Consider the following 144,179-nt stretch of genomic DNA (forward strand, 5'->3'; position numbering starts at 1 on the left):
CCTACTGGAAATGAGTTGCATTAGTAATAATCAGTACAGGTGGAACTCCAGTATTAGCACTAGCTGCATGAAAGCTTAATTGTTGTTATCTGAAGTGTGTATGTATGTATTTATTTTTCCCAGAAAAAAGAGACAAATTGTATGCATTTTTTAAGAGTAGACAATAGCAAATATTTTCAATTTAGTCATACGCCTTAAGGTAGGCAGAGGATTGGACTGTCTGAGCTTCCCCTCACTTTCAGGGGAAAGTGCCAATTTATTAAATACAGAAAACTACCTACCAAAATGATGACAATTCATACGGGGTTGTGAAAATGAATCAAACCTTTTACATCTGGAATATGTATTTATTTATTATTTAATGTTTATGCCACTCTTACAAAGTGAGTCTGGGTGGCTTACAAGTTATAAAGTTTGACATTGATTAGGCATATTCATTGGAAAAAAATACTTATGCTCAAATTCTTGTGGGTGTCTGGCGCATACGAGGGCATTCATTTCCCAGGCACAAACTTTTTTTTTTTTTACTCATGATTATGGCGAAGAGATTATTTATGTGTTGAGAATATGTTTTGCATGCCTTCTGATAATGAATGTGCCGAAAATATGTTTTGCATGCCTTTTGAGATTGAATGCGTTCTTCTTAACCGCAATCCAGATAGAACAGGCTGTGATGCCTAAAGTTCCAAGGCTAAATCAGAGGAGCCATAAGTTCCCACAACTTCAAAAGAACTTTCTTCTTTTAAAAAACCCACCTGTTTTCAGCCTAAAAATGCATACCCACCCAACCCAAGATAGCGATGGAATTTTGTAAATATACCAAATGTGTGAGAAAAATGGAAAAACATTTGAAGTTCCATAATTATTATTATTTGCTTTGTTCTCTTTTTATGGGAAGCAGAAATACAAGTTAATATTTACATGCTGGAAAAATTGAACGGGAGCAAAGATTTACACTGTTTTTGCCAAAAAGCATTTGTTTACTTGAAGTGAGCCCTTCAAGCCGGTATGCAAAGCTAGGCTAGAAGAAAAAGGAGAAATCATTAGAAATTTGCAATATAGTAAAATATCCTAACTGTTTATTAGTTTAGTGGAAATTCCAATCTAACCACAATAGATCCTATGCTATTCAGAACAAAATATATTTTGCTTGTAATTCTTCTTCTTTTTTAACCATTGACTGTCTCCAGGATTTGTATATAGTCCATGAATTTTCTTTTATTACCTGCAAAGGTAAAAATGCAAAATTCCCCTGGAGATGGTTGTGTAAAAATCAGAAGCCCACTAAGGGGTCTTTTCTGTGCTAAAACAAATTAAATGAAAAATTGTAATCACCAATATAAAAATATGGGCTTGAATTTATAGGATCTATTTTTTTTTAATCTGAAGTGTGAAGGACTTAATTTAAATATAAATTAATAGTTCAGGAACTGGGATATCGCAACACCTGGGGATTCTGTGCATCAGTCTACAAATTTGTTTTTAGCACCAGAGACTTACAAACAAATATAGTCATATTTCTCTCCGTAACCTAAGTATTCTTACCAAACATAGAAGAGACAACCAATGAAAATGGGAAATTTGAATTTTTTTGAATTAAAGAAAACACAATTTCCCAGTATATTTAATCAAGCTCTACTGTGTTAAATGAGATTTTTAGTTCCACAGTATTAAATAAGATCTACTGTTAAGAAAGTTACACTTATAGTCTTACATGCAGAAGAAATGTATGAAAAACCCCATTCACAAGGATGAGATGAAAGGAAAACTAGTTATTGTATTGTAAGAGTTTAATATCTTTTAATGCCAAGTTTTTTAAATACAGTAAACTATTTGCTTTACAAAGGAATTATAGCTCAACGGAAGGCACCAAGAGGCTTACAATTGTATTAGAGTCACAACTGAACAATAGGCATGTCCCATCAATCCAAATATCGTTGGACCAATACTTCCACCATAAATTGATTGGGATTCTTTGAACTATAACCTAAATTAAGATTATAAATTAAATAATCTCGGCCAGAATAATTCAAAGATGACTTCAATGATTATTATAGGATAGCTGAGGATTTGATACATTGGCTTTCCCTAATCTTACATCTCTAGATGTGTTAGCATGATTATTTATTTATTAAAATTATATGCTGTCCATCTGACTCTCAAGTGATTTTTGGGCAGCTTACAGTATCATAATAGTATTATAAAACAATTAGAAGGTCAAAAGCATAAAACATTGAGCATTAAATGTTAAAACATTAAAATTAAGAACAAACTGGATAAAAAAGACCAATGTGTTAAATCTACCAGCCCCTTCCAGAAAGGGATGCCCACCTTTGAGTCCCCAACCAATTGCCAGAGCATGGTCCTTAGAATTCCTGAGATGAATTCTGGGATTTCCAGTCCCAATGCATATGGACAATGCTTATTTGGGAAAGACTCAGTACATAATTAGCCACTGCAGATATATTTCACAAAAGCAGTAACAATGCAACAAATTTTAACATTTATGGTATGCAAATTCTGTTTTCCATGATCTACTGTGCTAATACACTTGCTTATATTATTCCAATGATTCCAAATTAGTCCTTGTATCCCTGAACAGGAGTTGTTGCTCTAAACAAAGAAAGTGGCATTGGAACAAATTTTGTGGAGATGTAAGAAGCAGAAGACAAAGAAATGAACAAAGACAGCATGACACTAAGATCAGACGAAGCGTAGGCAATTGTCCCCTATCCTCCAGATACTGGATTTCAATTCCCATCAACCTTAGAAAGCAAGAAGCTGCTGAAACAAATAAAAGATGACAAATTGCCATCTCCTGAATTCCTCTGGGTGAGAATGTAAGACTAGGACTACTATCATTTCAAATCCTAAATTAATTTTGAAGCATACTAGAGGGTTATAATATAATGTACATAATACTGGACTTTGAATAAGATGATAATTGTTTGCTTAATTATGGCACTTCTTCACTGCCTGCAATCCGCAATATGGTTTAAAACTATGTTTTGCTGAACATGCTATAGTGATAGTTCACACATAATACTAAAACAAAAGCAATGATGTACAAAACCCAATGTTTAAACCACAATGCAGTCTGTTGGTTTCTATTAACTCAAAGCTATTCTTGACCAGCCTAATTTAGCTCAGGGAGCTATTGAGCTAAGAGAAAATCATTTAGTTTGAGGTCTTTGAACCTTTGAGTTTTAAATAATGGGTGAGACTAAATATCTCAACAATGATTGAGTCATAAAAAGGAGATGGTAACAATTATGCATTCAAAACTCTATTAAAAAGAGCTTAAATAAAGGCACTACAACACTGACTGAAAAAAGAGCTAACAAACTGTACCATTAAAATGTAATTGTTGTTATATTAGCCCCACAGAGCCCACTGATCATTGTGCAGTTGTGTTTAATACACATTTTTAAAGGCACTTGTTACACAGAGTAAGGAAGCTTGATGGTTAAAAACAATGGGAGTTTTAACTCCAACAAATTTGGCATGATAAGTTTGGGCAAAGCTGGATGCAAAACATTAAAAACCAAGTTTCCTTTCACCTGTAATTTCTATTCTTTTGGACATAGAATACTGTATTATGTCTGCCTTTTACTCGTCCTGGTTACCCTAAGAAGTCTGAAGGAAATAAAGGAGTTCAATTGTGTCAAAGTCCAAGGTGATCATTCCAGGGGATGTTGCCATATATAGTCCAGTCTGAATGAGATGAGTTGGTCTGTTCTTATGGAGATGATCATGAGGACTACCAATGTTCCAGTCAAAGTTGATTAGTTATTCTTTAGACTCTGTATTTTGCTTTGCCGTGGTTATTGATAACACATAAGTGCTGAAACAACAGAAGTTTTAACAACGTCATTCACTGAAGGCAAATACTAGTTATACAACCAACTCTGCACTACATTCCTTAGAAAATGCAAAGTATGGGAAGTTAAATATCATTTGGGTCTCTGGCTTATTTAGTCTACTATTGCCTACATTGGGGTGCATAGCTACATTTGGCTTTTGAGTAGCATGCCTCAGATGCTTCCCAGATGCCATCAGGGACCAGCAAAAATTAGGTAGGGGCAGACCAGTTATGTATAGTTAAATATGTTTACTCTACAAGAATGTAATAATTTATTCTACTGCCACATTAAAATTTTACTGTGTTAAAAGAGTTTCTACAGGCTATATTCAAGGCTTTGATAGGCCACAATGAATCTTGAATCTCATATCTGCATTGACTAGCACAAATTCTCCAGGATTTCAGATAACAGATTTTGTCAATCTATTTGAAGATTTCAAAAACTGAATGTTTGCAGTCAAACCATATATTCTACCAATACTAATTTGCCCCCTGCTCTTCTTTTCCCATTCTGTTAACATCCTATCAAAGAAGCACTTCGCAAATTGTTGTTGTTGTTGTTGTTGTTGTTATTATTATTATTATTATTATTATTATTATTATTATTATTATTATTATTATTATTATTATTATTATTATTATTATTATTATTATTTAAAGCTTATTTCAGGAAATTGAGAATGCTGAAACTTACATTTAGGTCTCTGAAGTATTCATTGTAGTCTAAGGCATAACCCACCACAAATAAATCTGGAATTTCAAATCCATAATCTAACATAGGAGGAAGAAAAACAAAAAGGGATATATTGTTTATATGATAAACTGAGGTCATTTTTCTTTCTTTCTTTAAATCATAGATCAGTAACCTGAAAAACGTCTTTATTAGCCAAATTCCAGCTATGTCTGCTGTAAGAAGGCTTAGAGAAGAATACTTTACAGCTGATCCCTTAAATAAGAGTTGACTTTTGGTGTCCAATTAGATCACATAAGCTGTCCCAAAGTGATCCTCTTTATTTTCACTCAAAAAAAGAAAAGAAAATCTGAAATATCTTTAACTTTATTTTATCCAATCAGATTTCTTCTTTTATATCACCTTGTAGCAACAACCATTTTGTGATTTTTGTTTCTGATTTAGAGAATAAACCGTGCATTACTGTATAGCCAGCTAATTACAATTTAACAAACTATGGTTAAGCAAACTATGGCTTGATAAGTGTGTGACATGATTAACACACTGATGAACTATGAGGATTAATGATGACAAAAATGTTTTAATGCCTTATATAATATGGCCTTGAATGTGGTGTAATAAACCTGAATGAATACTTAACGTACTTTGGAATGAGACTGTGATGTTAGGTAGTTTGAGACACACTGGGAACTATAATTCACACATGCAGCTACAAGACAAGGGAGAGATTTTTGATGGCTACATCAAGAACAAGGAAATACACTGAATCTTCCCCTTTCATAATTCTTGCTTTTTAGTTTCTGTCAATTGGAGCAGCTCAACAGGAAAATATATCTGATTTTTAAAAAAAAAATATCATTCTAATTTATTAGCGATGAACAAGTCAAGGATCCTAATACATGCAGAAAAGGGGGAAAACACTTAAGCTTTCACAATTGGTCCATTCTTAATAACATTTTTGAAGCACATCCTAAAGCCTAGGAATCTTGTTTAGTTTGAGAACGGAAGTGTTCTTGAATATCCTTGAATATGAAGTAACTCACAGAAGGGGACTTACAGTCAGGCCTGAATCCATCTGGTAGAACTGTTCTTTTCACCAACAAGCTGCAATTAAACGAAGAACAAAATGTTTTCATGATTTAAAAAAGTTTCAAATAATTTGTCCCATACAAGAAAAGATTCACTAAAGTGAACCATGGCCCATATTATCAATGGCCACCCTGCCTGATTTCAAGCTGAAATATGGACATAATAATGTCTCTTTGAATGAGCAGTGACCCTCTTCAAATGCTAATGTTTTCTTTTAAGTGGCCATTGCATAGTTGGAATTTTGGTCTTATGTTTTCCCTTCCAGCAGAAGCTAGAATCACAGAATTTAGAAGTTCTCTGTTCGGTGAAAGATCCAGGTTAAAATATCCCAAATAAATGTATATTCAGCTTCTGCATGAAGACAACAACCAAAGAAAACCTTCAGTTTTCTGAATATCTATTCTGTCATCAAACTATTTTTAGCATTGAGAATTTTTCTCTAATGGATGACTGGAATCTGCCTTCTTGTCATTTAAGGCTATTATTTTATGCCCTGCATTCTGGGACAAAAATGATTTATTCTGTATGACACCTTTTCAAATATGTGAAGAATGTTACCATGCTTTCACTTCTTAAACATAGCTAGTTCCCTTAGTGTCTGCTTGAGAAACCTAGTTTCTAGTCCACTAATTGTTCTCCGGGCCTTACTTCACTCCACTGGACTTTGTATCCAGCATCTTGATATTTCTGATTGCTACTTGAGATGTTGAAAAAGTAATCAGGACAAAATCTCAATCAATATCCTGGCTTTGTTTTCCAGTCTTTTGGCGTCCGCATCAGAGGCCATCATATACCGTATTTTTCAGAGTATAAGATGCACCAGAGTATAAGACACACCAAAGTTTTGAAGAGGCAAATTAAAAAAAAAGTTTTTGCACTCTGCAAAACCTTCCAAAAACGGCCCTTTTATTTTTTTAAAAAAAACAGCATTAGGAAACCTATAGAGTGCTCCTGGGGGGTTGGGTGGGGACAAAATTGAGCAAAAAATGGCCTGTTTTTTGCTCATTTCTGCCTTCCTCAGCCCCCAGGAGCTCTCTGAAAGCCTCCTACAAGCTATGCACGGCCGTTTTGGTGAAGGGGGCAGGGCTTCAGGAGGCAAAAAAAAAAAAATGCTGTATTCAGTGTATAAGACGCACCCAGATTTTCAGCCTCTTTTTTTGCGGGAAAAAGGTGCGTCTTATACTTCGAAAAATACGGTATATCCTATATCGAAAGACGTTGGTTTTACACTTGTGCTAAATAATCTCTTTATCAGGGATGTTCAAAGCTTGGATGCTGCTTCCAAAACTTCTTTAAAAAGTATGCAATGGAAAAGAATAACTACCTGAAGATCAGCCATGCAAGCTATACCAACTTTATTTGCTTTTAATTATATACAAATGTAAAATTAAATCAAATTTAGTTTCTGTCCTAGCGCAACAGTTTATTGCCTTGATTTCCATTTCTGGTCCTTGATACACCACTAAGATGCCAAATGTTGTTGATTCTTGTCTGAACAACCCCCCCCCCCCCGCTTTACATGGAAATTCAGCCGTAGACATTAATTATTTAATACTTAGAATTGAGACTGATTAAAAATAATTTAACTTAGTTCTGAGTAAAGAGAAGGATTGTATCATATCTCTTCACCTTCTAAATATAATCAATGTGGTCTTTTGTTTTCTTTCTAACTTTGATTATGCAAAATGACCCAGGTGTTGGTCTTTCAGTACCAATAGAGTTTTCACAAACACACCCTAATATTTTAATATCAAGAGCAAAGAGTGAGACAGGCTATGCCAGCTTCTTTCTCCTAAACTCTAATATGGTTGTTCAGCTTTTGGATTAGCACCAAAAACTAAACAAATTAATTAACCAAAATGAATGCCAGCAAAATGGTTGGTAAACTGATACTACTTTTGAATTTAGCAAACAAATCAAGTTAAGGAAATTTTGACTTGGAACCAGACTGATTATAGCCTGAATATATTCCTTCACAAATGGGCACTTACCTTGCAACTTTAACCATGCTGGGTTTATATTTTTTAATACTGTCAAGGAGTGCTTTCATAGTCTTTCCAGTTCCAATGATATCCTTTGTAAAATGCACAAAGAATGTTAGCAAAGCAGTATAAAATGCTGTACATTAATATTCTAAAAGTGTAATTATATTAACAGTAGACACATAAAATATATTGTTAATTTTTTAAAATAATTCATTGATATTTTGGTTATTATAAAAGCAAGGGTCACTTTTCCAATAACTTTTTTAAATCTAGAATTTTAAATAGATGATTCACAAATATTCTATATTACTTTCTGTTAAATGATCACTCTTTGTTATTGTTTGGCATTTAGCCAGCCATTCAAAAATTATTGGTATTTCTCTAATTAAGTATAGTAAGAAATCTATGAAAACTGCTCTTTGATATAGACAAATATATGAACTTACCTCCACAATAAGCACATTCTGCAAAATAAGGAGAAAAACATTTAGTGAAAATAATTGAGAACACAGTTCATTTGTTTAGCATCTCAACCACATAATTGCTTTCTGGTTCTTTACCCTTTCATCATGGCTAGCCTGTTTCTTTAAGTCCACTTTCTTTACATGCAAGTTATAAGACTCTATAGAAATCTAAGATTATATAAAAGGTTACCTAGTTAATAAAATATTAACTAGATAACCCATATTTTACAGCGAACAACAATGATGATCAAATCAGCTAAATTCAATAGCAATTCATAAATAAGTTACTACATAACAGGACATAAATGAAACTGTCAATCAGTTATTTTCTTAATAACGCTTTGTTATAAAAAAAATCTCTGGAATAATTGATAATTTTTAGTCAAACTGAGGAAAATGTTTACTTCTAATTTGAAATTGAATAGGTATTTGAGAAGATGCAAGTGATGAGCCTTTCTCCATTGTTAAACTGAAATGTTCTCTACCTATCCTTGAATCAGAAGAAAACTATAGTAGCATTTACTGTCTCGGCTTCTGATCCTTATCCTGATTCTTTTGCCCGTTTCAAGTCATTGTAATTGCTTGACTCTATCCAAAGCCTAACAGGTTTCTTGTCTGTCCTTGGACTGCATTGGAATAAGAGGGATAAGATTACTTCAATACGGCTATAGCTAAAGATAACTTAAGCCTCTCTTGTTGCTAGCCTGGAGATGAGATAAAGAAACATGGTCAAAAAAAGAATATGTTGCCATTGAATTTTTGTGCATTGATTAGGCGCATGTGAGGAAAAATGTCTGAAGATTTTATTAAAATAATTCAATCTGATTTACTCTAATAGGTAATTTTGATTGTCTATTATATTCTCATAATCTTGCTTTGTACAGATGCATACTCTATAACTACTAACGTGCTATTTGGGGAACATTTACTGGACTGTCTTGAAGGTGGAGCTAAATTAAGTTGGTATTAATATAAGCACTTGAATGTGTCTGAAAACGTGCGCTAGCAAATACTACAGGTAGACCTTGACTTACAACAGTTCATTTAGTGACGGTTCAAAGTTACAACATCCCTGACAAAAATGACTTATGACTGTTTTTCACACAACCACTGCAGCATCCCCATGGCCATATGATCAAAATTCAGATGTTTGGCAACTGACTCATATTTATGAAAGTTGCAGTGTCCCTAGGTCATGTGATCACCTTTTGCAACCTTCTGACAAACAAAGTCAAAAGGGAAGCCAGATTTCATTAACAACCATATTACTACCTTAACAGCTGCAGTGATTCACATAACAACCATGGCAAGAAAAATTGTAAAATGGGCCAAAACTCACTTAACAAATGTCTCACTTAGCAACAGAAATTTTGGGCTTAACTGTGGTTGTAAGTCAAGGACCACCTGCACGCTGCAAATCTGTATTTTATCATCACCACAATTCCCAAATTTTTCTAATTAGTTCATACTTCACATACATGCTTGCAGATTAGTAGCAGCATCAAGCTTACATTTCTGATGGGGACAGAAGACTGACTTACCAGTAAGGTCCCATGTAAGCCCTCTTTTTTTTCCCCAAAGCCAGAAGGGAAAAACTGCTTGCTTCCTAAACAGTCTCAAGAAAATGATTTACACAATATCATTCAGTAGAGCAACTCCAGAGTAACTTGTAACTTATAGATTTCAAATCTATAACCTCTTGCAATGAAGTGGCATCATTTCCACCAGCTAACATCCACCAGGGATGTCAAACTCAATTTCATTGAGGGGCGCATCAGGGTTGTGTTTGACCTCGGGGGGGAGGTTAGTGTGGCCATGGTGGGCATGACCAGGTTGATGTGACTTGTGTCAGGGATGACTGTGGCGGCCAGTGGTTCCTCTGCCAGAGAAAACGGGTTCCCGAGCTCCGTTTTCAGCTGGGATGGCCTCCTGCAACCCCTTGCCAGTGAAAATGGATGCGGTCCTCCTTAGCTCAGTTTTCAATGGCAGAGGGTTGCAGAAGGCTGTCCCAGCAGAAAACGGAGCTCAGAAGTCTGTTTTCTCTGGTGGAGGCACCATGGGCTGATCCTTTGCTCTTTCCAAAGTGGCCCTGTGGGTCAGATCTAAGAGCCAGATCTGCCCCCCCGGCCTAAAGTTTGACAACCCTGAGCTAAGATATCAGCCTACCTACAACTCTTTGTGCCCCCTGTTTTGGGAAAGAAAGTTAACAATACTAACCTATTTCATTAGCTGAAATGCCTCCCTATCTCATTGTTATAGACTTTCCAGAAATTAATCTCAAATTAGTTTGGGATTGTCTGAAAAATACAGAGTACAAAACACACCACAAATATATTTCATCCTTTAAAAAGAAGGTAACACATAGCGACTAGAAAAGGAAGGAAGAAATTCTTCCCTATCAGACAGCAAATTACCAAGAGGTTAAATATCTATGGAGATTCTCAGTCATCCAGGGCATGGTTGTCCCAAAGGTGCTTTTTCAAGAGGCAACTGGACTTCATTTTTTCTTTGAAGACGTTTTGCTTATCATCCAAGAAGCTTCTTCAGATCTCAGTTCTGAAGAAGTTTCTTGGATGAGAAGCAAAACGTCTTCAAAGAAAAAACCAGGAAGTCCAGTTTCCTCTTGAAAAAGCATCTTTGGGACTATCATTAGCATCATAGTCTATTTTGAAAATCAATTTGCAGATCATATGTTGGCCATTTTTTTGAAGTAATTATGAGATACTATATTGTTGTTAAATCCTAACTCATGGCAATGGCAGACTTTTGTTTTTATGTAAGTCATTAGTAGCAAAATTCTATACCCGCTTTGCCAAGAAAAGCTCCATACTTCAAACATTTTTGAGATGAGGTAAAAATCAATTTGCGAAGAAAAAGAAAACTACAGTCAGTTTTCTCCTAGTTCAAAACCATTTGTAAGGTCAGTATTTGTAAAGCTCTGACAAGAAAATCTCTGAAACTGGAACAGCCAGTCCAATTGTGACAGCACAATAGACCGTAGCAATTTACATGTTGCTAACAATGAGGAGAAAATAGACGTTCCATTCTAAAGGTTGAGATGTGGATTCAGTTATGTACAAACCGATTTTCCTTTTCTAAAAGCCCCTACTTTTATTCTGCTTCAAAATAAACTCAATCATCTTCTCTCCTAAACCAAAACATGCAACTATGTTAATGATATTGGCAGGCAAGTAGCTGCTTGCTGCATGGCAGCAAGGAAAGCTGGACATAGAACTGGGAATTTCAATACCAGCAGCAAATCATAGCTGCCAGCCTCTTTGTCTTGGAGAACTGTAAAGAAGCAGAAGAATTTGGGTTTTCTAACAAGTGTGTAGGTTGGCAGCATTTCTAGGTTCTTTGTTGAGGTTTAGATTGGAAGCTTCCCTTGCAAAGGGAAAGGAAGTTTTGGCCAAGGAGTGATCTTTATCACTTGATGTGTCCTGAACGGCAGTTGTTCAGAAAAGTGGGCCTTGTCCCTATTTTCCTGACTTCTTAGCAAAGAAAGCCAACAACTACACTTCAGGTAAGAAAATAGACTGAAAAGCGATGTTTACAGCAGAACTTGGCTCTTCTTTGAAGAATCATTTCATTCTTTGACAAAGTGCTTAAATTAGTAGACTAGCCAAATGTTGTGGGCATAGTGTATCCTTAGATTTCAGTAAGACATTTGACAAAGTAGAACACAATCTCTTCTTGGTAAGTAGGAATAGCTAATACCCTAGAACAGTGATGGCGAACCTATGGCACGCGTGCCACAGGTGGCACACGGAGCCATTTGTCAGGGCATGTGAGGCGCTGCCCTGTTAGCTGGCCAGCGCGCATGGGCGCGCTGGCCAGCTGAGTTCACTGTTTTAAAAGCCATTTTTTGCCCTTCCCAGGCTGCAGAGGCTTTATAGGAGCCTGGGGAGGGCGAAAAGAGCCTCCCCCGCACGCCCTCCGGAGGCTTCAGGAACCATCCGAAGGCTTCAAAAGGATCGTCCGAGCAAACCGGAAGTGACTTCCGGTTTTCTCGGAGGGTCGTTTTAAGCGTTCCAAAGGATTCAGGGATCGTCCGGGGGCTTCCCTGACGCCTTCGGAGCACTTAAAACCACCCTCCGAGCAAACCGGAAGTGACTTCCGGTTTGCTCGGAGGATCCTTTTGAGCGCTCCGAAAGCTTCAGGGACGGTCCCTAAAGCCTCTGGAGGGCCTCCGGGGGGCAGGGGAGGCTCTTTTCGCCCTCCCCAGGCTCCTATAAAGCCTCTGGAGCCTGGGGAGGGCGAAAAAAACATGTAAAAATGGGGGGGTCGCGCGTTGTGCGTGCATGCGCACTGGGGGTCGCGCATTGCATTATGGGTGCGGCACGCCCGCACACAAACCCCCTGCGCTCCCCCCACTTGTGGCACGCGAGCCAAAAAAGGTTCGCCATCGCTGCCCTAGAAGACAGGCTCAAGATCCAGGTGGATCTCACCAAACTTGAACATAAACCCAATCTAACAAAATGAAATTTAATGTTGGGAAAAACAAGGTTTTACACTTAGGCAGGGAAAACCAAAGGTACAAATACAGATAAGGTAAAATGTTGCTCAAAGACAGTAACTGTGAAAGGGACCTTGGAGTCCTAGTGGACAATCACTTAAACATGACTGAGCAGTGTCTAGCAGGAGCCAATAAAGCTAATACAATCCTTGGTTGTATAAACAGGGGCATAGACTCAAAATCACATGAAGTTTTAGTACTACTTTATAAAGCCTTAGTAAGACCACACCTAGAATACTGCATCCAGTTTTGGTCACCACATTACAAAAAAGATGTTGAGACTTAGGAAAAAATGCAGAGGAGAGCAACTAGGATGATTAAAGGCCTGAAGATGAAAACATATTAAGAACATTTGCAGGAATTCGTTATGGCCAGTCTAGAGGAAAGAAGTACTAGGGCTGACATGATAGTAATATTCCAGTATTTGAGGGGCTGCCACAAAGAAGAAAGGGTCAACTTATTTTCCAAAGCTCCAGAAGGCAAGACAAGAAACAATGGATGGAAACTAATCAAGGAGAGAAGCAACCTGGAATTAGGTAAAAACTTCCTAATGGTGAGAACAATTAACCAGTCGAACAGCTTTCCTTCAGAAGATGTAGTTGTTTCGTCACTGGGGTTTTTAAGAAGAGACTGGGCAGTTACCTATCTGAAACAGGATCTTCTACTTGAGCAGGGGGGTTGGACTAGAAGACCTCCAAGGTGCCTTCCAGCTGTATTCTGATTAAAACATTGTATGTAAATATAAGGACAGTTGTCCTGGAATATTGTTAATATGTGCCACACAATGGCCACATCTATGAATCTCAGAAGTTAAAAGTAACAACCTGATCTTCCAGGAACTGATACACAATCTATGGATATGTCTTGTCTCCCTTTAAATCTGATGGCAAAACAGCCCGTAAGTGAGTTTGGTCTTGTGTAAAGCATAGTTCTGGGTAAAGTGGGCAAAGGAGACCCAAGTAAAGGCATTGCAAACAATAAGTCTAAAACCATGACCATAAACTCTTTTTTCTGTGATGAACCATTGAATTTATTTTTATTTATGTAATGAAATGACCGTTGGCTTACCTGAATGGTCTTTCTCTAGGCGCTGCGGGAGTGTCCAAGCACGGGTTAACATCAGCTTGCTGCCCAAGGACTGAGTTCGAATTCTTGTAGCTCCGCCTCTTGCTCCCCTCAGAGGCTCAGTTTTAAAAAACGAAGGAGTGTCCAAAGGAACTGTCAATGCAATAGTCCAATCCAATCAAAAAAACTACCCCGCGACCCCTGATAGGGTGGGGTTGGACACTCCCGCAGCGCCTAGAGAAAGACCATTCAGGTAAGCCAACGGTCATTCTCCAAGCACGGGACATGCCAAAGCTATGATCCCCCAGGGAGGGAAGAACTGTTCACGGGCGCGGGGCTAGCCACAACCCTCTGCAGAACTCTTCTCCCAAAGGCTGCTTCAGCCGAGGCAAAGGTGTCCAGTCTATAGTGCTTGACAAACGGTGATGGGCCTGACCACGTAGCAGCCCGGCAGATGTCCTCAATGGATGCTTGGGTGGCCCATGCAGCCGATGTAGCAGCACTTCTTGTCGAGTGTGCAGTGATACGAGGAGGCGCCGGCCTGCCCTTATGTTCATAGGCCAGCTGGATACACGCCCTTATCCAGCGCCCTACTGTAGCGGAGGTGACCTTCTTGCCCATGGTGGCAGGTTGAAATGACACAAAGAGGGCCTCTGACTTGCGGAAAGGAGCTGTTCTTTTCATGTAGATCCGCAGGGCACGGCGGACGTCCAGCTTATGCCACTCACGTTCCCTGGAGTGCTTGGGATGCGGACAAAAGTCCGGGAGGATCACTTCCTGCGAGCGGTGGAAAACGCTGTTGATTTTAGGTACAAATGCCGGGTCCAGACGTAAGTTCACTCTGTCGGAGTGGATGACGCAAAGGTCCTCTTTGACTGACAATGCCGCCAGTTCAGAGATCCGGCGTGCTGAAGTGATGGCAATGAGGAATGTCGTCTTGAGGGTCAGGTGGCGTAGTCCAACTGTCCGAAGCGGTTCAAATGGTGGCCCGGACAGAGAACGTAGCACCACGGACAAGTCCCAGGTAGGATACCTGTGGATGGTAGGAGGAGCCAGATTGGTGGCTCCTTTGAGGAAATTGCGCACCTGCGGGTGTTTGCTGAGGGACAGGTGCGACTCAGTAGACAGGATGGAGGCCAAGGCGGCAGTCTGGCGTTTGAGAGTGTTGGGTGCCAGACCCCTGTCAAGACCGTCCTGCAAAAAGTCCAGAACTTGGGGAACGGTGGCAGAAGTGGCAGAGATCTGGTGTTGAAGGCACCAGCGAGAGAAGGCCGACCAGGTAGCTTCATAAATTCTGACCGTTGATGGACGTTTGGATGCCTGGATGGTGCGGATCACCTTATCCGAATATGCGCTGAGCTTCAGGATCTCCCCTTCAAGTGCCACACGGCAAGTTTCAGCCACTGGGGTTCCGGGTGATGGATGGCCCCTTGGCTGAGGGATATGCGGTCCTGAGGAATGCGCCAGGGACGAGACACTGAGAGACTGACCAGGTCGGCGAACCAGGATCTCCTCGGCCAGTGAGGAGCCACCAGCAGTATCTCCACTCCCTCTGTCAGGATCTTCCCGATGACCTGTGGGATTAGCGGCAGGGGCAGGAAGGCGTACAACAGGCCCGGAGGCCAGGGAGAGCGAAGAGCGTCCGTGCCTTCCGCCCCCGGGCACTGGAACCTCGTGAAGTACCTGGGTAGCTGGGCGTTGGCTGGAGACGCGAAGAGGTCGACGACTGGAAGACCGAATCGCAGAGACAGCTGATGAAACAGTTCTGGGTGAAGGCGCCACTCCGTGTTCTGGATGGTGGATCTGCTGAGCCAGTCTGCAGTCGCGTTGTCCTCCCCCGAGATGTGGTCCGCCCGCAGGGACCTGAGGTGTCATTCCGCCCACCGACCCAGGGACTCCGCCTCCGTCATCAGAGCAAGGGATCGTGTGCCGCCCTGATGATTGATGTACGCTTTCGTGGCGATGTTGTCGGTCAGGATCAGCACATCCTTGTCCCTGACCAGCTGGAGGAAATGCCGCAGGGCCAGTCTGGCAGCCCGGAGCTCTAGCCAGTTTATATTGTGGGCGAGCTCCGCTGGCGACCATCTGCCTTGGATCACCTGGTTCTGAAGGTGCGCCCCCCAACCGAAGAGGCTGGCATCTGTCGTGATGACCGGGCGCTCCGGCTCCTTGAAGTAGGAGCCCTTCAGGAGAGCATCCGACTGCCACCACCGGAGGGAACGAATTACCTTGGGAGGGAGACGTATCACCCTCTTGGAGTTGCTGGCCATGCGTCTCTGGAGGGGCAGCAGGAACCACTGGAGGTCCCTCGCGTGGAGGCGTGCCCACGGGACCACCGAAATGCAGGACACCAGCTTCCCTAGCAGATGAGAGAGGGAAACTACCGTTGCTGACCTGGTGGACCGGATCTTCCGCACGAGAGATCTGATGCTGTCCACTCTCTCTTGTGTGAGGAAGACCTTGCAGGACTCCGAGTCGATGATGGTGCCGAGATGCTGGATCCTGTGGGTCGGGTTGAGATGGCTCTTGGCCAGGTTGACCGAGAAGCCGTGCTGTTGCAAGACCTGAATGGTGGTGTTGAGGTCTTGCTGCACCTGATCCCTGGATGACGAGTGGATCAGGATGTCGTCCAGGTAACACTCCAGCCTCACTGGAATTGAGCGTAGGTGAGCTGCGATGGCGGCCAGCAGCTTGGTGAAGGTGCGTGGGGCTGACGAGAGTCCGAAGGGAAGGGCTCTGTACTGGAAATGCTGGTTGGCAAACTGGAACCTCAGGAACCTGCGATGCGCCGGGTGAATCGGAACGTGCAGGTACGCCTCCTTCAGGTCTATCAAAGTCAAGAGGTCTCTCTGTCTGATGCAACCCAGGATTGCATCAGACAGGGACTGCATCTTGAAGCGCTTGTATTCTAGATGCTTGTTGAGTCGCTTGAGGTCCAATATTGCCCGCACCCCTCCCGATGGCTTGGGGACTAGGAACAGGATGGAATAGAAGCCTGTGCCCTCCTGACCCTCGGGTACCCTTTCTATGGCCGCAATCTCTAAGAGGTGGTCTATCTCCGCCCTCATTAGCTGGAGCTTGTGAGGTGACCTGGGAGTGGGGCAGCGAACCCGGGATCTTGGAGGGGGGGAAAGGAAGTCCAGGGTCAGGCCGTGACGGATCGTGTTGAGGATCCACAGGTCCGTCGTGGTCTCCTCCCACTGGGCGGCATAGAGTTGGAGACGGCCGCCTATGGGAGGGTCCCTGTGACTGTCACTTGGATTTCCGGAAGGGGCGGTTGGAGAACCCCCCTCGGGAAGGTTTACGGTAGCCCTGTTGTCTATTTCTATCCCTGTAGAAAGGTCTGTCCTGGGAACGTTCCTGTGACTGGGAAAAGGGACGGCCGGAACCACCTGAGGAGGTGGAGGGCTCGGAATTCCGAAAGGAACCCCTCCGAAAGGGCTGGCCCTTGCGTTCAGGTTTCTTGGTCATGGCTGGGAGTACCTTGCGTTTATCCTTGGATTCAATCAGAAAGGAATCCAAAGCCTCCCCAAAAAGTTTCCCACCCTTAAAGGGGGCGGAAGCCAGCTTCCACTTTGCCTTGACATCTGCCTGCCAGTGGCGAAGCCACAGTAGGCGACGTGAGGTCACATTGTCGGCTAATGCCCTGGAGGAAAACTTGGTGGCACTAAGTGAGGCATCAGCAGATTATTCTATGGCTGCTATGATCTTATTCACGTTCTGTCTCATTTTAGTGTCCCCAGCCGGTAGGCCGGACAATAGTTTGCGGAGCCAGAAGAGAGCTGCCCTTCCGAAGTAGGAAGAGGCAGAAGATGCTCTCATGGCCCAGGCAGTGGCCATATGCGTCTTGATAGAAGACGATTCAGCCCTTTTGTCCTCTGCCTTGAGCCCCTCCAGTAATTCAGCAGGTAGAGCCGAATTGGAGGTAAGGGACATAATGGGGTCATCAACCTGGGGGAGCTTTAGGAGCTCCTCCAGAGGCTCTTCCATGGTATATAACCTCTTGTCGTTCCCACTGGGATTTGCCAAGGAACCAGGCTGGGTCCATTGGCGTTGGATAATGTCGAGGAACAGCTGAGGGGCTGGAACCAAGTCTAAGGGGGGGGAAAACTTCGTTGAAAAGCCCTGCCCCTGGGTCCTGGGGACCGATGGTCTCCATGGAAGCCTGATCCGAGGCAGGTTTTGGCCTAGGGGCTGGAAGGCCCATCTGGGGTCCTGCAGCCCGGGCCTTAGTCAGAATAGCCCGAAACATGGAAGAGTTGAAAAGACCCAGAGAGGGGGGAGGTTCTGGTGTGGGATTTTCATCCTCAGAGAGGTCTGGAGCATCACGCTCCGCCTCCTCTGAATCAGAAACCTCACTGATGCCTGAGGGGTCAGGTGAGGCCTCCCTAGCTGGAGGTCCCTGTGCCCTAGCCGGTTTTCCCTTACTGGGATTAGCAGAGGCAAAGGGAAGCTTAGATGCCAGCTGCATCATCCCATCAGTGATACCCCGAGAGATGGCCTCTGCCACCACCTCCTGCATGCTTTTGGGCAAGGGAAGATCGTGGGCCTGAGGGGTATCTGGCCCAGTTACTGAATAGATGAAGGAACCCTCCTCTGCCAGGGAGTCTGCCTCATCAAGGGAATCTGCTGCCAGGGAATGGCCTGGGGAACCCATAGAGGCCCTGGAAGGATTAGGGGAAAAATCAAATTCCTCCCTTTCCCCTGGAAGGGAGGGAGGAATCCCCTGTCTGGAGGTAGATGGAACAGGAACCCCTTCCTCCCCAGGAGTAGGGGCTGGGGGAAGGGCCTGCTGGGCAGATTGGGCCTTCTGGAATTGTTTTTCCAGGACCCTCTGCCTCCTAGCAGCTAATCTCTCTTCAGCCTTGGAAGGCTGCTTGGCTTTAGGAGCCTTCCCCTTAGCTGGGCATCCCACCCCTTCACCTTTAGCAGCAGGGTTGGTCCTGCTGCGTTTAGCTGCTGGTGGGCCAGCCTGCTGATCCACTTGCTTTTCCATAGCGTTGGGAATCCTTCCCGATGGCTGAGGTGCTGGAGAATCTGAGGCTTGCATCGCTGGGAACCTCGTGCTGCAGGCAAGTGGTGGCTGGAAAATGGCTCCGGCTGAGATGAGGCTGGAAGCCAGCAGATCCGCGCTGAAGAAGGCAAGGGTGAATGGTCTAGATGACCTAAAGAACCCCTGCGGCCGCTTTGTAGGTCTGGAGGGAAGAGACCCAGTCAGGAGACCCTGCGATGGTCCTCTTCAACCCCTACTGCGGCGATCTGCAGAGAGCGCAGGCAACGCGATGAGGCTAAAAGCCCCGGCAAAAAAAGCGCGCCAAAATTTTTGAAATAAAATGGCCGCCGTTCGGGTTTTCGCACCTGGAGCGGCACCGGGGGAAAAGGCTACAGCCTAATGCTGTCCTTTGGGGTCCTAGCCTCCTACCTGCTCCCCAGTTGTTCGTCGGCAGCCGCCAAACGAACCCCCTCCGGTGCGATCGCTCTTGTCGCTGCGAGAAGCGAGTCGCGCTCCAGGCAGCCTGGCTCGCGCGCGAAATTTAAACGGCAAAGTCACAAATACAAGAAAATGCAAGAAAATGCAAGAAAATACTAAAAAAATAACAAACCTCTATCTAGGAGCTAACTAAACTTAAAAATTTTACTTAAAGGGAGCAACTACACTAACCAGAGGGTCCAGTCTGCTGCTCAAGGACTGGATCTCCCCAAATTGCGTCCTGTAGGGCGACTGAGTTTTTAAAAACTGAGCCTCTGAGGGGAGCAAGAGGCGGAGCTACAAGAATTCGAACTCAGTCCTTGGGCAGCAAGCTGATGTTAACCCGTGCTTGGACACTCCAAGCAGCGCCTAGGAGAATTTTAGAGGACCCTAATTTATAGTAAAACTAGAAAACAATTTTAAAAATGTCCAGCAGCCAAACACATCACCTACAACAGAAAACAAAACTAATTGAGTATCTATGGAGATTGTCAATCATCCAGGTTCTGGTTGTCCCAAGGGTGCTTTTTTTTCAAAAGGCAACTGGATTTTCTTGGTTTTTTTCCTTTGAAAATGTTTCGCTTCTCCTCCAAGAAGCTGCTTCTTCTAAACTAACTTTGGTTCCACATTCTGCAATGGACTATGACAATGATCTTGGGAGACAAGAGGAAGTCCATAGCCCAGGGAAACACCATGAAAAGGATATTTCACCTACAGAAGGTAGAAACATTCCAGAAAGGACACACATATACCAGTTTTCTGGAAAGTAAAAAGAAGATAGAAATTCTTTCAGATTTTGCAAGTTTGTGTTTCAATAAAGCTAATACAGGTCTGACATATTCTATCCAAGGCCTGGAGAACAGCTAATTTTCTAAAGATTTCTGGAACATGGGTGGACGGGAGTCAGATAGATGGCTGGCTGGGAATATAATTCCAATACTTACTGCAGCAATCAACCATGGACAAAGGTAACGGCAGGTGGAGTTAAAGTCTAACCAGGATATAGTTTGCCTCGCTACCAAGTCTTTTAGCAACTAATGCTAATCTAGTTTCTCTCTGCTTTGTATTTCTGTTTAGGCTACGCTGTTGCTGTTAATTTAATTAAATTAGTGTCATATAAAATAAGACCAATGTCCTCATGTGGACTCCAAGATGCAGAATTCCCATTCCAATTTAAAGTTGTCACTAAAGCCGAATTATTTTTGCCTTTAGGAAGCAAACTGAATAGAAGGAACTAAAATGGAGAAAAATAATGTAAAGTTTAAAGTATTTTGGCAGAATGTTTCAATTACTGTGCTTGACATAGGACATTTTTTCCTTCACTCACACGCAAAAAAGTCAACTGTGGTGCTTGGGCCAATGGGTGTCTTCAGGAGAATTTCTGAATGAAAACAGCACAGGAGGAATGAATTATATTCTTCCCCATTCCCATTTCTCAGGCAAAGGTGCACTTTGCTTTAGGTAAAGAAAAGAGACCTGTGCTAAACAGAGATGAATGACTTTAATTGGGGCTTCTATGTTTTGGACAATAATGAGAACCACAGTGGGAGGGAAAATGATCTGAGATGGTTCAGATTGTGCCACATATAATGACAGGGTCAGGATCTTCTGTTTTTAAAGAGGAATTTCTAAAAACAATGTTAGGCCCATTTGGGAATTTCTCTTTGGGTTTCCTACCTAAAACGGCAGGAAGCTGCACTGCCTATTGTTTTGGGATTTGTTGGGGGACCTCCAGAGGATGTAAAAGAAGAACTAGAGGGCCAAATACTTCAGGTTATGCTTCTGAAGGTAGATAAAACTCATCAGTACTATAATGGAATTTTGACTCTCCTTTTGGCAAATAGTGACAGAGCAAGAACCTTCTTCCACCATTAAGTATCCTGCTGTTTCATGAAACCAATTGGCAAACTCATGGAAAACAAACCAAGGGACTTCTTTCAGCACAATCAAAAACAAAAAAGATATGTTTTTACTCTCCTGTTCCCCAAAAATCTAAAAAGAGGAACATGGGATTTAGTTTCCAAACCACTCTTGTCTGCTTTGGATCCGAATCCTACCCACCAATTTGCGAAAAATCTGGTCCCAATTTCCTTTGAAGGTTGAAGGATTGAAAAATAGAAATCTTTTTTCTCCCACAAAATCAACGGTTCAAGCATAAGAAAGAGGTAAACTAGGAGTTAATATTTAGTTTCTGTGTTTAATGCATCTCAAAAGGTGGCATGCAAGCCTAATTCTGCAAAATAAAAATTTAAAAATACCCTGAAAAATGTGTACACATTTTCTAATCTTAACTAGTTTTGATACGGGCCATCTGTAAGAAGCCACAAAAGTAAAATATGTACTGTTTATGAAGTACTTTGTTTTTGACAGATAAGGCTGCTGTATGTTTAACTGAAAATATTTATTAATTCACTTCTATAATCTTTGTGAGGAATGCATAATATTATTAGAAAGGAAAGCAGAAGCCATAACATATTAGGGATAAAGAACAAATTCATCCTTGACCAATGAAAACACCTGGATGGCTGGATGGTAAAATATTTACTCCTTTCCTATTTTTGTGCTATTCGATGGAATCTTATTTTGTGGTTTTGCACAAAAATGTATGTGAACGCGCATCTTACAGGATGAACCAAGGATGGCTTTTAAACTTTCATACGGCATATTTTTCCATAAAAATGTATTTTATAGCTTTGAATTAATGTGCAATTCCACAGCTTATTTCAGTATCCGTAATAGGGCAGAATGATTTTGTATGTCAACTCCTAAGGGCCAATTCCTCATCCCAATCCAATGAGCACATTTCAGAACTTTACTTTTTTGTTTTGCAAGAATTTCTCCCTTCAATTATATGGTAAAAATTAGGCAGATGAGTGAAAGCCAATTAAGGCATATATTTCTTAATTAGACCATCCATACAAAAAAGGCCTCAGGTTTACCTCCCTTTCCATCACTTCTGGCAATGAAATCCTGACCAGCCATTGGCTTCAGATGAATGCACTATCAACTAATCATGGCAATCTTGATTCTAGGATTAAACTAAACAGATAATATATGCACAAATTCTTTTCCAATTCTGAATTTAATCAATCAATATTTCAGATGAGAAAATTAATGACTTACAGAGGATTATCGGTTTAGGGGTGAGATTTTGACTTGGGAATAAGCACTATTAAACACAAATGGAAGAAATATGTTTAGGTTCACCCTGTAAATCAGTTAAACTCATAAACGATAGCAATCTTATGTACTTATCAGTAGCTAACCCTGCTGAACAAAATATAATAGGTTGACACTCACTGCACTTGAAAGGCTGCAATCCTTTAAACACTTGTCTGAAAATAATAATTCAGCAAATTTTGAATGTAGAGGACTGGGCACTAATCAAATGTATCACTGTTTTTAAAAGCCAGAAAAGAACATTTCAATCATAACTATTTTCTTTTTGAATAGTCAGCTAAAAGAATACATAATCAAGCAATTAAGCTACTTAAAAACTGTTTTGGATATATTAGCAGAACAGAAAATAATAAAAAAATTATACATAGACTTTTCTCTTATAGATAATTATCAGTGGCAACTTTTCTGAATAAATTATAAATTCATCTCATGTTTTCTTCAGTAATTAAAAGCCTGAGCGAGATTTTGGTGAAGGAAAATGTAATGTAATACAATCAATTATTTCATTAAAAGAAATTAAAATGAAATGAAATATTTAACCAGTTAAAAGTCATGATATTATCACAGAATAATTGTACTTTTGGGATAAATTATTTTTGCTATTACTCTTACTAAATTTACTCTAGGTTTAATGTGATCTGCCTTTATTATTTTAACAAATAACTCAAGGCAACAAATGCACTTGAGTTACTCCTTCCTCCTATTTTTTCCATAACAACAACTCTGTGAGGTGGGTGGGCTGAGAGATAGTGACTGGCCCAAAATCGTTCAGCCAGATTTCATGCCTATGAACAAATCTGAACTCACGGTCTCTTGGTAATTGGCCCAAACTCACATAGCCTAAGAGGAGAGGGAGACTAGAACTCACAGTCTCCTAGTTTCTAGCCTGATGCTTTAACCACTAGACCAAACTTGGTTATGATCTCTATATTCTGAGCCAAGTGAAATAAATCTTTCATTTTTTGAATAGCTTAGCCCTGGAGCACATCTATAACAAAACATAACTGTACACAAAATAATATGGTAGACAATGGAATCATCACATATATGTGACTATATAGTTGCATCAGCATATGTGTCATGGGCACACATGTGTCATGGGCACATCTCAATCTTGTATTGTAACAAAGTTTCCACCCCACCACTCTCTTACCCCCAGCCAAATCATTATGTTCAAATATAGTGGAAAAAGAAACACAGCTTATTCTCCAGGTGCTAGAAATGGAATAGTCATAATAGCACTTAGCAATAGCACTTAGACTTATATACCACTTCTCAGTGCTTCACAGCCCTCTCTAAGCAGTTTACAGAGTCAGCATATTGGCCCCAACAATCCCGGTGCTCACTTTACTCACCTTGGAAGGATGGAAGGCTGAGTCAACCTTGAATAATAACTGAAACTATTAAAAAGTTCTGTAGTTTCCTGCCTCTTTTAATGACTCTGGAAACTAGAAACAGTATTTATTATTTGGTTTAGCACAAAGCACAGAAGACGCTCAATGAATAAATTATGATTTTTTTTAGTAACTACTTTTTGAAATCATAGGTTGTTGATTTAATGAGTGGAATGAAATTGAACATTGGATATGAATATGAATATAATATACATCTCTCCTCTCTCTCTCTCTCTCTCTCACACACACACACACACACACACACGAAAAGTATCTGGAAGCTTCAATTGGTGCGGAATGAAGCCGCACAAGCTGTACTAGGTATCCAGAAAAGGGCAATGTGTTCCCGTTTACTTCTGGGTCCAGATTAAGGTATTGATTATTACCTATGAAGCCTTATAGGTCATAGAGCCTGGTGACCTATGGAACCAGCTTTGCCCCATTGCATCAGCCTGTCTCACTGGCTGGGGGATTCTGGGAGTTGAAGTCCACAGGACTTAAAGTCGCCAAGGTTGAGAAACACTGCTCTAGCCAATCCACAGATGCAGCAGACAGGAACAGTTCAAGACAGAAAACAAACTGGATATAGGCCACAAAAACCATAGCTACTTTGTCTGTAAGCCTGAGCTGGTAAATACTTAGCCTTAAGCTATAAATCACAGTTTAGAAATTACAATGGCTCCATGGCCATGGCCCATTCATCCAACAACATGGACTGTAACTTAGCACAATGTATCAATCCAGCAAGTTACTTTGCTTGTTGCTAACTTGTCCAACAAACCATCAATTGGCAAGATGTGTAAACCTAGGACTACTGCCAAGACCAATGTAATGATACATTGTGAAGCCAAGCAGACAATAGCTGCTTTCAGGCATCACAGTAAGTTATTGTTCATAATTACAGAGACATGTTACACAAGGTTTAGCATCACGTGCATCCTTTATCAATCATGTTGTAACAATTGTTTCCATTTCTGATAAACTGCAATTAATCATATTGGTGAAATCTGAAATTGTATTTAGGCCCAGGAGATATGAAGCTAACTTGTTTTAGATAAAGTTAAACCATAGTTTAGCCACTTGAATGGCATCCTAAACCATAGTTAAGTTGTGCTGCGTTAGTAGGGAAATACACCTATCCAATATAGGTTACTAAGACTTGTATCCATCATAAGAAGTCATCCATCCCAAACATAGGGTCTTCCAGCTTTTATAATTCCCTGCCAGCAGAACAAAAGCAATTATGGGAACCAAGTTTAACACATCTGGTGGATTTATAGGGGGAAAATAACATATACCGTAATTTATCATGGCATTCAAATACAATTACATACATAATTGTATTTTTACCTGGACTCATGGTTGGTGTGCTATGGGAATGATGTGGATTGCAGGAATCCCAGGGAGGAAAATAGGAAAAAAAGATTCTGCCTACCAAGTCTTCATCTGCCTAGCATCTGTAGTCCTTAGCCTGGACAGCTTCAGTACATTAGTTTACTGGTTGTGAGTTAACGCGAGAGCGTTGGGGCAGAAAAACAGCTTATAAGGCATAGCTGATCATTGCAGGGAGCTCCAATAAGTAGAGCAGGCAAAGCGCGGAAGACAAGTGTTTGAACATTTTTCCAAATTTTAAGCCTCGGTGTGTGTGTGTGCGTCTTATACTCTGAAAAATACAGAAATTTATTACAGATGTTCCTTGCTTAATGACAGCAATAGGGGACCAGTAATTCTTCCACTCAGTGATGCAGATGTAAAGTACAATGTTATGTGACTGCATGGATGTATGGATGTCCCAGTGGTGGTAGCGAAAAAAATACTTGCGATTGTTAAATGCAATGTCACATAATCACCATTTGTGATCTCCGGCCAGCATCCTCATTGACTTTGCTTGTAGAAGCTGGTAGTGAAGACCAGAAAGCATGATCATGTGATTGTGAGACGCTGAAAATGCCATGAATGCATGCTGGTTGCCAAGTGCCTGAATTGTGATGATGTGGTTGCAGGGATACCACAATATCCACAATTACAAGGAATGTCTATAAGTGTCCTCATTGTATATTCACTGAATGAGTAGTCACTCAACAAAGATTACCTGTATTTATAAATAATCATGTATACATTCCTACATTCAAAGTTTATTTTCATTATTAAACCAGCAGTTTTTAAAACTCAAACTCCTTTAAGATGTCTACAGACCTTTCCAGCCAGTTTTGAAAAGTCATCTCCTCCTATGATCCGAGTATCTTCCATAGATTGGTCATTCTGCAAAAACAAGCATTATATAATGGTTTTACTTTCAACATTAGTAGGAACAAAAAAGAACTGGGATCGTAGAAACGTATCTTGTGATTTGCTACTTTGCACTGACTGCTTTATCAATCATTCTTTTTTTTCATGACGTTGATAAATGTGTATTTTTATGTTTTATCATATTTAGCTTTCAACTACTTTAATATATTGGAAGTAATCTAAAGGTAAAAGTTCCCCTTGCCCATATGTACTGGTTGTTCCTGACTCTAGGGGATGGTGCTCACCTCTGTTTCAAAGCTGAAAAGCCAGCACTGTCTGAAGACGTCTCTGTGGTCATGTGGCCGGCATGACTAAACACTGAAGGCGCACGGAATGCTGCTACCTTCCCACCAAAGGTGGTTCCTATTTTTCTACTTGCATTTTTACATGCTTTCAAACTGCTGGGTTGGCAGAAGCTAGGACAAGTAACGGGAGCTCACTCCGTTACACTGAACTAGGGATTCGAACCGCTGAACTGCTGACCTATCTGATCGACAAGCTCAGCGTCTTAGTCACTGCTCCACCGCGTCCCTTTCGATGTAATCTAGAACTCATCAAATCTTTCACTAACAGACCCAAAGGAGCCATTTCTATGGAAAATGTTTAAGATCAGGAGGATAATTTTTGCCCCCGGTATTCATTCTCCAGTAGATTTAAACCTGTACAAATGTAGGAAGAATTATAAGTAAATTGAAAAGTAAGAGTATAGTTCTGTACACATCCATTCTAAAATAAGCCCCATAAATTGAGGTAGGATAAATCAGTCAATCAGGGATGGCAGGAATGAATATTCTGTCTTGTACAAATGAAGGAATTTAAAAGACTATGATTCTGTAAAACAGAAATCAAAGCTATTTTTGAACATTTTTAATTAGAATTTTTCAGCATAACAAAATGTATAAGGCTAAGAAACAAGAAATAAAAATAGAAGAAATTAAAAAAAATGAAATGAAAATATATAATTATGCATCCTGATCTTCTCTCTATATTTCTGTGGCTGACATACAACTGTTCCAGTTTCTTTCTCCCCCTGTATTTTCCCCAACTTGTTTGAATCCCTTTTAATCCCAAATTCCACTTCCTTTTTTCTTCTTTTTTTTTTAAAGGAACAAAGCTACATTTTGTGAAAATCACTGACAAACCATATTCCAAAACAAAACTATTGATGCAAGCTTCATTCACTCAATGTGATAAAATCCAGTAGCATCTTTGGGAGCAATCAAAAACAGCAAGATTATGGGGTTTCACTGCGACTGAATTTTTGTCTCTTTTGGATATGTCCTATGGCTGTACAAAGGGGGAAGGGCTTTGACTGGGAGAGCGCCAGAGGTGGGTTGCTGGGGGTATGGCCCGGTATGGCTGCACTGGTAGTGGCCCGGAGCAGCTGAGAGCGTACTTATAGATTGCTTGTTTGGCCCACCCGCCACCCTCTATACCTGTTTTTATGGCAAACAGTAAAGTGTGCATGTGCACACAGCCTGCGTGAGCCTCAACAATCAGCTGGTTGTCGCAGGGGCGGTGGATTGCGCACGCACAACGCAAGTCAGGTGCGTTCGCGTGATCAGCGTACCAGTAGAGACAGTAACAGCAATCCACCACTGGAGAGCACATTATCATCTTGCAGATGTTGATATCCCATTCTTGGTCCGCGGGAAAATATAAACTGCATAAATTAATTACATATTTTGCATCCTACCGAAGTGATTTAGAGAGCAATCTTAAATCACTCAAGCCTTGTTGATTTTCTCATTTCTCTTCGCCTTCTATTCCCCTTCCCTTCTCAAAAAAAAAAAAAAAAAAACCCCTCTTCAATGCTTACTAAAGAACAAGAGAGTTGTTATTCCATTATGTTTCAAGGGGTAAAATAAACATAGAACTCTATTTCCAAATTGCTGGACCGCTCATACACATGTTTTCCTTTCAAAATGAGATTGAGCGAGCAGTTTGTATCACTAATGTTATCTCTACTTCAGCCCCATTATCCTCCCTATGCTCATTAGGCGTTGCTTACTTTACTGGGCAATTTTCAAGACACTTAACCATCTTTGGATCCGGGACACATCATAGCTCTCCATTACAAATCAAAAGACGTTACCATCGAAAAGTATCTCTTAATCTGTACAGAAAACTTCAGAGAAGCAGCAGAGAACATAACTGAAAAGTGATTAAGTCCGACCTTGATGACAAGTGGAGCTTGGGCAAAGGAACAGAGGAGAGAGTTCAAAGGCTTAGATTTTCTTTGAGCAGCCTGGGCTAGCGTAATCTGTGAACGATCAAGACACAAGAACAGGCAATCTGGGGGCCCATTGAACGTTAACCTCCATCAAACCAAACACTGCATCAAACTGGCAAGACTTTGGATGTACTGTATTGCCATTAAAAAAAAAATCTGGTTTCCTATCTTTGGAAGATACTTTAGAAATGTTGTCAGGTAGCAACCGCTCAATTCACAGTGCCCTTCAATTGTGTGAGATAAGAATGCCTAGCCTCCTGCCACTGTTGGCTAACAATTCTGCAGCAGCGTTTGAAATTGAAATCCAAAAAAGCTGCATGGCTTATGTGACAATCATAACAATGCATCTTTTAACATTTCTCCTTGAGTCTAGTAAATTTTCCAGCTAAAAAGACACACACACACGGCCAAAATTGTGGAAATCTTTTGGGAAAAGATTTCATCACCATAAAATTACGTATCAATGGAAAGATAATTTAATCAAGAATGTAATGCAATAACTTTTATGAAGAATTCGCTATTAGAATAGCATTTATAAAGAAGAAAAGTGAAACAAGATATACAAAATTTATCACCATATCAGTTAATACTTAGTTGGGTAACCTTTAGCATAAATTACGGCCATATAATGTCTTCCCATGGAGTGAACCAAGTCTTTTAGTTCTGCAGCTGTTATAATGTGAAACCAAGATTGAATGATTGCTTCTATTAACTGGGTTTTATTGCTGAGTTGCTTCTGACTAACAAGTTTCTTTAGTCAGCTCCATAGATTTTCAATTGGGTTAAGGCAGTGCTTCTCAATTATTTTCTGTCATGCCCCCCCTAGGAAGAAGAAAACATTTCGCGCCCCCCCCCCGCGCGACTGTAAATAGTATAATTTGTCTATAAAATTGTTATAAGTACACCTCTGCATAACATAGCACACCGGTCTTTCCTCGTCTCCCACCGTAGTCACATGCTTTCTTTCCTCTTTCCCTCTTGCTTGTCTATCCTTCCTTCCACCCTCCCTTCCTCCTTCCCTTCCTTCCTGCCTCCCTTCCAGTTCCCTCCTTCCTCTTTCCCCCTGCCTGCCTGCCTTCTTTCCTCTTTCCCTATCCTCCTATCCTTCCTTTCTCCCTCCCTCCTTCCCTGCCTCCCTTCCAGTTCCATTCTTCCCTCCTTCCTTCTGCCTCCTTCCTGCCTGCTTGCCTTCTTTCCTCTTTCCCTCTTGCTTGTCTCTATCCTTCCTTCCACCCTCCCTTCCTCCTTCCCTTCCTTCCTGCCTCCCTTCCAGTTCCCTCCTTCCTCTTTCACCCTGCCTGCCTGCCTTCTTTCCTCTTTCCCTATCCTCCTATCCTTCCTTTCTCCCTCCCTCCTTCCCTGCCTCCCTTCCAGTTCCATTCTTCCCTCCTTCCTTCTGCCTCCTTCCTGCCTGCTTGCCTTCTTTCCTCTTTCCCTCTTGCTTGTCTATCCTCCCTTCCTCCTTCCCTTCCTTCCTGCCTCCCTTCCAGTTCCCTCCTTCCTCTTTCCCCCTGCCTGCCTGCCTTCTTCCCTCTTTCCCTATCCTCCTATCCTTCCTTTCTCCCTCCCTCCTTCCCTGCCTCCCTTCCAGTTCCATTCTTCCCTCCTTCCTTCTGCCTCCTTCCTGCCTGCTTGCCTTCTTTCCTCTTTCCCTCTTGCTTGTCTCTATCCTTCCTTCCACCCTCCCTTCCTCCTTCCCTTCCTTCCTGCCTCCCTTCCAGTTCCCTCCTTCCTCTTTCACCCTGCCTGCCTGCCTTCTTTCCTCTTTCCCTATCCTCCTATCCTTCCTTTCTCCCTCCCTCCTTCCCTGCCTCCCTTCCAGTTCCATTCTTCCCTCCTTCCTTCTGCCTCCTTCCTGCCTGCTTGCCTTCTTTCCTCTTTCCCTCTTGCTTGTCTATCCTTCCTTCCACCCTCCCTTCCTCCTTCCCTTCCTTCCTGCCTCCCTTCCAGTTCCCTCCTTCCTCTTTCCCCCTGCCTGCCTGCCTTCTTTCCTCTTTCCCTATCCTCCTATCCTTCCTTTCTCCCTCCCTCCCTCCTTCCCTGCCTCCCTTCCAGTTCCATTCTTCCCTCCTTCCTTCTGCCTCCTTCCTGCCTGCTTGCCTTCTTTCCTCTTTCCCTCTTGCTTGTCTATCCTTACTCCCTCCTCCCTTTCTTCCCTCCCTCCCTGCCAGCAGCTCCTCCAGCATCCCAGCTGGAAGCAGCAGCACAACAGTCGCCGTTACCAGGGGCGAAGGGGTGGCGGTGGCAAGATCGGGCGACCGCCGCCCCTTTGTCCCTTCCCCAACAGCGGCTGTTGCGCTTCCGCTTCCAGACGGAATGCTTGAGGGTGAGCTGCTGGCGGGGAGGCGAGCTACCTGCATAAAGACGCCGCCGAGGGCATGGCAGAATATATCCCGGCTTGAAGTGGCAGCGCTGGGGACTGCTCAGAGACTCATCAGAGCCGCGGGCTGGAGCTGTGCAAAAAGTCTGCTTGGGCTGGGGGGGGGGAAGGGAGGGAAGCCTGGGACAGCCATGCTTCCCTCCCTCCCACCCCCGCCCGAGCAGGCTTCTTGCACAGCTCCAGCCCGCGGCTCCAATGAAAATCCACAGTCCGAAGTGCTGCCACTTCCAGGCGGGATATATTATGCCTCGCCCACGCCGCCGCTGTTGCACCCAGATGGAAAGGGAGCCTTCGCACCCCCCTTTACGGAGCCTCGCGCCCCCCCAGGGGGGCGCGCCCCACTATTTGAGAACCGCTGGGTTAAGGTCTGGGCTATTCCCAGGCCATTCCAGCAGTGGAATATGATTATCTTGAAACCATTTTTTGCAAACAGCATGATATGGAGCTGAATCCTGTGGAAATATAAATGCTTCATTGTCTTGGAAAAGATCATGTGCGGAACGCTTCAGTTTGGGCTCAAACTATTTCATTTAATGTATTTTTGGCCATTTATATTCCCATTAATCACACAAATTCTGCCCATACTGTTTGATGTCATACAATCCCAGATCATAACACTGACTGGGTGTTTCACACAGTGGTGGGTTGCAGGCAGTACGCCCCAGTACAGGCGTACCGGTGCCTGCCGGGAGCACTGGGTACTGTTCTGGTATAGTGCTCCGGAGGGCCCACCTGCCCTCCTTACCTGTATTTGAGCTCTTCAGCACTTCCGCGCCTGGATTGTACGGTGCCTGCGCAACGCTCCACAGAGCAGCTGGACCGTCACAGGAGGTAAGTATGCATGTGCGCGCTGCACAGGCGTACACGTTCACGTGGTGGACGCTGGGCCCTGTTGCAGTGTGTTGGTTGCACTGGGATCCAGAACCCACCACTGGTTTCACAGTACATGTAATGCAATCAGGATGCAAATCTTCTCTGATTCTTCTCCTTACATATTTTAAGCCATCATTACCAAAGAGGGAGATCTTGGTCTCATCACTCCAAATAACACTGCCTCATTGTTCCTCTGTCCAGGTAACATGGGTTTTAGTCTTTTCAACCTTTGTTTGAGAGATAAAAGTGGCTTTTTTTGTGGAATTCTAGATTTTAGGCCAAATTCCTACAGTCTGCGCCGAACAGTCACTTCACATTGCATTGCGCCATTTCATCTTGTATTCAGCCAGATGATTTTCTTCTGTCACGTAGACACAATCTCTTAATTCTTTTATCTTCACTTGCTGTTGTACACCTTTTCCTGCCTTTAGTAGTGTGGCTTTGTAGTGACTAAGTCTCCTTATACCTCTTCAAAAAATGCCATCTTTGGTTAAGTTTTCACCAATTTTTCTTCTAATTTCTTTATAACTGTAGCCTTGTTCACTTAATAATACTATTTTACATCGCTTTCTGGATGACCACTCAACTCTTTGCACCATTACTTTAATTTTATTACATTTTACAAGCTCACTAAATGAAAGAACACAAAAAACCCCAACCATCTTGACAGCGATCACATAACACACTGACAAATGTCCTCCTCTCATCTTCAATACATGACATCAATAACTGAATCCTACTGTGATCTGATTGGCTCATTGCCTAAACAAGATGGCACCTGATTGGCTCTCTAAACATTCATGCTCATTGGCTACAATCAGATGAAGGAAAGCTACCTGATATCAACCTAAGCAAGCTGTGCTTTCTTTTTCTGGCTATTTGGTTATACCTTTTCATAGAATACACATAATTGAACAAACTTTATTGCATTACATTCTTGATTAAATTCACTTTCCATTGATATATAAATGTATGGTACTGCTAAAACAAAGTGGTGTTATTAGCCATCAAACCTCAAAAATACACTTTTCCCAAATGACATTGACTTATGACATAATTGGTGCCAGAAATCTGCAGAGCACACCTGACTTTACAACTTTTGACATGATTGTTAAATGGATTATTGCAGTTGTTAAGTGAATTACAGAGCCCTTAAGCGAATCCACCTTTCCTCATCGAAAGCCACCTGGGAAGATTGCAAATGACAATCATGTAACACCCCCCCCCCCAAACACACTGTAATTGTCATAAATACATGCCAGTTGCCAAGTGCCAAAATTCTAATCATAGGACCCAGGAGATACTGTGCATAGTAAAATGCACTGTAACTTCAAACAGTTGCTAAAGGAATGGTTGTAAGTCAAGGATGCTGTTTAAATCAGCGGTCCAGTGGTGGATTCCGGTGGTCTAGTCCAGTACATCCATACCGGTTGTAGCCGGGAACAGCTGACAGCGTACCAGTATGTTGGCTTGTTCGGCCCACCTGCCCGCCTGTGTTCTATAATGGTTTTTAAAGCAAACAGGCAATTGTGCACAAGCGCACAGCACCTGCATGAGCTCCAACAAGCAGCTGGGTGTCGCAGGAGCGGTGGAGCGTGCATGCATGTGCAGCACATGTGCACGAACAGGACGCACAGCCCCGTAAGTAGCGTACCAGTAGCAACAGGGGGGAATTTACAGCTTGGTGGCCCAATGGGGTGGGAGAAGGACCCAGCCCAGTTCTGAACATGCAACAGCCCAGAAGTGGAGTGCGGCCCAGGTTGGGTGACCCTTGCTCTAAGTAGCCTACTTCCACCCTACATCAATCATATCAATGTCAAAGGGGATGAACAGGAGCATTGATAGTGTGAGTTGTTTGTTCCCAGGAAATAATTCCTCATATATAATTGCACATGCAAGATTTTCCTTTCTTGGCTTAGCTTAGGCTTGCTTTTCCATGTATGATCTTTTCACTAGAGAAAAATTCTGCATAATGTTCCAAAATCCACAGCTGAATAATTAGGATCCTTCCAAAATGTCACTAGTGTTGCTCAACTGGTCCTTACAGGCCAGTCTAGCTTTCCTCTTTTATCTGCAAATTAAGATTCTGTAACCACTTGGTCAGGGTTTCTATAGCAACATTTAAGTTGCCAATTCTTCCAGTATTAGATCATCTCCACTGAATTGGGTGGGGCAGCTATTATCTTTTTTTTTTCTTTTTTCTTTCCTGGAGACCAGAGGGATCTTGAATCCATCAGTCTACGTGTGGGTGATCTCAAGAAAAGAAAGAGGCTCTTGTAACCAGGATTCCTGATGACAACATTGTAAAAGGCAGCACACATCTGTGGTTTGGGGTAGCTGAGGAGAAAATGGTCTCTTTTTAAAGTGTTCTGGCAGAATAAAAGCTACCTTATCATGAGACAAACCAACAGTTATAAATTTCTAACCCTTTACCTCATTAAATTGTGATGGGCTTTTTTACTGAAAGAGTAAGTACATTTATTCCATGTCCTTTGGCTATTAGCTCCAGGCTTGGCACCTGCTTCTCTCTTTCTCTCTTCCTTTTTTTCTTTCTTTCTCTCTTCCTTTTTTCTTTCTTTCTCTCTTCCTTCTTTCTCCCTTCCTTCCTTCCTTCCTTCTCTTTCTCCCTTCCTTCCTTCCTTCCTTCTCTTTCTTTCTTTCTTTCTTTCTTTTTTTTTCCAGAAACAAACCCAAGCTAATTAGAGTTCATAGAAAAAGCATAAGAGAAGTTTTAAAAATATCAGTGGTTTCAGGGTATTTGAAGAATCTGCCTTTTAATCATCTTGTTTCATTCAGTGTTACTGCTATCCTGAAGGCACCCACAGAGTTGGAATGCAAAATTCAATCAGTTCTCATTTTAACATAAACTGACCCAATTTTCACTTCTTAAGATAATATATAGACTGGCCTGCGGACATATTTTCGTTTTTTGTACACCTCCAAATTTTCCCCTTTGATTCCCTGATCAGAAACTGTTGCAAACAGTACCTACGTAAAGTTTGCACACAAAAATGTAGATTGTTTGTACTTATAGAAAAATAAGCACGGCATTTTATACCTGTTTTAAATTTGTTGTTGCTTTATTTAATTTTATTTTGCATGCCAGGTTTTCCCCCTCCCAAACTTTTCCCTCCAGATGTAGTTTGACTTCCATAATCCCTCAAGCTGCTTAACCATGTTGACTAGGGCCTTTGAAAATTAAAATCTGATACATTTTGGCTGGAACTCAACAAAGTTAAAAAGCTGTTGTCCACTGCTTTGAGTGTGCCAGAACTAAAATACATTATTTTTATTGAGCAAAAGCCTTCTGTATTTATTGGGGGTGGGGGGTAGATTTTAACCTTAGATAAGATTGCTAGTTGCCAATACAATTCATTCCAAATCTTGGTCCCTAAATTCAAAAATGATAAAAGTTATTTTAATTTTTTCCAGAGCTGTAATCCCTGCCATCTTTTTAAAGATCTATAGCCTTTAAAACCTACTTACAGGTAATCCTTGATTTATGATTCCATTTTGGACCAGAATTTCCACTGCTAAGCAAGGCAATATTAAGTGAGTCAATTTTATAACCTTTTTTTGCCACAGTTGTTAAGTGAATCACTACAGTTGTTAAATCATTATGCAAATCTGGTTTTTCCCATTGACTGTGCCCGCCAGAAGCCTGCTAGGAAAATTGCAAATGGTGATAATGTGATTTGGGGAATGCTGCAAACATTTTAAATACATTCCAGTGGCCAAGAACCGAATTCTGATCACATCCCCATGGGGATGCTATGATGGTGAAGATGAGTCATAAGTCACTTTTTAAAGTGCCACTATAACTTTGAATGGTTGTTAAATGAATTATTGTAAATTGAGGACTACTTGTAATGCAGAAAGCAAACCAAAAGAGGAAACTACATACATGCTATGTTTCAGCCCCCAAAAATAAATACTGGAGGTTATGAATTGGAATTATCTGCACTATTTAGTGCTAATGCCCCATTTTTCAAATACTCACTTTTTATGAGAAGGTTCTTTGCCAACCATGGCATTGTTTAAATAATTCAAGGTTTATTTTATAGAGTGATCATAGGATATTCTCCAGACAGATGGTGACTCATATTTCTGACAGCAATGTGCCCCATCTCCTGCCTGCTCTTGTGGAAAACTCAGCAGCATATTTATTGTTCTCAAGAGCCTTAGAAATATTGATAAAAGTGTGAACACACCTTCTTCTATTTTTAACATGTTGGGAAGAATTTACCTCAAATTCCGGATATATATATATACGAACATGGAACGTGTATACTCATAATACTTACAGCAGGAAATCTCTTTTCCTTGTACCAGTTCCTAAGAAAAGATCCAATATAATGGACAATATGCTATGATTAATTGATGTTTTCAAAGGATACAGCTCTTTTTTTAATTTAGAAAGCACAACAATGAAACAGCAGTTCTCAGGATGCTCCGCAGAAACCTAATTTTAACAGAACTCGAAAATTGTTTAATCTTTTGTTTGGCCTATATCACGACAGTCTTATTGTTTCTAGATGCTTTAGTTAATGAGGAATTAATGGCTTTTAAAGAGTTTTATTCTACTAAGCAAGTAAATTGGCCCATGAGCAAATTGAAAGCCTGGATCTTCTCGATCAAGGATGTCAAGCTTGCAGCCTACAGGCCAGATATGTCACGCGCTGGCCAGCCCCACCCCCCCTATTTTAGCAAAGGGGGAAAATGTCACGATACATAACGTGACAACAATGTGACAACGCAAGTTTGACACCCCTGTTCTAGATTGTTTTTACATAGCATCTTCAAACACCAGCCGCAGTGTATCCACCAGTTTTTCTTCAAGAAAAAAAATATCAAATATTGACTATAATTTAAGATTGTCAAACTTAGAAAAGGAATGCTAAGGAGTCTGGAAAATCTATATCTTTGAATATTTAATAGGCTACTCCAAAATGATGGAGAGACATTATCTCTTTTCTTTTAAACAGCAGAACATAGATATGAAAACAGCAAGAGACACAATTACAAAACTTCCAAACTGTAGGAGCTGTAAGCAACAAAGGAAGATGGGCTCTAGCTTAATGAGATGTTCAAGAAAAAGTGGGATAACCATTTCTAGGAAGGTGCAGTTGCAAAGATTTATTCATTGTAGTGACATTTGAAGTGAGCAACTGCCAGTGTGTCTCTCCACCAATAACACTCTGTGCTTTGCAGCAACTAGGAGAGGATTTATGCTATGTGAGTGGAATGAGAATGAATATAACACAACAACAACAACACCCCAATTGGCTCACCAAACAGCACTAGCAGACCACAAGTAGTTATGCACATCTTGTGTTTTATAAGCCAACCTCGAGCCACAATATAGTTTAGAATAATCCTCAATAAAAAGGCAAAAATAGGACTCGTAAGCCTCAAATATATTTGAGTCTAGTTGTACCTGGCTGAAAATAATCTGCAGAAAGATTATTAGGGAGAAAATTATATTGTTTGAGTTTATCTACAATCAATTTATTTGACTCAATGTCCTCTAGATAGTTCATATGATATACACAAAAATATTTTCATCACCCAATTCCCAATTCTGAATGACGCATAATCATGTAAAGCACAAAAATAAGAAACAAGTTAAAAAATTAAAAGCATGAGATAAGAAAAGGAAAAGAAATATATAGCTAAACATAGCTTACACCAACATCTCCTAGTCTACCTTCTACCTTGCAAATAATCTAATTCCATCATTTCATATAAAATCATAGAGCTGGAAGGGGACCTTAGAGATCTTCTAGTACAACTCCATGCCTAAGGCATGTTATCTTTCATCACATCCACACCCTTTCATATCATATATCACCCACAACTTCATGTCTAGCCACACTTTTTGATGGAGGCACACACACGCCTCCCATCAAAACACCAAGTATTCCTTACCCATATATAGTATAGTATAATCTTTATTGTCATTATATTTAAATACAATGAAATTGGTTTTAACCTCACTGGTGCAAAATTATAACAAACGAAAAAAGAAAGAAAAAGAAGAAAACTAGCGTGTGCATGGAGTGATTGTGGTTGTATTTAAAAGTCTCACAGCCCAAGGATGTTTGTTCGGCTGGCTATACTTTGATGTCTCCTGCCTGATGGTAGAAGTGCAAAGAGACACTGACCAGGGTGTGAATCATCTCTGAGTATCTTCCTTACTCTGCTAAAGCAGTGAGATCTGGCGATGTCATCCAGTGGTGTCAGAGGGCAACCAATGGTTTCTTGTGCCGAATTGATCACTCTCTGAAGTGCCTTCCTATCCGCAGCTGTTAAACCAGCATAATATACAGTAATACAATACGTGAGGACACTTTCTATGGTGGACTGATAGAAAGAGCTCATCAGCCATTGTTTCACCTGATTTTCTCCCAGGACTCTAAGGAAATAAAGTCTCTGTTGGGCCTTTCCAATCACCAGAGACGTGCTGTTTTTCCAGGTGAGATCTTGACTAATAAGCACTCCCAAGAATTTAAAAGAGGAAACCCACTCCACAAAGCCCCCCTCGATATACAGTGGGGCAAGTTCCTCTCTGTGCTTCCGGAAATCTAGCACCTTTGTCTTACTAGTATTTAGATGTAAGTTGTTTCTTGAGCACCATGCGGATACCTTCTGGACTTCTTCCCTGCATGCTGATTCGTCCCCTCCAGTTATGAGACCCAGCACTGTTGTGTCATCTGCAAACTTTATTATGATGTTGGATGGATCAGAGGATATGCAGTCATATGTATACAGCGAGTACAGGTAGGGGCTGAGCACTCAGCCCTGAGGGGAGCCTGTGCTGAGCTTCAGCGTGGAAGATGTAAAGGACACAACCCTTACTGTTTGTGGACCATCCATCAGGAAGTCTTTGATCCATTCACAAGTGAGGGGAGGGAAATTCAGGTCAGTCAACTTTTCAATGAGAATTCCTGGTAAGATGGTGTTAAAAGCCGAGCTATAGTCCATAAAAAGCATTCTGACATAATTCCCAGATTTCTCAAGGTGGCTCAGTGCAATATGTAGAGCAGTGGTGATGGCATCCCCTGGCGACCTGTTGCTTCTATAAGCAAACTGGTGTTGATCAAAATTTGGTGGAAGACAGGACCTGAGGTGTTGTAGGACCAGTCTCTCAAAGCACTTCATCACTAGAGACGTCAGTGCAATGGGTCTATAGTCATTCAAGCTATTTATGGCTGCTTTCTTTGGAACTGGGATAATTGTGGCTGCTTTCAAGCATGATGGGACTCTAGCCTGTTGCAGGGAGAGGTTAAAAATCCTTATTAGGACCCCTGTTAATTGGTCAGCACAGGTTTTTACCACTTTCACCAACACCCCGTCTGGACCTGCAGCTTTGTTGGGATTTACAGCCTTCAGCTCAGCTCTCACTTGATGTTCATCCAGGGTAAGTGGCTGGAGGTTAGAGGGCCTTTGGACTAGAACCACAGAGACCGATCTTTTGACCTCAAAGTGGGCGATAAAGATAAACATAACGATGTTCAAATAACTGACGGAATACAGGTAGTCCTTGATTTACAACCACAACAGAGACCAGAATTTCGATTGTAACCCATTGCAGTTGAATGTTGAGGCATCACACAACCAGATTCAATTTTGTAACTGTTTTCATGATAGTTGTAAAGCAAGTCACGGTGATAGCATATTACCGGGTTGTTCAGAGAATCCAGTATATCTCAATGGATATTTTTTTTGCTGGATTCACAGAAACCATCAAAAAAATGTTGCAAATCACAATAATGTGATTGCAGTATGCTGCAACTGGTCATAAAAGCAAGCCAATTGCCAAGGCAGTGATTTTAGGGATGGGATCTACTGATATCCACCCTTTATTTTGATGACGGATTTATTAATCCCGAGAGGTGGCGGAAGCGGAGACTCAGGGGGTTTTTAGTCAGTTGTTTTTTAAAAATTTGTAGGGGTGGGGTCTCAGGGGTTGTGAGGCGGGTGGGTCAGATCAGGAGCGATGTGAGAGCCGGGCCCCCAGGTGTGGTCGCGAGCAGAAGAGGCGGAAGGGAGGAGGAGGACACCATTCCTATACAGGGCTCTTTAATTCCAACGGTCGCAGGGAGGGGCAGATACGAGGACAGCTTAAGAACTTACAGTCGGTTGGGAGACTGCGGTTGCTGGTTACACCCGGTCGCTTGTACCAACCCCCGCGTTCTAGGTGGTCAAGAGTTACAGACCCAAGGCCTGAGGCTGTTGTTATGCAATGCGAGGTCCGTTGTTAACAAGGCCCCCCTCATTCACGATCTAATTTTAGAGGGGGAGCCGGACCTCGCGGGAATAACGGAGACCTGGTTGGGCCACGAGGGAGGCCTTCCCCTCGTGGAAATGTGCCCACCAGGCTACCGAGCATTTCACCAGCCCCGGGCCCAGGGAAGGGGCAGTGGGGTGGCAGCAATTATTCGGGAGGACTTAGAGCCGAGGGAGTCTACTGTGCCACAGACGTCCGGATGTGAAGCCCTTGTTGTGAAATGGGGGCCTGGGAGACAGTTGGGCCTGCTGATAGTATACCTGGCTCCTCGCTATACATCAGCGGCCGTGCCCGAACTCCTCGAGCTGATCACATCGGTGGCGGTTGAGACCCCCAAACTTTTAGTGATGGGGGATTTTAACCTGCCATCGATGGGAGAAGCATCAGAGGGGGTTCGGGAGTTCATGGCTTCCATGACAGCCATGGACCTGACTCAAATGATTCAGGGCCCAACACACGAGGGAGGACACACTCTGGACCTTGTTTTTGTCTCTGGCCAGTGGCTGAGTGATCTGGGAGGAGGGGACTTAACCATCACTCCCCTGTCATGGTCAGATCACTCACTCCTTCGTCTTGACTTCCCTGGTGCTACCTCCCGCTGCGGGGAGGCGGAACCGGAAAGTTCCAGATGGTTCCGCCCCAGGCGCCTGATGGAACCTGATAGGTTCCAGACGGAGCTTGGGCCACCTCCTGTAACCTTGACCCGACCCCGGGTAGAGGACCTGGTAGTTGCGTGGAATAATGCAACTACCGGGGCCTTGAACTGGGTGGCGCCTTTGCGGCCTCTCCGGCGGCAACGATCCACCCTAGCCCCTTGGTTTACCGAGGAGCTGAGGGTGATGAAATGCCGCAAGAGACGTCTAGAGAGTCGTTGGAGATCCTCTCGCTCTGAATTTGATCGAACACAGGCACGAGCCCATTTAAGGACGTACCTTGTGGCATTGAGAGTGGCCAAACGCCAATATTGTGCCACTCTCATTGCATCTGCGGAGAACCGCCCTGCCGCCCTGTTTCGGGTGTCCCGCTCCCTCTTGTTTCAGAGGCCGCGGGAGGCCCCCCTACAGGGCAGGGCAGAGGAATTTGGTAAATATCTGCAGGATAAAATCGCTCAAATCCGGAGAGATTGGGTTCCTGTCAGTGATCCAATGGAGACGTCCATGGCGAGTCTTGAGGAATCGATCTGGGAGGAGTTTGACTTGGTTGCCATCGAGGATTTGGACAGATTGCGTGGACGACTGCGACCCACCACATGTTTATTGGACCCGTGCTCCTCCTGGCTTGTACTGGCATCCTGGGAGGTTACACGAGACTGGCTCCTGGGCCTAGTGAATGCTTCACTGAGCGAGGGGTCTCTCCCGGCCGCCTTGAAAGAGGCGGTGGTGAGACCCTTGCTCAAGAAGCCTTCCCTGGACCCTTTGGAGCTGGCCAATTATCGTCCTGTCTCCAACCTTCCCTTTCTGGTGAAGGTTTAGAGAGTGTGGTGGCCTACCAGTTTCCACGACATCTGGAGGAAAATGATTATCTAGACCCGCGCCAGTCCGGCTTCCGCCCCGGTCACAGCACGGAGATGGCCTTGGTCGCGTTGGTGGATGATCTCTGGAGGGCCAGAGATAGAGGTTGTTCCTCTATCCTGGTCCTATTAGACCTCTCGGCGGCTTTTGATACCATCGACCATGGTATCCTGCTGCGCCGGCTGGAGGGGTTGGGGGTCCGGGGCACCGTTTTGCGGTGGTTCGGCTCCTACCTTTCTGACCGGACGCAGCGTGTGTTGGCAGGAGAAGAGAGGTCGACCCTACGCCCCCTTACTTGTGGGGTGCCACAGGGGTCGGTCCTCTCGCCACTCCTGTTCAACACATATATGAAGCCACTGGGTGAGATCATCCGTGGTTTCGGGGTGGGATACCATCTGTACGCTGATGATACTCAGCTGTACTTTTCCACCCCGAACCACCCCAACGAGGCCATCGAAGTGATGTCCCGGTGTGTGGAAGCCGTACGGATCTGGAAGGATGACAACCGACTCAAGCTCAACCCCTCCAAGACGGAGTGGCTGTGGGTACCAGCTCCTCGGTTCAGCCAATTAATTCCATCATTGGCCATTGGGAGCATTCAACTTGCCCCCGTGGAGCGGGCGCGCAATTTGGGCGTCCTCCTGGATGCCCGGCTGTCCATGGATGACCATGTGACAGCCGTGGCAAGGGGGGCGTTCCACCAGGTTCGCCTGGTGCGCCAATTGCGCCCCCTACTGGACCGGGACGACTTACGCACAATCACTCATGCGCTGGTGACGTCTCACTTGTACTACTGTAACGCTCTCTACATGGGGCTTCCCTTGAAATGCACCCGGAGGCTACAGTTGGTCCAGAATGCAGCCGCGCGGGTAATTATGGGGAGTACTAGGTACTCCCATGTGACACCGTTCCTGCGCGAGCTGCACTGGCTTCCTGTGGTCTATCGGGTGCGTTTCAAGGTTTTGATAACAATCTTTAAAGCGCTCCATGGCTCAGGACCTAGTTACTTGTGGGATCGTATTCTGCCCCATACATCCCTGCGACCAATCCGCTCACACAGAGAGGGCCTCCTCCAGGTGCCGTCCACTAGACAGTGTCGGGGGGCGGCGCCTAGGAGTAGAGCCTTCTCTGTGGCGGGCCCAGCCCTGTGGAATGACCTCCCTCCGGATATTAGGAATACCTCTGACCTCCGCTCCTTTCGTATTAAGCTTAAGACCCACCTATTCCAAGCAGCTGGCCTGGCTCAACTTTGATCTAACCATATCGCTCCTGACGGGTTTTTAACTGGGTATTTTAATTATATTTAATTAATCTAGGGGTTTTTAAATACTGTATTTTAATTGTTTTTATTTATCAGCCGACCTCCTCCTTGTGTGTGTCTCGGTTTATGTCTCTGTTATATGTTTGTTTTGTCCACATATTTATTTCATATGTTTCATTTTACGCCGCCCCGAGTCCTTCGGGAGAGGGTGCGGCTAAGAAATAAATATTTATTATTATTATTATTATTATTATTATTATTATTATTATTATTATTATTATTATTATTATTATTATTATTATTATTATTATTATTATTATTATTATTATTTTTACATCATATATCACTCCTACTGCACTTAGCAATTAATCTTCAACTCCATACTTGCACCAATATTCCCTAACTGGAGCTAATTTCATTTGTTATATGCGTTCTTCAAATCAATAAACGTACAATACTGTCAACTTTCTCACTCAAATGCTTTTCTATGAATTACTAAAAACCAAAAATCTGGTCTATATACACCATGTCTAACCCAGGGCATCACGTTGCCGTCACATGATGTTTCATTATCTTTTCTCCATTTGTGGAGCTGAGGTGGGTGTGGCCTGCGTGTGACACATCCAGCCCGGGGGCCGCCAGTTTGACACCCTTGATATATATACTCCTTCTCCTTTCTGCCTGGTATAAAAGTGCAACCACTTTTATACCAGGCAGAAAGGAGAAGGAGTATATTCTTTGGAATTCTTTCTTATTCCTAAGTATTATTCTTTGTTGCTTCTTGCACCCTTTCAATCAAAAAGCATCTTTCCAAATATCCTTAATAAGCAAATGCCCACTTAAGTTTTTTGTATCTATTTTTTTTCTACCTTTTCTTTCTACAGGAGAACAATCGCATTCCTCCAATCTTCAAACAGGTTTTACAGCTATTCCTTAATCAAATCATTTCAATATTTTAACATCTCTCCAATTACAGAAGCTACACTTGTAGCCTCACCATTTTTCAACATTTTACACATTTGAAGATTCTTTTTCATCCGTGTTTTCTTGGACACCAATGTTTAATTTTGCAGTTTGACACATAATTATGATTCTTACATAAGTCCCCAAAGGATCTATAAGTCCCCAAAGTGCTTTTTTTCAAAAGGTGACTGGACTTTGTTTTTCTTTGAAGATGTTTCGCTTCTCTTCAGTTCAGGATAAGAAGTGAAATGTCTTCAAAAAACCCCAAAGTCCAGTTGCCTTTTGAAAAAAGCACTTTGGGGACAACCATAACCTGGGTGACTGAGAATCTCCATTGATATACAAGAAGATATTTTTGACAAAGGTATACAAAAATTCAGACAATCTAAAATAGAACAATTACTTTTTACAGACCTGTATGTTTTGGACTGGATGATTTATTTGCAAAAGAACTATAATGCTGCAGCCAAATAAGGATATTTCAAAGAAAACCATCCTAACATTTCACAAATGGCAGATAGACATAAAGATGACCCAGGGGAGTAAACAGCAATCAAATGCCATCCAAAGTTGAAGTCCCCCTGAAAGGAGCATAACCTCCCTGGACCGTATAAAAGTATAAAATGAATTAGTTTTGCAACACTGACATTCAACACAATATATCTATACTGATCTTGAAAAATAGCGTACTAATACGCTTTTACTGAAATGCTTCTTCCAGTGTAGTAACAGGTATCTTGTAAGTATACGTAACAGGTGCATACAGAAAGATTAATGGCACATGTACAGTAGGAAAACCCATCTGATACTCAACATTTTTGCCATCACACTAGGATGGCTTCCATACTGGACTCTGGGTAGCTACAGTTCAGAGGGCCTGCCACAAAGTTCTGGAAACACAGAAACAACACAATATATTGTGTTTCTCTTGTCTGTTTTAGATTAATCTTCCACCTATGGTGTCAATATATAAGCACTTAAAAATGCAAGAGTGAAGAAGAAAGACCACTTTAAATACCATTTAACAAGTAGCCAGGAAGATTTAACTTCCAAATTTAGTTAGATGGATGAAAAAAAATCAGCAGGGGTAGCTTCCAGGAAAAACAAGCTCATATCCCTAGGCTATGAACTATGTAGATCTAATAAATTTACACTCCCCGAAAAGCATCAAAGTTTCTTAAACTATGGTCAATAATAATAATAATAATAAATAATAATAAATTTATTTCTTAGCCGCACCCTCTCCCGAAGGACTCGGGGCGGCGTACAATAAAACACATAAAAAACAATATGGACAATACACACACAGAATAAACAAACACGCGTACATGGAGGAGGTATGAAGATAAGAAAAGACAGTTAAAACATAGTTTAAAATCCCCTAATATAGAACTCTCTCTTTATACTGCAATAAAAATATATGAGGAACCTGTTCTGTTTATGCAAATATTTTCTGCTTCGTAACCATTCTACATATGGCTTTGGTCAGAGAGCATGCTTAATTCCATCAGACACTAATCTAGCCGTATCTCTTTATTAAGAGGTTGTGGCAGCACAGGGACAGTAGCTGGTCAAGAGCCATGGTTTGGAGCAATAAAGCATCCCTCTCCCACTTCCAGTAATCTTATCTTGTATTCCATAAAATCTTTTGTCAAGAGAAGTCTAGAAAGGATTCATTAATTTTTTTGTATAGGTCATACAGGATTGGGTGTGAAAATTGCCCTACGAGTGAGTTGTGGTATTTGGAAGACTGGATGAGAATAGGCCGATCCAATATAACTACAGGGCTGCTTTAATTTAAAACAAACCCCTTTTTAATCTCACTGTTGGCTAGGTTTTGGTCAGTAAGTGATATTATTAGAGTCCAAAATAAAAAGCATAAAAGTAAAAAACAATCCAAATTCACAAGATAGACTTTTATATTGTATAAATCAGAAGTGGTATTCACCAGGTTCTGACCATTTTTGGAGAACCGGTAGCGGAAATTTTGAGTAGTTCGGAGAACCGGTAAATACCACCTCTGACTGGCCCCGCTCCCATTCTCTGCCTCCCGAGTCCCAGCTGATCAGGAGAAAGTGGAAATTTTGCAGTAACCTTCCCCTGGAGTGGAGTGGAAATGGAGAATTTACAGTATCCTTCCCCTGCCACACCACCAAGCCATGCCCACCAAGTCACGCCCACAGTACCAGTAGTAAAAAAATGTGAATCCCACCACCGCTATAAATCATATATCCCAGGAAATTGTGAAGTGTATAAATCTGCTGGTATACTATCTTTTCTTAATATTAGATGAGTCAAAATCTTTGACTCATATTATTCACGAAAATGTTAGCTACTCTTGAGAAATGTAAACAACAACTGCAAAAATGCTGCCTGTCTTTATTCTCAAAAGAGGTATAATCAATGTTGAATGGACATATTAATAGAGAGGGTAGTGAAGGAGAATATGGATCAATATTTCTGCCTTTTCTGATTCACCCAAAGCCAATTTTGTATAGGGATATTTTGATATCTAGGTAAAAATCCCACAATGGCAGTAAAAAAAGAATCTATTGTTTACACAATATATTCAGGTCACCTTTTCACTGAGTTACCTTTCTTATGTGAAGCTGACCAATGCATAAAACATTAAATTATTTATATTTTTTATGAAATAGAGAGGTTATTGCAAAATTATTTTAACACTGAAATGAAGACTAGCCACTTCAGAGCACCTTATGTATCTTGGGAAGGGAAAATAAATATTGAAATTATTATTATTAGCATTTACAATGATTAGTAGTGTACTCTTTTCCTCTGAAGAAGCCCAAAGCAAATATAAAATAGCAATAAACCAATCCTGAATAAAGATCAACGGATAAAGAATAGTGTATGGTTTATAGGCTTCTATAAAGTGGAATATAAAACAAAACAACATTCATTTAAAATGGCAAACATATCCTAGTGTAGTTCTTATCTTTCAAATGTCCACACTAATATAGTTTCAGTTCTTTGAAACGCAACAGCAGGAACACAACCCTCCCTGCCAAGAGGAAGTTCCATAATCAGAGGGACACCCCTGAGGAGTTCCCACTCCTACCACCACATTGCTAGCCAGACTATGAATAGTGCTTCCCTAGCTAACCTCAATGTATAGATTACCAGCACTGGGAAATGTCTTTTAGGTGCACAGAATGCCTGCCATTTAAGGCAAAATGGAATTAGGCTTGAGAATAAGTATCCTTTAGTTACTTACGTACAAATCTTGATGACTATCTAGCATAGTCATGAATAGAGATTTCTGTATCTGTAGGCGAGTTTGTCTATTGAGTTTCTTTCTGTTCAAGAGTTGGTAGATCTACCATGACCTTTCTTTGTAAGTGGTTTGGGGCTACAATTTCCAGCTACGTCTGGCAGGGAGCTTTAACTTGGAAATTTAAAATGACCCAAAAAACAAAACAAAAACCAGTACTAAAATTCTGTTCCAGTATCAAAATATTTTTACTTGGTGTGTTAACCTTTAAGAATTAATTTTGCAAAAATTACTTTAAAATATAAGGTCATATCTTGGGATTGATCCACTTTCCAGGAATTCACAAATCACCACAAATAATTTCTGGAATCAATAAAAAGCTATTGGAAAAACAAAGTTACCACACAATCACAGCTTTTTGCACGCACACACCCTTTTCTGTGCTATGATATCCAGAGTGCCATAGTTTGCAGCTTACCCTCTAACTCCTTTTGCACAAACTATCTTAATGTTGTAACCCTATCCGTTATTTACTCAGAAAGAATCTCCACAGAATCAATGTGCATAGGATTGCATTCCATTAGGCTATACTAGAGGGAAAAGCAGGAATTAGAGCTATTCCATCTACTCAGCTGAGCAAACATTAATTTTGATTTCCTCTTCTTTTAGAGCTGTTTCTGTCCAGCTAGTCCTCATAAGACCTCTGACAACTTCTGGCTGCATTACACCTTCTCATTACAGTTATCAGTATTAACATGAAGAATCGGCATATCTAAATATCTCCTTCTCCCTCACCCCTTTTTTTTGTGCTAGGTTATCTCTTTTCATTTGCCAGACTGAAAATTGGAGGGCAGGGATCCTTTTCGCTGATCTGTAAGGCGATCAAGATTATAAATGTTATTCATTATTAAGGGTCTGCTAAACATTCTCTGGGAACAGAACATTTTGACTACTCATAGCCATTCAGAAGGTGGTCCAGCTGTTTTCCATAACGTAATTTTCCAAACGGAAGCAGTTTGCGCTTCCCCAGAGTTCCCTAGACCAATTTCTTTCTGGAACAGTAGACTTTGGACATCTTCAGTATTGATCTATCTACAAATACTACATATAGCCCCAAAAAGAGCTGAAAATGGGATTCTTATGCAAGCAAATTAAAGAAGAATGAGAACCTGCATAAAACACTATGAGTCAAACCATATTTCAGCACCCTCTGTGTGTGTTTGTATGTTTAATTACGATATATTCAGAGTATAAGACGCACCGGAGTATAAGACGCACCAAGATTTTGAAGAGGCAAATTTTAAAAAAAAGTTTTTGCACTCAGCAGACCTCCCAAAAACGGGCCCGTTTTTCCCCCTCAAAAAAAGGGTATGAATAGACTTTAGGAGGCTTAGAGTGCTCCTGGGGGGTGCCCCCCCCAAATGAGCAAAAAACAGGCCCATTTTGTTTCAAAAAAATGCATAGCGTTTAGTAGGCTTATAGAATGTTCCTGGGGGTCGGGGGGGCAAACCGAGCGAAAAACGGCCTGTTTTTTGCTCATTTCTGCCCTCCCCAGCCCCCAGGAACACTTTGAAAGCCTCCTAAAGGCTATGCATGGCCATTTTGGTGAAGGGTACAGGGTTTCTGGAGGCAAACAAAATGCTGTATTTAGTGTATAAGACGCACCCAGATTCTCAGCCTCTTTTTTGAGGGAAAAAGGTGCATCTTATACGCTGAAAAATACAGTATATGTATATAAAACCGAATAACAGAGTTGTAAAGAACCTTGCAGGTCTTCTACTTAACCCTCAATCAGGAGATCCTATATCAGTGGTGGTGAACCTATGGCATGCATGCCAGAGATGGCACTCAGAGCCCTCATCGAGTTTCTCCATCACATTTCTCACCGTCATTTGCAGGGAAACAAAAGTTTGTAGAATTAAAAAAATAGTTCACTCAATCAATTCCAACTTCTCGCGAAAGAAAAATATCTCGCAAACTTGGAACTGAAATTTAAGACGCTTCACAATGGGGGAGATGTGGTTCCCTCCTCCTGGAACCCATTATGACATAGAGCCACAATCCCACCCTGCGTCGTCGTCAGCTATCTCTCGCCTCCCGGATGTCAGTTGCTTTTCCTGTAGAACTGCTGGTGTTATGATGCGTCACCTTCCCACCAGCCTGCTGGTCTTCAGTGCGTTGCTCCTGGACTCGTTAGCCTCCAGATGTCAGATTCCCACCACCCAGCACCAGTTCAGAGGTTCCTTCCCCACCCCAAAGGAGAGGGGGGGGGAAGAGAGGGGAGGGAAAGAGAGAGAAATAGAGAGATGAAGGGAAAGAGGAATGATATTATAATTTTTTTATTGTTGCTAAACCTAATATTTCAAAAGGATAAAAAATGAAGGGGCATAAAAGTGTATTTATCATGTTTTTCTTAGAACAATTAGCTGAACTCTGCCTTTATCATTATTTTAGGTAGTAACCTCAGTATTCAGGTTAAATTGCCATTGGCACTTTGCGATAAATAAGTGGGTTTTGGGTTGCAGTTTTGGCACTCGGTCTCTAAACGGTTCGCCATCACTGTCCTATACCATCTGAACAAATGGTTGTCCAATCTCTTCTTAAAAGCCTCCAATGATGGAGCGCCTACAACTTCTGGAGACAAGTTGTTCCATTGATTAATTGTTCTGTCAGAAAGTTTCTCCTTAATTCTAGGTTGCATCTCTTCTTGATAGCTTTCCATCCATTGCTCATTATCTTGTCCTCAAGTGCTCAATATTGGAAAATAGTTTGGGCCCCCCTTTTTGGGGGACAATATTGGAGAACTGCTATCATGTCACCTCTAGTTCTTTTCTTCATTAGACTAGATATACCCAGTTCCTGAAACTGTTCATCGTACGTTTCACTCCAGGCTTCTATAATCATCTTTGTTGCTCAACTGGTCTTGGAATATCCTTAGAATCCAATCCAATTTCATTTTTGACCAAAATAAAAACCTAGAAAATGTGACATTCACAATTGCAACACAAAACATCAATGTGTGTTTAAAAAAAACTGTTAAAGGTGGTAACTATGGAGTTAAGAGAGGGAGAAATAAAAGATGTAAACCTGCTGTAAACCTAGATCTGTGCTGTGCTATATAATATACTAAAATAATAATATGAAACAGCAAACGCTGAAAAATGGAGATTAATAACAGCTATAACATTTAGCCAGAAGCTCCATTGAAGCTGGCGGTTTCTAGCTGGTAATCAAGATCTAATAGATTTTATTGGACAGCTAGAATCAGAAATTACAACAATAAGCAGATGTGAAGCTGATCAAGGCATCTGGTAACCTGGCAAGTAGTAGAGAACAAAGGCACTGCTAAGGGCTCGAAATGAAAAGAGGAGTTTGCTGACCAACTGGATCAGGGACACAAAACATTTTGGGAAGAGATCTTCTTACACATTCCTTATAGCACAATTGAGGGGACAATGTTGTGGTGTGTTAGAATGAAAGCCCTTCTGTGCTTAGATGCCTCTACTGGTTAAAATATGCTGATCACAAGATTACTGATAATCCTTAAAATAAATAAAATTAATATTTATTGGTTTTTAAATTATATTAAACAATACTAGTTATGGAATGATTTCATTAACATATCAAATATTATCAATCAATAACATTGTATCAATTGATTGCTTTCTAATCTTTACAGTGGTGTACTTGCTTGTAGAGAGTAGAAATTTTTTTTAGGTTTCATGTTTAAACATGTACAATTGGTATTTTAGGAGTTAAGCATAATTTATATTTTAATATGGACTTTCCAACATCTGAACGGTGAAGAAATGAACTGGGTTCAGATATAGGATTTAATGGTTTAGTTATCTATGTGGTGGAACTGACAATACAGACAGTAAATCGAAGTTAATAATAGATTCTTTTTCAAATTAATAAGTTTCACTGACCATGTAAAGAATTAATGACATAGAAAACTAACACTCCCTTAAACAGATGTTATTGTGTATATCTAATAAACAGAAATAGGGATGTGGTGGCTCAGGGGCTAAGACACTGAGCTCATCAATCAGAAAGGTCGGCAGTTTGGTGGTTCAAATCCCTACCGCCACGTAACGGAGTGAGCTCCTGTTACTTGTCCCAGCTTCTGCCAATCTAGCAGTTTGAATGCATGTAAAAATGGAAGTAGAAAAATAGGAACCGACTTTGGTGGGAAGGTAGCAGCGTTCTGTGTACCTTCGGTGTTTAGTCATGCCAGCCACATGACCATGGAGATGTCTCCGGACAGCGCTGGCTCTTTCGCTTTGAAACGAAGATGAGCACTGCTCCCTAGAGTTGGGAACGACTAGCACATATGTGCGAGGGAAAACTTTACCTTTACCTAATAAATAGAAACTATATATTGGTACTAGAGACCTGTAAGCTGGCAAATATTAGGTCTTGTATATTAATTTACAGGCTGGAATGGAAATATGAGTGAAAATACCACATATAGCAGTGATGGCGAACCTATGGCACGCGTGCCACAGGTGGCACGCAGAGCCATTTGTCAGGGCACGCGAGGCACTGCCCTGTCAGCTGGCCAGCGCACATGCGCACTCTGGCCAGCTGAGTTCACCCTTTTTTAAAGCCATTTTTCGCCCTCCCCAGGCTCCAGAGCTTTTATAAGAGCTTGGGGAGGGTGAAAAGAGCCTCCCCCCCGGAGGCTTCATGAGCTTCCCTGAAGCCTCTGGAGCGCAAAAAACGGGTACTACGAACGGACTTCCTGTTTGCTCGGAGGGTCATTTTGACTGGCCTGGAGGTTTCAGGGAAGCCTCTTGAAGGTCCCTGAAGCCTTCGGAGCGCTTAAAACGACCCCCCGAGCAAACCGGAAGTGACTTCCAGTTTGCTCGGAGGGTCGTTTTGACTGCTGGGGGGGGCGCGAGGGCTTCCGGGGGGGGAGGCTGTTTTCGCCTTCCCCAGGCTCCTATAAAGCCTCTGGAGCCTGGGGAGGGTGAAAAAAGCATGCAAAAATGGGGGGGCGGTCGCGCCTGTAGTGCACGCATGCGCACTGGGGGGGTCGCGCATTGCATTATGGGTGCGGCACGCCTGCACACGACCCCCCTGCGCTCCCCCCACTTATGGCACGCGAGCCAAAAAAGGTTCACCATCGCTGACATATAGAGTCCACCACCAAAAAGTACACCGGCTCTGTAATATCGTTATCATTTAACCGTGGTGTATATGCTTCATTCCAAGAGCCAGTTTGATGTAGTAGTAAAACATCAGGCTAACAACCAGGAAATTATGAGTTCTAGTCCTGCTTTAGGCAGAGAGCCAGATGGATGACTTTAGGCTAGTCACTTTCTCTTAGCCCTAGGAAGCAAGCAATGGGAAACCACTTCTAAAAATCCTTGCCAAGAAAAATGCAGGGATTTGTCCATGTAATTTCTGAGAACTGGGCACAACTGCATAGAAGAAGAAAAATGCGTGTTTCATTCAGACTCTATATTATTCTACTTTTGGATGTGCTATCCAAAGACCTAGCTGTCTGGAGAAAGCTCTATATTCCAATTCTGAGGAAAATTGAAAGAAAGAGGAGAAGACGACAACCAGCAGCAAGAGCTTTTAAACTACGGCAATGAGTGTACCACTGGAAGACCTAAAACACCAAGATAGAGGCAGATTGTAATCCAAAAAAATCTATGCAGTTGCTAGGATTTGACAAGGACTTGATGACATGTAATGAAAAAATATGGCTCATTACCTATACCTATATATTTATAGCAACTAATAATTTAAAAACCATTTGAAAATAAATTCTACTTAAAACCTCTAATAAAAACAAATGAAATTTAAAAGTCCTGTTCTTCAACATGGTTCTCCAACAATCTAATATACTACAGCCCTCATAAATCCTAGCCAGACACCCATAGATTAAGGTTATTGAACACAATGTTACCTGAAGTATAATTTATCTAGATATCTCCTGGTTGGGATATGTTTGGACATTATGACAATTCTGGAATTGCATCCCAGCATTTCTAACAAAATAGATTTCAGTTGTAATTGAAAAAAATGCCTAGGAGCAGTTTTCAAACTTTCAGATTCCAGCACCTCACCTCAAAACAAGTGTCATATCACAAGACCGCCTTATAGTAACTGAAAGAGGTGGAGTTGAGCGAAAAGACGTTGTCTTACTCTACTTCATTTTTGAAGTGTGCTCTAGCCCTTTTCTGCATTACCCTCCACATGGCAGTGGATTGACTAGGATCTATTTTAAGGAGCAAGGTTTAAGAAATGCCAGCAAAGGATTTCATCCAAGTCTTTGGGGAAATTATAAAGAATCTGGGGTTGCTCCAATTAATGATGCCCCTTTTCCAGAACTGAATGAAAGGAAATGCTCTGCAGGCAATGTTGTTAGCATAAAGGAAAAAGAAGTAAGATAATAGTTATAGCAGGCTATACACATTGCTATGATTCAAAATCTCCCAAATCATGAATTACCAATAGGAAAACAGTTTTAACAGGTACTGATAGAATACAGGCTAAGCAGCTATGGCATTTTAAAAATATATTAGAAATTTTGCACAGAAGGAACATAAATGTCAAGAAAGGCTAGGATTTGTGGCACACGTTATAGCAGTAATGGCGAACCTTTTCAGCACCAAGTGCCCAAACTGGAACGTGTGCACATACATGCATGTGTCAGAAACACAAAGACCAGGTGGCCGGCGTGCATGTGCGTGCTGGCCACCTGGCCTTTGGCGCATGCATGCTTGCCAGCCAGTTGGTCTTTGCGCACTGGAGCACCGGAAATCTGAAGACCAGGTGGTGACGGCGCGCATGCCCACAAAGATGCCTCCTCTGGCACCTGTGCCATAGGTTCGTCATCACAGCATTATGGTCTTCAGCCCATTATAACTCAACATTATAGGAGAAGTAGTCCAACACAGTTGGAAATCAACAGGCTGGGATAAGCTAAGCTACCGTATTTTTTAAGTATAAGACGCACTGGAGTATAAGACGCACCAAGGTTTTGAAGAGGCAAATTTAAAAAAAACGTTTTTGCACTCTGCAAACCTCCAAAAATGGCCTGTTTATCGCAAAAACAGGTCTTTTTTTAAAGGGCATGAATAGCCCCTTAGCAGGCTTGTAGAGTATTCCTGGGAGGGGGGCAAAACAGAGCAAAAACGGCCTGTTTTTCGCAAAAATGGGCCCGTTTTTTGTCAAATAAAGGCCTTAGGAAGCTAATAGATTGCTCTTGGGAGCTGGGGAAGGGGCAAAATTTCTGCCCTCCCCAGCCCCCAGGAGCTCTCTGAAAGCCTCCTACAAGCTCTGCACGGCCATTTTGGTGAAGGGGAAGGGTTTCAGGAGGCAAAAAAAATGCTGTATTCAGTATATAAGACGCACCCAGATTTTAAGCCTCTTTTTTGAGGGAAAAAGGTGCGTCTTATACTCCGAAAAATACGGTAGTTCTTTCCTCTTAGAATCACAGCGCTAGAAGGGCCTCAGAGATCACAGAATCTAACTTCTTCCTTGGAGCTGGGCCTAATAAGGCCCTTCAGGGGCCTACTATATACCTTCAATATGAATACTTCCAGTGAACAGAAACATGCTAATGATGAGGCAGTTTGTTTCACTGGTACACAACTTTTATTTTGAGAACGATCACCAAATCTTTCAGAGAGACTGAGATTTTTTTAGACTGTTTCATCATTAGATGTTGCCTTTTAACAATGTTGCTCTGTCTTCTTTTAATAGCGGCTTTTAATCAGTTGTTGATTTTTAAAAAACGTTTTAACCTTTAATGGGTATGTATTTTACCAAATGTAAAAAAAAAATCCCTCTGACAGATATCATCAACTTACAAATAATTAAAAAAATATGATTAAAGACTTCTTTCTAGGGAAAATACACCTAGTACTTCAGTTCATATCAAGACTTTATGGTTCTTCCCATATCAATCTTATGTCTGTCCCTGCAAAATATCCATTGTAGTCCTACAAACATATCCCTCTCCCTCCTTTGTCAAACAGCCAGTTGAGTTTTGCACTACAAAGATTTGTTGCTGGAACAAGAGAACACAACATCTATATTATGTAGCAAATTCCCAATTCACCAATGGTCCTTTATTGGCCACCCAGGCCAATATTTTGGATGCTCTGAGCTTTCCTGGACAATAAAAATAAAGGGAAGTTGCAGCCTTGTCCTTACCATGAAAGTGTGTCCAACTACCCAGAGTAAGAACCAGGAATAAGGAGAAGTAGATAGGCAGTAAATCACAGGAGAGAGAACAATGGAAGGGCAGATAGCATTTTGATCAATCAGTGTTTTGTGTCCTTTTTGATTAGTCTACTCCATACCATTGTTTCGGGAGAATGCCCATATCATTTTCATGTCTCCTCAAACCAGAAAACTGAGGCTGTATGTGTTGGTAGAGCACATACAGTCATTTATGTACTCGGCTCCGAAGGCATTAAAATGAGCAATTAAAAGAGGCATAATTCATATTTGCCCAATATATTAACAGAGTTCTCTTTGATCAGAATAAAAAACAAGCACTTCCTACCAAAGGGGAGAGAAAGATTATTTGCCAAAGATCCCTTGCCAACATTCATAACAGAGGGCCAAATCAAGTGTTAATTTGACTTCTCATCCCTGGCCCTCCCACTCATTTGAAAACTCATCTTAAATTAGTTCAAACACTGACTCTAAGGGTTATGGAAATTCATTCCACCAGCCAGGCGCCAATTGGTAATTAATCTATGACCACATAGTGAGAGAGAACACAGCACAAATCACCATTTCAACTGCAGATAGGAAAGCATAAGAAAATGAATGCTTACTGTGAGATGTTTCCAAAGGAGAAAAATACCCATTATCAAAAGAATTAAAAGAGATGGTTAAGGTGGGGGTAGAAATGTCAGGTGTATTAGGTCACAATTTAGACCAATGTTTCTCAACCCATATGAGCACAATACATTGGTTACAAAGCTTTGCATCTCTTCTTGTGCCAGTCAAATCACTATCGCTCTTGACAAATCGCAAATACAAAAATTTATTCTGAAAAGATGCTATTAATGTTCAGGGATTCCTCTTTCACTACTTGGCAACATAGCCAATTCTTTTTAACAGAACCTAGTTTGCCTATGATTTTTAAAGGTTGTGAGGATAAAGGTTCTAAAGATAAAGACATAGGTAGTATCTTTCATCAATCCAGTTGCAATCCCCCTAAAATTTGTCCAAAACATCCCACTTAGGCCGAGGCGCACAACTTTTCTAGGCCAAGGGCCAAAACCACATTTGATTGCAAGATGATGGACATGTTCCAAAAAGGTACCTCTGATTTGATTTAAAAGGACAGGTAATTTAAATTATTTTTTTGTTATCCACTTACTCTTCAGTTATTTATCCCTAATTTCTACTACCATATTAGCATTAACAAATCCATAACAACTTACAGTACACACTTGGACTTCACCCAAGGTTTTTCAGGAATAGGCGTTGACTCAGATTGTACACCTGAGTAGTAAAACAGCATGCTTTTAAACAGTCCAAATTCTCCTATTTTTCACAGATATCAAGTGTACATTCTCATTTTTGTGGGAATGTTTTTTATGCTTTAGTTGAGAAGTTCCCTCCCCTCTTTCCCTTTAACATTGCAGTGTGACAAACTAACCTTTTAGTCATGAATGCTGAACATCGAGCAAAAACAACCATCAGAATCCCACTACAGTTTACAAGACTTGGACATGGTTCTTGGAGACAAACAGTTGGAGAGAGAAAAGAGCACAGCTGCATAAAATGAACAGAAAAACAGCAGGACTCCCTTAAGAAAGAAAAATGGGAAACGGTTAGTAGAAAGATCCTCAGAAATAGAAAAATCAATCAAGTGAAGAATATTGCTCTCTGGATTAGGAAGGAAGAGTAAGATATTAAGAACTGAAAAAGAAAGGATAAATTTAAGAGGACAACTGAATGGTGGGAGTTAGAAAGCCTGTGATCCATGCTTGCAGAATTAAAGTATTAAAGTCAAATGAATGTTTATTCACAAATTGCTTGCTGCATCAGCTACATACTAAATGCTATTGGTGCAAAAGTGGAATCCAAGCACAGGTGAACTGATCCAGAAGTGCAAATACTAATTTTGTAGGACAGGGATGAATTTGGTATGCAATGTCTGTATCCCAGGTAGTTAGAAATGGTCTGAAAACACAAGGCCAGAAAGATGTAGTAATGCCAAAGAAATAACTGGACAAGCTAAAATCCTTCTTACTTAGAAGTATTCTTTGAACTTAACTCATGTCTGTAGGTCAAAAAGAAATTTGAACAACCTTGGCTACTGATAGTTCAGCTTCCTATTCCAGATATCATACATATTCATAACTCAAAGTGAAGGAAGTATCTACAGTAAACAATGGCAACCATCCAAAAAGCTATTTGAATTCACTCCTGAGGCCTTGGGCAAGCAGAGAAGAATTTTTAACTTTTTTTTGCTTTCAACAGCTGTGTGACCACATGCCTTATAAGAAATTGCTTTTGGAATCCCCCAGTTTCTATATTCATTTACTATATAGCATTATGAGAAGGGGAGGTCACTGCATCTTGGAAAGGAAAAGTAAATTTTGGATCAACTCTAACCTCCCACACTATAAAAAGAAAAAGAAAAAAATAATATGGGGTTGGTCAGTTTTGAATTTCAGTTAACTAGTTTGAAACCCACTTTAAAATACATTTGAAGTATAACTTTAAGTAGGCATTAATATAGGTTAAAATTTCTAAGTACCTCCAGGAAACTTCCTGGCAGTAAGTAAACCAACAACTGGCTCAATGTCTTTTCTTTTACATCACCAAGAAAATGGGGAATCTGAAGCTAGCTGGGATAAAGAATTCATTATACTAGTAAAGTCAATGCAGGAGCTTAAATTAAACATCGTTTCTAAAGATTCAGCATATTTTATTCAGGAAAGGAAAAAAAAACCCTATTAAAATACAGTTTATTAGCATTACCATATCAATCTACTCATAGACACACAACATAAGCATAAGTTTGGGAAAATCCACTGTGAAAGCTGTTTTAGAAAAGGATGAATTTTAACGGGACTATTTCATTTTCTCTTCCCAATGTAAGTGCCCAATTCTACTTCAAACCTTTGGAGAATCTTTGGAACAAATTTGAGTGTATAAGAAAAACAGGGAAATTGTTCTTTCAGTTCTGCTAAAGAAACTACTGGTAATTCATCAAATTTCATCAATTGTGCTTGCAATCCTGTTTTAATTAAGCTCGGAGTATGTATTTATACAGTAACAATACCCAGAATTCTCAGCCATCTTAACCATAACTAGGAATTCCAGAAATTCTAGGCGGAATATAGCTGTGGAGAATTAGACCGAGGAAAACTGCAGTAATCAAAACACATTTCATTAAATGTATTAGTTTTTTTTTAAAATAAAAATTACTTACCTGATAACTTTTCACTCTGACAAAGTCAACTTTCATGGAGATGAACCTTTCTGAGTTTCTACTGAGGTTCTTAATATGCTCCACAAGATCAGCACAGAATTTGTAGCCACCTTTAAGTACACAGAGAACCACGATGTCATTGTATCCAATGTCTTGCATGATATCTTTCGCCAAACGTTCTATCCTAAAGTAAGAATTAAAAATAAATATAAGTAAGTTTTGGTCTCTCCAGTTCACATGTGTTTTTTTGTGCAACGCAACTATAATCAACTTCATACACAATTACCAGAGGTGGGTTTCAAAATCCAATGCTACTGTTTTGCTCATGCTCGTGCTCACGATGCTTCTGCGCATGTGCAGAAGCGTCTGGATGGGTGGGCGGAGCCTCCCGCTGACGCCACTACCAGTTTGGCCAATCTGAACCTAACTGGGAGCAACCCACCTCTGACAATTATATTTATTTTTGATTCTCTTGCAGGGTATAAAAAGAGGCTATTTACAGGACCACCTCTATTTGAATATACCTTACCTGTTCCACCAGATCACATAAAGTAAGCATACTCTGGGATTCTTCCCTTAAATGTTGCTATCTCATGGCCCCCAGGATATGTGCATTTTCTGTGGCAGCCCCTACTCTGAGGAACACCTTTCACTTTGAGATCCAGTAGGCCTCAATCCCTTAACCTTTCTGAATGGTGTTAAGGGAGTTCTTCTCCCAGGTTCTGGGATAAGTAAAATCAGAATTGGAAAGTTCTGTTAACTGCATCCAGGAAGATTGGTTACAGTGTAAGGTTTTTTTAATTTCTAACAACTAGACACAACATTCCCCCAACACAGTCAAACTATTTCTAAGTCTGCACTACTATTACTCTTCTCATCATTCCTATCACCCATCTCCTCCCTCTTACGACTGTATGACTGTAACTTTGTGCTTGTATCCTTACGATTTATAGTGATTGTTTCCTAATATGATTTGATTGCATATTTGTACCCTCTGACTATAATTAAGTGTTGTACTTTAAGATTCTTGACGAATGTATCTTTTCTTTTATGTACACTGAGAGCCTATGCACCAAGACAAATTTCTTGTGTGTCCAATCACACTTGGTCAATAAAGAATTCCATTCCATTCCATTCTATTACTTTAATTATTTTATGATTTGTGTAGTCTTTGCTTTTATACAACTGTTGTGAGGCATTCAGCATTGTGATTAGCCGCATTAATCAATCAACCAATCAATCAACCAATCAATCAATATTTGACTGCAGCTTAGTGCATAGTGCATTCAAGGTTATGCAGTAGAAGTTGGCTGCAGCTTAGTGCATTGTGTATTCTTATGCAGTAGAAATTGTAAACAATATTATATATATATATATTGATTGTTAATAGTGGATATCACTGGAGAAAGTGGGCCAAAATGTTTACATTTTCAAAGGAGGGGAAGATTTGGGGTTAGCTTTAATGGAAACAAATAAAATGTGCTTTATGCCTAGCTCTGGTGGTATAATTCTAGGCGGTATCCAACACCTTCCAGAACCTGGCCAGACTTAACAACTAAGCAAGATCAGACTTTAAAATACTTTAATCAGTATTTAAACAGGAGATCTTTAAGAAACCTCTAGAGGTGTCGGCTAGACTAGGAAATTAAAAAGAGAATATGAATGAATTAATTCTATATTGGGTCAAAAAATAGCATGGCAGTTATCAGTACAGCTGAACTCAAAAGAAACTTCACTTCCTACACATATAAATATAAACATATTTATATTTGGGTGAGAACCATCTATTAAATTGGGTAACACTTTTACCCAAGAGGATCCGAATTCTTATGTACATTATTACTACTCAGAAGCATGCTTCATATGCAGCACAATTTAGGATTCGTCTGTCAAAATGCAGCAGAATTTCACAGCTTATTATATCAAATCTTCAACCTATGTTGATTATCTGGTAAGGGGCATAGCAATTTGAAGCCAATGCTGTTTTAATACAGCAGAAAAATGTTTCTTAAGAAAATCCCTTTCCATCATTTTTCTCTGCACCTTGAGTTGTATCTTAGACATTTAGCCTCCAGGCCATTATTTACATTCAAATGTCTCACACAATAATAATTTATAGTTTACTCTGGAGGATAAGTGATCAAGGCGTACTCCCCATTCACCAAGAACAAAAGCATAATTTTGACAGTTTATTTTAAACTGTAAATTATTATTTGAAACAGGCAAATCTCTCAGCATTTCTCACCATCAACTATGTTGGCTAGGGTTGCTAAGAGTTGTGGCCCACCCATCTTAAGGCATGAAATATAAAACAGACCTTTTCCCACTTAGTTTTCTACTTAGAGGCAACCATCTAGAACAGTGCAGAATGGATAGATCTGAAGATTTATAGTTTTAGTTTTCACATCCAAAATATAACATATAACATCACTGGATTTCCTTGGGCAAGAGTCACTTTTTCAGAGGACAGCATTTAAATTTAATAAATAAATATGTCACATTCAATTGATTCAAACATGCTAGTAAGTCTAACTAAATTAGGTTTTGAACTAGCATTGCACCAAACTAAGCCACTCTAGTTTATTCCATCAATCATGGTTACATTCCAGTGGTGGGTTCCGGATAACGGTGCAACCAGTATGGTTGCAACGCGGCCCGGAGTCTTCTACGTGAATGCACGCAGCGTGTGCGTGCGCACAACGCATGCATGCATCTTACCTTCCAGCAATGCCTCCACGAGCCTCCGTGATGCTCCAGCTGCTCAGCAGAGCATCGCACAGGCGCTATATGTGCCATGAGTGGATGTGCCGAAGATGTGCTCCGGGCAGGCACCGATACGCCCATACCGGGGTGTACCACCTGCAACCGACTACTGTTACATTCAAACTTAGTTTGGAAAACGCTGTAAACCTAATTCCTCTACTAATTGGCAAAAAAAACCTTCCCTGGGGCAAATTAATGTATCAGAAATAAAAACTTCTGTTTAAAAATGGATATTCAACCCTATTTATAATACCAATATTTAATGTGATATCTGAATTTGTCTGGAAATTACCTACCCCAATAGGGAAAATATATCCTTTCACTGGCATTGTTCCACTAAGATCAGGAGAGAAGTAGCAGCAAATGCCAAGAGAATGAGCCTTGACATTCTCTGACTGGACATATTATGCCCTAAGCCCACTGACTCAGATCTAGGAAGTTTTAGGCAAGAACAAACATTCTTGAGGGTACCCAAGAACAAAATCAAATTAAAAGATGGAGAAAGCAGACCACTGAACAAAGAATAATATTAAAGGAGAATATGGACGAAGGATCTGACCTCCATTATATTACCTGGAGGACCCTGAATAGGTTGAGAGTTGAGTGCCTAAATGTAAAACTAATATACTCAATATACTAATATACTCAAGGGGAAGCTCTTAGCAGATAATATCACACTATGTAATTATGGAAAGATGTGTATAGTCAGGGCTATGGTTTTCCCAGTTGCAATGTATGGCTGTGAAAGTTGGACCATAAGAAAGGCTGAGTGCTAAAGAATTGAGGCCTTTGAACTATGGTGCTGGAGAAGACTCCTGCGAGCTCCTTGGACTGTAAGGCGATCAAACCAGACAGTCCTAGAGGAGGTCAACACTTACTGCTCTTTAGAAGGCCAGATCCTGAAGATGAAACTCAAATATTTTGGCCACCTAATGAGAAGGAAGGACCCACTGGAGAAGAGCCTCATGCTGGGAAAAATGGAGGGCAAAAGAAGAACGGGGTGACAGAGAATGAGTTGGCTGGATTGAGTCACTGAAGCAGTAGGCCTGAGCTTGAATGGATTCCAGAGGATGGTAGAGGACAGGAAGGCCTGGAGAAATGTTGTCCATGGGGTCATGATGGGTCGGACACGACTTTGCAACGACTAACAAATGTAAGTATGCGGAGATACAGAATCTGGCTGGCATATTGGCTACTATCAGAAACTTGTACTGAAAATGACTTATTTTTGGCCAACAACAAAGCCAAGGTGGCGACTTCATTCTGGCAATTTGAAGTTTGATCTAGACATGGAAGAAGAAATTTCTTTGGAATTTAGCCACTCCTCTACGGAAATTCTGAATGGCAGAAATGAAGAGAGACTTACAAAGAGACTTCTTCAAGCTATCTGCTGAAAGGACAAAAATGAAAATGGACAAGTAAAACAAAACTATGATTAGTTATTAAAGGATTGTACATGTAGAAAATATAAATCATAGGTTTTAAATCCACCAAAGTTTTTTACCTGTCAACAATGATCCCATGGGGTATGAGCACATAGTCAAGATCTCCACAGTAATGCTGTGGATACGTAAACAGATCCAAGCTATATCCTGGCCAATCATCTGAAATCTGCAAGCAGATATAGGTTGATTAAAATAAACATTTCTGTATTGCATTGCAAATATGTTACCACACTTATCTAAGAAGCAGACGTTTAAATATGGAGAATGAGGTAATAAGGAGAATGGAAGATATCAAAATCTTGTTGCTATTGGGTGTCACCTGCCAGTGAATTCACTGCCTAGAATTTTTGGGAATTTGTGCAACTATTATAAGGCAACCAAGGCAGAGGAAATGTATTTAAATCAGGGGTGAAATTCAGCAGGTTTTGGAGAACTGGTAGCGGAAATTTTGAATAGTTCGGAGAACTGGCAAATACCACCTCTGGCTGGCCCCAGAGTGAGGTGGGAATGGGGATTTTGCAATATCCTTCCCCTGCCACGCCCACCAATCCACAGCCACAGAACTGATAGTAAAAAAATTTGAATGTAACCACTGATCTAAATGAATTAATCAAAAAATCAAGCAACCCAAAGAAAAATAGGGGCTTCAAATTCTGGTACATCAAAAGATAATGATAGTTTATCTTAGTTTTATGTGGAAATCCAGTTGCTATCACTTATTAATAAGCTATGCTTAAAAGGAAACCATGGCTGAACACAATGGATGGCAGCAATTGTGCTAGCATGTATTAAGACCTGCTGTCTCCTCACAAAATGGCTCTACCTCCTCAAAATTTTATTCTAATTCATTTTTGTAACTGTTAAGTTGAACCACACAGGCAAATCTTACATAATTTTGGCATTCTTAAATTTTGATGATTCTAGAATTTCCAGGGGAAGATGGTATCCATGGTCAGACTGTCTTGGCCTCAATTTCAGTACAACATACTGGGATCGCATTAGTCTTGATAGTTGATGATTCTTTAAATACTTTTATAAGAATACAGAATACCATTTCTAACCTTCAAGTGTTGATATGTGCCTAAAAGTATTGCAAACTACTACGGGAACTTCCAAACTTGGATAAATTGCCTCTGAACAGCTTTCATTAAAGATGTTGGCAAGAAACATCTTCCAGTCCATCTGGACAAAAATTCAAGGTTAGCATGCCACTTTGTCCAGAATTCTGGGAATGTGGAAAACAATCCACAAAAGTTTATGGCATAATTTTTCATGATTCGCGGTTTTTTTAGACAGCTCCCCTAGTCAAAATTTAGGCTGGTCATATCTGCAAAGGATTGCAGCATATTGATAGTACAGCAACAAATGTGCCTAAAAATCCAGTCCTCCAGCACCCTAAGTTCACATTATCAATATCTTTCTGACAAAAGAGCCAATTTTCTGCAGGTTTTTTTTTCCAAAGTAGGCTTTAATGAGAATGGAAACATTAAGGCTTATAGAGGCAAATCATTTCCCCTTCAAATCAAAAATGACTTCCATGTCTAGTCTACAGATCTTGAATTTCTCAGTTGTCTTCAATCAAAGTATTAGCTAGTCCTGGTCCAACCCTGCATAACCCAATGGTCAGTGAACATTGACTGAAATGTTAGTGGATTAATCCCATTAGAAGCCCTACAGATGGTCTGAAAATTGCATTGTTATAGCTGACCATTTGGGGCCTTTTTTCAAGGAAGGTTTACGGGTGGAATGTAAGCAGTTTGCTTCCCCCAGCCCTCTATCCTTAAATCTCAACCCTAAAAAGGAAAAATTCTGGTCCTCTTCCGCTCAGAGAACTCCTACAACCTTTTACAAGGTCACTTGGCCTTGATCCTTCAAAACTGCCTACCCTTTTTCTAAAGCAAGCCAAGCTGTACTCCTAAAATAAGCATAGAGGTAGCATTCTGAGTACAAGAAATTTTCATTATTAAGACAAGCTGTTTTTGTAATGTTAACATTATGTGTAACATCCTGATTTAGCCATGCTTAAATTTACTGATTTAGTGAGTCTATTCTAAATATGTTTAACCCAAGAGTCAACCTTATATAATTGTTTTGTGTCTGTGGAATATGGAAATAGGAGTGATATTCCTGTATTTTCTTTTAGATTTCTCTATAAGGGGAACATATATTCTCAGAGACGTTCATAGTATATTAAATAATAATAATAATATAATATAATATAATATAATATTATAATATAATATTATAATATAATATTATAATATAATATTATAATATAATATTATAATATAATATTATAATATAATATTATAATATAATATAATGCAAAATTAATATAACGTAATATTAATATAACATAACATGACAATATAATATAATTAATATAATATAATTAATATAATATAATTAATATAATATAATATGACAAACAAAGCCAATGGGGAAGCCAGATTTACTTAACAGCTATGTTACTAAGTTAACAACTGCAGCAGAGGTTGGATTCTAATGGTTCAGGTGAACCGGTACCTTCGACGATCAGCTGGGAGTGAACTGGTTCGCCTCAACGATCAGATGGGCCTATCTGCTCACCCATGCTATTTTCCTAACTTTATCTTCTCAGCTGATTAGCGCAGCAGAGCAGATTGCCGCACGAATCAGCTGTGTTACTTCTCCGAAGAAACCAGAAAGTGAAGATTTCTTCAAATTGTGTATGCGCGCACGCACACAAACTGCGTGATCACCGCACAGGTTGTTAAACTGGGAGGGTCCTACCACAGAACCGCAGTGGTTCACCTAACAGCTGTCTCACTTAGCGACAGAATTTTGGGTTCAATTTTGGGTCATTAGTCGAGGACTATCTGTAAAGAGAAAGGTAACAAAAAATTCTGCTTTAAGAATCCTGCAGCCCCTAGTACTGTACACTCTAATAAATATAGGTCATGTTTTTTTTTTAAAGAGAAATTTTGGCTCTAGTATACAAATCTATTATATAACTTATCCTAAGAATATTCATTTATCTTAGTGAGCTAAATGTGCATGAGAACATTGTCAATGATGTGATCAAGGTCGTAGTACAGAAAAAGAATAGCCCCTATTTCCTAAATGAGATTCCTATAGCAACTAAAGAGATTTCTAGCTTGCTTCTGGAATGATTACCTTGCTCTCTTCCTATTAGGTGATGTTCTCAAAATTAATATACAGCTATGAAACAGAACATAAAAACTGAATGCAGCTTCAAAAAATTAGAACCAACAGAACACACCATAAAAAGAAAATTCCACTGGGGTCCTATACAGTAAGAGTGGCAAGGGCTGAAGCTTGCAAGGATACAATACAAATAAACACAGATTGCTTTATATTTCAAAGCAAACTACCTTGTGTTTAAACCATGGTTTATTACATAAACTGTTCATAATCTGCTCTTCTCAATATGGTGGCAAGAGCTTGCAGATAGATCCCCCTACCAAAGATGTAGGCTAGAAATTTGTCAATATTTTTTGTGGAAAATTTTCCACTTTATGCGTTTGGTTTGATTTCAAAATTGGATGAATACGGCTTTCCGGATGATTATTCTAAAAAAGAGAGAAGGAGCAATTTCATGATTGTTTCTGGTTGTTTCCAATCAATAGACTAGAAAAGCTACAGAAAACTGAAACAAAGTGATAAGTTGCTGGGTTAAAAAGTGTATTGTGCCTAAAAACACTAGTAAACTTCCATTACCAATAATCATCAACATACAATTGTTCATTTAGTTACAATGGCACTGAAAACCAATGCAGCATCTCTGTGATTAAATCAGATGCTTGGCAACTGTCATATATTTCTGACAACTCCAGAGTCCTGGGTCATGTAATCATCTTTTGTGACCTTCTGACTAGCAAAGTCAATGGGGAAGCCAGATTCAGGAAACATTCTGTTACTAACCTAACAATTGCAGTGATTTACTAAACAACCACGGTGCAAAAAAAAAGTAAAATGGGGCAAAACTAACAAATGTCCTGTTAGCAGTGGAAATTTTGGACTCAATTCAGGGGTGAAATGCTACCGGTTTTGATCGGTTCACCCGAATCGGTTACCATTTTTAACTACGGTTTAGAAATCGTGCGGCATAGCTGATTGTAACACAGCTGATCATCGGAATTACCAGTTTGCCCAAACCGGTAGCATTTTTTACTACCGGTTTGGGTGAACTGGTAGTTCCGACGATCAGCGCCTACAGTGTGCATGCGCACGAAGCAAACTGGTAGCAGATTTCAGAGCATTTCACCCCGGGCTCAATTGTGATTATAAGTCAAGAACTATCCATATTTGAATCTGGGGCTTCCCAGTCCTATTACTATTTCCCCAGAATTATTACACAGACACTTAAGAAGGCTACAGTGTACTTCTCAAGTGTATATTTTGGGTAAAAAAAAAACCTCAGATTTAAAGATGAATTATCATCCTCTACCTTATATTTGAATGCCAAAATAACATATTACTAAAGCTAGAATATAGTTCTGTGTCTACAGAATATTCACCTAGAAGCAACTCCTGCTGTGTACAGTGAGGCTTATTTAGAAGTGCACATAGGACTGATCTGTTCTGTCAACAAATCAGTCAGGCACTTTAAAATTTCTATCAAAATAGAAGTATGTAATAAAAATTTTGTATAATGTAAAGTTTAAAGTATATACATTTCAGAGCAAAAAGTTTGCACAGCACAATTAGTTCTAAACAGTATACAGATAATCCTTAATTTACAGCCACAATCAACCCCGAAATTTCTGTTACCAAGTGAGACAATTGTTAAGTGAGTTTTGCCTCATTTTATGACCTTTAATGTCGCAGTTAAGTGAATCACTGTAGATTATAATTTGGTAACATGGTTGTTAAGGTTGGGAGGTTGCAAAAGATGATCAAATGACTCCATGACATGGCAACCATCATGAATAGTTGGCAAGCATTCAGATTTTATTCACATGACCCAGGGGATGCTCAGCGATCATAGGTGACTTTTTTCAGTGCCACTGTAACTTCAAACGATCACTAAATAAATAGTTGCAAGTAGAGGACTATTTGTATTTTAGAGACTTTTTTTTTTTTGCAAAACAAAATAAGATTTTTCTGAAGTAAAAAATTCTACAACTGCTTCTTCTCATCTGTCTACTTTTATAATTTAAAGTATGTGACAGTGCAATTTCACACCTAGTAGCCATATTAAAAGAGGTTAAATCCTTGACTTAGTATTTTGTCCATAATTTCCATTGCTAAGCAAGAGAGTTAAGTGAGCTGCACCCAATTTACAAACCTTTTCCCATGGTTGTTAAATGAATCATAGTAGTTGTTAAGTGAGTCATGTGATCATTAAGAAAATCTAATTTCCCCCATTTATTTTACAAGTTGGAAACAGGCTGGGAAAGTTTCAAACGGCAATCACAAAGCCCTGGGATCCTGCAAAAATCATAAATACATGCTGGTTGCTAAGGGCCCAAATTTTGATCACATGACCATGGGGATACAGATATAAGTGTAAGGAGTGTTCACAAGTCACTTTTTTCAGGGCAACTGTAAGTTCAAACAGTTGCTAAATGAATGATAATAAGACAAGGAATACCTGTAAAGATGTATTTGGGTCAAATTTTATTGCTGTCTACACTACGGTTTTTTGAGTATTATAAAAGTGTATTCATTTAGGAAGTTTTCAAACAATTAATATCCCCGATATTCCTTCCTATTCTCCCCTCCAAGTACAACCCAGCCCAAATCTGCATTGATAATTAATATCCTGCATTCATAAGGGTGCTTATTTTAAAATAAACACATGTGCAATTTAGTCTGAGACTCATGTGTTCAGGAGGCAGCCATATTTATTATTTAAAAAGTCAAAGTATCACTGAATATTAAATCAATTATGGTACTAAAGCTATAATGCCCCTTTATAAGCATCTTCTAAGAACCTCCAAATCATCTCCCTAAAGAACAGTACAATCTTCCACCCACCTCTTTCTTAAGATAGGATTGTTTTATTCAGGTCATTGTAATGAATTAGTGAGGGGAAACACACCTCCTTTCTTCATAAGCGTTATACCAATTACGCAAGAGGACAACACTGCATCACGTGTAACTTCTTCAGTTCATGGGGGGGACGGGGGGGCGGCGGAAGGGAAGCTGTGCAAATAAACCCTCTACCAGAACTGATGCGATTAAAGTGATTTAGTGTGATGCATGAATGCAGATCCTGAATGCGTGGCTTTTAAGGGACGGGAGGGGGGAGGTGACGTGTCTCTGCTATCCTTGAATTCCAAATCATATTCACTTATGGAGGGAATCGGTGAAAGATTTTCCTGCCCACAAGATGATCGTGTTACACTCAATTAGGAAGAGGATCGGGAATCGTTCTGTGCTGTGCGGTCGTTCAAAGTCTGCAACCCCAGGCTACCTATTTCTCCGAGAGAAAACAAGCCACATCGCCTTCCATGGCTGGGTGGCGAGCAATGCAATTGTTAAAAACCTGCGCCCCCAACTCGTGGCAAGGAACTTATTCCCAGCGCACGGCTTCGTAGCTCCCTTTGCTTTCATTCTGGGTACCCTAACGATGAAATACTAAAAAATCCCCCGGGTGATCTAAGCTACCGACCGAGGCGGGAGAAGGCAGAAGCTGAAGTCTGGGGGGGGGGGGTGTCAGGTGAGCGAAGCGTGGTCGGGTGGATGTCAGGGTGCTGAAGGGACTGGGAGGGGAGCCGGCCTGGCTATCGCGCCTGCAACAACAGCTATATTGCGGCAGGCTGATCCGGGAGTGGGTGGGTGGGGAAGTTTTCATTTACCACGACCCCTCGGCCGCTGCTTCTCGGCGCCTCTGCCACGCTACTCCTGCCGCTCAGCCCCGCCATCTTCACAAGGGGCTGGACAAAGCCTTGAGGAGGGAGAACAGAGAGGCGAGGAGGAGGGGGAGGAAAACGTGAACGCAGAGCCCGGCCTCCTTTCTCGCTCCGATCGGATGTGGTGAGCCGTAGGAGGGAGAAGGCAGCGCGGCGGCGGCGGCGCGCTCAGGCTGGAGGAAAGAAGAAGCTATTGCCAAGCAAACCGACCCGGGGAGGGAAATCAGTGAAGCAGCTCGTAGTTGCTTGAGTGCAATTTTTCCCCCTTCTCGGTCCCCGGCCGAGCTCTGTAGGTCAGGCTTGGCTCGCCTCTTCCTCCATCGGGGGATGAGGTACAAGCAAAGCTGGCTTCTGTAGGGGAGAGATCCCTTCCCGGCAAAGCCCCGTTTGAACCGGGATTAAATTTGCCTGGTCTCCTATTCCGCGGCCCCTCTTCTCGCCTTCCTAGAAACGGATCGGCGTATAGAGTGGCAAAGTCTGGTTCGTTGAATAAAGCACAGGTGGAATAGATATTTGATCTAGTTGTTGCACACCTAGCCTCGCTGGACAAATTGTATTTCACTATAGTGCTGAATTATAGCATGGTTTGTTTGGCGTTGACTTTCAGCATACAGCAAGCCACAGTCTAGCTTTAGAAGTATTTAGAATAACAGAGTTGGAAGGGACCTTGAAAGTCTTCTAGTCCAACCCTCTGCTTAGGCAGGAAACCCTACACCACTTTAGACAAATTGATATCCAACATCTTTAAAATGTCCAGTGTTGGAGCATTCACAACTTCTGGAGGCAAGTTGTTCCATTGATTAATTGTTCTAACTGTCAGGAAATTTCTCTTTAGTTCTAAGTTGCTTCTCTCCTTGATTAGTTTCCACCCATTGTTTTTTGTCCTACCCTCAGGAGCTTTGGAGAATAGCTTGACTCCCTCTTCTTTGTGGCAGCCCCTCCGAGCTTTTGTCTTACTCTATTGGTTCAGCTAGCCTTGCTAATGGCCTGTCTTAAACTGGTATGAGTCAAACTAAGCCAAGCAGAGAGAGGGCATTACATTCTGTAAAACTTTACATCTTCTTAGCATTTCCTTAAAGAAGATGAAATATATGACCCTCTGATGAGTCTCAAATAAAAGTTTACTCACTTTTATTCTTGTGCTACAATAATAGGGCAAAGGAGCCAGTTCCAAACCCTGGCAGTTCTATATGTAAATATAAATGGAGTGACATTCTTTGGATTCTCAGAATGTATTTTGTCCAATTTCCTGGAGAGGGGGAATTGAATAAGAATGTTTGCCTTGTGTCTGTAGCTCAAATGTTTTTTTTTATTATGACATTTTTTCCTCTATAATCAGCAATACTGATGACCTTCATGAAAGAATACACATCTGTTTAAAATGGAATGAGAGCAGCTTTGCTAGATGCTTCATTGTGTGTGAAGTACAGAAAAGAAGCCTTTGCCAATATAATCAATATTGTAATCCATATAATAATAAAATAAGCTATTACATAAGGATGGATGACTTTGTGCCTTCAAATCAGTGTTGACTCTCAGCAATCACATAGATTTTTCCCCCCTGAATGAACTCCCAATTTAGCCCTTAATGTCTTCCAACAATTTTGCTGTAATTGAGTCCATCCACCTTGCTGCTAGCCATTGTCTTCCTTGTTTTACTCATTTCTCAGTATCCTAGATTTCTCAAGAAAGTTAGCTTTTCACATAATGTGTCCAAAATATGATCCTTTGAACCTGGTTATATGGTCCTTGAGTGAAAATTCTGGATGGCTTTGTCCCAGTATCCATTGTACTTTGGTAGCTTTCTGTCATGAGTTTCAAAGCCCTCTAGGTAGAATTATTCAGATTCATTTTGGATTCAGACTCACCATAGCTGAATCCTGTGATTGATGTACACACATACTAAATTCCATAAATGTGTCTTCTCTGATTTTAACTTAGGTGAATCTAGCCATTGTAGTTTGCAAACTTAGGTTTATGATTTAGTAGTTTGCTTGAAACTGGCCAATTGACCTTCACTGAACAAAATGTGATTAAATAAAGATGGCCTAATGCAATGTGTGAACCAGGATACAGTAGTCCTCAACTTACGACCGTTTGTTCAGCGACCATTCAAAATTGTGAGAGCTCTGAATATAGGGACTTATGATCTTTGCCTGAAGTTGCAACTATTGCAGTGGTCCCATAGTCATGTGAATAAAATGTATGCACTTGGCAATCAGCTTCCCTTATATCTGACTGCAAGGGCATTGCATTCTCCCTGCCTTTCTCCTCCCTCCCATCATGCCCCATTGGGTCTTTACAGGTCTTGGGCCTGCTTCCTACCTTACTGGTTCCTGCACTCTCATCCTACCTTTTTGATAGATATCCTTTTGGAAGTAGCTGTTCCACTGTTCAGCTCCCTCTGCATGCAACATCCCTGAAGGGGGGTGCTATTTTGGGAGCAGCTGCAATTAATCTCTTGTTGGGGAAGGAGACTAGGCCACTGTGTTTTTTGGCCTCCCTAGAGGCCACATGGTGCTGTTCTGGAAGCGGGTCCCTTTTGTGAGCAACCACAATTCATTGCTGCCTTTCCAAAATGGTTCCTGCTTCTAAGATGGCATCATGCGGCCTCCATTGTCTAGGAGGAAAGCCTCATGGTGGAGTAGCTGCAAGGCCCATGGCCTTTGGAATGGATAAGTAAGCCTAAGGCCTGCAGCTAGGAGAGGGAAGCAGATCATGGGGTGCCTCAAGGAGTAGGGGAGGCCTTGGGATTCCCATGACAAGCCATGTGTAAAGTGGGTGGTGCTGCAGTATAAGATTGGGCCTATGCTAGGCCTCCTAGGGCCTCCCCCACACCCGAGGCACTCTGTGCTCTGCTTATTGACCCACACAATGACTTAATGACTGCATCAGGAAGAGTAAGGATGGGGGTCATTAAGCAAGGTAATTGTGAGCATCTCACTTAGTAACCATCAAGCTTGTGACTGTAATTGACAGATTCCATTATGGTTGTAAGTAGAGGACCACCTATATATACTTTATGATGATTAAAGGTTTACAATAGAATAGAATAGAATACAGTTAGAAGGGAATTTTGAGGTCTTCTAGTCCATCCCCCTGCTCAAGCAGGAGAAACTATACTGTTGTGTCCACTGTCTCGCGGGCGTGCCCACGCACAGGACACTCCTGATTGGCTGAGCTGTCAGCAGCTGAAGCGGGAAAACGCGACTCACTGATTGGTTGCCATTTGACAGCTGCTCCTATATAAAGCGCTGCAAATAGAGGCTGCCTCTCTTGTTGCCGTTGCTGTTCGTAGCCTGAGTTACTGGTTGTAATCCAATAAAAGGATTTGTTACTGTTAGCCGAGCTGTGTCACCTCAGTCCTTGTCCATCCAGTCACCCTCCAGAATACTGGTGACGAAGGTGGGATCAAGGTTGAGGTAATCGCTAAAGCCACCCAGAGAGAGAGCTGAGGCACATTCGAGATGAAAGCTGCCTCCCATCACTAAACCGTAACTCACTGTGAGGCAAAAATATATTTTTTTCCTGTCCTTTTAAGGATGGCGGTATTAGCCGCTTTCTCGGCTTTCAGCCTGGCAACGGAGACATGGGATGCTTATCTAGAGCATTTTCATTGTTTTTTAGAAGCCAATGTCCTGACTGAGCTGTCCAGCAGCCTGGTTTTTGAGCTCTTGTGGCCAAGAAATCTTTGGAATGGCTAGGGCTCTGGTCGCACCGCAATCTGTTCATTCTGTGCTGTAGGAGACCTTGCTGTCAAAATTGAAGACTCGTTACTCCCCTACCCCATCTCGGATTGCCCACCGTTTTGCGTTCAGGCAGAAAGAAGGCAAAAGTGTAATTGATTACATAACTGCTTTAAGAGCAGCCATCTTATATTGCTTTTTTAATAATTTAAAGGATTCCCTTCTGGAGCAGTAAGTATGCGGCATTAATGATCTCCGGCTGCAACGCCGTTTGATCGCACACACCAAGTTGAACCTACAGACAGCTTTAGATGAGGCTAGGGCATCAGAAATGGCCGAGATTCACAAATTCCTGCCGCCATCCACTAGTGTCAGCCGCCCAGAGGCAGTGCACCATGACAATGAGGTAGACACCCAGCATTCATCCAAATCTGACTCTGAGGTGAGCCGTGTTAAAACGGCTGCAGACAGGTATAGGAAGAAGAAAGTTGCGAAGAAATCACTTCAGCAGCCTTGTAAAGGTTGTGGCGGCAACCATGTCAGAGCTAACTGTAATTTTAGGTCTGCTATTTTCCACCGTTGTGGCAAGAGAGGGCACCTTGCTAAAGTGTGCAAATCGCGCTCCCCAATGAGGGAACAGATGGTGGAAAGATCCAGAGGCAAAAGAACGCCTGTGCGCACTGTCCAGCCGCATGAAGTTGCTTTGCAATTTCCAAAGACTCCACTCTCCCTGAGGTCTCTGTCAGCCAAGCCTAAGTGAGTTCGGATAAGATTTACATTAAGGTGCTCCTGGAAAGGGCTCCTTGTAAAATGGAAATTGACACTGGTTCCGCACGTTCCATAATAGCCTGGAACACTCTTAAGAGCTTAATAACAACCATTTCAAAGAAACACCTATATTTGTGTGCCATCAAGCTACGAGATTATCAGGGCAATCCCATTCCCATTGTGGGAACTGGGACCCTCAAGGTAGCCAGCCCCCAATTCCAAGGCAGTCTGCCTCTCATTGTGTTACAGGGCAGCCTGTCCACCCTGCTTGGCCTGGACTGGTTCATCTCTTTGGGGCTTGCAGTTTCCGGTATCTACTCAACCACCACCAATGACTTCAGATGCCTGCAGGAAGAATTTGCTGTTGTCTTCACTGACTCTTTGGGTAAATATAAGGGAAGCCTTATATCTTTACATTTGGATCCCCAAGTAGCCCCAATTTGGCTTAAACCACACAGGGTACCTTTAGCACTTTGCCCTAAGGTTGATGCTGAGCTAGATAAGCTGATTGCCCAGGGTATTTTAGAACTTGTGGACCATGCACGTGGTGCCAGTCAAGCCAGAGAGGTCTATTAGAGTATGCGGAGATTTTAAATGCACTCTAAACAGAGGTTTGCAAGCACACCCCTATCCTGTTCCGGTGCTCCAGCAACTACTCCACATCTTAGGACAGGACACTCTCTTTGCCAAGTTAGACTTGGCTCAAGCATACCAGCAGCTCCCTGTGGATGATGCCACAGCAGATGCGCAGACAATAGTAAACACATTGGGGAGCATTCAGGTGCAGGCGATTACAATTTGGCATTCATGTAGTCCCAGGAATTTTTCAGAGCTTGATGGAGCGGCTGCTCCATGCAATTCCTAGGGTTACACCCTATTTTGATGATGTTTTAGTGGTGGCTAAAAATCAGACTGACCTCCTCCAGAAGTTGCATTTAATTTTAACACAATTCCGTAAAGTGGAGCTAAATCTGAAGCTAGCCAAATGTAAAATGGGGGTTGCCCAGGTGGAATTTTTAGGCTAGTTAATAGATGGGAAGGGCCTGCATCCAACTCCATCTAAAATGTCAGCAATTAGGAAAGCCCCCGTGCCTAAGAACAGAGTGGAGTTGTAGGCTTTCTTAGGGTTGTTAAATTTCTATGCTGCCTTTTTGCCACATAAGGCCTCTATGACTGAGCCACTACATCACCTTTGGACAATAATACAACATGGAAATGGGGAACCCAGGAGGCTTGCACTTTTGCATCTGTAAAAGTGCTGCTACCATCTAATGGACTTTTGGTACAGTATCGTAACCATTTACCACTCACTCTGGCCTGTGACGCTTCCTCTTTTGGGATAGGAGCTGTGCTGAGCCATGTAATGCCCAATGGCATTGAGGCTCCTTTAGCTTATTACTCAAGTATTATATCTGCTGCAGAACGGAACTACAGTCAGATAGATAAAGTGGTATTGGCCGCTGTTGCCGGAGTAAAGAGGTTTCACCAGTACCTCTATGGCTCTTTTTTTTAGTTGATCACTGACCATAAGCCCCTATTGGGCATATTGGCCAGGAACAAACAGACCCCCCAGATTTTGTCACCAAGAATGTTACGTTGGACTGAGTTTTTAGCAGCTTACAATTATCAATTAATCTACCGACTAGGAAAGAACTTAGGGCATGTTGATGCGCTTAGTCACTGTCTGCTGCCAACTCAGGGAACAGATCCTTCTCCGGCAGCCACTCTAATGTTGATAGAGGAGTTATCTGTCCCCATTTCCGCCATAGACATAGCCCGTCATTCAGTACGGGACATAACATTGTCCCAAATGCTCGATTGGGTTAGGCGAGGCTGGCCGATAGATCCAGTTCCGCTGGAATTTCGGCCTTATCGCAACCAACAGCATGAGCCAACTGGCCCGATTCCAGGATTCAGCCTGGGAACTGGGGACCTGTGGTCTAGAGCACTTCTCCTACAGTGAAAATACAGTATTGAAATCTTGAGGGCTTAGAAGAGATACCTTGGGGACATGATAGAGTTTTATGGAACCAAGCATGGCAAATGAGATAATTTTATACTTTTCTCTGCAGCATTGGAAATTCGGAGACATACAGTGGCATTGAATGAGAACCAATAAAAATAACTTATAGTTCAGAAAGGCTTATCATATTTCAACTTTTTTTTGAGGGGGGGGGGGGATCCCAGCCAGGATAGTACTGTGAATTATTTTATAAAATACACATTTAATATGCAAAATGTATTGATGTTGCCCTCCCCAAACTTCAAATGCTACTGGATAGATATAGCAAAGCATTAATATCCAAGGGTAATACCGGTAGCATATTCTTGCCTCAAAGACTTAACTAAGCATATTTAACAACAAATAATTCATTAAATCAGTTATATTTCTGGGACTGAATCAGGGTTGCTACTCTGGAAGCAGTAAGTTCAAACCCAAAAATCTATTCTAATAATGAACAAGAACTAGTATATGGAACTGAAACAATACTTCAAAAATAGTTATTAAATCTTGTACTCTTGGAGTAACATATAATTTCAGAGCAACCTTTGATACATTTTTGAGTGATCCAGCTAATAGTGTATGCTTGTCTCAAAGAGGACACCAAGTCTATCATGATTAAAGTAGCTTGCCCTTCCAAATGTTAAATCTACCTCCAAACAAACAAAAAAACAAAATTCTATAGGACAAATGTACCAGATGTTGACCTGAAAATAGTGTGATGCTTAATTCATGCTTAAACATGAATAATAGCATAATTTGATTTGCTTGCTGGTCTTATTGGCTTAAACCAAAAATTTTTTTAATTAATTAATTAATTAAATAAATTTATAGACCGCCCCCTCTCCCCAAAGGGACTCAGGGCGGTGATTCTAAGTATTGAATGAATATTGGGACTAGAACAGTGTTTCAGCATCAAAACATTATGTAATTATAAACCATTGGCCATTATGAAATTAAAAATCTGGCATTTATAGGCCAGTGTTGGTTATAAAATCAAAATTTGCTATGAAAGAACATCTGTTTGTAAAATGTGATATTGAATGAAACATTGACTGAAAATTGGGACTACATCAGTGTTTCAGCATCAAAACATGCAATTAGAAATCATTGGCCATTATGAAATTAAAAACCTGACATTTTTAAACCAGTGTTGGTTATAAAATAAAAATTATCTGATACTTAAACTAGCATTTGCTATGAAAGAACGTTTAATTTGTAAAACTGTGATTTTGAGTGAAACTGACTGAAAATTGGGACTAAAGCAGTGTTTCAGCATTAAAATATTTTGCAATTAGAAACCATTGGCCATTATGAAATTAAAAATCTGATATTTATAGGCTATAACAGTGATTCCCAAAGTGTGCGCCACTGCTCCCTGGGGAGCCGCGCTATCGTCATAAGGGTGCCGCGAAATATTCAATTAATACCTGCGCCCGCTGGGTCTAACGCTGACGTCCCTCTCGGGCTTTGGAGGGAAGCTTCTGCAAAAGCCCGGGCATGACAAGTCTCCCAGGCTGAAATTTGCCGAGCTGTACGTGCGCACCTGTTTTCCACGGTGTGGAGCAGCGGCGAGATTCTGGGCGGCGAGCGATGATTCCGGGGGGCATCAGTGGGGGGGCAGGGTCCCCCTCGCGTTCCTCATCTTCCCGGATGGCCCCTGGAATCATCGCTCGCCGCCCAGAATCTCGCCGCTGCTCCACGCCGTGGAAAACAGGCGCGTGCGCACAGCTCGGCAAATTAAAGCCTGGGAGACTTGTTGCCACTCGCCTTTGCAGAAGCTTCCCTCCGAAGCTTTCCGAGGGAGGGCTGTAAACGTCCCTCCGAAGTCTTGGGAAGTTCTGAGGAGTCCCCCAAGGCAAAACGCCACTGCCAGGTAGCTAAAAGTACGTCTCTGATTCGTCTCTGTCAGTCTCTCTCTAATTCCCTCTCTCACTCCCTCTCTCTGTTCCTCTCTCTGTCTGTCTGTCTCACTCACACACACACACACTGTGGTGACCAGACAGACAGACAGACACACACACACACACACACAGAGGGGGAGGGAGGGAGAGAAAGATAGACAGACAGAGAGAGACACACACACAGAGTGAGTGATTAAGTGAATGAGTGAGAGACAGACACACCCACATACACAGAGTGACAGAGAGAGAGGAAGGGAGGGGAGAGAGACAGAGGGAGAGAGACACACACACACACACACAGAGTGAGTGAGAGACAGACAGACAGACACACACACACACAGAGTGACAGAGATGGGGGAAGGAGGAGAGAGAGACAGAGATACAGAGAGAGAGAGAGACAGATAGACACCCAGAGAAAATGACAGAGGGAGACAGAGAGGGAGGGAGGGAGAGAGAGACAAAGAGCCAGAGAGAGAAAGAAAAAGAAAAAAAGAAAGAAAGTGGGAGAGAGAGATGAAAGAAAGAAAGAAAAACAACATATGACCACAATTGAGCCCAAAATTTTGGTTGCTAAGCAAGAGCGGCTCTCCAAATAATAATAATAATAATAATAAATAATAATAAATATTTATTTCTTAGCCGCACCCTCTCCCGCAGGACTCGGGGCGGCATACAATGAAACATATGAAATAAATATGTGGACAAAACAAACATATGACAAAGACATGTACCGAGACACACACACAAGGAGGAGGTCGGCTGATAAATAAAAACAATTAAAATACAGTATTTAAAAACCCCTAGATAATTAAATATAATTAAAATACCCATTTAAAAACCCGTCAGGTTTTGAAATAAATTTCAATCGTGGTTTTGGCGAGATTTGGCTCAGTTGAAAAAAAAGGTTGCCCACCACTGGGCTAGTGTGGTGGTTAAGTTACTTTTCAAAAGCTATTTTTCTGATCCAAGATTTGAGAAGTTGTGCAGCGAACAACAAGCCCATCCATCCCATTAATAATTTTAAATCATTAAACGATGTTCAATAAATTGTGAATTTAAAGCTCGTGTTTAATTTATTTTTCGATTAACCTAACCTTAACGAACTAAAAAGTAGATTTCCAAATCCTTAAAAAGTCAAAAATTAAAAAAAATCGGATGTACCTATTAAGGGAGCCGCGGAAAAAATCCGAAGTGTTATGGGAGCCGCAAACCGAAAAAGATTGGGAACCTCTGGGCTATAAAATCATGTATGTATGTATGTATGTATGTATGTATGTATGTATGTATGTATGTATGTATGTGTGTTACAACCCCTGGTATTTATTTATTTATCAGCACAAATACAACACACACACACACACACACACACACACACACATATAATATGTTGGTTATAAAAACAAAATTCTCTGCCACTTAAATCAAGTTTTGCTACAAAAGAATATCTATTTGTAAGATCCAATGATAGTTTTAGTTTTATTTTGAAACTATCTAAAACATTATGCTATTTAGTAGACTACTCAGCCCCCATAATGCTTCCTCTGATGCTTTGGGGCCAGGTGGCCATATGTTTGCTATCTGTTCTCCCCTTCTGCTCATCAATCAGGAGGCCACAGGAGCCTTTCCTTGAACCATGGGGAACCGTTGCTTGAATCTTTCCTGATATGTCCATTGCTACTATTGCTACTATAAACAAATCCTAGATATGTCCAAGGACATATTTCTCTACCAGAGAATTATTGCAGTGAAAACAGGATATTGCCACAAAAATTTAGACTAATTAAACTGTTGAATTACTTTGAAAGAAAACAGAACAAATTCAGAGATAAGCTATTGCCGTCTACCATGACAGCTGTATATTATCACCAAAATCAAAGGTAGCATGCCTTAAATAGTACAGGTAAATGGAAAATGGCCACTACCCTAATATCCCTGCAGCCGTGGCTGCATTTCCTTTATTGCCCCTATTTTCATTGTTTTGTAGGAACTTTTGATCTGGCTTTTATATGAATTGTTGACTATGAATTATAGTTATGTGTTATACTAGTTATACATTTGTAGTTATAGCACTTCAAAGCTATTTGAGAAAATGTTTGTTCCAGAATTGTGATACTGTATATAAACTTTATTGTCATTGTACATATATACACAGTATACACATACAACGAAAGTCACGTGACATCCAGAGACCAGGCCTAACATACATCACAATCCCCAAACACACCCTCACTCACCAAAAAATTCTCTGCCCCTAAACCACCCAAGCCTCCACACAACAGACCAAGTAGTGTTGTCCAACAGCTCACTGATGGTGGCCCTTTAGTTTATTGTTGAGTACAATTATATCTATATCATCATATACAACAGTGACGTGCGGTGAGGTTTATGACTGGTGAGGCACTGACACAGTGCTGGGTTTCAAATATTTTTAGACTTGTGGACTTCAACTCCCAGAATTCCACAGCCAGGCATGCTCAGTTCTAATTTAAAGCGACAGCATTTGTTTTTCTCCTTTGCTCCTTCTTTCTTTTTCTTTTTCTTCTCCTTCCCCTCCTTCCTCCCTCTCTCCCTTCCTCCCCCTCTCTCAAACACACACACACACACACAAACACAGAAGTTGGATTGGACTATCTCTCTTACCCCTTCCCTCTCTCACTCACTCTCAAACAACCCCCCCCCCCACACAAAAGTTGGATTGGATATCTTTTCCAGTGGCTTGAAAGCAGCTCCTCTGCCATCTCCCCCCATTCCCCTGCTGCCTTTCCCAAACACCTCCACCATTGCAAATGCAGCCTGCTGTCTGGGTGGGAAATGCCTGGAACACAATAAAGCCCACCCACCACCTCCTGCTGGCAGGCTGGGGTGAGAGGAGAGGCAGAGAAGCCGGAGGGGAGCCGATCCGAGCCTTCCAAAAGAAAGAGGCTGGGGGTGTGTGTTTACTACACCATGGCTCTTTGCCTGGCTTCCTGCCTCCTCCTGTGGTCTCCTCAGTGCTCGCTTGTGCTCTCCCTCCCCAAGTGTAGTTTGATTGCAGGTGGAGCCACGTTGCCTTTTCAAACTTGTAATCAGTGAAGCTGGGCTAGATTTTTATATAGTTTTATCCAGCTGTGTGTGTGAGAGAGAGAAATGAATGGGGGCCTGGGGAGGAAGTCACTACACTTGGGGAGGGAGAGCACCAGTGAGGAGACCACAGGAGGAGGCAGGAAGCCAGGCAAAGAGCCATGCTGTAGCACACACACTGGCCCCACAACGTGGCTCTGCCTGCAATCAAACTACTCTTGGAGAGGGAGAGCACAAGTGAGCCAGGGTCCTTCCCTCCAGCCTTTGCCCAAAGCCCTGCACAGCACCAGGAGGATGAAGTTTGAATTCCTCCCCCTCCCTCCAACCCACACATACCTTTTCCAGCTTTTTTTAACAGTTAAGCAGAGTCATCCACTGTGAGGCAGTAACTAGCTCAGCTTTTTCCTTTTACTTTTTTTTTCATGATGAGAGTGGTGAGGCTGTGCCTCACTTGCCTCACCTGACTGCACGTCACTGATATACAATGATGATGACGATGGTTTCCTCGGTATAAGGCTCATCTATCACACAAAAAGACTGACCTTGCAGATTTTCCAATGCAAGCAATCTGACTTCGTAATTTGTAATTGAGTGAGTGGGTGGGTCCAAGCCAGTGGTGGGTTTCAAATTTTTTTGGTACCTCTTCTGTAGGTGTGGCCTGCTTTGTGGGAGTGGCTTGTCAGCCATGTGACCGTGTGGGAGTGGCTTGCCAGCCATGTGACTAGATGGGAGTGGCTTGGCAGTCATGTGACTGGGTGGGAGTGGCCAAGATGATGTCACTGAATTCTTTGCCCCAATGGATGATCTACAAAAAGATATAAAAAAGAAAATTTATTATTTTGTGTACTTACTACTTAAATAAGATTAAAATAAGTACACAAAACAATAAAAGAGCTACCTACAGAAGGAAGATGACTGTCCTTGCCAGTCTTCAATATCACTGACTCCAATGAATGGCCTGCACAAAGAAGAGACACAGAAATGAACTCTTTCATTGCATGTACTGCATTAGGATGAAACCAGCACACAACATAATCGAAAAGGAAGATTACTGTCCTTTTGTGTGTTGAAGTCACCCACTGACCACCTTGCTCCAATGAATGGCCTGCACAAAGAGATACAGAAAGGAAGACTTTGCTTGCACTGCTATATTAAGGATGAAACAAGCACACAAAGCAATAAAACAGCTACTTACATAGGAAAGATGACTGTCCTAGCGGTCATACTCTGTTGCCTCTTCATCCTATTAAATAATACGAATTGCAAAAGAAATAAAACAATATTGGACTCGATTGTCGTTGTAAGCTGAGGACTACACTACAGGTAACAGAAGGGACCTCTGTTTTCACTCAACAATGTGCAATCTTTTCAGGAAGGATGTCTCCCAACAAACAGGAAAGATATAGTTTTTCATCTAAGAAGTTAGATCAAGAATGAATGTCATAGGTAGATTCACAGAGCAATACAGATTTCTTTTTCTGAAATTTATTCCTCAGTTCAAAAAACAGGAATTTATGAATTAGGTTCAGTACTTAGGACAGACCAAGTAGCTATTCAAGAATTAGTGGTGTCATGGTTAGAAGCAATGGTAAAGCAAGATATGGATTTAAAACCAGTAATACTGTATTTGGTTGGGCATTTCAAAGGGAATATAATAAATATTTCATTTTACACATGTTAAAGTTGCTGGAATTGTGTTTGCACAACAGAGGAAAAACAAAGATATGAAAATGAATAAATATTAGAGGACGACTTCCGGTTCCTGAAGTCGACGGACGTGTTGTCCACCGCTCATCTCCCCGGCTGGCTCCATAAGGAGCACAGGGGGCCCTGGAGGGGTTCTCTGCCGAAGGGTGGCTTGCTGAAGCCCCCCAGAATCAGTGGCAGCTGGCGGGGGTACTTTTCAGCTTCGCCTAGGAGCCGGGGAGTGGGGGGGGAGGGACAGCGTTGTGCTGCCCGCCCTTTTGTGGAATGGACCCGGAGGAGAGAGCGTACCTGGAGAAGTGCGGCTGGATTCTGGTGGTAGCGGACCCATCCTGAACTCTCTGATCGTTTAAAAGAAAAGCAGCAGACTTTTGTAAGTCCTGTTTGAATGGAGATTAGAGGGGTGTGTTTCTTTCTTCTACCCCTCCTTCGGATTAAGCGGCGTTTGAACGATCTCTCTTAGAAGAAAGAGAACAAAGGCTGACCTGTCACTTCACCTAGCCAATGGAGAAAGATCTTTATCACAACTGCTAGTAATGACTGTGGAGCTGTTTTTCCTTTAAAAGCTTTGATAAGAGATATCTGTTTTCTTTCTCCCTGTGGAAGAGGAGCCAAGATGGCGCCCGCCCTTCTCTGTTTGTTTACTTATAAATGAAGTCTGCCCTTTGAAACTACCTTCAGCCTTATTACTCTCTCTGAGGGAAACTGAGACCCCTCCCTGAATGTGGCTCTTCTGAACTTTGACTATTTGATACCCTTCATCTGGTTTGCCTCGGTGCCTTGGAACTGTGAACTGTTGCTTCCGGCTTTGTTTTGCATTTTGGGATCAGCACAGCTGCGTAATTCTCAGACGCCATCTTCCTGGGAAAAGACTTACGTCTCTGAATTTTAAACAAATGGGGCCTAAGAAGCCACCAACAGGCAAGTCACTCTCGGCCCCCTCATCTGTCTCCTCCAATCCTAGTATGCAACAAACAAAAATCACCTTAATGTTACAGCAAGAGGAGTCTGGAGAGGGACCAAAAGAACTATCTGTCTCTCAAATGTTTCAAGAACTTATGAGGGGTCAAAATGATTTGAAAAAAGAAATGACAGAGCTTAAAGAAGAACTCAGAGATGTTATTGCAGAATAACATCTGCATATTGCAGAAAATAAACAAAGGATTATGGTGTTGGAGGAGGGAGTGGCTGGGTTGGGGGAAGAAATTAAAACAATCCGGAAGGGAAATGTAGACTTGGAAAACTTTTTGGCAAAAGTAGAATTTGAAAGAATGTTCTTTTTTCTTAGATTCCAGAACCTACTAGAGACAGAAAGTGAAGACCTTAAGGATATCATGAGTACAATTTTAGTAGATTATATTAAGAGAGATAAAAATCAACTGTGGTGGGATATGGACTTAGTTTATAGGATAAATTCAGCATATGCTAGAAGTCATAATGTTCCAAGGGAGGTACATGTTAAATTTCTCAGGAGGACCACAAGGGATGAGGTGCTTGGGACCCAAAGGGAGAGACCATTGAAATATAAAGATGAAGAAATCACCATTCTTAAGCAGGTTCCAAAAAAGATAAGAGAGAGAAGGAGGAAGTATTCCCCCTTATCAAAGAAATTATACAAGAAAGAAATTTGGTTTAGATGGTTATTGCCAGAAGGAATGTTGATCTTTTGGGAGGGAAACAGGATTAGAATTAATACAGTGCAGGAGGCGGAAGCCTTCATTAAAAAAATTCTCTCCTCCTAGAGGACAAACATAGTGAAGGTGGTGGAAGGGACGGTATGGTGCAAGATAAGAAGGAGGGGGGCTGAGGCCTCCTCTGGGGACAGAGAGTAAGGAGCAATATCGAAAAGGCTCAGAACACAAAAATAAAAGCATTTGAAATAAATAGCAATTGGTGATATTCTAGAAAGTGACAAAGGTTGACAATATAGAATAAGACCTTGTTTTCTGCTTATCTTTTATATCTTGTTTTTAAGATTGTAAAAATTGTGAGTGTTGGATGGGTTTCTATCATTAGTGTGGGAGCTGCCAAATTTTTTTGTATATCCCTATGCCTTTCCCCATATATGTGTAAAAACCAATAAATTTTTTTGAAAAAAAAAGAAAATGAATAAATATTAGAATGTGCAGGAATGAGTAAATTGACAATTAAAATCAAGAAGGCTTCGAATACTTTTTCACATGGGATTTGTTTTATCAATTGCTAATGAACAGAAACAGAAATTAGAAATCTAAAAGTATGAAATAAAACACCAATTATGTAAGGAAAGGTCACTAAAATGTATAAGGAAATATCATTAGTACTTGATCATTATTAATGTGTAGATAACTGTGGGACATTACACACCCCCACACACAAACTATAACAGTGCCAGGAAAACACCAAAAAATAACAATTTCCTCCGAAAAGACTGCAGACGAAACCAGTTTTTTTCCCTAGCCCTAAGGACAGGAAAGACAAAGCCACTGGAATAAAAACCATCAAGGAATTGTGGGAAATTATAAAGGACAGTGCCAGGAAGCTCACAGAACCTGCAACCACCTCACAATTACCTAAACAACCATGTATCACACAGAAACACACAAAATCTGGCAAAGCTGCCTTGCACCAACCTGGCCCGCTCATAGAAAAGCAGCCACTTTGAAACACATAAACCATGCACCAACTTACACACTTAAAAACAACATATTGCATCACAAATAAAACATTTGCAAAAAGGAATAACATTTCTTGTAATAAACATATTCTATAAACAATAAATTAAAAAATCCCTAAAAATAATTTAAAAAAAAGATATTCTATAAATAATAAAAAATCATTAAAAACCATTAAAATATTCTATACACAATAAATTAAAATAAAATCATTAACAAATATTCTACACACAATAAATTAAAATAAAATCATTAACAAATATTCTACACACAATAAATTAAAATAAAATCATTAACAAATATTCTACACACAATAAATTAAAATAAAATCATTTAAAAATATTCTATGCACAATAAATTAAAATAAACCATTTAAAATATTCTATCCATAATACTTTTAAATATATTGTGGATAGAATATTTTTAAATCGTTTTATTTAAAAGTATTGAGTATAGAATATTTTTAAATGGTTTATTTTAATTTATTGTTGAAGGCCTTCCCTCGCAAAAGCCGCGAGCTGGCGTACGCTAGCCTTCCGCTGCTGCTGCTGCCCACCCCCTTTCGGCCGTGGGCTGGCATATGCTAGGTTCCCACTGCTGCCCCGCCCCTTTCGGCCACGCAGCATAGGCCAGCTCGCGAGCTGCTGTATGCTAGCCTCCCACTGCCATCCCCACCCTCGCACTTTGTTGCTTACCTGAGGGAAGCAGCAAGCTGCTGGAAGGCAAAGCGAAGCGAAGGGAGGACCCGATCAGCATGTGCGATGCAACAGCTGCTCGGAAACAAGAAAGACTCTTTTCGGCTTCCGGTTCTGGCTGCGGTTTGCGACGGGCATGCCTTGCTCACCCCACATGCTCCTGGTGGGTTCCCCCTTGATCGGGGGGGCACAGGAAGCCTCGTAGGGGCTCCTGCCGAGGGGGCGGCTTAGCGGGGGACCTCCTGTGTCAGCAGCGGCCGGGGGGGCCCTCCTCGCATCGCCCTAGGCATCGGGAGGCAAAAGGGGAGGCGCTTCTGAGTCTTTGCGTTGAGGCAGCTGGGCAAAACTGATGATTCGAAGGACGCAGTTACAATGTGGTGAGATGGAGATTCCCCCCGTTCCCTTTTATGACTGAAGGAAAAACAGCTCTTTAGAAAAAACTTTCAACCTGTTTCTGGGAAGTGTGACTGGAGGGAGAGGGATTCCCCCCCCCTCCTTGGACAAGCAGCTTTAAACTGCTCTCTGCCCCCAGAGGAGGAGGAGGGGGGGAGCTGTGGAATGAACTCACGCTCATAGCAAACAGCAGATTTATTTTACTGCAATTCTGAAAATCATGTGATGATCTGTTTCTTTTTGAAAACTTTGAAAACTTTTGGTTTGTTGCCTTCTGATCCCGGAGCTGGCAGGGCAAGATGGCACACTTCTGTTGTCTTCATGCACCTTGAAATTTGACTCCACCCACAGAAACTGCTGGCATTTTGTCTTTGTCTCCATGACACTCAGAGATATCTCTTGTTATATTTTATCCTGGACTTGGAACAATGGATTTTATTGCCTGGACTTAGAATTGAGAAAAGGTCTCTATTTGTCTCGACTCCCTGCCTCGTGATCTCTCTCGGCTATCCACCTTTACATCTGTTTCTTCTCTGTATTGACACAGTCACTCCTGAGCTTTTCTTACTACAATGCCACCCAAAAGACCACCACCTGGGAAACCGGGTTTTGCTGGCTCTGCCCCAGCATCTTCAACGTCCAGCCCCAGTGAACAACAGACACTAACATCTCTATTCCAGCCTAAGCCCGCGGAGGTGGACTTTCAACAGATGTTTCAACAACTCTTAAAGGGGCAGGAGGACTTGAAAAACCAATTGAAAGAAATGAACGAACAACTCAGAGAGAACCAAAACTGAACGATTCAAAATTAACAGAGACTGGAACTTTTGGAAGAGGGGACGGCTGAGATGAGGGGGGAGGTGAAGGGGGTCCAGAGAGGAAACCAAGAACTTGAGAACCATCAGATAAAAATGGAATTTGAAAGGATATCTTTTTTCCTTAGATTTCAAAATGTAATTGAGGCTGATGATGAAGACCTGAGGGATATTATGACAAACTTACTGGCTGAATATATCAAAAAAGACAGACAACAGTTGAGGTGGGACATTGACCTGGTCTATAGAGTAAACTCAACATACGCCAGAACACATAACGTTCCAAGGGAGGTCCACATTAAATTTCTCAGAAAGACTACAAGAGATGAGATTCTGAGTGCACAAAGGGGGCAAGCATTAAAATACAAGGATAGAGAAATAGCCATTCTGAAACAAATCCCAAAGAAAGAGATAAAAGAAAAAACTATTCGCTTCTAGCGAAGAAATTATACCAGAAAGAGGTGTGGTTCAGATGGCTTATGCCAGAAGGTATGCTAATATTCTGGGAGGACACGAGAGTTAGAATAAACACAACTATGGAGGCTGAGGCCTTCATGGAAAAAAACAAAGTCCTCCTAGATAGACCTGATGACACTACACGGGACATACAGGACACGGGAGGTGCCTGAGCTCTGCTGGAGGGGGGAGAGGAGGGAACATCGAGAAAACTCAGATCACAGAAATGAACTAGAAAATCTGTTTGATATAGAATGATTGAAATTATTTGAAGATAAATGGTTATATGCTGACAAAATACTATTAAGTAGCAACAATTTAATGTATTAATAAATGAAAGTTATGAGAATGGGGGGGAGGGCCATTTCCTGCATAATGTAACTGTCAAAATTTGTAACTTTATCCACCATCCCTTTTCCTAATTATTTTTCCTAAAACCAATAAAATTTTTGTTTTTTTTTAAAAAAAGAAAGACTCTTTTCAAAAGAGAAAATCTCTTTTCAAAAGAGGAATGTTAGCCGTTGGCGCTGCGCTTTTAAATGGGTGTTACAGGTGGGTGGGTCAACTCCAGCTCTCTCACTGATTGGCTGGACTCCAGCCAATCAGTGAGTGGCAGGCTGGGCTAGTTTAGTGCACACGGGCGGGGGAGTGAGGCAAGTTCTCAAGGTGGTAGAAGTGGTTCTGTAGAGGAAATCTTTCTAGGTTCAGGCCTGGGCATGAGAGAGAAACTGCATTAGTCACATTGGTGAATGATATTTGTCAGGCCTGGATGAGTGGAGTATGCCTCCCCTCCCCCAGTAATTTTTGGCCTCAGTTGCCTTAAGAAATATTTACTGTGGTATCTTGGATCAACTTTTAGGATGCAGTTGGGGGCACTGTTGCAGTAGTTCCTTATTGATAAGATTGGTCCAATCAGTAGATGTGAATATTGGCTCAAAGTTTATTCACTTAAGGGTGCCACAGGGATCAATGCTTCCCACCATACATTTTAATGTCAGTGTGAAAGACAATGTTAGACTGAGATCCTTTTAGATGGAGCAACTTTTGCCAAAAGCACCAAAACCTGGTTCAATGACCGTGGGATTACTGTGCTTGATTGGCCTCTCCATTCTTCCTCCATACTCTGGTTCCTTGGTTTCCAAATGAGATGCAAAATTGTTCTCATCAGAAAAGAGGACTTTGGACCACTGAGCAACAGGACTTTGGACCACTGTGCTTCATTAAGACCAGGGTCAACACAGCCGTCTACCAGGAGATTTTGGAGCACTTCATGCTTCCTTCTGCAGACGAGCTTCATGGGGATTCTGACTTCATTTTCCAGCTCCCCAAACTGCCAAAAGCACCAAAACCTGGTTCAATGACCGTGGGATTACTGTGCTTGATTGGCCAGCAAACTCACCTGACCTGAACCCCATAGAGAATCTATGGGGCATTGCCAAGAGAAAGATGAGACATGAGACCGAACAATGCAGAAGAGCTGAAGGCCGCTATTGAAGCATCCTGGTCTTCCATAACACCTCAGCAGTGCCACAGGCTGATAGCTTCCATGCCACGCCGCATTGAGGCAGTAATTGCTGCAAAAGGGGCCCAAACCAAGTACTGAGTACATGCATGCTTATACTTTTCAGAGGTCCAATATTGTTCTATGTACAATCCTTGTTTTATTCATTGCATGTAATATCCTAATTTTCTGAGATGGTGGATTTGGGGTTTTCATGAGCTGTAAGCCATAATCATCACAATTATGACAAATCAAGGTTTGAACTATCTTGCTTTGCATGTAATGAGTCTTATCTCATATATTAGTTTCACCTTTTAAGTTGCATTACTGAAATAAATGAAGTTTTGCACGATATTCTAATTTTTTGAGTTTCACCTGTACTTTAGGGTTTCATCGTTATGATTCTCTTTGTAAGGACATAAATTGAGACAAAAGACAATCATGCTTGGTCACTGTTGGAAAAATGTTCTTTTGTTTGTAGACTATAAATTCAATTTAAACTGTTGCAGAAGATGAGATCAAGGCAGTTGTTGAGTCTGGTGTTGTTTGTTACTAATTGATCCAGTCCCAGAGTAGTGACGGCATTGTACAGGGTTGCATGTAAGAGGTAAATTGAGGTCACCAAGAAAGATAAAAGGGTGTGGGCATATATTCTGCTTGTACTTTCCATTAGATGTTTTAGTTTGATTGATTTGAATTTTGGTTTACTATATTTTATTTTATTTGTATTGTACTTTTAATCCCCCAAAAGATGTTTCCAAAATACAGATAATACACAGGCACATACACACAATTTGAGTAAATTTAGCCTTTTCTATTGCTATGCCAGTTATGTGGGTCCTATCTCTATTAGATTTTTCAAACATGCTTTCTACAGGGTTTCCGTGGATGATTTTGACTTTTACGTATAATCTTCAGTTTACAAGTGGTACCAGAATTTTCAAGGTGGTGGCTAAGGACTTGTGCTCAATTTTACAACCTTTCTGTGATGATTGTTAAGAAAATCTCTACATTTGTTAGTGAATCATGTAACAAGTGAATTTGACTTCCCCCCCATTGATTTTCTTTGTCGGTACCCAGCTGCGAAGATTGCAAATGGCAGTCACATGATTTCAAGATGCTACAACCACATAAAACACTAGTTACTTAGTGGCCAAATTTTGATCAAGTGGCCATGGGTTGCTGTAATACTTGTAAGTGCAAGGGTTCCCCTCACATATATGTGCTAGTCGTTCCTGACTCTAGGGGGCGGTGCTGATCTCCATTTCAAAGCCGAAGAACCAGCGCATCCGAAGATGTCTCCGTGGTCATGTGGCCAGCATGACTAAACGCCGAAGGCACATGGAATGTTGTTACCTTCCTACCAAGGTGGTCCCTATTTTTCTACCTGCATTTTTTAGGTGCTTTCAAACTGCTAGGTTAGCAGAAGTTGGGACAAGTAACAGGAGCATACTCGTTATGCGGCACTAGGAATTCGAACTGCCAACCTTTCTGATCGACAGGCGCAGCAGCTTAGCCACTGAGTTACTGCATCCCTATTAAGGGCTGACAACAAACCACCTTTTTCAATGCCATTGTAACTTGCCAAACTAATAGTTATAAGTTGAGGACTAGTTGTAATTTTAATTATTAATTTTACTTGTTTTAATTGTTTTTAGTTTTGGTAGTTTACAGTAAAAACAAACACAAAAATTAGTAGTCTGCATACAAAGCTAAATAAAACAAATGCTAATGATTTGAAAACTAAATAATTCACGGAATAACTTGGCACTTTAATTAATATTTATCACTATTAACTGTCTGGTAAATCATTCCTATCTGCTATTATTTTTCATTCTCTTTGAATCGTAAAGACACTGGAAACCTTGAAAGGCTTTTAAAAAAAAGCATACAGCCAGTAAAATCCTCTGGAGAAAAATATGCCTTTATTGGAAAAATAAATAATCATCTAAAAGAAAACAAAATGTAAAATATGATAAATTTTAACAAAGATTTTAAAACCTCAAATATTTTTCTACTTATATATGCGAATTATATCTCCACTGAAAGTAAACTATCTCACAGAAAAATTATTCTCAAAAGACATCCTCATTTGTTTGCTATGTAAATAACTTTGTGTTTCTCAATTGTATGAATGTCAAGTTCCAACTGTTTCATGTCTGTTTCCAGCTTTTCTTTGTAAAGCTTCTTTGGTATCGTATCTATTTCTACTGAAAGGTTTTGGAACGCCTGATGCACCTCCTCCCAGTTCGTTTTGAGACCCTACATGGAAAAGAAGAAATATAAAATTAGAATGCGCTAAAGCAATATTTCTCACACTGGGCCACTTTAAGATATGTGGACTTTGACGCCCGCCCCCCCCAAAAAAAAATTCTGGGAGGAAATCTTAAAATAGGCTAGTTTGAGAATCACTGCAGTAAAGTATCTAAAATGCCCAAAGGCTGTAATTCTGTATTCTCAGGGAAGTCTTTACTAATCATTTCTCTGTTAAATGCTAAAAGCAGCACCTTTTTCCAGGTTTCCATGTGGCCTGAAAAAAAGAGATCTTGGTAATAAGAGTTGTATTAATGTATTGTTTCCGAACCTTGGCAACTTTAAGATATGTGGACCTCAATTCCCAGAACTCCCCAGCCAGCATTGGAAAATCATTCCTGACTGAGGAATTCAGGAATTGAAGTCCGCATATCTTAAAGCTGCCAGGTTGGGAAACATTGCATTAATTAAAAAAATAATAATTCTTAACGAAGTTGTGTATTTTTTCACAGAAGCCTAAATACATCCTACTTAAATAAGTAGCACAGAAGTACTATGTTTGCATCAAACATTTTTAAAATGTGTTTAGCATTCCGGATACTCTCTGAAAGAGAGAGAAAGAGATAATGAATGAGAATGAATTAGATGAGGGGATAGAAGGGGAATTCATTAAATTTGCAAACCATGCCAAGCTAGTAATAATAGCTAACACGTCAGAAGATAGGCTCAAGATACAAAAGGATCTCAACAAACTTGAACATTCCCCCCTATCTAATCAAATGAAATTCAATGGTGAGATAAGTTTAACATTTAAGCAAGAAAAACCAAAGGCACAAATGTAGGTACCTGGATCAATAGTAGTAACTATCAGAGGGATCTTGGAGTCCTAGTAGACAATCACTTAAATATGAGCCAGCAATGTGAAGCAGCTGCCAAAAAGCCAATGCAGTCCTAGACTGCATTAGAATTACACTAACAAAGGAATAGAATTAAGTTCACATGAACTTACCAGTACCACTTTATAATGCCTTGGTAAAACCATACTTGAAATTTTGCATCCAGTTTTGATAACCACTATATTGAAAAGATTGAGAGACTTTGAGACTCTACAAAGAATGCTGAGAAGATCAACATTAGAGGACTAGAGGCTAAAATATGTGAAGAATGGTTGCCAGAATTTGGTATGTTACCCTAGTCCTTGTTAATGACAAGGACTAGGGTAACATGATAGCTGTTCCAATATCTAAGGCAGTGATGGCTAACCTTTTCGGATTGTGTGCCAAAAGTAGGGGGAACACAGGGGGGTCGTGCGTGGGCTTGCCCATATCCATAATGCTATGTGCCACCCACCCCACGTACCTGCACACACGACCCTTCCTGCCCTTCCTTCCCGCTTTTGGCCCACAATGGACCCATTTTTCACCCTCCCCAGGCTCGAGGCTTTCTAGGAGCCTGGGGAGGGCAAAAACAACCTCCCCCTCCCCCTCGCGAGGCCCTCAGGCTTCCCTGAAGGCTCCAGAGGGCGAAAAACAGCTGTACAGGCAACCCGGAAGTTTGGACACAGTGACTTCCGGTTTGCCCGCAGAGCCGTTTTTCACCCTCCAGAGGCTTCAGCAGGAAGTTCTGTTCTCGAACTTCCAGTTTGCGCGTTGGGTGGTTTTTTGCCCTCTGGAGCTTTCAGGGAAGCCTCCAGAGGGCGAAAAATGGCCGAAAAAGACGGCCGAAGTCAGCTGGCCAGCACGTGCATGCGCGCTGGAGCTGGCAGGGCTATGCCTTGTGCGTCCTAACAAATGGCTCCACCTGCCATCTGTGGCATGCATGCTATAGGTTCGCCACCACGGATCTAAGGCTTCCACAAAGAAGAGGTGGTCAATCAATTCTCTAAAGCACATGTAGGCAGAAGATTTTCTGAGAGTTAGAACAATTGATCAGTTTGTCTCCAGAAGTTGTGAGTGCTCCACCACTGGAGGCTGTTAAGAAGAGATTGCACAATGGTTTTTCTGAAATGGTACAGGGTTTCATTTAAGCAGAGGGTTGGATTAAAAGACCTCCAAGGTCCCTTTATATATGTATACATAGATCAGCAAATTGTAGTCTAACTATATTAACCCTACAAATGTATCTGTAAGCTTCATTGAATAAAACAGATTAAATTCTGACCAAAGATGTATGATTTTCCATAGCACAATAATATTTTCCCTTACATTAGGAAAAAAAAGAGATTGCAGATTATTCGTAAAATTGGACAAAACCAACAGCCTACAAAATGTGCATAAAATGAATAGCTTAAAAGCAAACCATTCTTTTTTCCAAATTGACACTCTTACCTGCTTGGCATTTATCAGAACATAACAACATGAAACAATTCTAGAGCTCCATCTAGCGAAACTCTACCCATCTCGGTTGCAGTATTTCTCAAGTCATGTACCTCTAAAAGAGTTTCTCTCTCTGCCTCTGAGAGCCGTTTCATGGCTTTTTGTTTGAGTGTCTCCCTGACATAGACATCATATTCTTCCTGAGCTTTTTTTGTATCTTCATTTCGCTTTATTACATATTTTGGAATCACTCCATAATCCTATAAGAAAAGTATGTTTTACAATTGTTCATAAAAAGCATAGTTTCTATATGTTATACAACACTTCAATTTTGAACTAAGAATGCCAATTCAATCCATTTCAGTGAACATGTGAATATCAAACTTAAGTTTTCAAAGTGAGATAAGCCTATGTAGTCATAATAGTAGAGTTGGCATCCCCTAAAAACAAATCTGATAGCTACACTATTCATATTGAACTAGTTGGTCATGATAGAAATCAAAACAATTTCAGTGGTTCCTGGTGAATTGCACAATGCAATCCTCTGCATACTTATTGAGAAGTAAGCTTAACTAATTTCAATGGGTTTCAGAATAAACATGGACAGAATTTCACAGTCAAAATCTGTTTCAGGGTGTATATAAATATAGGTAGTCCTTAATTTACCACAAAAGGGAGTAGAATTTCCTTGTTAACTAAGACAAGTATTAAGTGAGTCATGCCCAATTTTACAATATTTTTTTGCCACAGTTGCCAAGTGAACAACTGCAATTGATCACACAGTCATTAAGTGAATTTGACTTCCCTCACTAATCTTGCTTGTGAGAAGCCACCTGGGAAGGATGCAAATGGTAATCACATGATCCTGGGATGCTGGCAACTGTTTTAAATACATGCCAGTTGCCAAGTGCCTGAATTTTGATCATCTGACTCTGGGAATGATGTGATAATCCTAAATTCGTGACTCCAGCTGCAAGTCACTTTTGTCAGTGCTTTTGTAATTTCAAGCTACACCAATTGTTGTAAGTTGAGGACTGCCTGTATTTTTTAGCTCCATTTTTTTTTGCAACTCTACAAACCTACCTTTTTCTTGAGATACTTTGGAACAAGACCTGAAGTTTCCAGAAGAAATCTGTCTCCTTGCCTTCTGTCTACATAGACTGGTAATGGTTTCTTGGGCACTGCCACAATAGCATTACTTGCATTTGTATTTATGAAATTTCTTGTACACTGAACTCCCATTATTGGATGATCTGTTCTTTTGGGCACACTTAGTTCTGGTTCTTTTTTACTGCGTTTATCTTTTTTTCCTTTTCCAGAAAAATAATAATAATTTAGACATTTTCAAACATTACAAATTTTTCAATTCTTCAATTTTTCTTTTAAAAATAAGACTAATTAAAATGAAACTATAAATTTGAATTTATCAATAAATGGCACATTAATGTCTTAAGCATTCATCAGTGTTTCTTCTTTAATCTACCATGTTATTTTCCCCTGCTACTCCTTATTTTGCAGCCGTGTACAGTACAACATATTTCTTCAGAAAGGAGCCTAATTGCTCAGAAAGACAAGAAAACACTTTTTTTTTCATTTTTGGGGTGTTTTGTAACCGGTCACACTCATTCTGGCAGCCATATTTTTCTTTAAAAACATGGCAACCTTCAGAATTGATCCCAACATTCTAAACATGGTGCAATCTCTCTAGAACTGAATTTTCTCTTCTAACTTACATTGTAAGACTAGGCTTTTGGAATTTCTCTTCAAAAGTATTTAGAGCAGATTGCTTCTTTCCCCCCTTCCCACTTTGTAAGGAAGACTGGCTGACTAATAGAGTTGTGTACCACGTTGTTTTGATGTCCAAACTGTGCTGCAGAATGAACTGGAATGCAAACATAGCAGCTATCTGGAACACTTACTGTAGTCATTTCATTAGCTTACAGATTTTCCCTTCAACATTCATAAGAAAAGGAACATACCAGTCCTATATATTAAATAATAAAATACAAAATTAAAATGGTAAAATGCCTTCAAATATTCTTATGTCGAAAGCATACTTGTTGGTAACTTTGGTTCTTTTGAATGTTTCTGAAGGAAGTTTTTTGGAGAGGGCACTTGGATTTTTGGGGGTCCAATTGTTTTCCATGGAGATTTACTTTGCTGTATTGCACGTTTCACATATGGTCTAAATGCTGATACAAAACTTTAGAGAGAGAAAATGGACAAAAAACGTTAAAATCAGCAGAAGATAGAGATTCCATTATTCCATAGATAATTGTATTGATGAATATTGCACTTTTAAATATCTATATTCTTAAAAACAAATTTGAAAAGTTTAAATTAACTCCGATAAACTATGTGGTTCTGAATTTATTTTTGTTTAAAAACAATGATTAGGTATTTTACAATTCACATATATTAAATGGCAGAGGAAAAAATAAGAAAAATGGGCATTGCTTTTTAAACTTTGATGCCATGATTTGTTGAATTAATATCAAATTTAATTTATAATTAATTTTTCACCCAGCTTGCAATACTCTTATTCAGCTTCTAGAAGGGGAAGGGTAGTTAATTGGTTTGTAATATTGATTTCCCTTTAATTAAAAAAAAACATCCAACATGTAGTTTACTCTCAGTAAACTCAGTAACCTAAACTAATTTCAGGATTCCAAAGTCATATCAACACTTTAGGGATTATTGCCTTTCCCTATTTAGAGCCCATTTAACAAGCTCCAGCATCACAATTCCTAAAACAGAAATATTACTCTAAATATTTAAACATGGTCTACTACAGCTGGCTGAATTCATAGCTATTATTTGCTAAACTATAAAATTTGGTTTACAAACAATTATTTTTTTTGTGCCATATTCATCATCTCATGTTGGCGATCATGTTGGCGATCCTATTTTTGTCAACAGCTGCATGAAAAAGTGCTGCTGAGTTTTATCCAAACCAGTCCCTTAGGTTTTGAAGCCATGATGTTCTTCTTCTGCCTGGACCTTAGGGGGAGCCTGGAACCTCCCACAGAGCCTCCCACAGAGCCTGTCCCAGGGTGGCGGATTGGGCCCCCCTACCCAGTATAGCTTTTATGCTATACTGTTGGGTTGAAGGGAATCAAATACCTCCCATGGACCAACAGGCCTGTTAAGTGGCAGCTGGCTCATCAGTATCGACTGAAGGCGGAGACCTCATTGGTCAGAACAGCTTCAGAAGAAGAGTACTGGTGTGGTGGAAGCCACTTGAACAGCCTGTGCACAGTGGTGTAGAAAGCAAAGGGAGATTTACTACACTATATATTTCCCAGGAAAGCCATGTTAATGGCGGCAAAATTTTACAAACATTAGCTGGGTTAAATATTAGTCATGTTGACTATGGAAAGAAGTTCCTGTAATTTGGTTGGCTTGATGTAAGCCCAAGCCAAGCAAATCAAATTATGCTACATATAACCGCCTCTATATCAGTTGTGTCAAACTCAATTTCATTGAGGGTCGCATCAGGATTGTTTATGATTTCTGGGGATGGGTGGGCATGGCCAGAGTGGGTGTGGCTTGATGTCACCCATGTTGGAGGCACTTGTGGCAGCCCGAGAGCTCTGCCAGCAAAAACAGGCTGCTGAGCTCCATTTTCACTGGCAGAGGGTTGCAGGAGGCTGTTGCAGCTGAAAACAGAGCTTGGGAGGGCCGCACACTGCCCTCCGTGGCTACATTTTCACTGGCAAAGGCAGCGTAGGTCGGTCCTTTCCTGTTTCCAGGGTAGCCTCATTGGCAAGATCTAAGCACCTCAAGGCCCACGGGCGTTGAGTTTGACATTTCTGCTCTATATTCTCTGTTATTATAAATTGCTCAAATAACATCACTGGAGATATTTATTTACTTATTTAGTGTATGGCATAGAGCAGAGTTCCCAACTTTTCTGACTTTGCGAACTGGTGGGGGGAGAGGGGATGATTTTGCATGAGTGATGGCAAGTATGTGCCCAAGTGCAACTCCATTTGCATGAGCAGCATGTATGCATACCTGCATCTCACGCATGCATGCGTTTGCTGTTGCTTGCAATGCATGTGCATGCACATATATCTGCCCACTATTTTCATGACCCAGTTGCAAACAGATCACAGTCCACTAGTGGACTGCAGGCCAAAGGTTGGGGAACCCTGGTATAGAGCACATGAACAACAATAGTAAAATTATATAGAAGGAGTACATAATGCTATGGTAGGCATAGGATGGAGATATGTAATCAATTTTGTAAGCTTTAAGGAATATATATACACACATACACATACATATATACATACATATAGGTTACATTTTAAAATACATTGGTTCATAAGTATAGAAGTATTCAATATATTAATATCTAGGCCACTTATCCAATTAAGCACAGTATTTGTCAGTTGGAGAAACACTGCTTTTCCACCTGCATAAGACCTCAAATGGCAGCTAGTCACCATATGATCCATTATCTATTGAGGAACATCAAATTCAGGAGAAGATACTCTGCCCCATTTAAACGGAGTCTTGGCAGATGCTGTACAGGTGTGGATCCTACTCAGATTTTCCAGCATTGGTGGGTGTCATCGAAACCGGCTAATTTTTGCATTGGTTCAAATCTATTTTTTCTGGAAGATATGTGTGCACAGAGAAAAATGCTTTTCCTTCACTGGCCAATTGGCTCTTTATATAGAGCACCAGTCTGGTCTAGTGATCAAGACACCAGGCTAGAAAATGGGAGATTGTGAGTTCAAGTCCTGCTTTAGCCACAAAAGGCAGTGGAGTAACTTTGGGCCAGTCACTCTCTTTCAGCTCAACTCACCTCACCGGATTTTTGAATATAGGAATAGTAAGGTTTTTGGGATATAGTTGCTACCCTGAATTATTTGTAACTATACTAAAGGCAGGATACTGATAAACAAGAAAGACACTTCTAGTTCATGTTCTCTTTTTATGGCAACCACAATAATGTATGATTCAGCGGTGGGATTCAAATTCTTTTACTACCGGTTCTGTGGGCATGGCTTTGTGGGCAAGGCAGGGGAAGAATATTACAAAATCCCCATTCCCTCCCTACCCCACTAACCTGCTTTCCAGCTCCATTCTCCTGTTTAGGGCAACAAAAGATCAGTGGGAGGCAGCCGGGCGGGGCCAGCCTATCTCCGAACTATTCAAAATTTCTGCTACCAGTTCTCCAGAACTGGCTGAATACCACCTCTGGTCTGATTTATAATGCCCTTGCCATTTACCTAATTCAAGCTGATAGCCAGTAAATGGCCATAGAAGTAAAAGGTAATTGCCACTCACCCTGATACTATTTATAATTCGTCTCAATGTTTGTTTGCCTATATCCCCGTGATGGTATATTGAAAGCTTTATTCCCACTCATAATAGAACATGGAATGAGAATTGTTGCTATCCCTTCTATTGATCCCAACTGTCTCCAGAATTATTACTGCCAGGGTAGAGAAACTTGACCTGCCTCCAAGATTCATCGCATGAGAGGAGATCAACCAGTTTCATCATTAGCAGCATAACGGCAGCTTGTGGAAAATCAAATTGAATGACACATTGACAGGAATTCTCCATATCTGGAGCAACACTTGCTCAAGCTGCTGACAGAACTATTTAGTATAAGAGACCTGACAAGCAGGTTGACTCCTGGAATTTATTCCTGAAGACACCAAGAGGAAATAAAGGTGCATAGCTTTTTATGAAAGTTGCATTCCGCTGGAGTTGTTTATTACTTCAGAGTAACATTGCAAAAGAAATATTGTATCAAACTCATATTACCAAAATTTCAGATCTCTATGAAATAGAGAAAGAAAAATAAAAAAAATGTTGAAATTTGCATATTGTATAAACATAATACATAGTGTAATATTACAGTGTTCATTCAGACATCTTTTGGAGTGTTTATTCCCAGATTCAAAAAGTATTTATTTCAAGTGTGCAGGCAGCAGCCTTCCTCTATTTTTTCCAATAAGTATATAAAACTGATTTAAAAGGAGCAGGTGCAAACAGCCTTCCCTACTTTTGCAGATAAAGGAGACATGCAGATATTTGTAAATTAGCAGTACTAACCTATTAAGTGGTGGAAGATCCTATATTCAGTTTCTTCCTATATAAAAAGTAATACTTAACATGTGTCTAAAAAAAGAAGCATACCAGTGATTGTTAAATGCAAAACATGTCAGAACAGCAGCCAGGGGAAAGATTCTTGTTCCCATACCTAGGCTTTTCTGTTATCTGAGACTTCTCCACAATCTGAGGTAGAAGATTATAAATGCTCTCCTCCATGACCATAGCTGTCATTGTAACAGGCCTACAAATAAATTATTTAAATTGCTTAGCTATTAGGGAAACTACTTGTCATATTTTCTCTCATACTCATGTCATTCTTTATCATTCTCCCCATGCATACTCAAACATTCTGACTTTCCTTCAGATTTTCTCTTTCATATTTTTCATTTTCTGTCCTTCAGTATCAACCACATTTTTTTCTAGCCAGCAGAAAATCACAAACACTTTAAATCATCTCAAGCTTAATATTACTTATAAATTGTATATGAATATATACATAAGTTTTGCCAACCAATGGCTCTCCATATAGTTAAGTAGATGTGACATCTTACTAACTTATTAAACAGAAAACCATACTCTTGATACTGGTTGAGAAACCTAAGGGAGATTTACACAGCACACCCAAGATGAAACCTCTTTGGGATAAATTTGACTAACCATATTATCTTGCCAGGTATTCAACTTCATTTTTCTATACAATTCATGCAGAACATTTGGCTTATATTCACGAATAGGGATCATCTCAGTGGTGAAATTCAATTTTTTTTACTACCGGTTCTGTGGGCATGGCAGGGGAAGGATACTGCAAAATCCCCATTCTCTCCCCACTCCTGGGGGTAGGATACTAAAAAATCCCCATTCCCTCCCCACTCTTGGGGGAATGATATTGCAAAATCTCAATTCCCAACCCACTCTGGGGCCAGCCAGAGGTGGTATTTGCCGATTCTCCGAATTACTCAAAACTTCTACCAGTTTTCCAGAACCTGTTAGAACCTGTTGAATTTCACTGCTGGATCACCTGAATAAGCAATACAAATCTGTGGAGATGGAGAGGCACAACAGTGGTTTCTAGTTCAAAGTACCTCAAGACCCCTTTGCTCCAAAGTTCTGGAAAGCTACTCACCAATTCCAAAGGCACATCCCAAGATACTGTTGTCTTAGTCACTAGAGGAATGTTTTATATATTCAAATCAAGGAGAAGAGGCAATGTTGCATTCAAATTATATCACTGAACTGGGGCAGGAGTCTAACTGAAATTCACAGGGGATCTTAGAAAATTCATTGCCAGCATTCACATACCATGTTAACATGTAGTTCTTTGAACCGAAGCAGTTTCTGTTTTACCACAACTGGCTGGCTTCACACAGCACTTTTACACCAGATAGCATGGTTTAAATAAACCAAGAATAGATTCATAAGATACAATCCAAAACAAGCGAACCATTTTATGACTTAGTACATTATATGAACCCAGCCATGCTCTCTCCCCCCCCCATCTTTACAAGACTGTTAAGGCAGAAAAAGAGGAAGCGGGAGAGGAAAAGTAGAAATCTCACCACACCACCTGAAGGAAAGATGAAGCACGCATGTAATGAATTAATTTCAAAAATTAACACAGGCTTCTTCATTACTCCAGGCTACCTGCTTACCTGTTCCAAAAATATTTTTCTCCTAGCTATTTTCCCCCGCCTCTCTCCTCCCACCCTTCCCGTCTCTTTTAGGGCTTTTCTCCGAAGGTATTCGAATTCTCCCTCATTCAGAGAATGAGTTTTACAGGAGCAGCAACAAGCCCACTGTTTGGTTGCCCCTAGAAACAACTGCTTGGTTACACATTTGTGTAGAACGGGGGATCGGCTTTGTGTCGTCACTTCCGGAATCATAACGAACAATGGGTAGCCGAATGGGGCGGAGCAGAGAGCTCGATGGAACGGTGCGCAAGCGCGATAAGAGAGTTAGCGGGAAGAATAGATAGGAAGGAGTTCGATGGATCTTCGAACGAGGTCGGAGTGGAAGCGTGCGCATGCGTAATAGTACGTACCTCGACTGGTTCTCAGAGGGGAGGGCAGAGTCTTCATGGAAAAAAATCTGCATTGGAAAATATTCTTGCTTAGCTTTTCCTTCTGAATTTGGGAGACATGCAGATCTTTCCTTATTCACGAATAGAATTCATAGCAATTTGACCGTGTGGGAATCATGCAGGAAGAAGTGCTTTGGCGGCCCTTTAGATGATGGAAAAATTCATTTCCCAATAGCTTCAATCTGTATAGAGAATAGGGAGGGATGCTGGGAATTGTAGTTCAGCAATAAATGGAGGTTTGCGAGTTTCGTGTATGGAAACAAGTCTTTTTAAATTTGATTTGGTTTCTAATCCACTATATAAAATTGGACTGGCCCGAAACTGAAAAGCACAGCAGGGGAGCTTCCTTAGCATGTTACAACAGCCAAAGAGATGTTTGAATGCTTCAGGAAAGTAATAAGAAATTGTCTATCAGGTGCTCCTAAAATCAAATAACTACAGCAAATATACTAATAGTTAAAGATGTTAAAGATGATGGGAATTATAAACAATATTCTTAAGACCACAGTTTCCTGATCTCCTGCTTAAAGAATCTAGCACTCTAAACTTGTTGAAAAGCATTCTACTGTAGAGATTGAATCCTTATTCTAGAAGCTCAAATCGTTTGTCTATAAATGAATTATTCTAGAATAATATGCATCAGAACTGTGTTTAGTATTTCCACCCTGATTAATCTATGTTGCCATGTCCTTTACTGAGATTTCCTTACTTTGCAACTTGGAAAAACTTTGGAGTAATATCCTGTATTACTGTTTACTAAGCAGGGAAAAAATTACTATAAAGCCACCAACAAGGTACAGATTGGATTCATATATTGTTAAACCATAATGTCGTTTGCTTGGATTAGTACAATCAATTCACATTTTTTCATTTATTACTTCTTTGACTAAGCCTTCAAGTTTAGCACATGTATGGGCTAAATTTTTTGGATATAAATTTGGATAAATGGCAAAAGCTTTGGGAGAGAAATTGGAAACTGACAATGGGCACAACATATAAGAAAAATCTCTATAAAATGTTCTGTAGGTGGCACCTACCTCTGGCAAGATTGGCCAAAGTGTTTAGCAATATGTCCCCAAACTGTTGGAAATGTAAACAAATACCTGGCACTTATTATCACATGTGGTGGATCTGTATAAAGGCAAGGAAACTTTGGATACACATTCATATGTGATTAGAAAAAATGACTGGACAACATACAGAGTTTAAGCCAGAATTATTTTTATTATGCATTATATCAGATGGTTATGATAAAGGAAGAATATACCTAATATTACACATCCTGACTGCAGCAAGAACTGTGTAGCCAGTGGAAGAGCAAAAACACGCCTTCAGAGGAGGAGACGATAAAGAAGATACTAGTCTGCAGAAATGGACAGACTAACCCTAAAAATAAAAGATAAAGAATATATATAATACTATGGTACATGGGATAGATTCTTCCAATGGTTAGAAACACGAGGTAGAAGTTGTAATGCAAAAGAATCAGGTTAGGTGGACATGGAAAGAGATACTATGTATGTATTAGAATATAGGTATTAGAATGATAGATAAGTTGACATTCTAGAATATGATGGTCAAAAATAACTGTACAACTCTAGCACTGTTTAAAACAGTGTGTGTGTGTGTGTGTATGTATGTATATATATATATATATATATATATATATATATAATTTGTTTTTTGCCTTTGTTTCATGGAAAGTGGAATGCCAGGACAATTACACTGTATTCAATATATTTATATGTTAAAAAGTTTAGCACATGTTCATGGTAGAAACCTCATCTAGGCTTTCTACTTAGATGGTTATAGACAAGCTCTCCTTCCTTTTGAGCAGTCATTTTCAATTTATAAATGAAAACCCAACTCGTGAGATTATTGCTTTACCCAATGAAGGGCAATCCTCTATCAATATTATCTGTGACTAGCTAGTATATTGTATACAGTAGAACCTCTGGTCATGAATGCTTCTAACCATAACTAAATCAGGTTGCGACTACAGTTATGGAACGAATTATGGTCGTGATCAGAGGTTCTACTGTATATACCAATATAACTAACTTCATAAAGACATTTTGTGAAATTAGACTTATTGTTCGCTTTTGTATCAGTGGGATTATATCAAATAATTCTTTTGATGAGTGTTTAGGTCTGTGTATAGGGTATTAATTCTACTTATTCAAAGTCTAAATATGGAATCATTTTATGAGATATTTAAAGAGGCACTTTTTTGACAGTGACTCTATGCACAGTACTATGGCTTAACATGATACGTGACTCCAGCCATTACATTCCAGATTAATAGATTAAAAGGTAAACATCCATTAACAGAAGTAGTAGAGGAGTCTCAATGTGGAATTTAATGTGAGAACAAATAATCAATTTTCAACTTTGGCAGAAGTAGTAGAGGAGTCTCAATGTGGAATTTAATGTAAAAACAAATAATCAATTTTCAACTTTGGCAAGTTTTAGTAAAGGGTATATGATGTTAGCCTTATACCAGTGATGGCGAACCTATGGCACGCATTCCACAGGTGGCACGTAGAGCCATTTGTCAGGGCACGTGAGGCGCTGCCCTGTCAGCTGGCCAGCGTGCATGCACAAGCTGGCCAGCTGAGTTCACCCTTTTTAAAAGCCATTTTTCGCCTTCCCGAGGCTTCAGAGGCTTTAAAGGAGCCTGGGGAAGGCGAAAAGAGCCCCCCCCCTCGGAGGCCTTCCAGAGGCTTCATGAGCTTCCCTGAAGCCTCCGGAGCGCAAAAAAGCGGCCCTATGGGCAAACCGGAAATTCGGGAACAGACTTCCTGTTTGCTCAGAGGGTCATTTTGACTGCTCCGGAGGCTTCATGAAAGCCTCTTGGAGGTCACTGAAGCCTTTGGAGCGTTTAAAATGACCCTCCGAGCAAACCGGAAGTGACTTCCAGTTTACTCGGAGGGACGTTTTGACTGCTTCGGAGGCTTCAGGGAAGCCTCCTGAAGGTCCCTGAAGCCTTCGGAGGGCTTCCGGGGTGGCGGGGGAGGCTGTTTCGCCCTCCCCATGCTTCTATAAAGCCTCTGGAGCCTGGGGAGGGTGAAAAAATCATGCAAAAAATGGGGGGGTTGCACTTGTAGTGCGCGCATGCACATTGTGGGGGTCGCACATTGCATAATGGGTGCGGCACACCTGCACACGACCCCCCTGCGCTTCCCCCACTTATGGCATGCGAGCCAAAAAAGGTTCGCCATTGCTGCCTTATACAATATGTTACTATAAATGTTGGATCCATTGTGAGCTGAAGAAGAACAAATTGCAACTAAGAGAGTTGCATTCCAAATAGAGGTAAAATTAGACCTTTCCTAACTTCCATGGTCAAACTAACCAGTGGAAAATTGCCAAGAGTGCTTGCAAGAGAAAGCTAATAGACCCTATAGTTTCTATTGTACATAAATGCAGACTTCACTTATAAAATACTAACATTTTATACTGCTTGTAGTTTTAACCTTGAGGATTAAACTAGATGAAGAATTTCCTTCACTATCTATTTCAGTTAATCAAGGAATTTGAAATAAAACATCTCTCCTTTTTTCAGGTATGTATTCAATTATTCAAAAACCTGCTTATGACTTAGAATTATGTAAAGCTGTTCTTTTTCAATGATATTAGTTAAACTCCAATATAGTTTTGTACATACAATGAAGTTGCTCATTTGAGATTTTTTATTGCTATCATACACGTCATTAGATAAATTACAAATTAGTTAAGCAATAGAAATGACATTAAGAAATAAATAGCAATATCATTTACACATATACCACTTCAGTGCTTTACAGCCCTCTCTAAACAGTTTACAGTGTCAGCATATTTCCCCCAACAATCTGAGTTCTCATTTTACCAATCTCGGAAGGATGGAAGGTTGAGTCAGCCTTGAGTCAGTGAGAATCGAATTGCTGGCAGTCAGCAGAATTAGCATGCAATACTGTATTCTAACCACTGCTCCACCAGGGCTCTTTGTGAATCTAAAGCAGGGGCATCAAACTCGCATAGTCACAGCGTCGCCATATGACATATCACAATTTTTTCCCCTTTCGTTAAATCGGTGTGGGTGTGGCCAGCGCATGACATATCCAGCCCACAGGCTGCGAGTTTGACCCCCTGATTTAAAATAATTGTACATTATAATTTAAAAACCTAAATATGGTCAGGTGTTGTAATACTTGGATAGATCACTAGAAAATCTTGGGCTGTTGAAAGGCTGAGAAATAAAAAAAATCACCCCAGAAGAAGAAAGTAACAACTACTACTATATTTATATTATATGTCATCAAATTGGAGTGCAACCAAGAAAAAATGTGTTATATCCTCACATCCCATTATTATGGAATTTCATTTCAGTAACCATCTTGACCAATATATCCTCAAAATGTCATTTCCATTCTTGCCAGTCTGTATGATGATGTTAACTTAAAATCGTCTTCAATTTTTCCAAATGAAAATAGTGCCTTCCCTCTTCTGACACAAAATCCTGCAATGTGAACAACTTACATTTTGGTAATGAAGATGATAATTATATACTAAGAATTGGTAGTTTCCTTGTTACTGTGCTTGCCTAAGTTTTCTATAGGCATACTGTCTTGTACTATGTTCTATTCATTTTTACTAGGGCTGTAAGAGAGACCAAACACCGAGCTTGTGAAGTTCTTTTTTTTGTTTTGGCAATGAATATATTTCCTGGAAGACAATGCTTCTTACATACTTTTGAGTCTTCCAAAGATTAATACACCTAAGTCAACAAAATATCTCATTTGACATTGATGTGTTGGAAGACAGAAACACACCCACAAAAATAGTGATCTACTGAGTCAAGAGAGAGATTGAACACCGGACTAGTGAAGATTAGACCTTATTTGATCTGATCTTGCCATAGGACTATCATCCCCGAACTTTGTCGTCTAGTGACAAAACAAACAACATTCCTGACTTGCTGGTTGGGAAGAATATAAGAGAAATGGAAGGGAAAGCGGGTGAATTGAATCAAATCCATGAAATGAATTAATAGGTAATTTTTGTTGTTGTTCTGGTTTTACCATAAGATTATTGATCTCCCAAGAATAAAACAAGAACAATTAAATTTTGCAGGTGTTAGCTGGTGTGAAATAAAAAGGGAAGAATGTGAAGGAGTTTTATCCCAATACATTTTTGTTGTTTATACAGGAATACTATTTTCTTGGAATATCAGTACTTCTAAAGCAAAAGAAAAAAAATCTGGTCAGTTGGTGGGACACATATATTCAGTCATAAACCATCATTGATAATCATAGTGATTGAGTCATGCTAAGGTAAAATCAACACAGCTTGCTACATTATGGCTAGTGAAATGGACAAGCTTGATTAGTATAAAAATATGGGATAGAAACTATTTTCTATAACAAGTTAAACCTTTATTTTTGTGGTATATAGGTACTATTGATTTTAACAGGAACTCAATTTTGCATGGATCTACTATTTGTAACATCAGAATGGGCATTGAATTACATGGTGGTTTGGTTTAACTTACACTTAATGATTTGTCCATGAGGCAGTAAATAATTTCAGAACACTTTCATGAACTAAAGTTATTTCTTTCTTTTTATTATTTCAGTGAGTTTTACAGTGTGACAAATAACCCTACCCGGTGCAGTGGGAAATTCCATTGGTAATTGTCTTGAAGAATCCATAACCTGTTTTAGTTTTAATGTAGCAGGGAAGCGTAGTATTTTCAATTATTTTATTGTTTATTTTTATGAAATTGCTTCCCCTAGATTTTAAAGGGATGGTGTTTCTCTGTTTCTTCCAGAACTGGTGCAGATCAACTGCTGTTGGAAAGCAGCTGGCTCGCCACAAGATGCCTCTGTCTCTCCATAGCTAACACCAGTGTGGAAAAAGTCATTGCTGCAAATATTTCTCGGGTGGCTAAGAATGAAAAACTGAGATTGCATCTTCCCTTTCAAATATATATCTCTCCTTGTCCTTGGGAAAGGAAATGTGAACAATCCAGTGCAAAAATAATTTTTTATCATTTTTTAAGATCTGTAACCTTTTCATTGTATTTACTGCAGAAAGCTAACATGATGTCCTCTCTAGAAACAATGTCCATATATAGCTTTGCGGGTTCACAGAATTGCAGAGTCATGTTTTTAAAGGTAGCAATGTGTTATTTCTGAATTTATTTCCTTTAATTTTGAAAACAAAGAAAGTAATATGGGGTTATTTAGCTTCCTGAATGTTGCTTAATAGCCTGTGCTGTTTGTTTTGCAATTCATGCTGATGCAGTTGTTGATTTCCCTCAGCAAACAAACGCATACACTCTTGGCAACACAGACATTCATCAGAGCTAGAGAGCCCTGCTCCATGTTTGTTAAGTCATGCTCTCTGGAGAGCATTTGCTGATGTGGCATTTATTCTGGTTCATCTAGATGAAGTGTGAAGCAGTCAACAGGTAACTGGTTCCTGCATGAAAGCAATTCACAGATACCAGTTGAGGGTGTGTGAGATTGCCATCTATCTACAAAGAAGATTACTAGAAAAACCCAGTGGTAAGTTGGGGCGACACATTCATTTAAGCAAAATTATTCTTTGCCTTGTAGATTAATTTTAAAATTGTATGTATGTATGTATGTATGTATGTATGTATGTATGTATGTATGTATGTATGAATGTATGAATGAAGGGGTTTTGTATTAATATGTCAAGTGCATTCTGCTTTCATTAAAACCATTGAAATGTTAAGTGTAACAGTCTGCGGAAGTAGGATTTGAATTTTTGGATTTTGTTTTTTAAAAAAAAGTTTCTGTATAATCCTTATTTTATTGTGATCGATGGTCCTTTTATATAGGTTTGCTAAGCTATGACAGTTAGCTTTTAAGTTGACCTTTCCTTATGTTCAAGAACAATAGTTTACTCTGCCATATAGGTGGTGGTATATAATGTAGTTTCTAAAAGTTAGCTTGGAGAGCTGGTTTAGAAGCCACTGAGGAATTTTTATTGATTTCGAGAACATTATCTGCTGATGTCAGTGTTGCTTTTGAACATTCACCTTAATACTTAAAATGTTACTGCTAGTTCTGTTCTGCTGCCTATGAGCTATGCCACATATATAAATTTTTATGAAGTTCTTTTTATATGAGACTGTCATAAGTGGCTGTTTTTCAAAGTAAAAATGTTGCAGCGTATGAATGTTTGTCTTTCTGGGCAGATCTCAAAAGAGAAAGCTGTCAACTGATTGACCTCTTTGTCATTCAAAGAAATTTGAACTGATCATGTTTCAAACTATGTGTGATCTTGTTCAAAATCAGGCTTTTCTAAGATAGGAAATGAGCTGTCAAAAATGTCTAGCAATCATTTTAAATGTAACTCAAGTATGTATTTATTCTTTCCTTTAAAGCATTTTTCTCCCCTTTTGGTGGAATTAGAACTTGAAAAAGATGCTACGTCTAAACTGGAACAGTCATCCGAAGTTACTATGTCACTGCATGGTTTCTGACCTGTATTTGAAGTTGTTTCTCTCAAGAAGCTTCACTATGACCTGGAAGGCATGGTCCTTCATGCAATCTCTTGTTGGAAATAAGAACATTGTTTTGATGGGGCCTCCAGGCGCTGGAAAAACAACAGTAGGAAAAATACTAGGTCAGAAGCTGGACTCTTGTTTTATAGATGTGGACGACGATGTTCTTGAACCAACCTGGAATATGACCGTGGCAGAAAAACTAAAGAGCATTGGGAATGAACGGTTTATAGAAGAAGAGGGAAAAGCCCTGTTAAACCTTTCAGCATCTGGGAGTGTAGTGTCCCTTTCTGGATCTAATCCAATGAATGCTGCTAGCATGGAGCATGTGAAGAAAAACGGAATAGTTGTATATCTGGATGTACCCACAGAAAGCATAATGGATCGTTTGAAATTAATGAAAGTGGATCGTATTGTGGGACAGGTTGAAGAAACATCATTAGGAGACATTATTAAGTTCAGGAAGCAATTTTATAAAAAGTGGTACGATGTCCGTGTTCTCTGCGAAAATGGGATTACAGCAGAGAATGTAGCGGACAAAGTGCTTCACGCTGTTAAGAGGTATCAAAATTCTGAGCTGGAATGCTTCATTTCCACCCGTGCCATTAAGGAAGACAAATCAAGGAATTTTGTAAAATATTTCAGTGATGTCCTTATTGAAGGTCTGGCCCCAGATGCTGGGCTCTTTGTTCCTGAGTTGGGACTTCCAAAATTTACTGGTGGAGAATGGCAACATTTATTAGGAGCAACTTACACTGAAAGAGCTCAGATTATATTAGAAAGGTGCATACATCCTGATGATATCCCTGCTTCCAAATTGTGGGAAATGATTCAGATGGCATATGGACAAAATTTTATGTGTTCTAAAATTGCCCCAGTTAGACATCTGCAAGGGAATCAGTTTCTTTTGGAGCTGTTTCATGGACCAACGGCTTCATTTAAAGATTTGGCTTTGCAGTTACTGCCCCATCTGTTTGCATGCTGCATTCCCCAAAGCTGCAATTACTTGATCTTGGTAGCAACTTCTGGTGACACAGGAAGTGCAGTTCTAAACGGTTTTGGTCAACTTAAAGAGTCTGATAAGCAAAGAATTGCTGTGATCACATTCTTTCCTCATGATGGAGTTAGCCAGATACAGAAACTCCACATGATCAGCTGCCAAGAAGTCAACACAAAAACCATAGGGGTCCAGGCTGATTTTGATTTTTGCCAGACTGCCATCAAACAAATGTTTACCAATTCAGATTTTACTGGCTTTCTCACAGTGGAATATGGAACAGCGTTAAGTGCTGCAAATTCTATCAACTGGGCACGCTTGCTTCCGCAGGTGGTTTACCATGCATCAGCTTATCTGAACCTTATTGAACAAGGTGTTATTTCGTTTGGGAACCCCGTAGATGTCTGCATTCCCACAGGTAACTTTGGCAACATACTAGCTGCGATATATGCAAAAAACATGGGGATCCCTATTCGGAAATGTATCTGTGCTTCTAATCAAAACAATGCATTGACTTCATTTTTAAAAACCGGCTTGTATGATTTACAAGGAAGGCAATTAATGCCAAGCTTGTCACCAGCAATAGACATTTTGAAGTCTTCCAACCTTGAACGTTATTTACACCTGATTGCTAATGGTGATGGGCAGCTAGTGACACAGTTACTTCTTAGCCTGGAAAACCAGCAGTGCTTTCAGTTGCCGGAAAAGCTCCTGCAAAAGCTTCAAAAGGACTTGGTGGCTGATTGGTGCTCTGAGGAAGACTGCCTGGGTGCCATACACTCTGTGTTCAACACCACAGGGTACATTCTGGATCCACACACAGCTGTTGCCAAAGTGGTTGCAGATCGACTTCAAGACAAAACTTGCCCCGTTATTATTTCTTCTACTGCTCATTATTCTAAGTTTGCGCCAGCTATTTTACAGGCACTGAGGATTGGGGAAATAAAACAGACTCCGTTAAGTCAGCTTCAGTTGTTAAACTCATATAACCCTTTGCCTCCAGTCCATGGGGGCCTATTAGAGATGCTGAGAAAGAATGAAAAACCAAAGTATGAGATTTGTGCTGCTAACGTCAGTGTCCTTATGGAACACGTGGAGGGCTTAATACAAAATCACTTTATGAAGGTTTTCTAACTGCAAGATGCTTGGTGGTGCTGACCAAGTGTCCTGTTTTTGATTTTCTCATGACTCTGTGTGTTTTAATAAATGCTTGCTCAATAGAGTTGACTTTAGTGAATATTTACAGTGCCAAGTACAATAGAAACAAAACAAGTATAACTGGAAAAAAAAGAAAAGAAGACGTCATATTCCCAAAGGAGAAATTGTTTGGAAGAAAAAGAAGTCCAAATGGAAAATATTGTTCAAGTCCTGCTGAGAGGATTACTATATAGAACACATTTGAGAATTATGAAGGGGGGGGGGGGGTTGTGAGACTAATAATAGAGGATGATGCAGTCATAACTGCTTTCTCTTGGTTACCATTTCATCTTTTAGAACTGGAGATCTAAGCATGGATATTTCAGCATTGTACCTCTACATCTGTGGTGTGTTGTTTCTGAATCTTAACAAGTTTAAGATGGACTTCATTCCCCAGAATTCCTAGCCAGCATGCTGACTGGCAAATTCTGAGTCCATGTAAATTAAAGTTGATGAGGTTGAGAAATACTGCTGGGTTCATGGATGGCATTTAGCAATACTTTGCTTTAACTCATAATGGTGTAGTTCACACAAAAAAGTACATCTTTCAAGTAACAGTGGCTGCATTCACGTATCCCGCTAATGTAAAAACAGGTTTGATTTTGCTAGAGTACAACAGAGCTTGGTATTTTCTCAATTTTCTAAGCCTGCAGAGGCCGCATGGAAATGTGTGTTCTTGCGTGGCCTCCGGACCCTCATAATTGTGCAAAGGGCTGTGCTCTTGCACGGTTTCTGGAGCGTCTGAAAAAATAATCCATTTTCTTGCATGATTTTCTGCGGATACAAAGATTGCATGATTTCCAAGGAATCCAGAGAACATGCACAAGCAGATCACATTCTCATGCGGCCTCTGCAGCCTCTAATAATCGCAGGTAGTTTTTGTATGATTTTCAGACCTCCCAAGGATCTGATGTGCTCTCCTGGGGCCTCTGCACTCCCTAGAAGCCACTGGAGCCTCTAAAAATGGATGAGGGTGGGACTCACTTTCCTGCTCTTTTCAGAGCTGCAAGGCCACACAAGAAAAGTTTCCAAAGCATGGGCCTCATGCGATTGAAAGCTGTCATAATAAGCATTATTTTTCCTGAGAGATGGGGCAGAATATTCATCTGACAGAGTATTCAGGGGTGGGCTACTACAGGTTCCCTCAGGTTTGTGGGAACCTGTATCTAATGTTATGGCCAGTTCAGAAAATTTCCAAATCCCACCCCTGGCGGCTGTCCCCAACCACCTTTCTGCCCCTACCGCCCTGCCCTCCCAGTAGTCTCCACGCGGCTCATTTTGGATGTGAGATAAGTGCAAGGCCCATGCAGAGGCTTGGAAAGGGGGGAAAAACAGGCCTTCCAAAAGGCCGGAAATGGACATGTTTCTGGCCTCTGGAGGGCTTTTGTAGCCCATTTCCCCCCCCCCAGAGGTCTGAGGAAAGCCTCTGAAGCCTGGAAAAGGCGAAAATGACACACACACCCCTGCCATGGTGCAGGAGGCCAACCATGCCACACCAACCATGACCCAGCCACCCAGCAACGGGAAGAGAACATTTTGCTAAAATTTTTGAAGCCCATCCCTGAGAGTATTGTACCATTTCAAACCTTACTGAATACTTGGAAAGTAATATTTTTAAAAAAAATACCTTTAGAAATGTAGGCACTTGTTCCCTTTGCTTCCCTTTTCTAATCTCTTAATAATCCACTATCCTTTTGAATAAAAATGTGTGGTCCACTGTAGCTAAATGACTGGCACTATTCTAAATGTTTTTAATAATGGAACTGTTTAATAATGGAACTGTTTCTTCATTTTTACTTTACGTGTGTCTGAGTTTTACATATTCCATTTTTGTACTGTAATTATTTGATGTAATAATTATAACATCCAATGTGTAATAACAACAACATATAGTTAGACTATTTTAAAAAAAATGATTGTAAAGAATTGTTCCTCTTTTGTTCTGGGGTAGGTGGGTGGGCAGGTGTGACACTCAGCCAGAATCAAGTTACCGGTAGGCATTTTCTCAATTTTTGACATGCCAAGACCAAAAAGCTCACTGTCTTAATTGGATTAACTGCATTCATTTTTTGGCTTCTGTAGCTAAATCTAATGGATGAATTCAGACTCTGTGCTGCTTAACGGGAGGAGCCGGGGCATGGAACTCAGCAGGACTGTATTAACAGTGCAAAATAGAGAGAGAGAGAGCGCAAAATATTTTGCTGTGCAAAATGGGGTGGGGCATCATGGAAGCTGCATCTCTCACTCACATCACACCAGGAGTTCACTGTTTACATTGCCACCACAAAATCATCAGTTTGGGGGCTGTATGATTGCTTTGGGTTTTTTCTCTCAGAAACTGACGGGTGAAGAGTGGGAGGCATACTGCTTTGGTCTCCAAAATGGTTCAAAGTTTTGATGGAGTGATGTTCAGCTTTTTAAGGGAATTAACAGTGTTTCCTCCCCTCCCCACCCCACCCTGCAAGATTCCCACAGCATGATTCAGTGGGAAGTATGATCCCAACTGCCACTCTTCAAACATAACTTCATAAATCTGCAAATTACATGAAGATATTAGGAACATAGGATCTTAGCTCGACATTGTTTGTGTTAGCAGGCAGCAGTTCTTCCTTGGTGACAAGGAAGGATTTTCATACCTCATGCTAACTGACTTTTACGTAGAGAAATAGTATTGTATAGATAGTCCTCTCTTAGCGACCACAATTGAGACTGGAAACTGTCGCTAAGTGATGCAATTGCTAAGCTACACCACACAAGCCTGGACCAATTTATGATATCATTTTCTATTTCGTCATTAAGCAAGTCACCAAGGATTGTTAAGTGGGACATCACATAACTTGAAATTTTACTGCTGGTTTCTCCATTGACTGTTTGATGGAAGCTGATTGGTGATCTGAACTTTTGACAGTGGGGACTATGATCACTGTGAAATGGTGATCATATGATCGTGGGGATGCAGCAATGGTCATAAATATGAGGACAGATGGTAAAGCTACTTACTTTTTCCACACTATTGTAACTTTGAACATTTACTAAAAAGGGCAGTCCTTGAGAAAGTTTACCTACAGCATTAGGTATATTTACAAAGCAAGCAGTTTTGTAAAAGGTTGCCAACTACCACAGGGGTGTCAGACTCAAGTCAGGGGTGTCAAACTCAAGGCCCATGAGACCACCCTGGAAACAGTGAAGAACTGGCCTGCGGTGCCTCTACCGGTGAAAATTCATGTCAGGAGGGCCGCACATGGCTCTCCCAAGCTCCGTTTTTACTGGCAGAGGGTTGTAAGAGGTGGTTGCAGCCGAAAACGGGGCTCTGGAGCCTGTTTTCACTGGCAGAGTGCTCAGGCCACCACAGGTGCCTCGCCTTGAAAAGTGATGTCAAGGTGGCCTCAGCCACCATGGTCACGGCCACTCCGGTCCCCTGAGGCCAAACACAACCCTGATGCGGCCCTCTATGAAACTGAGTTTGACAGCCCTGCTCTAAATTTTGTGCTGTTCAACTTTACTGGGTATATCTTCTCTTACCATTTGCATCACCAGAATTGCATCTAGGTAATTAAGTAAACTTTTATTTAATAATAAATAAAAAAGCATAATAAAATCAATTATATTTAACTAAATGTGGCAGGTAACAAGTTCTCAATAACAAACACTTGGGTATTTTTATTTCTTTAAAATCATGTATTAAATGTTGAGGTAATGCAAATAACATAATTCCATGACATATATATATGTATGCATGCATGCATGCATGCATGCATACATACATACATACATACATACATACATACATACATACATACATACATATATATATATATATATATATATATATATATAAAACAAAAGGTATTGTGTTGTGAGTTCTTGGAAGCATCTACTCTATAGCTAAGTAACATAGCTATTGGGGGGGGGGGGAGGATTGTCAGTCCCTATGTGTTTAGGAAAAGAGCTTATAACAGGATTTTTGCTATATTTGCTATATATCACAGTGTGACACGCCTAACAATTTGCTAAATTTAACATTAGAGTATAGATGCAAGAACTTCTTATATTATTTCTTTTTCAGAGATATATTGGCTGATTGTGGAGAAAATAGGAGGAGGAAATAGGATGTTCACTGCCTTGAGTTACTTACACAAAGTAATAAAGGTGGGTTATAAATCTAATAAATAAATCCACATAACCTGCCAATCCATGAAATGATTGTATAGTTTGGCTAATCTCTTCTGTGGTTCCAGTCACTGTGGTTTCTTTAGCTAATTACAACTTAGAATTTTTAGTGCAAGTGTGAATGCCTAGGGAAGAGACCAACCCCGGTTTTGCAAAACTGCAGCAAACTATCCTTGCCTAAAATTACCATTAAAATAATTTTTCATTTTCCAAAGAATCTCCATAGACATTTTCAACATGAGCTGAGAATTCTTATCCTTCAGAATGAGACGCGTGTCTTTCCTAACTAGAGTCTTCTGAGTTGGTTAGTGTAATTAAAACTAAAATAGCTACTGACCTTGCTAGGGTGGTGCAGAAATCGGAGTAATGGAGAAGATTGCATTTCCTCCAGGATTCCCCCCCTCCCCGGGGAGATGTGGACATTACCATACATGCCTCTGAGAAGTATATTATACTCTTAATCCCTTTATGACTGGAATGGCCTTGTGGGCTTTAACACTTCTAGTGTCATCACATCAACTGCTAGCAATTGAATATGGGGAGGAAACACACTTCATTGTTTATCAGATTTATATGTCCACCCATCTCATACCAAGTGACTCTGGGCACCATACAATAAAACAACTATTAAAATAGCCTACAAAAACCACTTAAAAATTAACTTAACTAGCATAATTAAGTAAATTATGCTAACTAATATAACTTAAACATAAATATGTTTCTTAATTAACATAAATAATTAGCTTAAATGCAAGAGGGTTAATTAAGATGTTATGCATATGTAACCAACATGTGGCTGCCGGGGGATCCCCAGGCCTGATTTAAAAATATGTTTTGAGGGGTTTTTGAAAGATCATAAGGGTGGGGCTAACCTCACCTCAGGGGATGGTGTTCCAGAGGGCAGGTTCCAGAACAGAAAAAGTTCATCAGATGGAATCTACAACATGTCTTTTCTGTTAGATCTAATGGAAAAGGAAAAGGTAATTGGGGAGAGATGGTCCCTCAGGTAATCTGGCTTCATGCCTTGCCTTTGCTGTTTTCAGCCTCTGTTGCATCTGCATTGATTTAGATGACATACGCCAGCGATGGTGAACCTTTTTTGGCTCATGTGCCACAAGTGGGGGGAGCGCAGGGGGGTTGTGTGCGGTCATGCCGCACCCATAATGCAATGTGCGACCCCTAGTGCGCATGCACGCACTACAGGCGCGACCCCCCCATCTTTACATGCTTTTTTCGCCTTCCCCAGCTCCAGAGGCTTTATGGGAGCCTGGGGAGGGTGAAAACAGCTTCCCCTGCCCCCCTGGATGCCCTCCGGAGGCTTCAGGGACTGTCCGGAGGCTTCCCTGATGCCTTCGGAGCGCTCAAAATGACCCTCCGAGCAAACCGGAAGTCTCCTATAAAGCCTCTGGAGCCTGGGGAGGGCGAAAAATGGCTTTAAAAAAGGGTGAACTCAGCTGGCCAGCATGCGCATGTGCATACTATACAATCAATGTCCCTTAATGTACAGAGTTTATTCCAATCTTCTTCAACCTGGTATTTGCACTGGGACCTTAGTTCCTATTCATTAGCATTGGCATCCTTCAGTCTCAAAAGACTGGAATCGTGCTCTGGAAAGAGGTCAAAGCTGGGGTATCATTTCCAGCACGAGGCCTCAATGGATTAATATGGAGGATAGACTGTTACTCAGGCAGCAGATCCCCTCTCTCCATGTCACTGAAATAGTCCAATGGAATGGCAGGGCCAATATGATTGGTTCCAGCTGCATTGCAGGAGTTACCAGAACATGGTTGTACACAGTCACGAACTGCTTCCGGGACTCCGGCTCCAGATTTTGCCTCGAAGTTGACTCCGGAAGTCTTTTCCAGTAGTGGATAGAGCCACAAGGCAGTGGACATTTGTAATCAGAGTTTCCCTTCTCCTAGAAGATGGTTTTGCCGCTTTATCTGCCATTGGGGCATGGAGCCCTCTTCCGCCTTCAAAACTGTTGACCGTCTTCTCCCTTAACCCTGGAAAGGGGCCCTTACAAAGTGCTACCAGCTAGGCCAGCTGGACTAAGGTTTTTTTAAGGCGATGTTACTCCTCCATCACTCATCTAGTTTCTAGATGTCCAGATTATTCTGGGAATTAGCAGTCAACATTTGAAGCCACCCTTTTCCACTTGGTAACATTGACATCATACTGGATTGAACTATAAGGCAGTGGATATTATTTACTTACACATCACCTAGGTATGGTTGTACAATTATGGAAAAAAAAAATCCTGCCCAAAGCTATATAGAAGAAACATAGTTTGAGAAATCGATTTGAAAGATGAAGCATATCTTTGTATTTACAGGGGTATGTGCCAACTATTTTGCTTGGCTTTTTTTCAAGTTATATGACTATCATTCTACAGCCTCCCTGGCCTCCCACTCCTTCCTGATGAGAAAAGATAAATTTCCGTCATCTTCCAGAGCAATAAACAAGCCAGACAACACTGACTTGCTTTTTTTTCATAAAGAACAGCTATCTGGAGCACTTGCGGGCAATCTCAAGTCCTCTCCTTGCCCATAGAGGAATTAGGTAGAGCTAGACTACTGATAGCTCTTCATCCACCATAACCATCAGCATAATAGAGTTCAAAACATCTTGGAGGTCTTCTAATTCAACCCCCTACTCAGACAGGATATCCTATACCATTTGAGACAAAAAGTTGCCTAGTCTCTTCTTTAAAACTTCCAGTGTTGGAGCATTTACAACTTCTGGAGGCAAGTTGTTCCACTGATTAATTGTTCTAACTGTCAGGAAATTTCTCCTTAATTCTATGTGGGTTCTCTCTTTGATAAGTTTCCAACCATTTCTTCTTGTCCTGCCCTCAGGTGCTTTAGAAAATAAGCTGACCCCCCCCCCCACTTCTTTGTGGCAGCCTCTCAGATATTGGCACACTGCTGTCATATAAACCCTAGTCCTCTTTTTCATTAAACTAGACATACCCAGTTCTTGCACCCATTCTTCATATGTTTTAGCCTCCAGTCCCCTAAACATCTTTCTAGAGTCTCAACATCTTTTTTATGTCATGGCAAACAATAATAGATGGAATATTCCAAGTGTGGTCTTCAAAGGCATTATAAAATTGTATTAACATTTCATGTGATCTTGACTCTATCCCTCTGTTAATGCAGCCTAGGATTGTGTTGGCCTTTTTGGCACCTGCTCATATTTAAGTGATTGTCCACCAGGACTCCACAAGATACTTCTCACAGTTTCTACTATAGTGCCAAGTACTACCTACTATACTCATGCATTTGGTTTGTCTTGTTTAAATGTAGAACCTTACTTTTCTCACCATTGAATTTTATTTTGTTACATAAGTCCCAGTGTTCATGTCTGTTGAGATCCTTTTGCACCTTGAGCCTATCTTCTGGAGTATTAGATAATTGGAACAGTAAATGAGAAGCACTGATACCCATCCTTTCACTCCCTAATAACTAATATAAATGCAAGAACTGTGCATCCTAGCGAAATGTATTTTTTTTCTTATGTGGGTGAGCAGGTGGGAAGCACTAATCCTTATTTTAGAAAAGTAAAAATGGTTAAAAAACAGAAAGAGTTTGGAAAAGCATTTGTTAAAGTGGCCTTTAAGGAAAAACAATCTTCTGTGAGTGGCCAGTATGCTGAAAAACCTTGGGCAACTGATTTTGCTGCTCTCCAGCCCTTTTTGCTCCATTTGCACTTGATCTTAGGACTCCAGGGAACAATGAAATTAATGAGGTTTCTCTCTGGCTTTCTTGCTTCAGTTCAGTTCTAGCTCTTCCCCAGCTTCCAGGAGTGATTGCGGCTGCACAAGCAAAAGGATAGGTTGACACACAAAGTGTTCCTGCAGAACGGTGATTTTCCTAGATCAGATCAAATTAGAATAGTTAAAAATAGATCAGTGAAGTCTTAAAAGGAAGAGGGAGACTTTAAAAACCTTCTAGAGCAGGGGAATGCTAACTGGGGAAGGTGTATATATTTAGGATTTGGGTAAAATGGATGCTCTCATACACGTGACTGATCAAACACACACACACACACACACACACACAAACACACACACACACACACAAAAACACACACACAGTCGCCACTAGCCAAACTTATGAGGTAAAGATAAAGGTTCCCCTCACACATATGTGCTAGTCGTTCCCAACTATAGGGGGCGGTGCTCATCTCAATTTCAAAGCCGAAGAGCCAGCACTGTCTGAAGATGTCTCTGTGATCATGTAGCTGGCATGACAAAATGCCAAAGGTGCACTGAACACTGTTACCTTCCCACCAAAGTTGCCCCTATTTTTCTGCCTGCATTTTTACATGCTTTTGATCTGCTAGGTTGGCAGAAGCTGGGACAAGTAATGGGAGCTCACTGCGTTACGCGGCACTAGGGATTTGAACCACAGAACTGCTAACTTTTCTGAACAACAAGCTCAGCGTCTTAGCCTCTGAACCACCTATAAACCTATGAAGTTGTTCCTTAACACAAACTGAAAGAGAATGTTTCTACCATTTATCTTGGGCAGAGGATCACAAAATGTATTTTAGCTTCTGCAAGGAGGAAAAATAGTTTTTCAGGGCCTTTAATGTTCCACATTAGCAGAAAGCAATCTTTATATATATATATATATATATATATATATATATATATATATATATATATATATATATATATATATATATATATATATATATATATATATATATATATATATATATATATATATATATATATATATATATATATATATATATATATATATATATATATATTATTTTTTGAATAAACACAAACCCTTTAAAATCATCTTCCATTACAAATTGTAGAAAGTGTGTCAATTGATTACAAAGAACTTTCGTGAATCCCTTCCATAGTCATCACCTATGATTCATATCAAGTTATATATTTATATCACATATATTTATACATATTGTTATCATCATACCTCATCCTTCATATGAATATAGTTGTTTTAACATCCCTTTATAACAAACATTTCAAAAATTAAAACAAAACAACATAGTGGCATTCCCTTATCTATTTTCAATATCATCCAGCCACATTATACCTTTATAACCCATTCAAAATAAAAATTAATTATGTTTAATAACAAAACTTTTAGATCTCTTTTCTTAATCATTGTTTACAATGTATATCCAATTTCCCTTTTATCATGACAATACAAATTATTACATTATTATCATTATCAGTCATTTATTTAACAATAGTTTAAGTTTAACTTACTTTACTTTAACTTACTTTCCCCCCTTTTTTTCATCATTTAAAATTTATATCAAATTTCCTCTTATCAAACCAATACGTATGTATACAATGTTATCATTATCAATTATTTACCTAACTTTATCCATTATCACTACATTTTTAACATAATGTTCTAATTTTAACTAAACTTAACTAGTGTTTTATTATTGATTTTCATATCTCAACCTGTGTCTTTCCAGTAATAGTGTAGTCCTATTTCTTTTGCCATTTGTGGAATTAGTCTTCTGGTTATTTCCTTAATCAAATTTGTTTGGACTTCTCTTCGCAACTTGTTGCTTGTTACATATCTTGTGAAATCTCGAAACCCTTCATTAGCTTCTTTAATCATCTTTGGTTATCAGTAGTGTTTTTGTCAAAGTTTCTCTCCTTAAGTCCATCAATTCTTCTCTTTTTTCTTTTTCCATACTTTGAAATCTGAAGTAAAACACCTTTCCATCTATCTTTCCTTTCCTTGTTCCATTCTTTCCATCTTCAACCACACTGGCTTCACTGTCAATATCCACGGTTATCTTGCTTCTTTGTTCATTTTTCCCTTGGATTTTTAGGACTCTAGCCTCCACTTTTTCCATTTGCTGGATATCTTCCATTTTTCCATCAGGTTTGACCACATTAAAAGTTATATTTTCAATATTTTCCATCTCTTCTCAATTCTCTCTGTTGTTTCTAATAATTTTTGAATTCCAAACATAATCTGTTGTAATGTTATGGTTTCTTTTTGATGTAGTGCCATCCTTCCAATTAGTAAACACTGCCACTCTAGTTTAAAAACAAATCTTTGTTTTCACTTCTTTCCAGCTACCAACAAGCATCCAGAGAGTACCTGAGTAAACAACCCATGCTCTTCTCTATAAACAAGCTGAAGCCTTTGAAGTGCAAGGTCAAAATGATCAAAGGGAAAAAAGAAAAAGCAATGTTTCCAGGTCTCAACCTCCAACTTCCAAGTGGCAGTGTAACTTCTTTTCCCTCTAAGCTTACTACCCTCTTTAAATTTCTTTTATATCTTCTTTATGTTTCAGGCTTAGAAGAAACAAAATTCTTAAATGAAACAAAATAAAAAGAAAGTATCAATCCCAACCAGTATTGTAGAAATAAGGGAAAAGATTTAATCCATAGGTAAAAAAAAGAAATAGAAATAGAAAATCCAATATTTTCACTTTAAAAAGTAAAAAATGTTCACAAATCTTTCATCGATAGAAAAAAATAAAATAAAAAAAGATAACACACTGTCCAATAATGCTTAGTTTCGCCGCTTATTTCCTTTTCTTTACCAGTTTAATTTAACTTCAATCTTTTTTGGGCAGTCTTTTATAAAAATAAGATTTCCTCACCAGATGGACACACTTTCTCTTTCCACTTTCCTCTCGTTGCGGAGCTGTCCCAACTTCAGCAGCTTGAGTCTGTGCTTTTTGTCGCCGGCTAGAAGAGATTCTCTTGGATCAATCAGGACTTTGCGATGTCCCTGAGATCAGCAAGAAGTACTCTTCCCTGTTACCATCTCTTCGAGATGGTTTAGGTCCAGATGGACTGTCCAGCAGCAAAAGTGTCAACTGCGATCTCAGAACTCCGAGGTCGCACGTCATATCGTCGCAACGTCAGCTCCTTTCTCCAGAAAGCAATCTTTTTCAACCATTTTGAAATCATTTAATGGCTGCTCTAAAGATCATTGAGCTATCTACAAAATAGATGCAATTCTATGTGGCTCGACCAAAACGTAACTTCTGGTTGAAAAACTGGTTCAATTGTTCCTTGCCTCTACCCTGAATGGGCCAGTAGTGGGTTGCCAATTTTTTTACTATTGGTTCGGGCACGTTCCCGCACACGCTCATGTGCGCTCATGCCACTTCTGTGCATGCGCAGAAGCATCGAGGTGAGTGGGCGGAGCCTCCCACTGCCGCTACTACCGGTTCACCCAATCCAGGCCGAACTGGGAGCAACCCACCTCTGGAATGGGCATATATTCGTAGAGTGTGGTGAAAAAAATTCCAGACAGTGTTCATTTTTTGACCATATCCTGCGAGCAACTCAAATTTTAATAAGACCTCTCTACTTTCATAGCTTCCTATTTTCATTGATAGGGGAATCATTTCAACCATTGCTTATAGGGTTTATATGAGGTGACCCCATAGATAGGTTGCTGCTGATTCGGCCCAATTTGGCTGAACTGGTAGTGAAATTCAGGCCTGGGTCGCAGAACCAACAGCAATCCAGGCCTGTCACGCCCCTGAACTGGTTCCCTCACTGCCATTTGGCACCATCATTTTGAATTTTAGTGACTGCATGTGTGCAGTTTACTGTAAATTGTTCTGTGCATGCATGCAGAACAATTTACATTGAATAGCACGTGAGCGCTCAGTGTGGATCTGGCATGCATGTGCAGTAACGCTGGCAGCAAACTACCCCTGAGTAACACATATTTTATATGTGTTACTCATATTTTATATTATAAATACAGATTATGCTACAACCAGAGACTTTGCTTACAATATGTGAATCTCGACAGGTTAGAATGAAAACTAGAGCTAAAGGAATATTTTAAGAATGATTTTTAAGGTATGGAATCTGGTGGCCCCAACAAAAACATTCACAGGGGGGGGACACATTGGGACCCCTTGTTTCCCCTTTTTCTGAGAACTAATTTATATCAGAGTTTCCTGAAGAAGTTGTGTTTTCCATTACATAATCCATATTGCAAGTTTGGGAGCCCAGACTTGAAAGAAACGTAAGGAAGGAGGTTCATGGCTTCAAGAATAAGCCTGTGAGGATCTGTGAACTAACACTGCCTTAATTCTTACATTATTCAAATCCTCTGGCATCACAGGATGGCAGGCAGTTAATGTTACTCTGCCATAAACTGATGGCCAGAGGATTTGATATTGCCACAGTGCAAGTAAATTGCTTTTTAGTGTATCATTGGAATTCCTTCTCTTTCTGTCTGGTTGCATAATATGCTTAATGTGGTTAAATTCACTCATTTTGGAGGTTCACACAATATTCTGGACCAAATCATTTGCACAGAATGAGCAAACTACAGACAATAAAACCAAAACAAGGTTAATATTAACTAAGCCTAGCACATTGTGACCATGCAGTCATTAAATGTTTAGCTGACTTAATTAAGCATCTTGTATTGTTTTTATGGAAAAAAGCATGTTGATGTGACAGGTCCAGGTCATTGTTTCTTTACATTTTTCCACATACTTTTTACAATGTCTTAAATTTGAGATTATGGTACTTTTTGAAGGATTTCTTAAAACTCTAAAGCTCCTAGCAACAGCATGAATATGTTTATTCTAGCTGTATGTACAGACTTCTTACTGAATAGGAAAAAAATGATGTTGAGAATGTCATTGAAACCACCTTGGCAAATTTTTTGTTTGCAGAGCAGCTGTCTGGGTAATATACGTGAGGCATTCACTGTCATACATTATCATAAAGTCAACTTAGCAGAACCTTTTTTTAAATTCTCTAGCCTATTCCTTCCACCTCAAAAAAATGTAAAACCATCCTTTGTAAATTTAGTGCCCTGCTAGAATCAGAAATGTAAACAAAAAGTAAGAAAAGGTTAGGATTAGTATAACAAGCTCTTCTCAAACCAAAATGTAGAAACTGGGATTTCAAAAGTTTTATTACCTTGCTTCAATGACATGAATACTTCATGTCTGAGCTGGCAGAATTCTGATCCAATGGGCACTTTTGATACAATGCACAGTCATGACCAAAAATGTTAAAATCTGCATTGGAAAAATAGTAATTTTGGAATGCAAGGAACCCTAAGATTTATCATGAAGATTGAATGTAACTGTCTTATGCATTGCCAAAAGCTTTACCCAGTCCACACCAGTTTACCTAAAATTTGCACAACCTAAATTATAGAAACGAGGATTATGGGGATTCTTAATTGCTCGTCCAAGCTGTTGGCTGGGTTATGGAAGTAGTTCGCCATAGCATTCTTCCAGGATATATATTTTTTCAATTTAGTCCAAGAATGATTAAAACCGTCTTTTGCATCAAGAGAAATAGCTACATGGGGATCACTCAGTTCCAAACCATGGCTCCAGTCACAGCTGCTCTGCACAGAAGGCTTGGCCCCTCTTAGGAAGCATGGCATTTTTGAAGTGGTGGGAATTATAATGACATGTTACCAAGGAGCCAGGAAGATTAATTTTGTTATGAAGCTGTGGAATGTCTTTGCCCTGAGTCTGTTATTGCTTATCATTCGTTTTAAAACATCCACAGCTCTCACTCATATCACAGGTTATTTTCTATTGTATTTTAACAGGCCCTTTATACATTTCATTATTGATACCTCAACAAATTTATCATAAAGAAGGGACTTCTGCACCATATGGCATTTGTTTGAAGATAATGCAATAGCGGTTAAAGCATTAAATAGCTCTCTTTTGTCAGTGAGTGCAAAAGCTCTTTGCTATTCAAGGCTTGCCGTTCTGCATTTTCCAGGATAATGTTCTAAACATGGCTATTCACAGGACATTTTGCCAGAAGGTGACATAGCTTGATGTTTAAACAACAAAAATAACCTACCCATTTGAAGGCTAATATTAATATATTAAAATATGAAAACTTGCATGCACACAGATATGCACACAAAAAATGGGGAGAGAAGCTCTTATATCACAAACATGGTGCATTTCTGGTTAGTTATTTCACCCGTTGAGCTGAACTTCTGATCACACCACTGCTACTGAAGATAAGGCCAAAGGGTGCTGGGGAAGACCAGCTGACTGAGGGGTGATCTCGCCCATGCAGCTGGACAGCTGTGCTGTCAGCTTGTAAAGTAGTGCTTTAAAAATCTTTAAAAATGCTTTAAAAACAGCCTTTTAGGATGTTTTTCATAGCCATATGATCCAGGGCCAGTGGGTGAGTAAGGGAGAGGCAAGTACAGAAAGGACAAAGGCAAAATGGACTGCCAAATTGGCCACACCCAACCAGCTGGTTAGCCCCCCCCCAATGGTCTGGGGAACCATGAATCGGCTCCCTGTTTAAAAAAATCGAGGACCCCGGCTTAGAGACTGTTTTTTTCTCACAGAGCCACTTTTCAAAGGTGGTTTTCAGGATTTCACACACATTAGCCTTCCACCAATGTTAGGCTCTGAGGTTCAGAAGATATTTGCCTGTGACAGGTGTAATCAACTGGTACAGCCTCCTTATGATTATGCTGTGGGTACATAAATTCTCAGATGAGCCATTCTGGTATGGTGGTAAAGGCATCCGGTTCAAAACCAGGAGACCGTGAGTTCTACTCCTGCCTGAGGTATAAAGCCTGCTGTGTGATCTTGGGCCAGTCACTGACTCCCTTTCAGTCCTAAGAAGGAGGCAAGGGCAAACCACTCCTGAAAACCTGGCAAGGTAATTACAGGGATTAGGCCATGCAGTCATTATCAGTCGATAACTGTAACCCATCTAGTGGAGAAAAATGCGTGGGACAGCCAAAATAAGCATATATAATTGATGTATGAAATTCACTGGCATGCAGAAAAAAACCAGTCCTCTTTGAAAATCAGAAACGAATACTTCGTCCATATAAAGGTGATGTGAATTTCATTATCTCATCCAAATTAAATTAGGTTACTGCATTCATTTGTGTTATGAAAGGATGTTCGCAGAGAAAAGAAAAGCTACTTTCCTGGGAAAGGCTGCATTTCCACTCTATGCAGTGGTCTATTTAGGAACTAATTGAAATGATTGTTCTATGAATGGAAGGATGTGAGTCAAAAGCATTAAGCAAATCCCTTGTCTTATATGGAGTGACAAGTATGGCTTGTTAAATAATCCAGAATCATGTCATACTGTTGATCAATCATGTTCCATTTGGCCAATTTCAAGTTTGTTTGCCTTATTTTTCTATTGACCTGGCACTTCAACGGATTACTTAGAGGAGATGACAAAATAAATTAGGAAATTCTAGATGACCCCAAATAAATTAACATCTTCTTTCTTATATCAAGCTAGCGTCTCAAAATTACCAAGGTTGCAAAACACTGGGCTAGACCATGGTTGCTATCAGCCATGTACAAACTATAGTTTCCAGTTGTGATTTGCTACTCACCTAAACAAGACAGTTTTCATCCATTGATGCTGTTCATATATATGAACATTGCAATCAAGGGCTAATAAAAATTGTTTGGATGAGCAAGTGGAACAATGCTGCAGGCTACGCGTGACTCTGGGAGCACTGTAAAATCTGTAAACCCAGTTAAATTTGCTTTAAAGTTAAAATAAGCTCATGTGTTTACCAATTCCATGAAAGGAGCAGGATTTAGATCAGTGGAAGAAGGCCTTCAGAGCGCCTTCCGAATCTGCAGACACCATAGTTTCTGCTGTTCTCATGCAGAAAGGAGGAAAATTAATTTTCTCTTTATAGATGCTCTCTGAGCTTTGTTGTTTGCTTGCAGACATTTTCTCACTTGACCAACATTCTCAACACTAGTGAGAGTTTCCTAAGAAGAAAACTACACCCCCCCCAACGATCACTGCAGGGGAAATACTATATAAATAGTCCTCAAATTATTACTGTAAGGAATCCTGCAGTTACGGTCATAAGAGGTGACAGTCGTTAAGCAGATCTCCATGTGACTGCTCCTGATTTTTACATTTTTTTTTTGTGGCAGTCATTAAACCCTGCCGAGCTCCGTTTTCACTGGAAGAGGGTTGCAAGAGGCTGTCGCAGCCAAAAACGGAGCTCGGGAGCCCCTTTTCACTGGCAGAGTATTCGAGCCACCACAGTCACTGGCATAAATGATGCTAAGCTGGCCACGCCCACCCCGGCTGCCTGAGATAAAACACAACCCTGATGCGGCCCTCAATGAAATCAAGTTTGACATCCCTGCTTTGAGATAAGGATTCAAATTTTTTACTACTGGTTCTGTGGGTGTGGCTTGATGGGCATGGCAGGGGAAGGGTACTGTAAAATCTCCATTCCCTCTCCACTCCAGGGGAAGGTTTCTGCAAAATCCACATTCCCTCCTGATCAGCTGGGATTCAGGAGGCAGAGAATAGATCGGGGGTGGGGCCAGTCAGAAGTGGTATTTACTGGTTCTCCGAACTACTCAAATGTTCCACTACCAGTTCTCCAGAACTGGTCAGAACGTGCTGTATACCATCTCTGGAATGGATCAACCATATTATTCCTATCCTCCTGCAAGAACCTGAGGACATAACTCTGCCAGTCGGCCCTGGGGGAGTTTCACAGTGGAGGTGGCTGCCAGATTGGCTCCCCCCCCAAATCCCCCACTCTGCTCTCCACCCACCCATCTTTTTAGCTATCATATTGATATATTTATTCTCATTGTATTCCTTTGCTGTTTACAGGACCTAGCTATTTGCGGGATCGTATCCTGCCCCATACATCCCTTCAGCCGATTCGTTCACACAGAGAGGGACTCCTCCGGGTGCCGTCCACTAGGCTGTTGTTGAATACCGAGGAGCCTGGCCAGCAGAGGGCGTTTGAAGGAAGCCCTCTGATTGGCCAAGGCGCGCGCTCCAGCCGGCGGGAGAATTCAAGGGTTCCTATTGGTTTATCGGCTGACAGCTGTAAGTATAAATAGCTGTCAGCCGGCTCGCGTTTTGTTCGTGCCTGTCAGCCTGTTCGGTTAATAAACCTGTTGAACTGACAGCTGCCTCAGTCTCCTCACTACCGATCTAACACTGGCGACGAGGACGGGCGACACGAACCCCTTCGTAGTGCCGCCAATGGCTACTAACGCCACATTTTCGCCGTTCAGGCCAGAGGCTGAGGCTTGGGAAGCGTTTCTCGAAAGATTCGATTGCTTCCTCGTAGCCCATGACCTCGTCAGTCTCTCTCAGGAGAGAAAACGCGGCATCTTTCTCAATTATTGTGGCGCAGAGATGTTCGCCACTGCTCGGGCTCTTGCTGCCCCAGAACCTGCAAATTCGCTCCCGTGGGACGACCTGATGACTCGCCTCAAACACCACTACGAGCCCGCGCCATCCCGTTTTGCCCGGCGACAGTACTTCCGTCGGTGCATACAGAAAGAGGGCCAAACCATTGCCCAATACATTGCTGCGCTCCGTGCTGAGGCGAGCCTTTGCGAATTCAGCGACCTGGAAGAGGCGCTGCTGGAGCAATTCATTTACGGGCTTCGCGACGTCAAATTACATCGGCGCATCCTCGCTCGACCAGAACTGACTTTAAAAATCGCGGTCGATGACGCCAGAGCCTACGAAATGGCTGACCAATCCACCCCGGATTTCAGCCACCTCAGCCAGCACCCTCATGCTGCCTATGTGCCGCCTTCTCCCTACGCGGCTTCCACCGCTTCATACGCGCATTCTACAGCCTCTTCATTCCGTACTGAAGTCGATCAGGCCGTCGACCGCCTCCAGTCACTCTCCACCAGAGACGGCTGTCAGTGCCTGAGTTGTGGCGGCTGCCACCAACGCTCTCAATGCCGTTTCCGTCAAGCCCTCTGCCACCTTTGCGGCAGAAAGGGCCACCTGGCCGCTGTGTGCCGTTCCGCGCCTCCTGACAGACGACCAGCACAGCAACCTCCTCACCATCCCCGTACTCCAGCCCATTTACCTGGCCATCACCAAAATTCCCTCACCGTTGGCGATCCGGCCGCTGCTTTCCCTGAGTGGCTGGTGGACTCGGCCTCTTCCTCTGCGGAGGGCCGAGGTAAGCTGCATCTCCCAATATGTATAGAGGGAGTGCCAACCTCCATGGAGGTGGACACGGGATCGGCAAGATCCATCATGTCATGGGACACCTTCCACTCCTTGCTGCCAAAGGTCCGGCGTACTGCCCTAGCTCCCCCAGACTGTCGCCTCCGGGACTATCAGGGGAACCCCATTGACTTGCTAGGATGTGGCACTTTTACCATCACCTATGGTTCCCGCCATGCTAGGCTACCTCTCCTCATTGTAAAAAACCCCCTATCTTCTTTGCTAGGACTAGATTGGTTCAGGGCACTAGGGCTCTCAATAGCCGGGGTGCACTCCCTACTTCCCTCTCCTCTTCCCTCCTCTACTTCTCTCTCTTCCCTCCTCACTGAGTTTGCTGACGTTTTCAGCCCCTCCCTGGGCTGCTATACTGGTTCCCCCATTTCTCTAAACCTCGACCCATCCGTAGCTCCCATACGTTTAAAGGCTCGCCGCCTGCCGCTGGCTGTTAAGGCCAAGGTAGACGCGGAGCTAGATAAGCTCCTCAGCCAGGGCATACTTGAACCCGTGGATTTCTCCCCATGGGAAACGCCAATAGTTGTGCCCCTTAAGTCCGACGGATCCGTGAGGATCTGCGCGGACTTTAAATCGACTTTAAATAAAGCCCTGCAAGCGCACCCCTACCCTGTGCCCGTAGTGCAGCATGTTTTGCACTCCCTTGGCAATGGGCGCATTTTCGCCAAACTAGACCTCGCGCAGGCGTATCAGCAGCTGCCCGTGGACGAGCCCACCGCGCTTGCGCAGACGATAGTTACCCACCGCAGGGCATTCAAATGCCGCCGACTTCAATTCGGCGTCAGTGTGGCCCCGGGAATTTTTCAAGGATTGATGGAGCGCCTGCTCCATGCCATTCCCGGGGTCACACCATACTTCGACGACGTCCTGATCGCAGCCCCCGACGTGGCAGGGCTCGTTCGGACGTTGCGAGTTGTCCTACAGCGCTTCCGCGCTGCTGGACTCCACTTGAAGGCCGAAAAATGCCAACTGGGTGTTTCTGCAGTAACCTTCCTCGGTTACCGCATTGATGCCGCGGGCATCCACCCAGACCCAGCTAAACTGGACGCCATTCTAGCTGCCCCCCCACCCCAATCTAAAGCAGAGCTGCAAGCCTTCCTGGGGCTTCTTAATTTTTATGCCTCATTCATTCCCCATAAAGCCTCCCTGGCCGAACCCCTTCACCGTCTCCTGGACTCCAAGGCCCCATGGAGCTGGACCAGCCGCGAGGCGCAGGCGCTCGCGGCTGTCAAACAATCCCTCACCGCTCCTCCAGTCCTCACCCAGTACGACGAGTCCTTGCCGCTAACCTTAGTTTGTGACGCCTCTCCTTTTGGGGTGGGCGCCGTCCTGAGCCATTCTTTCCCAAATGGCTCTGAACGTCCTATAGCGTTTTACTCCCACACCTTATCAAGCCCTGAGCGCAATTACAGCCAGCTTGATTGTCAGGGGAAAAATGCCCTGGGGAAATCTGAGATCAATGGACCGTGGCTGATTCCCTTCCACATATCTTTTGAGATATTGAGAAAAATAAAAGTCTTTAAAAGTATTCTAATTAATAAACAAACTTTAATAATAAAATAAAAAGTAAATGAAACAGAAATAACTAATGGTTACATTTTGATAATGAAAGCTACGTCTGCCAAGCTGGCAGCCAAACAAAGAAGAAAAAGGGTTTTGGAATGTGTAACGCGTGCGCAATAAATCACTTTCAGATAACATTTTGTTTTATGACCTGCGCAATAAAGCTTTCTTAGTTTAACTCTTGAGTGTCAGTTTAGGCAGTTCAGGCCTAGCAAACTTTTTAACATCATGACATTGATAAGGAGGCGCTGGCCGCCGTTGCGGGGGTTAAACGCTTCCACCATTACCTCTACGGCCGTCCCTTCTCTCTCGTTACGGACCATAAGCCGCTCCTCGGCATCATTGCCGGGAATCGCCCCACCCCTCCCATCCTGTCCCCTCGTATGCTACGATGGGTTGAATTTCTTTCTGCCTATTCCTACACCCTGGCTTATCGACCAGGCGGCCACATAGCCCACGCTGACGCTTTAAGCCGGTGTCCCTTACCAGCCTCTATTGCTGACCCGGCCCCTACTCATAAGGTCTTCCTCATAGATGACCTGTCCCTACCTATGTCCGTCTCGGACATAGCGAGGGCATCTGGCGCCGATCCTGTGGTCCTCCGCGCTATGGCCGCCGTAACTCGCGGATGGACCGCTTACTCTAAGGATCCCCTCCTCCTGCCTTTCTTCCGCCGCCGTTGTGAGCTCTCAGTCATGCAGGATTGCCTCCTTTGGGGCTCCCGCGTCGTTATTCCCTCTTCCCTACGCGACGCTGTGCTGTCTCGCCTCCATGACGGCCACCCAGGCATCGTCCGAATGAAGGCCCTTGGCCGCGGCTATGTCTGGTGGCCGTCTATGGATGCGGACATTACCTCCTATGTTCAAGGGTGTTCCGCCTGCCAGCGGGTGCAGGCTGCCCCCCCCACCGCTCCACCCCGCGATTGGGAGCAACCTATGGCCCCTTGGAGTCGGTTGCATATTGATTTCATGGGCCCCCTCGATGGCCACTCCTTCCTAGTCGTGGTAGATGCGTGGTCGAAATGGGTTGAGCTCTTCCCCATGACCACCACCACCTCCGCGGCCACAATCCGCGTTCTCAACTCCCTTTTCACAACACATGGGCTGCCCGATGTTATCGTTTCCGATAACGGGCCCCAATTCACCTCGTCAGAATTCCTTTCTTTCCTGACATCCCTGGGCATCCGCCATGCACCCATTTCGCCTTACCACCCGGCCAGCAATGGCCTGGCGGAACGTGCCGTACGATCTGCAAAGGATGCCTTTGCCCGTATGGCAGCCCTTCCCTGGCCCGAACGCATCCACACCTACCTCCGTACCCAACACACCACACCTTGTTCCTCCACGGGCAAAGCTCCCTCTGAGCTGTTGATGGGTCGCCGCCTCAGGTCTACTTTGGACCGCCTGCATCCCCTCTTTTCTCCCCCTCCCTTTCATCCCTCCACCCCCCCCCGAGGACCTTTCTAGTGGGGGAGGAAGTTTTTGCCCGGAATTTCGCAGGGGAGCCAAAATGGGTACCCGGAAAGATCTCAGATGTAACAGGGCCCTGCTCTTACAGGGTCCTCCTCAACGATGGGAGATCTTGGAGGCGCCATCTAGACCTGTTGCGGCGACGACCGGCAGAAGTTCCAGCAATTGCAACCAGCGGACAGAAACAACCAGGCCCTATCAACGCCGCCTGCCGGCCCAACCGTACACAAAATCCTAGCTCCGAGTCTGCGCAGATTGTTCCCGGTGCGCTTGGTTCCTTACCTGTTCTGTTGCATCCACCTCCAAGGGTTGGGCCTGTCGCAGCTGCTCCTCCGGCGCCTCGTCACAAGGGCGGAGCCGGCACTCCTTCCACCTCGGACACCATACCAACTATACCGAGGCGTTCCCAGCGCGTGCGCAGACGACCAAGCTATTTGGACAATTACGCATGCGCAATCCGGGGGAAAGGGGTGTTGAATACCGAGGAGCCTGGCCAGCAGAGGGCGTTTGAAGGAAGCCCTCTGATTGGCCAAGGCGCGCGCTCCAGCCGGCGGGAGAATTCAAGGGTTCCTATTGGTTTACCGGCTGACAGCTGTAAGTATAAATAGCTGTCAGCCGGCTCGCGTTTTGTTCGTGCCTGTCAGCCTGTTCGATTAATAAACCTGTTGAACTGACAGCTGCCTCAGGCTCCTCACTACCGATCTAACAGCTGTGCCAGTGGGCGACGCCCAGGGGAAGGGCCTTCTCTGTGATGGGCCCGACCCTCTGGAATGACCTTCCCCCTGACATTAGAACAACTACGGACCTCCGCTCCTTCCGCCGGAAACTCAAAACCCACCTGTTTCATCTAGCCGGCCTGGCCTAATTCCAGCTTTCAGACCTCAGGTTGTATTTTTAAATTTTATGGTTGTGGTTTTAATGGTTTAAGTTTTTAATTTTTATAAATTTGTACAGGGGATATTTAATTCAATTTTTAATTACGTATATTATCGAGTGTATGGTTTTTAATTTTGTACCTGTACACCGCCCAGAGTCCCTTCGGGGAGAGGGGGCGGTCTAGAAGTTTAATTAATTAATTAATTAATTAATTAATTAATTAATTACTTTATTGTTCTATTTTACCTCGTTTACGTGCCTTTTCATTTTTCTTCCCTTTTATTATTGTAAGCCGCCTAGAGTAGCCCCAAGGCAAGGTAAGCAGCAAATAAATTTAACAAACAAAAGTATTTGAGCCCATTGCTAAGCCCTCAAATATGATCACCTGAATGCAGAGGAAGGGTATATGTGGCTGCTGGAACTTCGAAGTCAGGTAATTCATCAGATAACTTATTTTAAAGATGTTGCTTAAATACGTAGTTCTGGTGAGTTCCATCGTAAACTCAAATGGTCACTACACAAACAGTCATTAAGTGAGTTCTACTTACATCACTGGTACTGAAGATGTTATCTAGTTGGTAAAAAGATGTCTGCAAGCAAACAACTAAGCTCAGAGACCACCAAGGCCTCCTGAATTCAATCCTGAGCTACATGTATTATCTGCCATGAATTCTTCTCTTTCTCTGCAATTAGAAGAAATACAGTTTGCGATGTTTGAAAGGCAGAATGCCAAGGGCCCATTAGGTGAAACAGGCTTTTTTTCCTTTTTACTCTGTGGTCAGGTGTGATGTCAGCAGAGAAGCTGAAGGCAAGCTTTTCAGCTTGATGGAAAGGCAGATGAATATGGAATGTTTTTAACATTAGCAACATTTTTGCCCGCTGGAGATTTCATGACCTCTTTTTCATAATCTCATCTAAATCAATACAAAATTGCACTATCATAATTCAAAGGATGCAAAAATATAGATGATCTCAGGTATTGTATGTACAGAGATGCAAAGGGATTTGGTGGGTTCCTACCAGTTCGCACCAGTTCGGTGGAATCGGTAATGGAAATGGCGACTGGGTCTCTGAACCGATAGGGATGGCATGCTCGCCACTCCCTGAACCGGTTCCCTGGTCGCCGCGACATCTTTTTTTGACCTTTTAAAATGTTCTGTGCATGCGCAAACCTATTTGTAGGAAACTGTGCATGCACACGGATCTGAACCAGCAATAATGCCGGCAGAAACCCACCCTGGTGTAGTAGTGAAGGTGTTGGACTAGTACTAGCATGATTCAGACTGAAGTTCATCCTCACAATATCAATGGCTGACTTTGGCTTATCACTCTCTGAAATTCGCCTCTCCTTTGGAATGAATTTTGAAAGCCAATTCTCTCTAATCCAGTGTTTCTCAACCTGGGGCACCTGCATGGGAGCGGGGGCAGGGGGTGTGGGTGAGAGGAGGTGCAAAGCGAGATGCATGGGGATGTGGAGTGCATGCATGGGGACCGTGCACCATGCATTGGCATTTTGGAGGTTTGGCCATGTGCGTGTGCATTTGCATATGTGCGCACCCGCTTTGGACATTTGCTCCGGAAAAGGTTAGCCATCACTGGCCTGATCAGGGATGGGTTGCACAACCTGTTCGCTGCATGTGCGCATGCAGTTTAGCAAAAATTTAACTTCTGCATTGCAAACAAAGAAAGGAGAAAGGATACCAGCTGAAGAGCGGCAATTCAATCTGCCACCACTGATCAGCTGAGCTTCGGAAACAGAGATAAAGTTCAGTATAGCCCAGGGTGGGTGGGCAGCCCCACTTTCACGGATACAGAGAACCGGTTTGCTCTTGGCTTGCTAACGATTCAGAAGAACCGTTCCGAACTGGTAGGAACCCACCACTGGGTCTAATTCAATGCAATAAAAACCTGGAAAAAGATGCAGAGCGTCAGTCTGCTGCGCTGTGTTTGATTAGTTTTTATTTATTGATTTATACCATGCTTTGAATGAGTCAGAACCTCTCAACCTGACAGATTAACAGAGAGTTGGTCTCTGGCAATATGACAACGTACAGAAATACACATATTTCACTCCGAGATGTTTCCTAGATAGTTTATAGTTTTGAGCTCATTTCCAGGAAGCTTTCACATCCAGCTTGTTTTTGGTAGATAAAGATCCTAATTTGCACTAATTTGCAATCATAGCCTGTAGAATTTGTGCTCTGTTCAAAATAGCAATGTAGACCAAACACAATCACAGGTCTTTTTACCATGGGTTTTATAAAGTGGTTTTTATTTTGTTTGGATTATCTCTAGTAATTAACACACTATTACTGTATATGCAGTGGCTCAATGGCTAAGACGCTGAGCTTGTTGATCAGAAAGGCTGGCAGTTTGGTGGTTCGAATCCCTAGTGCTGCGTAATATAGTAAACTCCTGTTACTTGTCTCAGCTTCTGCCAACTTAGCAATTCTAAAACACATAAAAATGCAAGTAGAAAAATAGGTACCACTTTTGGTGGTAAGTAATAGCACTCCATTTACCTTTGGTGTTTAGTCATGCCGGCCACATGACCACGGAGATGTCTTCAGACAGCGCTGGCTCTTTGGCTTTGAAATGGAGATGAGCGTCTCCCCCTAGAGTTGGGAACGACTAGCACATATGTGCGAGGGGAAACTTTACCTTTTACCTTTACTGTAAAAGAGAAATACAAACTTCACACATGTAGAACAGAGTCCCCTTCTTGAAACGGCAATTACATTAGGAATCTTGAAGAAATGTTTATTTTTCATTCCAATTCTATTTTGTTTAGAAATAAACATACCTACTACTCTTTCCTCCTCCTATTTCCCCATGACAACCCTGTGAGGTGAATTGGTGTCATGGATTCCTTCATGTATACCCAAGCCAGTAGGCTCCAAAACCCAAGAGAGTCAATACAACACAGGTTCCTAGGCAACATATACACAAGCACTCAAATACTAATACTCATTGCCCCCCACTCCACTTCCCCACTTCTACCATATGCCCTCCTACTGCTCTTCCAGCCATTACTCCTTGTTGCTGGAGAATAGTATCTTTTTTTCTGCATACTTTGAACTGCTTTATTTGCACAGATTACCATATATCTCAGGGGTGTCCAAACTTGGGAACTTTTAAGACTTGTGGATTTCAACTCCCAGAATTCCCCAGCCAGCCATGCTGGCTGGGGAATTCTGGGAGTTGAAGTCCACAAGTCTTAAAGTTCCCAAGTTTGGACACCCCTGATGTATCTCCTTCTTTCTGCCCCTCCTCCATCAACACCACTCAGCTGTCTCTGTCTCTCTGCCTACAGCGAACAGTTGTTGTGGTGGCTAGAGAGAGGTCTTAAAGGAACAGGGTAAACAGCAGTCCAGATGCTGGCCATTTTGTAGGTCGCCTATCCTTTCACAGTTGTGCTGAAAATGACTGCTCATTTACTGCACGGTATTTATTATCATGTTATTGATGTTGTTTAAACAATAAATTCTGATAAAACCTCAAAGGAATACAGTATAGCTCTAATCATAATGCCACCCACTGGTAAGCAGAGCAGGTTTTCAAGATTTCAAAACTAGATGTCATTTGCTGGCCATGATTTGTCCCCAAGCAATTAAACTCGGTGGAAGGACAAAATACTCCCTCTAGTGGTCTCCATCTGGAATTCAGATGATAAAAACAAGAATTCGGCTAGGCCTGGAAGCAAACCACATGAAATGACATGATCAATAGATTTAGAATTCATTAGACTGTCTTTGCAATTGTCAAATTTATTAGAAACCGAGATTTTAATTTTCATAGCTCTAAAATGGTCAAGTGGATATTGCCAAAATCTTATGAAGATGATGTTGCAACTGAAATGACAGCTTAGATCTGAGGAGATCCCTTTCAAAGCCCAGTTCAGCCAAATAATCACCACTGAGCTTGAGTCAGACATTATCTTTCATTATCCTGCAGTGTAAATGTGCCTACAACATGACAAATAGAACAGAGAGTGCTATATGTTGTCTTAAGCCCTATAGAGGAGGGGTCCCCAACCTCCGGGCCGTGGCCCATTATCGGACCGTGGCCTATTTGGAACCAGACTCCACAAGTGGTGGGGTGCATAAGTACATGCACACACATCAATTTACGCAATTTGTACTGTGTGTGCATGAGCATACACACTAGCCCGCTGCTCATGCAAGTTGAGTTGCGTGTATACACTCATTCACTCCAGCCCATTGCTCATGTGGCCCAGTTCGACTCTTCCTCTCTGCTGGGCCACCAAGCCACAAATGTTGTGGACTGCTGCTATAGAGGAAAAGTGCCACTAAGTCGTGTCCAATTCTTCACAACCCCACACACCATAGCATGCTAGCCCCACCCCACCCCGTCCTCCACTATCTCCTGGATTTTGCTCAATTTCATGTTCATTGCATCAATGACACTATCTAACCATCTCATTCTCTGCTTTCCCCTTTTCCTTTTGCCTTCAATCTTTCCCAACATCAGGGTCTTTTTTAACGAGTCCCCTCTTCTCATTAGGTGGTCAAAGTATTTGAGTTTCAATCTCAGTTTCTGACCTTCATAAAATTAGTACGTATCTATAATAAACATTTAATACCTTTGCTGGCATACTGACTTGTTATCATTAGCCCGGAGCAGAATAACGAAGTAGTTAAGGAGTTCGCTTGATAAGCAAAAGACAAATTGAAGTCCACCCTTATTCAGGGAAACTCATTGGCCCATTCATTCTGTCCAGCCTCAACTATTTACAACATTGCCATTGTAAGTTAAAATAAGAGAGCCTTGTTAGGCCTTCTTGATTTCTCAAAAGAAAGGTGACATATCAATCAGATAAGTAAATGCATGGAAATGTCATAAATTGTATTGAACTAAACTTGCTGTATAGCAAATCTCTTAAACTCCAATGGATGAATTCAGGCTGTAGCTATTTAAAATAGCTAATGTCAAGTCAGCTGTCTTTCAGCCAATTACATCCATGTCAGGAGAAAAGGTTGCCTTCTGTCCTGACATACTGCATAATGGTTTCAAGAGAGAAGCCACAGGTAATACAGCAAACTTTCTCCAATCTACAACTTTCCCATTGTTCTTAGAACGGGAATTAAAAACATCTCTAACAGGTCAAGTTTGAAAAAAAAATAGTTGTAAGAAGTGGAAGAATTTAGCACAACACCATTACTTGCACTTCTGTTTTGCAAAAAGTTAGCTGAACCACACAGATTGTCTATAGTCACATTTTGATTGAATTACTCAGAATAGTACTTAGTACAAAACAAGCTGCAGACTTCATTTCTTTGGCGCTTTTTCTTTTAAATACTTAATTTAAGAATTTGACCTATAAAAAAATACAACCAGATCTTTAAATCAAATTCTGGAGTTTCATTATAATCACTATGACTGGTTTCAGGTTTCAGAACTGTTGGTGAAGATATACGTAGCATTTATGGGCTTCACAGACATGTGCTACAAGAAAGTTGTTTAAAGAATGTTCTCAACTTTGAAGAGTGAATTGTGGGAGCTTTATGTTAAATTGTGGTTAAGAATATAAATTGTTAAGAATCATGGGAAACCCATGCAGTCCGTGAAATTAAGTCTTGTCGTCTTATGCATCCTAGATTGCAGTCTCAGTGCCTATAAAATATAAGCAATCTCAGTCCTGTTAGACTTGGGACTAAGGAAGCCACATTGTTAGATACTTCCTCATGAAGACTGACAGTTTAAAAGCATTTCTGGATCTGTGATCCAATGACACCGATCTCATTTGATAGACTGAAATATTTCAAACTTAGTTCAAGCTGTAGTAAATTCTTTCAGATGTGTCCCAAAGGTGCTTTTTCATGAGGCAATTGGACTTTCTGGTTTTTCTTTGAAGACATTTTGCTTTTCATCCAAGAAGATTTTTCAACTCAGAGCTGAAAGTCCAGTTGCCTCTTGAAGAAGCACCTTTGGGACAACCATGACCTGGAAAACTGAGAATCTCCATAGACATCTTTCATATATGGGTGTTTTATGGGGGAAAACACTATAGCTTTGTAAAGTTCATAAGAGGTCTATTCTCCATTTGTAGGAACTATTGCCTTCCAGTTCTTAGTCTTTGGGATTTTAATAGGGGGAGGTAATTTAACACTGTTTTAGCTCTTTCGTAGGAATCATGGTCAACTATCAAGGCAATAAAAATGAAGAGCTTTTTTATTCTTTTTTTGTTGGACAATGGCTCGTCTTGTTGATCTAGCATACTCAAACTTCCACTGTGCACTCATGGTGACAGAAGCTATTGCATATTTGCCAGTATTGGAATAAATCAACTTTGCTTACATTATGGAGTGGTCAGAGAGGAAAGTAAACCATCTAATCATTTACTTTTGACATAACATTTTAGGCTGGCTTGATTTTCTTCCATAATACATAAGACCCAGTAAATTAATTTGGGGATTTGGGACACAACGTAAGTCAAAAGATCATTGCTTACTCATGTCCTGGTAATCCATTGACAGAGCTACACTGCTATATTAATAACTAAATCAGAGAAAGATATTCTAGTAAAGGGGAATATTACTCATATTTGTATTGAGCATTCAAGTCAATATTAAGGATTTGGAATAAAAAGACACCATCATGGAAGAAATTTTAAAAAATTAAATATGAAAAAAAAACCAATCTGTTTTCTAAACATCTAAAACACATTCAGCTAGATTTTGCTAATATAGTGAGACGGATGAAAAGAGTAAGGTTCTACATTTAGGCAATAAAAACAAAATGCACAGGTACAGTATAGGACAGGTGGTACCTTGCTCAATAGTAGCAACTGTGAGAAGGATCATGGAGTTCTAGTGGACAACCATTTAAATATGAGCCAGCAGTATGCAGCAGCTGCCAAAAAAGCCAACACAGTTCCAGTCTACATAAACAGAGGGATAGAATCAAGATCACGTGAAGTGTTAATACCACTTTATAATGCCTTGGTAAGGCCACACTTGGAATACTTCATTCAGTTTTGGTCGCCACGATGTAGAAAAGATGTGGAGACTCTAGAAAGAGTGCAGAGAAGAGCAACAAAGATGATTAGGGGACTGGAGACTAAAACATATGAAGAACGGTTGCAGGAACTGGGTATGTCTAGTTTAATGAAAAGAAGGACTAGGGAAGGCATGATAGAAGTGTTCCAATATCTCAAGGATTGCCACAGAGAAGAGGGAGTCAAACTATTCTCCAAGGCACCTGAATGTAGAACAAGAAGCAATGGGTGGAAACTAATCAAGGAAAGAAGCAACTTAGAACTGAGGAGAAATTTCCTGACGGTTAGAACAATTAATCAGTGGAACAGCTTGCCTCCAGAAGTTGTGAATGCCCCAACACTTAAGAAGATGCTGGATAGCCATTGTTTGAAATGGTATAGGGTTTCCTGTCTAGGCAGGGTGTTGGACTAGAAGACCTCCAAGGTCCCTTCCAACTCTGCTATTGTATTGTGTTGTATTGTATTGATTATAGTTACAATTCACAAGTGCATTTAGCCTACAATTCCCATCCTAAGACTAATTTGAACTGCAGCCTTCTGGTTCAAAAGCCTGAAATAATTTTTGGTTTTCCTGTATCTTTCAAATCATTTTGCCTCATGAAGATTTTTGGAGAGTCCAGAAGCTTGCGATTTTTTCAATATCAATTTGGGTTGATCCCAATAAAATATTAACAATTGAGAGGGTTCCCCCCCCAAACTTTTATATGTATCTGACACAATTGCTTTTTGTGACTTTCTAGTAGAACTTGCCTGAGGCTTTTGCCTGCTTACAAAGCATGTACTTAGTCCTGACTGACAATTTTTTCCTTTGCTGCATATATTCAGGAAAAAAAACCATTGGCTTTAGAAGAGAAAGATTGACATTTAAGCACAGACAACCATCTCTTGTTTGCTAATTTCCTGGATCAAACACAAAGAAACCACGGGTAACCTGTTATCTGAGAATGTCTTCAGTGAACTCTTTTTGAAGTCTTCTAGGCATGGTTTCTCATTGTCTGGTCATCTTTATATTTGACTCCAGAAAAAAAGGGAGGGGGGAATTTCACACACAGAGAAACATCTCACATTGTCTTCTTTGAAAGGGCCTTTACATGTCTCTATGACTTTCTTTGTTGCAGTATCTAATTGTTCCCTTCTGTACTAGGGTACCTTCTGTAAAATGAAGGATTGCCTGCTGTTGGAGGTCTTGGCAATGGCAGGACAAAAAGTAATTCTCTTCCTAGTTGAATCCAATTCTTCCTGCTCAACTCTTGATATTGATGGTCAGCTCTTTACAGCGGGGGTATTTGCTTTATCTCTGACGTTTGAAAATAACCATTGGTACTATGGGGCCAAGTGCCTAATCTTTCATTTTTTAAGAACCTGAAGCAGTTCTATGTTTAAAACCCTCACTGCTTCACTTGAAATCTCTGAACAATAATGACTGGGTGGAGATGGGACTATACCGAGAATCATATCACCTTTTCGTCATATGTCTTCCCTGTTTAGCCACTGCGGGAATCAGGTTAAAAAAAAAAGTATGGGTGAGCATATGTATGGGGGTTGTAGTGGAAAAATAAAAACAGTGCAAATAGGAGTGTTAGTTGTCTGTTTTGTGTGTTTGTGTGTAAACAAGTGTTGATAGTTACAAGTCAACACCTTTTCAATGGTTGATTCTCATTCATGTTTTCTCAAAGCAAATCAGATCCCTCTCTGAAATTAAAATTGTGCTTATCTGGATGGGCTTTTCTCAAGAACTGAAGAAGCTTCTTGGATGAGAAGCAAAACATCTTCAAGGAAAAACAAAGTTCAGTTATCTCTTAAAAAAACACCTTTGAGGAAAAAAAACTGATGATAATTTTTATTGCCTAGAAACAAGAATATTAGATATACACCAAACCTAGATGCAATTTTCCTGGCAAGATAAATGTTACATATGTCATAAATGTTCATTCTGTGCCATCCTCACTAAATAGGTTACTACATACACTGTGAGTGAACAAGATGTGAATTTCAAACCCTTCTCTAATCTAATATTTTAATATACTGTAGCAACAAGAAAATTAAATGACGCTTAGAATGCTACGGAGGGTGGAGCTACTGGCTGCGAGAGGGGAGTCAAAGAGATCCATAGGACTACAGTAGTGGCCCGCACGCCTCACGGCATGGGAATCATATATCTACAAACCAAAAATAGCAATAACATTATGGGTTAGTGCGCTTGAGACTGTGATTTTATTTTATTTCAAAATGACCGGCTTAGTTCAATGTAATAGCTGTTTTGCACCTGTCTTTTGCAGTAGTCTTTTCAAATTTGGATACTGTCCTCTTTGTAAACAAATTACTAGACTACATAGACACATTACCTATCTTGAATCTCTAATCTGTGCTCTCCAAGCAGAAATTAGGTGCCCAATTTGGCCATTCCACTTTATGGAGATGCCACGCTACCAGCCCCTTCTACCGCAAAGATCCTGCAAGAGAATAGCAGTCTGGACAACCGTGGGATCCGGCAGGGTGAGAGCTGTGAACTATAAACACAAAGCTTTTGCTGTGACCCAGCAAAACAGATATAGTGCCCTTGCTGACCTTAATGGGGACACTAAAGAGATAGGTCAAGGTAGTTGTGATAATGAGGACTCAAATAAGCAGGGGATCGTGGACCAAATTGAAGAAATTTCTTTGGAAAGATGAAATGGGGACCTAGGTATCACACATCAGTCTCATAAGAAGAACAAGGTATGTAAAAAGAGAAGTCACCTTCTGATTGGTGATTCAATGGTAAGGGATGTAAATTTAGGAAAGGATATGGAGGTTTTGAAAGAGCTCAGGTGTCTGCCAGGTGCTACTGCCAGCAGAGACAAGAGGTGTGTTCTTAAGATAGTCAAGAATGCAAGTAAGGACTGTGATGTTGATGCTATTATACATCTTGGCACAAATGATCTGTTCCAAAAAGATGTACTTTCTGTGCATAATGATTTCCAGAGCTTGGGGTATGAACTTAGTAGTATAGGTTGTAGGCTTTTCTCAGAGGTTATACCAGTATATAAGGAACAAAAAGGGAAGGGCCAGCATGTAGCAGAGTTTAATGTGTGGCTAAAGGAGTGGTGTAAAAGGGAAGGCTTTGGTTTTATTAGTCATGGTACCTGCAGCTGGTCCAATGAAAAACTGTATAAAAGAGATGGTTTGCACCCATCCAAGAAAGGGACTGAGTTACTTGGCATTAAATTCACAGATTTTCTGGATAAACATTTAAACTGAACAGCAGGGACAGAGAATTAATTGATACAGAACATTTCTGTCTCCAGCAATCTAAAACTCACAGGGTTATCAGTGCATGTAACATAGATGTTTGTGCGGGTAAGATTATCAGTCTTGCTGTCAAGCAAAATTAAGCATTTAATAGTGAGTGTCATACCATGTGCACAAATCATACAAGTGGCAAGAAAATAGGGGCAGTCAGGCATAACACAGGATATGTAGATAGTAAACACAGGGTCAATCAAAATGGACTCAAATGTCTCTACACCAATGCACAGAATATGAGGAATAAACAGGGTGAATTAGAAATTCAAGTAAATGAGGGCAGATACGATATTGTTGCCATTACAGAAACTTGGTGGGATGAAACCCACAACTGGAACATACAGCTAGAAGGATTTAAATTATTTAAAAGAAATAGACCAAATAAAAGAGGAGGTGGATGTTAGGGTGTGAATTCTGCCCTGAATTAAGGAGGTGTGAATCTTGGCATCCCTTGTAGCATGCTTTTGAAATAAGCAAA

The 144,179-nt window shown here is 41.1% G+C and overlaps 3 protein-coding genes across 6 annotated transcripts; 1 reads left to right on the forward strand and 2 right to left on the reverse strand.

Moving 5' to 3' along the window:
* Window positions 1-223: 223 nt before the first annotated feature.
* Window positions 224-69,261, reverse strand: PRTFDC1 (phosphoribosyl transferase domain containing 1). The gene is made up of 9 exons (XM_081969888.1): window positions 69,188-69,261; window positions 62,441-62,547; window positions 58,174-58,357; window positions 25,913-25,978; window positions 8,074-8,091; window positions 7,634-7,716; window positions 5,611-5,657; window positions 4,557-4,633; window positions 224-3,844 (listed from the first exon to the last, which is right to left on the reverse strand). The coding sequence occupies exons 1-9, from the start codon at window positions 69,251-69,253 to the stop codon at window positions 3,797-3,799; spliced, it is 696 nt and encodes a 231-aa protein (XP_081826014.1). The 5' UTR covers window positions 69,254-69,261; the 3' UTR covers window positions 224-3,796.
* A 21,525-nt stretch (window positions 69,262-90,786) lies between these two features.
* Window positions 90,787-101,761, reverse strand: ENKUR (enkurin, TRPC channel interacting protein). 4 transcript variants are annotated; one of them, XM_081969890.1, is made up of 6 exons: window positions 101,564-101,761; window positions 99,674-99,766; window positions 95,505-95,650; window positions 94,531-94,757; window positions 93,561-93,707; window positions 90,787-91,141 (listed from the first exon to the last, which is right to left on the reverse strand). In XM_081969890.1, exons 1-6 carry the CDS (start codon window positions 101,614-101,616, stop codon window positions 90,968-90,970), a joined length of 840 nt encoding a protein of 279 aa, XP_081826016.1. In that variant the 5' UTR covers window positions 101,617-101,761; the 3' UTR covers window positions 90,787-90,967. The 4 variants fall into 4 exon arrangements, with proteins under 4 accessions (XP_081826016.1, XP_081826017.1, XP_081826019.1 ...); XM_081969891.1 differs by lacking the exon at window positions 101,564-101,761 and adding an exon at window positions 101,175-101,380; XM_081969893.1 differs by lacking the exons at window positions 99,674-99,766; window positions 101,564-101,761 and adding an exon at window positions 101,082-101,128.
* A 4,458-nt stretch (window positions 101,762-106,219) lies between these two features.
* THNSL1 (threonine synthase like 1) lies at window positions 106,220-113,184 on the forward strand. The gene is given in 4 exon segments (XM_081969889.1): window positions 106,220-107,270; window positions 108,031-108,140; window positions 108,142-108,150; window positions 109,027-113,184. Coding segments are annotated over 3 exon segments (2,304 nt in total). The 5' UTR covers window positions 106,220-107,270; window positions 108,031-108,068; the 3' UTR covers window positions 111,250-113,184.
* Window positions 113,185-144,179: the final 30,995 nt, after the last annotated feature.

This window comes from Natrix helvetica (assembly GCF_964273705.1).
Source record: "Natrix helvetica genome assembly, chromosome: Z".
Lineage (NCBI taxonomy): Eukaryota > Metazoa > Chordata > Lepidosauria > Squamata > Natricidae > Natrix > Natrix helvetica.

Excerpts from the sequence above, each read along its gene's own strand:
- PRTFDC1 (XM_081969888.1), bottom strand. The coding sequence starts at position 69,253 with ATGGCGGGGCTGAGCGGCAGGAGTAGCGTGGCAGAGGCGCCGAGAAGC. Across the intron at positions 4,634-5,610 it reads AGATGGATTCAGGCCTGACT|ATTATGGATTTGAAATTCCA; the intron begins GTAAGTCCCCTT and ends CTCCTATGTTAG. Across the intron at positions 3,845-4,556 it reads AATACTTCAGAGACCTAAAT|CACTTATGTGTTATCAATAA; the intron begins GTAAGTTTCAGC and ends CTGTTGTTTCAG.
- ENKUR (XM_081969890.1), bottom strand. The coding sequence starts at position 101,616 with ATGCAGATTTTTTTCCATGAAGACTCTGCCCTCCCCTCTGAGAACCAG. Across the intron at positions 99,767-101,563 it reads CCCTCTGAGAACCAGTCGAG|GCCTGTTACAATGACAGCTA; the intron begins GTACGTACTATT and ends ATTTATTTGTAG. Across the intron at positions 95,651-99,673 it reads CAGATAACAGAAAAGCCTAG|TTTTGTATCAGCATTTAGAC; the intron begins GTATGGGAACAA and ends CTCTCTCTAAAG.